General features: G+C 42.7%; 1 protein-coding gene and 2 non-coding genes across 3 annotated transcripts; all 3 read right to left on the bottom strand.

The window, feature by feature from the left end:
• Window positions 1-24,366: 24,366 nt before the first annotated feature.
• Window positions 24,367-101,584, bottom strand: LAPTM4B (lysosomal protein transmembrane 4 beta). Its single transcript, XM_066379196.1, has 7 exons — window positions 101,268-101,584; window positions 71,655-71,766; window positions 59,593-59,666; window positions 58,796-58,918; window positions 53,390-53,488; window positions 46,155-46,250; window positions 24,367-25,604 (listed from the first exon to the last, which is right to left on the bottom strand). The coding sequence occupies exons 1-7, from the start codon at window positions 101,364-101,366 to the stop codon at window positions 25,527-25,529; spliced, it is 681 nt and encodes a 226-aa protein (XP_066235293.1). The 5' UTR covers window positions 101,367-101,584; the 3' UTR covers window positions 24,367-25,526.
• Window positions 47,621-47,717, bottom strand: LOC136401539 (Z30 small nucleolar RNA). Its single transcript, XR_010750569.1, has one exon. It is a non-coding gene; the product is annotated as a Z30 small nucleolar RNA (small nucleolar RNA).
• Window positions 47,720-47,826, bottom strand: LOC136401879 (U6 spliceosomal RNA). Its single transcript, XR_010750804.1, has one exon. It is a non-coding gene; the product is annotated as a U6 spliceosomal RNA (small nuclear RNA).
• Window positions 101,585-123,475: the final 21,891 nt, after the last annotated feature.

The raw sequence follows: 123,475 nt of genomic DNA, 5'->3' as shown, positions 1-123,475 counted from the left end.
GAGGTGCCCCTTCCGGAAGTGCAGCGGGGGCTGGATAAATGGCCTCAGGGGGCCACATGCAGCCCACGGGCAATAGTTTGGGGACCCCTGATCTAGAACATAGTGTTGTTTATGGCTCAGGATAGACTGCCGTAAAATATGCCACAGTGTTATATTGATTACTTTGAATTAAAGTTACTTAATTCAAAGTAATCAATACAAAATACACTCTAGGCCCTGGCCGGTTGGCTCAGCGGTAGAATGTCGGCCTGGTGTGTGGGGGACCCGGGTTCGATTCCCGGCCAGGGCACATAGGAGAAGTGCCCATTTGTTTCTCCACCCCCCCCTCCTTCCTCTCTGTCTCTCTCTTCCCCTCCCGCAGCCAAGGCTCCATTGGAGCAAAGATGGCCCGGGCGCTGGGGATGGCTCCTTGGCCTCTGCCCCAGGCGCTAGAGTGGCTCTGGTCGCGGCAGAGCAACGCCCCGGAGGGGCAGAGCATCGCCCCCTGGTGGTGGGCAGAGCTTCGCCCCTGGTGGGCGTGCTGGGTGGATCCCTGTGGGGCGCATGCGGGAGTCTTCCTGACTGTCTCTCCCCGTTTCCAGCTTCAGAAAAATACAAAAAAAAAAAACAAGAAAAAAAAAACACAAAACCCACATTCTAACCCTCACTCTTACTCCTAAAAGCAGGAAATAAGTCTCCCATGTAAAGTATCCTCCCTATGCCAGGAGAATAGAGGTCATTTTTATCACCAGAGTTAGAGAATTCAAGGCTAGGAAAGCTGTGTATACAAATTATATTAGTTATTCATTAGTTTGTTACTCCAAACACAAACCCTTGTTCTGTTCAATCTTCACAAATCACCGTTTCTTTGTCTAAAAATGTTATATAAACAGCCTCCTTTGGTCATTCCATATGTATGAATTAATTTTTTTCTCTCCTGTCAATCTGTCTTGTGTCAATTTTATTGTTAGATGCACCAATAAAGACTAAGAAGGATAGGGGAAATTTTGCCCCCTTCTCAACAATAGAAATCCTAAGCAATCAGCTAAAAGAAACTATTAGAACTAATAAATTAGCTTAGCAAGATTGCAGAATAGTAGATCAATAGATAAAAATCAATTGTATTTCTATGCAATCTGAAAATGAAACTAAAAAGAACAATTCCATTGACGATAGCATCAAAAAGAATAAATTACAGAAATAAATTTAACAAAGGAAGTACCAATCTTTTGTTGAAATAAATTAAAGGAGGTTAAATAAATGGAAAGACATTCCACATTTATACATTGGAAGACTTAATCTTGTTAAGATGGCAACACTCCTTTACTTGATCTACAGCATGAACACATCCTTACCAGAATTACAGCTGGCTTCTTTGCAGAAATTAATAAGCTGATGCTAAAGTTCATATGGAAATTCAAGGAACCCAGATTAGTCAAAAACAATTTTTAAAAAAAGAAGCAGCCTGGCCTGTGGTGGCGCAGTGGATAAAGCGTCGACCTGTAAATGCTGAGGTCGCTGGTTCGAAACCCTGGGCTTGCCTGGTCAGGGCACATATGGGAGTTGATGCTTCCAGCTCCTCCCCCTGTCTCTCTCTCCTCTCTCTCTCTCTCTCTCTCTCTCTCTCTCTCTCTCCTCTCTAAAATGAATAAATAAAATAAAAATTAAAAAAAAGAAGCAAAGTTAGAAGACTTACAGTTTCTAATTTCAAATCTTACTACAAATCTACAGTTAACCAAGACACTGTGATACCTGCATAAAGATAGATAATTCAGTGGAGTAGAATTGACAGTCAAAGATAAACCCTCATATTTATAGTTAATTGATTTTCAACAAAGGTGCCAAGACCATTCAATGGGGGAAGTAATTTCAACAGGTCGTTTTGGGACAACTAGATAGCCACATGGAGGAGTTAGGTTGGATCCTTACCTAATACCACATACAAATATTAACTCAAAATAGATAAAAGATCTAAATGTAAGAGCTAAAGCTATTAAACGTTAAGAAGATAACCCTGGATTAGGCAGTAGTTTCTTGGATATGACTTCAAAAGGACAAATGACAAATGAGAAAATTAATGAGAGTACAGCAAAATCAAAACGTTTTTTGTTTTTTTTTTGTATTTTTCTGAAGCTAGAAACGGGGAGAGACAGACAGACTCCGGCATGTGCGGGACCGGGATCCACCCAGCACGCCCACCAGGGGGCGACGCTCTGCCCACCAGGGGGCGATGCTCTGCCCCTCCAGGGCGTCGCTCTGTTGCGACCAGAGCCACTCTAGCGCCTGGGGCAGTGGCCAAGGAGCATCCCCAGCGCCCGGGCCATCTTTGCTCCAACGGAGCCTCGGCTGCGGGAGGGGAAGAGAGAGACAGAGAGGAAGGAGAGGGGGAGGGGTGGAGAAGCAGATGGGCGCTTCTCCTGTGTGCCCTGGCCGAGAATCGAACCCGGGACCTCTGCAAGCCAGGCCGACGCTCTACCACTGAGCCAACCGGCCAGGGCCTCAAAACTTTTGTTTTAATGGACTCCATCAAGAAAAGTAAACTCAAAGAATAGGGGGAAATGTTTACATATCATAGAATGAAATCTTATTTTGGAAAATAAGAGACTTATATCTAGAATATATAAAGAACTCATAATTCAATAATAAAAAGACAACTCACTTAATAAATAGGCAAGATTCTGAATAGACATTTCTTCAAAGAACATATACAAATGTTCAACATCATTCACCATCAGAAAAATGCAAATCAAAACCACATCACTTCACACCCAATAGGATGGCTATAATATACTGCTCACAAAAATTAGGGGATATTTCAAATATGAAGCGATAAAATACCCCATAAATTATAATAAAAATTGGCAATAGCAAGTGTTGGAAAAGACGTGAAGAAATTGGAACTCTCATACATTGCTGATGAAATTGTAAAATGGTGTAACCACTATGGAAAAATAGTTTAGCAGATTCTCAAAAAGTTAAATGTATACCTATCAATAATTACTTTAAATGTAAGTGTATTAAATGCTCCAATCAAAAGACATAGGGTAGATGAATAGATAAAACTATAAGACCACTACTTATGCTGCCTACAAGAGACCCTCTTCAGATTGAAAGACATATATAGACTGAGAGTAAAAAGATGAAAAAAGATATTTCATGCAAATGGAAACAACAACAAAAAACTAGGGTAGCAATACTTATATCAAACAAAATACACTTTAAAACAAGGCTATAACAAGAGACAAAAATAGACATTTTATAATGATAAAGAGACCAAGTCAACAAGAAGATATAACCCTTGTAAACACTTATGCACCCAATTTAGGAGCACCTAAATATATAAAGCAAATACTGGCAAACATAAAAGGAAAGATTAACAATAATAACAGCCATAGTAGGAGACTTTAACATCCATTGACATCAATAAATGAATCTTTTTTAAAAATTAATTTTAGGAAGAGAGAAAGACAGATAGAAACATCAGTCTATTCCTGCATGTGCCCTGACAGGGGATCGAACTGGCAACCTCTGCATATTGGGACGATGCTCTAACCCACCAAGCCATCCAGACAAGGCAATAAATGGATCTTTAAGACAGAAAATCAATAAAGAATCAGTGGCCTTAAATGACACATTAGACCTGATGAATTTAACTGATATTTTAAGAACATTTAAATTTAAATTTGATATTTAAAGCATCAGATTATATGTTCTTTTCAAGCACACAGGAAACATTTTCCAGGGTGGACCATATATTAGGTCACAAAACAAATCTCAACAAATTTAAGAAAATAGAAATCATATCAAGTACTTTCACTAATCACAATGGTATGAAACTAGAAAACTACAAGAAGAAAACTAAAAAAACATACAAACACATGGAGGCTAAATAACATTGCTAATAAACAATGAATAGGTTAACAATGAGATCAAAGAAGAAATCAGAAGTTATCTGGCAACAAATGAAAATAAAAACACAATGACTCAAAATCTATAGGATGCAGCCAAAATAGTTCTAAAAGAGAAATTCATAGCACTACAGGCCTACCTCAAGAAATAAGAAACATCTCAAATAAAAAACCTATCCTTAAACCTAAAGGAACTAGAAAAAAACAACAAACAAAGCCCAAACTGAGTAGAAAAAAAGAAATAATAAAGATCAGAGAAGAAATCAGTAAAATAGTCTAAAAGAAAATATAAAAGATCGATGAAACCAAAATTAATAAGCTTTTAATCAGACTCAACAAGAAAAAGAGAGGCCTGACTAGGTGGTGGCACAGTGGATAGAGCATCAATCTGGGATGCTAAGGACCCAGGTTCAAAATCCCAAGGTAGCAGGCTTGAGCATGGGATCATAGACATAACCCCATAATCGCTGGCTTGAGCCCAAAGGTCGCTGGCTTGAAGCCCAAGGTCTCTGGCTTATGCCCAAGGTCACTGGCTTGAGCAAAGGGTCACTGAAGCCCCCCAGTCAAAGCACATATGAGAAAACAATCAATGAACAACTAAAAGTGCCATAACTACAAGTTGATGCTTTTCATCTCTCTCCCTTCCTGTCTGTCCCTGTCTGTCTCTCTCTCGCAAAAAAAGAAAAATAAATAAAAAAGAGGACCCAAATAAATAAAATCAGAAATTAAAAAAAAAAAAGATATGACAACTGACACCACAGAAATACAAAAAATTATTAGAAAATAGTATAATTATATGCCAAAAAAATGGATAAATTCCTAGAAACATACAAACCTCCAAGACTAAATCAAGAAGAAACAGAAAATCTGAACAGACTCACAACTATTAACAAAATCAAATCAGTAACTTTAAAAAAAATCCAATAGTCTGATCTGTGGTGGTGCAGTGGAAAAAGCATTGACCTGGAATGTTGAGGTCACTGGTTTAAAACCCCTAGTCTTACCCAATCAAGGCACATATGAGAAGCAACTACTATGAGTTGATGTGTTCCACTCCTAACCCTCTTCTTTCTCTCTCTCTCTTTCTAAGAAAACAAAGAAAAAAAAGAAGAAAAAACCCCAACAAATGAAAATTTAGAACCAGATGGTTTCACAGATGAATTTTACCAAATATTCAAAGAAGAAGTAACACCTATTCTTCTCAAACTATTTCAAACATTTGAAGAGGAGGGAGGGCTCCCAAGCTCAATTTACTAGGTTAGCATTATCTTCATTCCAAAACCAGATAAAGAGATGAAGAAAAAGAAGAAGAAGAAGAAAAGAAGAAGAAGAAAAGAGGAAGAAGAAGAAGAAGAAGAAGGAGGAGGAAGAAAAGAGGAAGGGGAGAAAAAAGAGGAGAGGAGGAGGAAGAGGGGAGGAGAAGAAGGAAGGAAAGAGAAAGAAAGAAAGAAAAAGAAAGAAAGAAAGAGAGAAAGATTATAGGGCATTATCTCTGATGAACATAGATGCAAAAATCTTTAATATTAGCAGATTGGATTAAGCAATATATTAAAAAGATCATATACCACGATCAAGTAGGATTTATTTGAGGGATGCAAGGTTGGTTCAATATCCACAACTCAATTAATGTAATACACCACATAAATCAAATGAAGGATATACATCATATGATTATATCAATAGATGCAGAAAAAGCATTTGGCAATATCCAGCATCCATTTATGATAAAAACTCTCTGTAAAGTGGAAACAGAGGGTATATACCTCAACATAATAAAGGTCATATATAACAAACGCACAGTGAATACCATACTAAATGATGAAAAGCTAAAAGCATTTTCCTTAAGATCAGGAATAAGACAAGAATGTTCACTTTCACCAATTTTATTCAACATAGTATTGGAAGTCCTAGCCACAGCAATCAGACAAGAAAAGGAAATAAAAAGCTTCCAAATTGGCAAGAAGTAAAACTGTCATTCCTTGCAGATGATGTGTAACTGTATAAAGAAAACCCTAAAGATTCCACCAAAAATTACTAGAACAATAAATGAATTCAGTAAAGTAGCAGGATATAAAATTAATATTCAGAAATCAGTTCCCTGACCTGTGGTGGCACAGTGGATTAAGTGTCGACCTGAAATTTTGAGGTCACCAATTCAAAACCCAGGGCTTTCCCAGTCAAAGCACATATGAGAAGCAATTACTACACCCTGGCCAGTTGGCTTGGAAGTAGAGCATCAACCCAGCATGTGGAAGTCCCAGGTTTGATTCCTGGTCAGGGCACACAGGAGAGGTGACCATTTGCTTATCCCCCCTGATACTCCCTCTTCTCTCTCTCTCTCTCTCTCTTCCCCTCCCACAGCCATGTCTCTAATTCAAGCACACTGATCTGACTCCTGGGCACTGAGGACGGCTCCGTGGAGCCTTCACCTCAGGTGCTAAAAATAGTTTGGTTGTGAGCAGCCCCAGATGGGCAGAGCATTGGCCCCAGACAGGGGTTGCCAAGTGGATTTCAACCAGGACACATGTGGGAGCTTGTCTCTGTATCTCTCCTACTCTCACTTAAAAAAAAGAAAAAAGAGAGAGAGAGAAAAGAGAAGCAATTACTACGAGTTGATACTTCTCATTCCTTCCCCCACTCTCTCTCTCAAAAAAATCAATAAATTCTTAAATAAAATATTAAAAAAAAACAATTATTTTAAAAAGTAAAAAGAAATCAGTTGGATTTTTATACACCAATGGTGAACTATCAAATAGAGAAACTAAGAAAATAATGTCATTTATAATTGCATCAGTAAAACAAACAAAAACCTAGGAATAAATTTAACCAAGGAGGTAAAAGAACTGTGGTTGGAAAATTAAAAGACATTGAAGAAATAAATCAAAGATACTAATTAATGAAATGATATATTGTGCTCATGGATAGGAAGAATTAACATCATTACAATGTTCATACTACCCAATGCAACCTATAGATTCAATACAATTTTTATGAAAATACTAATGGCATTTTCCAGAGAACTAGAATAAATAATCCTAAAATTTATATGGAACCACAAAAGACCCCACATAGCCAAAGTAATCTTGAGAAAGAAGAACAAGGTTGTAAGCATCACACTACCTGATATCAAACTATACTACAAGGCCATAGTAATCAAAATAGCAATGGTACTGGCAAAAAAAGAGACACATAGATCAACAGAACAGAATAGAGTACCCAAAAATAAATCCACACCTTTATGGTCAATTAATTTATGACAAAAGAGACAAGAATGCACAATGAGATAAAGACAGTCTCTTCAATGAATGGTGTTGGGAAAACTGGACAGACACATGCAAGAAAATATATAATAATCTCAAAATGGATTTAATACTTTAATTTAAGACCAAAACCATAAAACTCCTAGAAGAAAACATAGGCAGAACACTCTTTGACATCATTCTTAGTAATACTTTTGTGTCTCCTCAAGCAAAGGAAACAAACAAAAAAGTAAACAGGTCCTGGTCGGTTGGCTCAGTGGTAGAGCGTCGGCCTGGCGTGCAGGAGTCCCGGGTTCGATTCCTGGCCAGGGCACACAGGAAAAGCGCCCATCTGCTTCTCCACCCCTCCCCCTCTCCTTCCTCTCTGTCTCTCTCTTCCCCTCCTGCAGCCAAGGCTCCGTTGGAGCAAAGATGGCCTGGGCGCTGAGGATGGCTCTGTGGCCTCTGCCTCAGGCGCTAGAATGGCTCTGGATGCAACAGAGCGATGCCCCAGAGGGGCAGAGCATCGCCCCCTGGTGGGGATGATGGGTAGATCCCAGTCGGGCACATGCGGGAGTCTGTCTGACTGCCTCCCCGTTTCCAGCTTCAGAAAAATGAAAAAAAAAAATTAAAAAAGTAAACAAATGGAACTATTGATACATCAAGATAGTTTTTGCACAGTGAAGGAAACCATCAACAAAATGAAAATATAACCTACTGAATGAGAGAAGATATTTGCCAATGATACATCTTATAAATGATTATTAGCCAAAATAAATAAGGAATTCATACAATTTAACACCAAATAAAGGAATCCAATTTAAAAAATGGGCAGAGGATGTGAACAGACATTTCTCCAAAGAAAACATACAAATGGCCAATAGACATTATGAAAAGATGCTCAACATCACTAATTATCATGGAAGTGCAAAGTAAAACCACAGGGAGACATCATGTCACACCTGTCAAAATAGCTATCATCAATAAATGAACAAATAAGAAGTGTTGGCAGGATGTGGAAAAAAGGAACCCTTGTACACTGTTGGTGGCATTGTAAATTGGCGAAGCTACTATGGAAAGCAGTATGGCAGTTCTTCAAAAAATTAAAAATAAAACTCCCATATGACCCAGCAATTCCACTTCTGGGCATTTATCTGAAGAAATCCAAATCACTAATTTGAAAAGACATATGTATCCCTTTGTTCATCACAGCATTATTTAAAATAACCAAGATATGAGTGCAACCTAAGTTTCCATCAACAGGTGAATAAAGAAGAGGTAGTACATATATAATATAAATGAGATATGCATACATTAAAAAAATGAAATCTTGACATTTGCAACATGGATTGACCTAGAAGGAATTATGTTAAGTGAAATAGAGAAAGACAAATACCATGTGATATCACTTATATGTGGAATCTAAAAAACATAATAAATGAGCAAATAAAATAGAAACAAACTCATAGATACAGAGAACATTTTGATGGTTGCCAGAAGGGAGGGGTTGGGCAGAAAAGCAGAAGGGATTAAGAAGAACAAATTGCCAGTTTTAAAAACAACCTCAAGGATGTAAAGTACAACATAGGAAATATAGTCAATAATCTTGTAATAACTGATGTATGATGTCAGATGGCTACTAGACTTACCCGGATGATCACTTTGTAAGTTATATTAATATCTAATAGATATGTTGTACACCTGAAACTAAAATAACATTGCATGTTAGCTGTAATTGGAAATTTTAAAAATATTTTTTAAAGTTAAATATATATTTATCATATGATTCAGCAATTCTATTCCTTGGCATATACCCAAGAGAAATAAAAACATATGTCTACACAAAAGCTGTACACAAATGTTCCTAACAACACTATTTATAATAGTCAAAATGTGGAAACAAACCATATGTCCACCGACTGATGAATGAATAATTAAAATTGAATAGTATTTGGTCATAAAAAGGAATGAAATACTGATACATGCTGCAAAATGGATAATCCTTGAAAACATGCTAAGTGAAAGGGCCAATCACCAAAGACCATACATTGTTTTTTTGTGTTTTTTTTTTTTTTTATTTAGAAAATTAAATTTAACAATAAATTGATCAATAAGAGTACATAGGTTTCAGGTAAACATTTCTATAGCATTTGAACTGGATTATGTTGTATACCCATCACCCAAAGTCAAAACAGTTTCTGTCACCTTGTATTTGTCCCTCTTTACACACGTCCCCCACTCCCCCCACATCACCCTCCCCCTGGTAATCACTTCACTTTTATCTACGTCCATGAGTCTCAGTTTCATATCCCACTTATGTGTGAAATCATACAGTTCTTAACTTTTTCTGATTTACTTATTTCACTCAGTAGAATGTTCTTAAGGTCCATCTATGTTGTCATAAATGTTACTACGTCATCATTTCTTATGGCTGAGTAGTATTCCATTGTATATATGTACCACATCTTCTTTATCCAACCCTCTATTGAAGAGCACTTTGGTTGTTTTCATGTCTTGGCCACTGTGAATAAAGCTATGATGAACATGGGGTGCATGTGTCTTTACATTCTAATGTTTGTTGTTAATGTTCAGGGTTTCATGAAGAGGAGCCACATAGGAATGAGGCAGCAACAATACTGCAAGTGGAGGACCCCAATCTCTCCAGGACTGAGGTGCCTTGGAGAGATCAGCTATCCAATTTATTAAGCAGAAGTATGTCATCTTGCATAAGAAACTAACAAGCAGAATACAGTGTACAATTTTATGTAGTTTTGCAAAACTGATTAGATTTCTCTTGTCCTCCATGAGACATAACACCACACCATCTGCTGTCTGATTCTTGACCTGCAGAAAGCTCCAGTTGGGTAAGCACCCACATCCTTGGGCCTTCCCCGGACGTGACTGCTTTCAGTCACATATGCTTGGTCTCGACCTTCACTTCCTCAGAATGGGAACAGAAAGTCACTCAGTGTTTTGGCTTTCCTCCAACAGGCCACTGTGAATAAAGCTGTGATGAACATGGAGGTGCATGTGTCTTTATGTACCAGTGTTTTTGAGCTTTTAGGATAGATAGATACCCAGGAGAGGGATTGCTGGGTCATATGGTAGTTCTATCCTTAATTTTTTGAGGAACCACCATACTTTTTCCATAATGGTTGTACTAATTTGCATTTCCACCAACAGTGAATGAGGGTTCCTTTTTCTCCACAGCCTCTCAAACACTTATTACCTGTCTTGTTGATAATAGCTAATCTAACAGGTGTGAGGTGGTATCTCAGTATAGTTTTAATCTGCATTTCTCAAATAGCTAGTGAAGATGAGCATCTTTTCATATGTCTGTTGGCCATTTATTTGTATGTCCTCTTGGGAGAAGTGTCTGTTCAGGTCCTCTCCCATTTTTTAATTGGCTTGTTTGCTTGTTTGTTGTTGAGCTTTGTGAGTTCTTTGCATATTTTGGGTATTAACCCCATATTGAAGCTGTTGTTTGCAAATATCATCTCCCATTTAGTTGGCTGCCTATTTGTTTTGTTGTCAGTCTCATTTGCTGTGCAGACCTTTTTAGTTTGATATAGTCTCATTCATTTATTTTTGCCTTTACTTCTCTCGCCTTTGGGATCAAAATCATAAATTGGCCCTGGCCGGTTGGCTCAGCGGTAGAGCATCGGCCTGGCGTGCGGGGGACCCGGGTTCGATTCCCGGCCAGGGCAGATAGGAGAAGCGCCCATCTGCTTCTCCACTCCCTCCCCTCCTTCCTCTCTGTCTCTCTCTTCCCTTCCCGCAGCCAAGGCTCCATTGGAGCAAAGATGGCCCAGGCGCTGGGGATGGCTCCTTGGCCTCTGCCCCAGGTGCTAGAGTGGCTCTGGTCTCAGCAGAGCGATGCCCCGGAGGGGCAGAGCATCGCCCCCTGGTGGGCAGAGCGTGGCCCCTGGTGGGCGTGCCGGGTGGATCCCGGTCGGGCGCATGAGGGAGTCTGTCTGTCTCTCCCCGTTTCCAGCTTCAGAAAAATACAAAAAAAAAAAAAAATCATAAATTGTTCTCCATAGCCAAGGTCCATGTGTTTAGTACCTATGTTTTCTTGTATGTAATATATTGTTTCTGATCTTCTATTTAGGTCTTTGATCCATTTTGAATTAATTTTTGTGCAGGGGGACAAACTGTAGTCAAGTTTCATTCTTTTGCATGTGGCTTTCCAGTTTTCCCAGCACCATGTATTAAAGAAGCTCTTTTCTCCATGGTGTATTTTTGGCTCCTTTGAAAGACTATACATTGTATGGTTCTAGGTCCAGAATCCACAAATCCACCGAGACAAAAAGTCAGTGGTTACTTCAAGCTGGGAAGCTTGGGGGTAAATGGGGAGTGACTATTGATGGGTGTGGAGTTTCTTTTGGAAGCAATGAAAATGTCATAAAATTAATTATGGTGATAATTGCACAAATCTCTGAATAATACTAAGAACCATTCAATTGTATAGTTTGCACAGTATGTGAATTATATCTTAATAAATTTTTAGTTTATGGGAAGAAGGCAGGTTTTGAGTCTTCATGCAAACATTTCAGTCTCCTTTTGAATCAGACTGTTTGCGCACCCTCCTTTGCTGTCTTTCTTGGCACCAGGTCTGTCACAGGTAGGCAGGAATGGCTTCTTGCCCCCCTCCCCAGAGTCTATTCCTGTGCTCTCACATACCTTTGCTGGAGTTTGCACCCATCCTGTGATTACTTCTTCCCACTGCAACACTGGCCTGTTGGTGAGGACTGTTGTACTAGTGTTCATGGTTCCTGCAGCAGGGAAATTCACATGACTCTGTACTATTAGGATCTTGTAATATTCTCATAAATGAGGAAAGACAAACATGCTTTATCACAGTTTTTCAGGGACTTATTTCCATCTGCAGTGCCCAGGAAGTGGTGGACACATCACTGTACTTCAGTGCATGTTAGCTGTTCAGCATTTTCCCTCATGTACTCAAGGCCTCAGGATTCCACTGGAACCCAGGTCTGGTCACTGATTGCTCTAACGATGCAATGATCTACTAGGAGAGGGAAAGCAGAAAGTTCAGAGGGAGAGGCACATTTGTGATTTAATTCTTCATGCAAAGCCCTACTGAATTAAACTTACATTAAAAGAACTTGATCACGGCCCTGGCCGGTTGGCTCAGTGGTAGAGCGTTGACCTGGTGTGCAGAAGTCCCGGGTTCGATTCCCGACCAGGGCACACAGGAGAAGCGCCCATCTGCTTCTCCACCCTTCCCCCTCTTTCCTGTCTCTCTCTTCCCCTCCCGCAGCAAGGCTCCATTGGAGCAAAGATGGCCCGGGCACTGGGGATGGCTCCTTGGCCTCTGCCCCAGGCGCTCGAGTGGCTCTGGTTGTGACAGAGCGAAACCCCGGAGGGGCAGAGCATCGCCCCCTGGTCGGAGGGGCAGAGCATCGCCCCCTGGTGGGCAGAGCGTCGCCCCCTGGTGGGCGTGCCGGGTGGATCCCGGTTGGGCGCATGCGGGAGTCTGTCTGACTGTCTATCCCATTTCCAGCTTCGGAAAAATACAAAAAAAAAAAAAAAAAAAAAAAAAAGGAACTTGATCACAAGAATCATAAGAGCTTAGAATGCAAATTCCTTTTGATTTCAAAGTGAAGCAGAGCATTAGCAAGCCTCTCATCTGCTCTGTCCTTTATCTTTCTTCAGAGATCAATCCTTTTATTACCAAGTGGCTAGGTGTCTGCAGCCATGCCACCCTGAATACGCCCGATCTGGTCTGATCTCGGGAGCTAAGCAGGGTCGAGCCTGGTTAGTGCCTGGATGGGAGATCGTGTTGCCAAGCGGCTCTTTTTTGCCTGTCACTTTACAATTTTCTTCTAGAAGTCCAGATGGCCTCCTCCTGCCGCCACATAATGAACAGTACTTCTGTTGTGGCGTTCATAGGGTTTGCTGGAGGAGCAACCCTCCCTTTGTTTCCTTGCAGGGTTTATTTTTCTTTGAGAAGTGGTTTCTGTAGAGCAGCGGTTCTCAACCTGTGGGTCGCGACCCCTGCGAGGTCGCCTAAAGCCATCGAAAAATACATAACGCATATCAGGTATTTACATTCCGAATCATAACTGTAGCAAAATTACAGTTATGAAGTAGCCACCAAAATTATTTTTTGGTTTGGGGTCACCGCAACATGAGGAACTGTATTGCGGGGTCACAGCATTAGAAAGGTTGAGAACCACTGCTGTAGAGCTTGAGCCCCACTAAGTTTTCACAGTCGCCACGGGTGGCACTCTAGGGCGTTTCCTTTCTCTCACAGGCTTATTCTTATTCTAGTAACCATCTGAGTTTGTTCTATTTGCCAGGTAAGAACACGGAGGAACACAGACACAGACTATGAGTTTCTAATCTGAGGTAATACGAACGAGAAAAGCGACAAGGAACCGTGAGTGTAAGATGTGCCTTGATTGGGACCCTGGCTATGCTGTGGTAGAACACAAAACAAATACCTCCCAGAAGGAAGTCACTTTCAAGTTGAGAATCAAAGGATGAGTTTATTGGCTTTAGTTTTTCTTTTGTTTGTAACACATTACTTATATAATTTTTCAAAAGCCCACAAGTTTACGTTTCCTGATGTCCAAATTATACCCAATTCTTTTTTTTTTTTTTAAGATTTTATTTATTCATTTAAAGAGAGAGAAGGGGGGATGAGCAGGAAGCATCAACTCTCATATGTGCCTTGACCAGGCAAGCCCAGGGTTTTGAACCGGTGTGGGTGGAGCGCAGAGCGCATTCCTAGCAGCTGTGGCTGATGCAATGCTGTGAGAATACCCCAGCTCCCAGGAGCCTCCTGGGCATACCCAGGAAGGAAGCTCGCCCGCTATAAGGAAGTGACTTAGCACCAACCACGCAGCTCCCTGATCTTTTCAGCCATTGGCTTTGAGGAACACGCTGTAACACCCTCTAGGCTGAACCTGTGTATGTAAGCTAGCCTACTTCCTGAATAAAGTGGGTCTGCGTCACTGAACCTGGTTTCTGGAGTTCGGTCTTTGCATCTCTGTCGTCCTCACCCCCGGCAGGACTTGTTCATAAACCTGCAACCTCAGTGTTCTAGGTTGATGCTTTATCCACTGTGCCAGCACAGATCAGGCTAGATTCTTTATTAAGATGTTTAAGTTAGTTATCAGGGTCACAGATGACATGGCACATTAATGTCACAGGACAGAAGCCTATAGCCTTAAGGGAAAAGACCACTCCATTCAGTCTCTTTGGTAGGTGCAGAAATAGACACCGTGATACAGGCTTTCCCAGGCAGGAGCAACAGCAGAGAAGGAAGCCAAGTCTCCAGGCCTCCCAAGGCTCTAAGACAGTGCAAACAAATTATGTCACTGTTCTACTTTTGTACTAGCCTGAGTTATGATGTTTGAAAATTTAACATGTATAACCTTCTCCAAAAAGAAGTATCAGTGCAACTTAAAATAGCATCTTTCCCTGGCCGGTTGGCTCAGCGGTAGAGCGTCGACCTGGCGTGCGGGGGACCCGGGTTCGATTTCCGGCCAAGGCACACAGGAGAAGCGCCCATTTGCTTCTCCACCCCCCCCCCCTCCTTCTTCTCTGTCTCTCTCTTCCCCTCCCGCAGCCAAGGCTCCATTGGAGCAAAGATGGCCCGGGCGCTGGGGATGGCTCCTTGACCTCTGCCCCAGGCGCTAGTGTGGTTCTGGTCGTGGCAGAGCGACACCCCGGAGGGGCAGAGCATCGCCCCCTGGTGGGCAGAGCGTGGCCCCTGGTGGGCGTGCCGGGTGGATCCCGGTCGGGCGCATGCGGGACTCTGTCTGTCTCTCCCCGTTTCCAGCTTCAGAAAAATACACACACACACACACACACACACACACACACACACACACACACACACAAAAGGCATCTTATTTCCTCAGAAGGAAATTGTTCACATAAAACAATTAACTAACTACTCTACAAGGCCCACCTCAGTTGATCATGCTTCCTGTCCCAGTAAACACTTTATTAGAATTAAAAGCTGATATTTGCAGCCATTTTCTAGTCTAATTAAATAGAAAATTGATAGCTTTGCTCATGTAATGCAAAACCCAAGTTTACAAAGTTCACATGGCTTAGCATGAATTTCTTTCCTTCTTGGGATATATTAATTTCAATTAGTAGAAATCAATGGTTAGTAAGAAGTGAGAGGTTATGTACAGAATTCTGAAATGCTAGATATCTCAAAGATTTGCAACACCTACTAAGATGGACTCAATTAGCATTTCAATGTGTATGACTGGGGACCAACCAGTTATTTTCCTTTAAAGTCTCAGTCTCCTCATCTGTAAGAGACAGTATGTGTAAAATGCTTAGCAGCATGGCTGGCATATAGAAAGGGCTCAGGAAATGGTAAATGTCATTCTATCAGATAAAGAGGTAGAAGTCCCAGGGCTGGGGACTGATTAGATATGGGGAGAGACAGAAGGGAGAGACAAAGAGGGATTATGGTCTCCAGCTCTGGATGACTGGAATGATGGGGAGACCAACAGCTACAAGAATCAACAGAAGCAGACGCAGGGGAAATTGAGGCCAATTTTCCATTCTGGGCACAATGAACATGAAATGCCAATAGATAATCAAGATAGGGAAGACTGGGATCATTGACAAAAGCAGTGTTCGAGCTGTCATCACTGCTTAGTGAAAGGGAACAATATGTAGAACAGATAAATGCAATAAAAAGGCCTAAAGTTAAAAGAAAAATCTTGTAAAAGCCAAATAGTGACAAAGGATAATTAAAACTACATTCCTTTAGGGAAAATAAACATCGGGTGAAAAGTGACATCACACAAATGCCACTGGGTCAGAGGGGCATCCCCACCCACAGGACACAGGGTCCTTTGTATAGCTGCGGGCTGCACAGAGTAGATCCTTCGTTCCTTTGTCTTCCCAGAGCCCAGACGGGTTTCCTCGGACAGAGAGCCCACATGTGGAAGCCCTACTGGCTCTTCTTTAGATCGGATGCACTGAATCTAGGATCCCAGGAATACGGGACTGTCATTTTTCAAGTTGGAAGCAGAGCTGTCACAGCGCTTGACTGCCAAGTAGCAGACAAGATGATGACACATTCAATCCTAGCCTTTCCTGAGAAAAATCTGGTTCAAACCCTCAATGTTGGCTGGTTACGCCTAATCTTCTTAGGGTCACACAGTTCCCTTCCAAACCCTGCTCTAGTATAACATTACACCCTGGGTATCTTGACATACACCAAGGACTATATATATGTTATAATTTTATTTGGTGACTTAAAGAGGTTCCCAACTTAGTAAGTTTAGTTAAGTAAAAACTGTCTGGTACTATAAATGACTTAAAAAACAAACCAGTTTCACCTTATGACCCAGCAATCCCTCTACTGGGTATATACCCCAAAAACTCAGAAACATTGATACGTAAAGACACATGCAGCCCCATGTTTATTGCAGCATTGTTCACAGTGGCCAGGACATGGAAACAACCAAAAAGCCCGTCAATAGATGACTAGATAAAGAAGATGTGGCACATATACACTATGGAATACTACTCAGCCATAAGAAATGATGACATCGGATCATTTACAGCAAAATGGTGGGATCTTGGTAACATGATACGAAGCGAAATAAGTAAATCAGAAAAAACCAGGAACTGCATTATTCCATACATAGGTGGGACATAAAAGTGAAACTAAGAGCCCTGGCCGGTTGGCTCAGCGGTAGAGCGTCGGCCTGGCGTGTGGGGGACCCGGGTTCGATTCCCGGCCAGGGCACATAGGAGAAGCGCCCATTTGCTTCTCCACCCCCACCCCCCCTCCTTCCTCTCTGTCTCTCTCTTCCCCTCCCGCAGCCAAGGCTCCATTGGAGCAAAGATGGCCCGGGCCGCTGGGGATGGCTCCTTGGCCTCTGCCCCAGGCGCTAGAGTGGCTCTGGTCGCGGCAGAGCGACGCCCGGGAGGGGCAGAGCATCGCCCCTGGTGGGCAGAGCGTCGCCCCTGGTGGGCGTGCCGGGTGGATCCCGGTCGGGCGCATGCGGGAGTCTGTCTGACTGTCTCTCCCCGTTTCCAGCTTCAGAAATTAAAAAAAAAAAAAAAAAATCCTAAAAGAAAAAAGTGAAACTAAGAGACATTGATAAGAGTGTGGTGGTTACAGGGGGGAGGGGGGAAAGGGAGAGGGAAAGGGGGAGGGGGAGGGGCACAAAGAAAACTAGATAGAAGGTGACAGAGGACAATCTGACTTTGGGTGATGGGTATGCAACATAATTGAACGACAAGATAACCTGGACTTGTTATCTTTGAATATATGTATCCTGATTTATTGATGTCACCCCATTAAAAGAATAAAATTATTTAAAAAAAAAAACAAACCAGTTTCAGATGGGACTTGAGTCCATCAGGCTTTTTTTTTTTTTTTTTTTTTTTTTTACAGAGACAGAGAGTCAGAGAGAGGGTTAGACAGGGACAGAGAGATGAGAAGCATCAATCATTAGTTTTTCATTGCGACATCTTAGTTGTTGTTCATTGATTGCTTTCTCATATGTGCCTTGACCGCGGGCCTTCAGCAGACCGAGTAACCCCTTGCTCGAGCCAGCAACCTTGGGTCCAAGCTGGTGAGCTTTTGCTCAAACCAGATGAGCCCGTGCTCAAGCTCGCGACCTCAGGGTCTCGAACCTGGGTCGTCGGCATCCCAGTCCAACACTCTATCCACTGAGCCACCGCCTGCTCAGGCCCTCCATCAGGCTATTTTAAACCACACTCTTCATTCTGAAGTGGTAGCTGTTCTTGCTAATTAGGATCACATCGATGAGTGTACAGCACTAAGACTTTTGCTTTGATGTAACTTCTTCTGGGTTGGCCAACAAGCTACTCTCCTCTGTTGTCTTCATCCTCTCGTCAGAAGTCACGCATGGGCTTCTGGACAGAAGGTCACAGATCTGGCTGGCTTCCATACACCAGTCATTTGGCTAAAAACTTGGCCAGTGTGCAGAAACCCTTTAAGTGAATTCTATGGGTGTGGAGACATCCTTGCAATGCCTTTTTCTTTCCCTTTTAGAATGTGTATGAGCTGCCAAAACCCATTTTACACAGCCACAGGCACTACTGTTGGCACTTGTTAGGTTTGAAGGTAGGGAGCTCTGAAATGGCTGAGCCTGCAATTTATGCTGACAGTCCTTTGGCATGAGTTATTCTCTCAATACCTCGGCAAAGGCACCTGCCCTCCCAATCCTCCAGAACATCAGAGACTCCCTCCATGACCTGAAGCAACATTATTTAATAATGTTTAAGTCAGGTTCCAGACCAGCTGCCAAACCTAACACATCTTTTCTAAAAAGTGGAAATAATGTTTTAGTTTCCTTAGCTTTCCTCTATTACAAAAGCTCAGTTTGCACAGCAGGATTTTCTTCTCTAAGGATGAGTATTTCAAATACAGTACATACCTCTAGGGAGAAAACAGCTTTTTAATGGTTACAAGTCTATACAGATGGTCTATTGAGATCATTACTACAAAGGATTAGTGGTTATTAAATTGAAGGTGAAAAGGTAAGACACAGGAACTGAAGTGTGGCTTGGTTAAGCAGTCAACACTAATGCTCAGGGCCAGAACAAAGTGAAAAAATGGGAGGGCAGAAAGGAGCGAGAAAGTGCCTTAGATTCTCATGGACAATAGGATAGGGTAGGGACAGGGACAGGACAGCAGAGTTGGGGGACACTGCATATAATGTTTATGAAGGAAGACGGTGCAGAAAGGGGAGGCCAACTAGTCTATTGGCCTTCAAACTCCTCCATGTGACTCAGCACTCTGGAAGTCTGACTAGGTTGTTCAAAGGAGGCTTGGTTTCTAGGGTAGAGACTACCATCCAAGCCAAAAGGTGTACTTTCTTCTTCCTGCTGCCCCAGCAAACAGATTATTATTTTTTTTTTCCAAGTGAGAGGAGGGAAGATAGTGAGGCAGACTCCCACATGCACCTGAGCAGGATCCATGTGCAAACCCTGTCAGGGACAACACTCGAATACTGAGCTGTTTTTAGTGCCTGAAGCTGACATGCTTGGGCCAACCAAGCTATCCTCCAGCACCCAGGGCCACACTTGAACCAACTGAGCCACTGGCTACGGGAGGGAAAGAGGGAGAGAGGGGAAGAAAGCAGATGGTTGCTTCTCCTGTGTGCCCTCACCAGGAACTGAACCTGGGACATCCATATGCCAGGCAGATGCTCTATCCACTGAACCACCAGCCAGGGTCCCAGCAAACAGATTTAAAACTTTTCTCTCTGACACGAGCTGATTATTGGTGGGTCATTTGTACACCTCATGATGCTGAGCTGAATGTTCATGACCTTAAAATAAGGGCTTGTGGATAAAAAAAAAAAAACTGATAAAAAATACAAGATAAAAAAAAAAAAAAACTGCCTGATCAGGCAGTGGTGCAGTGGATAGAGCATCTACCTGGGATGCTGAGGACCCAGGTTCGAAACCTCGAGGTTGCCAGCTTGAGCATGGGATCATAGACGTGACTCAACGGTTGCTGGCTTGAGCCCAAAGGTCGCTGGCTTAAAGCCAAGGTTGCTGGCTTGAGCCCAATGTCACTGGCTTCATTGAGGGATTATTGGATCAGCTGGAGCACCCTGATCAAGTCACATATGAGAAAGCAATCAATGAACAATTAAAAGTGCTGCAACTATAATCTGATGTTTCTCATCTCTCTCCCATTTTGTCCCTGTCTGTCCTTCTCTCTCACAAAAAAAATAACAACAAAAAAAAAGGAAAAAGATTAAGGAGCTCTGATTAGTAAAGCAACCAAGAGGTATAGAAGCACGAGAACAAATGTGGTAATAACTCTTCTTGTTTCTTTGTGACAACAAAATAGGAGAAAGAAACTAGATATTAAAGTAAAATTTAAAATACATTTACAGAAGGGATATTAGAACCACTCTCTCCCCTGAAGAACAGAGTTGCTCCACATCTAGTCCACAGGTCTTTGAAGAAGTGGGGCAGAGCACCTGGAAGCCTGAGATCACCACTGCTAGAACAGAAAAATGAGAAAGCCCTCATTACATGCCCCACCTACCAATGCAACCGAGGCCCCATCTACACCATTGCAACAACATCTCAACAGAAGACGGGCCAGGAACTTCACAGAGTTAAAACTTGTAATACAGCAACACTTACTGGAAGAAACCTCTCAAAACCAAAATTTATTTTTCCATTTTGTTCTCATTTGTTCATTTTTACCTTTCCCCCTACTATTCTTTTTCTCTCTCTTTTAAATTTTATTTTCTTTAATTTTTATCTATTTTATCCTTATTTATGTCTGGGTGTTTTTTTATTTTCAATCTCTTTTTCTGTGGTTTTTCTTAGCATAATATTTTAAACTTTATATTTTTTATTGTATTTCTTTAGTTGTTATTTTGTTAGGGTTCTTAACACCACCATTCTCAAATGACATCAAGAAAGAAATCAAATACCATTGCTACACAAGACAGAGCTATAGTTCAGAAGAAAATGAAAAATCTCCAGAAAAAAATCCCAATCACATGGAAACCTTGGAGTTAAATAATAGAGAATTCAAAATTGAAGTTCTGAAAATACTCAACAAAGTAGCCAAAAATACACAATGGAGAAAAGAAAGCCTCTTCAGTACATGGTGCTGGGAAAATTAGAAAGCCACATGCAAAAGAATGAAACTTGACTACAGTTTGTTCACCTGAACAAAAATTAATTCAAAATGGATCAAAGACCTAAATAGAAGATCAGAAACAATAAATGACATACAAGAAAACATAGGTACTAAGCTCATGGATCTTAGCCTTAGAGAACATTTTATGAATTTGACTCCAAAGGCAAGGGAAGTAAAGGCAACAATAAATGAATGGGACTCTATCAAACTAAAAAGCTTCTGCACAGCAAAAGAAACTGACAACAAAATAGGCAGTCAACTAAATGGGAGATATTTGCAAACAGCTTCAATAAGGGGTTAATATCCAAAATATATAAAGAACTCAAAGCTCAGCAACAAACAAGCAAACAATCCAATTAGAAAATGGGGAGAGGCCCTGAACAGTCTCCCAAGAGGACATACAAATGGCCAACAGACATATGAAAAGATGCTCATCTTCACTAGCTATTTGAGAAATGCAAATCAAAACTACACTGAGATACCACCTCACACCTGTTAAGATTGGCTATTATCAATAAGACAGGTAATAACATATGTTGAAGAGGCTGTGGAGAAAAAGGAACCCTCATTCATTGCTGATGGGACTGCAAATTAGTACAATTATGAAAGAAAGTATGGTGGTTCCTTAAAAAATAAAGAATTAGCCTGACTGGGCGGTGGTGCAGTGGATGGAGCGTTGGACTGGGATCCGGAGGACCCAGGTTCGAGACCCCAAGGTCGCCAGCTTGAGCGCAGGCTCAGCTGATTTGGGCAAAGCTCACCGGCTTGGACCCAAGGTCAGTGGCTCAAGCAAGAGGTTGCTGGGTCTGCTGAAGGTCCACGGTCAGGGCACATGTGGGGGAGCAATCAATGAACAACTAAGGTGTCGCTACGAAAAAACTGATGATTGATGCTTCTCATCTCTCTCCATTCCTGTCTGTCCCTCTCTCTGACTCTCTGTCTCTGTAAAAAAAAAAAATTAAAAAATTAAAAAAAATAAAGAATTAGAACACCATATGACCCAGCAATCCCTTTACTGGGTATCTACCCTAAAAGCTCAAAAACACTGGTACATAAAGACACATGCACCCCCATGTTCATCACAGTGGCCAAGACATAGAAACAACCAAAGTGTCCTTAAATAGAGGGTTGGATAAAAACGATGTGATACATATATACAATGGAATACTACTCAGCTATATGAAATGATGACATAGTGACATTTACAATAATGTGGATGGACCATGAGAACATTCTACAGTGAAGTAAGTAAATCAGAAAAAGCTAAGAACTGTATGATTTCACACATAGGTGGGATATAAAACTGAGACTCATGGACATAGATAAAAGTGAAGTGGCGTAGGGAGACGTAGCAGGGTGGGTGGGTGGGAAGCGTGTAGAGATGGACAAATTCAAAGTGACAGAAAATGATTTGACTTTGGGTGATGGGTATACAACATAATCAACAGTTCAAATGCTATAGAAATGTTCATCTGAAACCTATGTACTCTTATTTATAAATGTCACCCTGTTAATTTTCTTTTTTTTTCTTTTTCATTTTTTTTTTCATTTTTCTGAAGCTGGAAACAGGGAGAGACAGTCAGACAGACTCCCGCATGCGCCCGACCGAGATCCACCCGGCACACCCACCAGGGGCGACGCTCTGCCCACCAGGGGGCGATGCTCTGCCCATCCTGGGCGTCGCCATGTTGCGACCAGAGCCACTCTAGCGCCTGAGGCAGAGGCCACAGAGCCATCCCCAGCGCCCGGGCCATCTTTGCTCCAATGGAGCCTTGGCTGCGGGAGGGGAAGAGAGAGACAGAGAGGAAAGCGGCGGAGGGGTGGAGAAGCAAATGGGCGCTTCTCCTGTGTGCCCTGGCCGGGAATCAAACCCGGGTCCTCCGCACGCTAGGCCGACGCTCTACCGCTGAGCCAACCGGCCAGGGCTCACCCTGTTAATTTTCTAAAGAAAATTAAAAAATAAAATAAAAGGGATGTTTATATGGATTGCAATGAAACAAAGATCCAATAAACTGCTGAGGCACGAAATGTGTTCTGCAGGGTCCTTTCAATCCAAACATCACAACCTCCCCGTAGTGGAGACAATTCCCTACTTTGTAGAGAGAGGTACGGAAGCACCTCTGGAGCTTAGCCTGGGTTACGCTGCTACGTCAAACCAGCAGCACCATCACCACATGGCATTTCTCAGCAGGCATTCTGAGTAGATAGCCCAATGTCTATGGTGCTATTTGAGTGTCACATGAACACGACCCTCTCAGACAACCCTACACAGATTCTCAAAATCAGCAGTTCTCTTCCTTTGACCATGTGCCATTTTTCATACTGCAAAAATTATGCGAAGATGTAGAAAATTATGAATAGTAACACATAAGACACAGTGATGTCGGCCCTGGCCGGTTGGCTCAGCGGTAGAGCGTCGGCCTGGCGTGCGGGGGACCGGGGTTCAATTCCTGGCCAGGGCACACAGGAGAAGCGCCCATTTGCTTCTCCATTTCTCCATCCCCCCCCTCCTTCCTCTCTGTCTCTCTCTTCCCCTCCCGCAGCCAAGGTTCCATTGGAGCAAAGATGGTCTGGGCGCTGGGGATGGCTCCTTGGCCTCTGCCCCAGGCGCTAGAGTGGCTCTGGTCGCGACAGAGCGAAGCCCCGGAGGGGCAGAGCATCGCCCCCTGCTGGGCAGAGCGTCGCCCCTGGTGGGCGTGCCGGGTGGATCCCGGTCGGGCGCATGCGGGAGTCTGTCTGACTGTCTCTCCCCGTTTCCAGCTTCAGAAAAATACAAGGAAGAAAAAAAAAAAAAAAGAAAAAAAAAGACACAGTGATGTCCTATGTGCCTTACACAAGGATCAATGAAACTATCTGACAGGTCTTCTCCATCCTGAATCTTATGGGTATAAGTCTCCAAGGAAGAGACTTTCTTAGGTTGAGTTTATAAAGAACACTAATGAGATATGCCGTAAGAAATAACTGGATAAAGGTAAAAGTGAAGTGGTTACCAGGGGGAAGGGAATGTAGGGGAGGGCGAAGGGGACTTGAGTGAATGAGGTGGTGGGAAGGCTGTAAAGAGGGACAAGTATAAGGTGATGGAAAGTGATTTGACTTTGAGTGATGGGTATAAACATAATCAACAGTTCAAATGCTATAGAAATGTTCACCTGAAACCCATGTCACTGTGCTCAAGTTAATTTTCCAAATAAAATTTTAAAAAGAAATAAAATAAAAAAAGAAATAACCGAGGCTGAATCACAGGTATACAGATCTCCCCTCCCCTTTCTTCATTTTTAATCTTCCTTCAAATGTAAACTCTGAACTGCTTATTAAAAGTGCACTAGGGACACAAAACAATCATATGCAACACAGCTGAGCACACACAGAGCTTGGTAGAGGCCGGGGTTAGGATTGCTGGAAGCTCAGTTCTGTTCATCTTCAGTTCTCTTGGCCTAAGATATTTTGATTTCATCAGCACTGAAATATTAAAAAACATATGTGTCAAACCAGCCATAAGACCTCCTCCTTAGGCCAAATGTGTCTCTGCACAGCCACATGTGGGTGGGAAGGTTCCCGAGGCACAATAACCACAGAGTCAAGAGAATTTTCCTGGGTGTGGGCAAATCTCACTTTAATTGTAAAAGCCTTCATTTACAGCGCATTCAATTATGAACAACAGGAGAGCTGTGACTCTTGAATATACGAATATATATATAAAAGTCCCTTGAAATTCAGGTAGTCAAGATAATGGGATTCCACAAGGATAGAAACCCTCCTCATTTTTCTGAAGACTGTTTTACACTCATTTTAAAAGATGACTAGGTATACTTGGAAGTTCAAAGTAGTAGGATGTAACTTTCAGGTTGAGAAGAAAACCTTTCATTTATTTTTTTATTACTGAGTAAATATGTATCAGCAACACCAGTTTCTAAAAGTGAGTTGGAGGTCCTTCCTGAATCAGCCTCGGACAGAACACTTAGTGAAAGGGGGCCTGGGTGGGGACAGGAAGCCAGGGGGCAGGGAGCACCAGGCACCACACGGTGCCAAACAATCAGCCCACTCCTGCAACTCAGATGACACACGTCACTCCATGACCTCAGACATGGGGCGTACAAGAACAGCCATGGCTAGTGACGGCTCTTCACTGTTGGGGATTGTCGAAGGGTCTCAATTTAGCTCATGGACAAAATCTCTTAACCAGAAAATTCAAAATATCACTGAATTTAAGCTGTAAAGGATCTGAAGGAAATTCCTGTTTTATTTATATACATATATGGACTCCTATTTACCTAAATGGAGCAAAAATTATGAGAACACATATCTGTTCTCATAAGGGCTTCTTCTACACACTAGAGTGGCTTAAAAACAGTATTGTCTTATACTGATTTAATTTTATACTTTTGAAAGAGACAGGGAGAACAGAGAGGGGGAAAATTTGACTGCTTCCCCAGCTTTGGGGCCTAGCATGTACAAAACCGGACTTCTCTGACTCAAGGTTCCTCCAGGTTGCTGGGAAATATCAGCACCCAGGGAAGTCCAGGGAAGACGAGGGAAGGCCGCTGCTCTCCACCCTACAGAAAGAACTCTGGTTGAACTATCACAGTGCTCTAGCTGAAGCATATGTTTCAAACTACAAAGAGGGTTTCAACTTAACATTAAGTTTAAACTAGCATTTCAGCAACTCGTCTCAGAAGTGAAATTAAAGAACTACTGCTCTGATGTCTGAAAAGTCAAGCTCATGCTCAGCTCCGCCCACTTTCAGGCTCAGGCAGACACGTAAGGTGGTGGCGGCTCCTTGGCAACGCCAGTCACAGTGGTGTCATCATACGGTGGTAACAGCACCTAAGGAGAAAAAGAGAAGACAAGGGTTAGTATTGAAAAGTGCACGTATGTTCCCCTGAGCTTTAACTGTCACTGAACTTTTATGTAGTGAAATGTTTTCCGTAACCTATAGCAAGTTCAGTTTTCTGGCAAGTGGCTAGACCAGTGGTTCTCAAACTTTCTGAAGTAGGGGCACATTCAAAATCCTACAAATAATTGGAGGCGCACTATATACAAATTTCTGAGAAATATGTTATAATAATTAAGTCACATATCAAAGAAAAAAATATAAAGTCCAAGCATGCTTTTATGGTAATTAAACAAAATAAATATGACAAAATTAAATTTATTGACATTATAAAACATTTTTATGTTACATTTTTTGAGTTACGCATTTTAGGATTCCTAAAAAAGGGGTTAAAATATAAAAAAAGACAAAAAAGTTATACACACACACACACACATTCTTAGTAAGAGTTAGTAAATTCGGCAGGTCCTGGCACAAATGTGTTAAGTTTTTTCATTCTTGTGTTTATGAAAAACATGAGCCTGATGTGTCCCAGTGATTTCTTCAATGTTTGGGCATATATTTGAAAAGCAAACTCTCATTTCCTTGTCAATACATTGAAGAATTCCTCTCTTTTTACTCTTGTGTTGAGGGTAGAAAATCCTAATTCACATAAATAGGATGTTGAAAATTGTAGTAAAATGTTCAAAGCTTTTTTAGATATTACCACATATTCTTCTTTTATAGAAATCCAAAAGGCTTCAGGAGACAATTCCTTATGTTTAATCATCAATCCAAAACCCCCACCATATATATCATCTTAACTGTACACCAAACAAAGGATAGAAGAAACTTGCCTCCAGTCTTTCCCGGGAACATGGGGGGTAGTGTAAACAATCTAGCACCACAGCTTAACAGCCTTTTGCAACCTAATCAGGCAAGTGAGGTGGGGGTTTGGGCAGACTGTCAGCTTACAGCCAATTCCCCACACCTCTGTCCCCCAAATATCTAAACTCCAAAAATCCTGTTTGTTTTTTGGTCCCCAACAGGGCACATATTTCTCTGGAATACCATAAAGCGCACCTGGAAATCTTCTAGGGTGCACCAGTGTGCGCTGGCGCACACTTTGAGAACCACTGAGTTCGACTTTGATGACAGACTTGGAATCTTTAAAGAAGCAAATAAGAAGAGGCCTGACCCATGGTGGCGCAGTAGATAAAGCGTCAACCTGGAAACACTGAGGTCGTCAATTCGAAACCCTGGGCTTGCCTGGTCAAGGCACATATGAGAGTTGATGCTTCCTGCTCTTCCCCTTCTCCCCCACTCCTCTCTAAAATGAATAAATAAAAAAATTAAAAATAAAAGAAGCAAATGAGAAGAGATTTGTGGCCCTTCCTGAGTTTCCCAAACCCTGTTCACATGTGCCTGGATGGCTGTGTGTAGGGTCTAGGACAAGGCTCCTGGGGGTCCTGTCTGTAGGCACATAGCAGGGCAGGCACCTGAGAGACTACAGAAACCACTTATATGAGACCCGGACAGTAGACCGGGACACGCAAGGGCCTGGCTGTCAATCTGGACTCAAAGCCTGGCTCAGCCACACTTTCTCAGCATGGTCTTGGGTACACTACTTAATCTCAATTCTGTGTCTGTAAAATAGGGATTCTTGAGAATGAGAAGTCTAGAAAACACCTAACACACTGCTTAATGTACAGCTGAAATGACAGACATTTGTAAATGGCTGGAGAAAAACAAATGAGAACAAGCACTAAATTAATTGATAATCTTTCTGTTCACATTTTAAGTACAAAACAGTTACATGCAATTGATTATGAACCGTCAACCTAAGAAAACATTGGCTAATTTTGGCTTTCTTGGAGTAGAAAACAAAACACAAGAGAGTATCAACTCAATATAATTAGCCTTCTAATCAGTCAGCTAACATTTACTTTGTGTCTACTATGTGACAGGTACTGTGGGTACAAGATAATTAAAATAAACAGAGTTCCTGCCCTTGGAAATGAGATGAAATAAAATGTCACCCACTTCCTTGAGTCCTCGGTCAAGGCACATATGAGAAGCCATCAATGAACAACTAAAGTGCAGCAACTGTGAGCTGATGCTTCTCATCTCTCTCCCCTTCTGTCTGCCCTGTCTGCTCCGCCCCCCACTTGAAGGTAAAAAAGATACCTACCTTCAAGTACTTTGTGGAAACAGCAAGAATATTCACAAATGAAACAAAACAAAACCATATTCTATTATAGACATCACTTAGAGTGGTAAATGTTTATTAACTTCATATTTCATTTATCTGTCCTTTGACTCCTAGAGGGAGAACACTAAAATATTAAGTTTCTGTTTTAAGTTTTTGTCATACCCTACCTCCCCAACCACACACACACACACACACACACACACACACACACACACACACACCCTTTCTCTCTATCTCAACACACCTTACTCCTTAACTTCTTTTCTTCTAGTCCTGGACCTCTTCTTGGACTGAAGCCCTCTATTGGTCTGGGCCCAATACCTTTCCAACAGCAGGAATTCAGAAGGTGCTGGTGCAATAAATGACTGAAGCATCATTTAGGCTGGCCCTTAGAGACTCTTCATGGTTCATTTTCTGGGAAATGGAGCCTGGCATTCTAGGCATATATACTGGTTAGGGTCCCATTCAGGGACAGACACCACCCACTAATTTGAATAGAGAAAGTTTAAAAAACATTAGCCTGACCAGGCAGTGGTACAGTGGATAGAGCATTGGACTGGAATACAGAGGACTCAGGTTCAAAACCCGAGGTTGCCAGCTTGAGCGTGGGATCAGAGACATGACTCCATGGTCACTGGTTGAGGCCAAAGGTCATTGCCTTGAGGCCAAAGGTCATTGCCTTGAACAAGTGGGCACTCGCTCAGCTGGAGTCCCCTGGTCAAGGCACAATAAGAAAGCAATCAATGAACTAAAGTGCTACAATGAATAACTGATGCTTCTCATCTCTCTCCCTGTCTGTCCCTCTGTCTCTCTCTCTCTGTAACACACACACACACACACACACACACACAATTATTAATAAAGTATTGGGTAGGGCAGGGGTCGGGAACCTATGGCTCGCGAGCCAGATGTGGCTCTTTTGATGGCTGCATCTGGCTCACAGACAAATCTTTAATAAAAAAAAATACTAATGTTAAAAATATAAAACAAACAAACAAAAAATATATAAAACATTCTCATGTATTACAATCCATTCATTTCCTACCGCCCACATTCATGGTTGCGGGTGGCTGGAGCCAATCACAGCTGTCCTCCAGGACAACACCAACTTTTTATTGAATAATGCATAACATACACAGGTCATTGTATGGCTCTCACGGAATTACATTTTAAAATATGTGGCGTTCATGGCTCTCTCAGCCAAAAAGGTTCCCGTCCCCTGGGGTAGGGTATTGGGGGGGAAATAGCTAAGAGGGGTAAAAAAATAGAACTCTAGTGAGTGTTAGTGCTAAGTGAGGATACTCATGGAAATAACTAACACAGAAAAGGGTCCCCTCCCCCAAGCTGGCAATCAAGTATCATGAGAGGGGTTGTGGTTGCCAGAGAAGTTTTCTGGGCTGGGCCACGCCAGAGCTGGTCCACCAGTCAGCAGGTTGAGACTAATATGCAAAGAATCACCTCAGGACGCTGGGAGCTGCAGCTGGGTACTGTGGACCTGCTGCTGTTGGAAGCTGTTCACAAGGAGATGCCACTTGCCCTGGAGACTGCCTGAGAGGGGTGTTTGCTGGGGGGCTGTCAAAAGGAGGTGGCACTGATGCTACTCCCCACCCCCTCAGAGGGCACTGCCAACAGGATACAAACACTCAGCAGGTACACACAGGAGCCAGGAGAAGAGAACTCGGTCCTCCGGCGCCCTCCACTGACAGGGCTGAGCAGTGGTCAGCTGGGGAAGAAGAACTATTTCTATACAACACCTAGCTCCAGTCAGGCTAAACTGGGCAGCTGCAAAGTGGTAAACGGGTAACTGTCACAGCATCACACAAGCAAGGTCAACAGGCCTGAGAATCATTCCTGTCTGCTTCACGACCTCTGTCCCCCAAATGGTGGTGACACTGTGCCTGTGGCCTAAGTCCTTAATACTTCAGGTATTACCCAAAGTAGAGCTGAGGCAAATGTTCAATTGTTGCCCTGCAGAAAGGGGAAGAAGTACCCACAATACTCTCAGTACGGACCTCTGTCCGAGGCCAGGAAGCATCGCCAGTGTTGTCCCCACAAGAGGAAATCATCCACAGCTGTACACAGAGCCCTGGGCCATGGTACACAAACCTGAACACACCTCACCGTCTGTGAAGGGGCTGGCAGCGAGAGGAGCCAAGTGGAACAGGTATCTGAGCATGCCCAACGCGTGGGCGTGGACAAGATGTTCAAGAACAGACAGGGACAACTAGCTTAGGAGGGTCGGGTGGAGTCCCCGCAGGAGGATAAGTAGGATCAGGCACAGAGCAAGATGATAAACGCTGCAGGTTAGAGGGAAGTGCACAGATCAGGGAGACGAACACTTAGGGGACATGCGGAGATGGGGGAGAGAGGGTCACAGCCTGGAGAGCCTGTGATCCACTGTGAGGAGTTTTAGCCAGTATTTAGCAACAGCGTCTCCACTAGAAATCCCAAAAGTCTCAGCTTGAGCTGAGGAAAATAATATTCCCTGCAACAAAGCCACAGCTCTGCTCTCCGCTGTGGCACGTTGGCTTTAAAACTGAGCCTGCGCCACATGCGCATGCGCACGCGTGTAAGGTATGGTAACTTATAGCCACGGGAAACAGATGTCATCAGCACTAGAACATTACATTCTGCAGGAATTTCAGCATTATGTTCCACAACCTTGTTAAACAATCAACTGACTCAAATCCATCGTTACTGTGGGAGAAATTAACAAAGTGGAGCTACTGAAATGGGAGTAAAACCAGCCATCATACACAATTCTCTTTTTTTTCTGCGCAAAATGCAACACAAACTCTCCAACACATTCACAGATGGAACATAAAATTTTCTTGAAAAAGGAAAAAAAGTACTAGAAATTTGCCTTTTGTGTGTCACTATATCTTATTTATTTTCAGACTTCTTTTACAATTTCATCTCACATCCGTATTTTAACATCCTAATAGCTTTTCCACTCAGATATTCTGCTGCCTTGGACCCTAATCCAAGAGCGAACAGCCCGGTGAGGAGCTCCCTCTCCCTGAGGTTCCAGACACCCTCCGCCACACCCTCCGCCGTCCTCACTGCCCGCAGTACCTCACTGCCGCAGTACCGCCTGAGAGTGCCGAGGCCCGCGGTTCACTCCGCAGCTTCTGGACTCCTTCCAGGAGAAAGCTCTCCAAATGGAACTGGTTTTAATTTTGAAGGGACAGCATCACCTTTTATTAATCTAAATGATGGTAATATTATTGATGATTTCAAGGAAGGGTTGGTGACACACTGTTTTTGTTACAGCCTGACTAAACAATCCTGACTAAAAACATTTGCTATTGTCCTTTTCTACTAAAATCAGTGAAGTACGTAGAAATCTGAGAAAACAATGGTATGGTCAATTAAGCTAAAAGATGTCATTTAAGGTAACATACAACAAAACTAGTGAAAACAAAATTATTTTGACATTTTTTAGAAGTTGGCATTTAGTTAAGCCCAGTCTTTTATTTTAAAAAATTTAATCATTTGCAATGAATAACCAAAAAATAATCTCAGAGGACTGAGAACATAGGCCATGTCCTACTTTAATCTAAAGTCACTGCTTGGTAAAAACAGCAGCTACTCACTGAGTCGATATACACAGACACATTCAATCACAGATCATACTTGAACAACATTCAATACAACCAAATTCTAATCTAAGTACAGTCCCGGGAAGTTTGTCTTCATAGCATCTCAACTACAGAGTGCCTGGATGACGCTGTAATTCTCTTCCACACAGATGGAAAAATTCCTCTGGCCAATGACCCCAGAAGGCCTCTATCTGGCTGTACTGTCTCTTTTGCTGGGAGTTGTCACGTAGGTGACAGCACGCTGGTGGGAATGCAGCTCATCATTCATTCCAGTTCAACTCAACCAGTTATCCCAGGGTTACCAGGGCAAACTTCATTCCTCTCAGCTCCATCAACATACAGAACAGTTGGAGAGAGAAAAATTAACATCAACGGAGCAAAATGTAACATATCCCAGAATAAAGGGATTCCAACTGGCTATATTATCTACAAGTAACTAAAATTTAGGAAAGAATTCATTCTATCAAATATTAAGAAGTGATACAAAGCTTAAAGGGAAAGAAATATTTATTGGTAAAAAGAGGAAGGGTTTGAGTACTATGGTTAGAGTTAAACTTTTTTAAAAAATTTATTCATTTGAGAGAGAGAGAAAGAGAGAGAGAGAGAGAGAGAAGAGGGGAGGAGCAGGAAGCATCAACTCCCATATGTACCTTGATCAGACAAGTGCAGAGTTTTGAACCGGTGACCTCAGCGTTCTAGGTTGACACTTTATCCACTGCGCCAGCACAGGTCAGACCTAGAGTTGGACTTTTAACTAATACTAGAGTTTAGCCATTAAAGGCTTATTCAGAATTCCATAGCTGCTAGAATTACACTTCCAAAAGTATTCTATAAAAGTTACACAAATGTCTTCAGACGTTCACAAAATCACATTCCAAGTCTTATGTTAGAACAGTTATTTTCCTGAGGAGAGTGTCCGGAGTTTTCATCAGGTTCTCAAAGAACCATGCTGGACACTCGGGGTCCAGATGGGGTGGGTGGGAGGGAGCACAAAGCACACGGTAAACTGTGCCAGAGTCTGTTTGCTGTCAAAACAATTCAGTTTTCACCAGTTTTGTTGTATGGTATCTTAACTGAGGTAAGGTAAATGACATTGAGGCCCAGGATGACAGCTGTGTGGCCCCTCATCTGTCCTGGAGCAGGAAGAAAAGTCCCAAGAAGGGAAGGAAACAGGTTATTTTAGAATCAAACATTTGGAAAACAATGTTAACAGGTGACTGATCTGATAGCCGTATCAGACCAGGTAAAACTTAAAACACTTGGCAGCTGAAAAAACAAGGCAAATTTTGCTGGGGGAGAAACAAAAACTGTACAAGAAAGAGAATGCGTACCACAGAGCTCTGCACTGAACATTCGCTTTGTCAGAGTAGATACTAATTGATGATAGAGCCAAAAAACTTGGTATGACTATATTAGGAGGATGAAGGCAGCAGAGAACATACGGAGGATATTGAGCGAAATCCTACCATAGACGTGACCCCATGCTCGCTAGCTTGAGCCCAAAGGTCGCTGGCTTGAAGCCCAAGGTTGCTGGCTTGAGCAAGGGGTCACTTGCTCTGCTGTAGCCCCTGGTCAAGGTACATATGAAAAAGGAATCAGTGAACAACTAAGGTACCACAATGAAGAATCGATGCTTCTCATTTCTCTCCCTTCCTATCTGTCTCTATCTGTCCCTCTCTCTCTGACTTTCTTTGTCAAAAAAAAAAAAAAAAAGTGAAATCCTATTCAACAATAAGTCAAGAATTGTCTCAAATTAATACTTTAAAAATTAGTAATGTAGAGCCTGACCAGACGGTGGTGCAGTGGATAGTGTCGGACTGGGATGCGGAGGACCCAGGTTCGAGACCTCGAGGTTGCCAGCTTGAGCGTGGGCTCATCTGGTTTGAGCAAAGCTCAGCATTTGGACCCAAGGTCGCTGGCTCGGGCAAGGGGTTACTCAGTCTGCTGTAGCCCCATGGTCAAGGCATATATGAGAAAGCAATCAATGAACAACTAAGGTGTAGCAATGAAAAACTAATGATTGATGCTTCTCATCTCTCTCCATTCCTGTCTGTCTATCCCTATCTATCCCTCTCTCTGACTCTGTCTCTGAAAAAAAAAAAAAGTAATGTAGACATATTGTTTTATAATGGGGATAAATACTAGAGAAGACAAGTAAGTGTTGACCGTTGTAAATATCAAGTGAAGAGTTACTGGGTGGGGGTGAAATCTGGAGGATGGGCAAGAAAATGGTTGAGGACAATTAAGAAATCAATCTTTCGTCTGACCAGGCAATGGCTCAGTGGATAGAGCATCGAACAGGGATGCGGAGGGCCCAGGTTTGAAACCCCAAGGTTGCCGGCTTGAGCCCAAGGTCGCTGGCTTGAGCAAGGAGTCCCTTGCTCTGCTGTAGTCCCCTGGTCAAGGCACACATGAGAACGCAATCAATGAAACAACTAAGGTGCCACAAAGAAGAAATGATGTTTCTCTCTCCCTTTCTGTCTGTCTGTGCCTATCTGTTTCTCTCTCTGACTCTGTCAAAAAAAAAAAAAAAGAAATCTTTCAATAGCATGATTTTTAGCTATATACATGTAATACTGTGTTAAAAATAAAAGTAACATTTTAAAAATAAAATAATCATGGCTGTCCTGAAGCAAAGAGGAAGTCCATCAGAAACACAAACTCCTTTGGAAACAGCCAGCTCATAACTCCTTTCACCTCAAATGCCGGGAGGGGAGTAACACATTCATCTCCCCCCACAACAGATTTTCCATCCCTGCCCCTCCCTCTTCCTTTACAAATTTCTAAAGAAAAATAACTGAATAATAAGAAAGGAGACAAAACAGACACCACCTTTAGTACAGGCTGCATATCTGCAAGAAGTGTGGGCATGTACAGTAGTTATAATTCTCAAGTCCAAAGTAAGGTTTGGTTGAAACACTATCTCCTGTCATTCACTCCTTTCCCGAGTACACCTGAGCACCAATCAGAGGCCAGCTCTGGTAGCAGGTGCTGGAGAGCCAAAGATGCAGGTAATGGACTGAAACGAGCAGGATGCCCTATGTTAAAAGCACAGTCCTCAGCACAGGGGTGGAAGGGCACACAGAAATCATGTGCAAGACCAAGGCACTCATGTAAAGACGTGGGCAGTTTGCTGGGTGAGTGAGGTGGGATCACAAGAAACGATCCTAGAACAACAGGCAAGTTCCCAACTGGCACTGCAAGCAATGATAGGAAAGTGGAACCTTCTTCCACAGTAACCATTTTAGGGATGATGTGTTTTGGCAATGTTTACATATGAGACTCCTGTGGGCATACACAGATATGTTTTACAAAATTCAGTTCCCTTCTCTCCCCTCAAAATGTGAAAAAATAAACACCACTATAAGTGAAGACTTCTTTTTCTTTTGGGGGCGAGGGTTAGCGAGTAGGAAACAGGAGGCATGGAGGTGTTCATGAAAGCACAGCAGCTCCTAAGAGCAGCAACTGTTGACAACACAGCTGTAACAGTCCCCAAAGCTGCTTCACAAAAAGGACTTGGCAGGATGAAGTCAGAACCCCACCCCTCTGCTCACTTCAAGGAAGTATCAGAATGCAAGCAGCTGAGACAGATGTTATTGTAGGGATAATCCTGAATCTGGTTCCTACTGATTAAAAGAAAAAAAAACAACATTGGCAAACATTTTAAATATTGCCCCACAAATCACAAATGGCCATCACATAGCAAAGTGGAGTGACATCACAGTTGAGAAATGCTGCAGCCATTAATAAACAGCAGAATCCCTGAAGACTTTTAAATACAGAAATGACAAAATCAGATTCATCTTTTAGATAACCTGGCAGCAACACAAAGGAAAAATGGAAGAGAGAGAGTTTAAGACCAGAGGCTAAAAGATGAATTATAACAAGTTTAAAGATGACCCCTAAGTTACCGGCTGAGGTGACAAAGTGGACCTTGCTACCATTTACCAGAATCTGAGAAAAGAAGCAGATATGGAAGACATAAAGTGAGCTCTGCAGCATGACCTCTTTCTGGCGACCAGTGGATGGTAGGGGATGTAGTCATTGAGTCGATATGGTTCACATACATTAAGCTACTTCTTCAACTGAGATTAAAGAGAGAAAAAGACTTATTAAATATCATTCACTCTTTTCATCAACAAATGTTAGTGATACTGTGTGCCAGGCACTGAGGCTACCACACTAGCTGAAATGTGAAAGTTCTGAGCAGCACACAGCTATGTGCTAATGCAGGAGTCTGATACAGTTACCTTCTGACAGAAAGTGTAGAGCTTCCCAACCAGAGTCCACATGGAATAGTGTGCCAAACAAATATTACCATTTTCTATGTTTGGCACCACGTTGAGAAGACTGGCAGGCTGAGCTAGCAGCTGAGGGCACGGGCTGTGGAGTCAACCACCTGGGCCTACCTCTTCCACTGTTACACCGCTCACAATTTTTATAGCAACAAAGACATATTATATCAAGTAGATATACCTTTATTTAACCAAACCAGTTCCTAATTATTAGACGATGAGATCAGATACTTTTTGCTATTAAAAACAATGCTGCATAAATATCTTATTATATATATATTTTTACTACTTTCTTAAGATACAGTCCCAGATATCATTCTTACAATAATAAAAAATAAAATTCAATGTCTCACTTGTCTCTAAAGTAAAAAATCAATATAAACTCTATTTGGGACACCTATGATAAATAAGAAGTCAAGTTCTGTGTTTTAAAGTAAAAATGACAACAGAGGGCAATTTTATCCTCAATTCACTACAAAACTACTATAAATTGTTCTGACTTGCTATTATAAGATGATTCCAAATAAGCCAATGATTAATATACTTTTACCCGGGTTCACAATGAAAACTGGGTTTATTTGAAATGTTCTTCCAGAACTTTTAGGTTTCAAATTTCTCTGTGTTGATCTGACTGCTCCAGATGCTCTCTGGGTAAAATAACTGGTAGGTCACATGGGTGAGGGATAATTTCTAGCAGATTAGAATATATTTTTTATTTTATTTTATTTTATTTTATTTTTTTACAGGGACAGAGAGAGAGTCAGAGAGAGGGATAGAGAGGGACAGACAGACAGGAATAAAGAGAGAGATGAGAAGCATCAATCATCAGTTTTTCGTTGTGACACCGTAGTTGTTCATTGTAAGTATCTCTCCTGAACTGAATCGTCAATTTAATTCATTCCCTTTCCCGCCTTCTGGTCTCTCTACAGTGGGGGGAAAATATTGAACACATGTTACCTAGTCAAAAACTTGTTTCTAAGACTATTCAACCAATACCTGAGAAGTAATGAATAACCTGATTTTTTAAAGCAACAGAAGAAAAAGAACAGTGGAATTTTTTATGCACAATTTTTTTGAAAGTTACTGATCACCCCTCCCCCAAAGTCCTTTACTCAGCTGATAATTTGTTTGTGGTTTTTTGACAGCCCAGAGTCAGCCTTAATTAATCTCAGGTCCCTTCGAGAGAAGTCTATTGGAAAATGGCTGCTGAGAAGATAATCTGGCCTTGACATGGTCACTGACTTTCTCTTAACTGTGTTTTTCAAGCAGTCAGACTCAAAAGAAGATCCCACATAGGAAAATACTTTCTGGAATTAAAACAATAAGCCTGTATAAATGTTCATCAGGATTAGCACCTATGATATGACTTGGCTTAAGACTCCATGAAGTTAAAAATTTTCCTATTATCCCTGGACAATTAAAAATTCTCCAACATTACAAAGACTATGATTCTTTTACCTGAAATCATATATTTTCACTAAATATTAATTGCACTTTTAAAGTGCCCCCTCCCAAAGGAATAGGGTTCCCTGCTGTTAGATTTAATAAATGCTGCATACTACCAGAAAAACAAGGTTGCACAGATTTAAAACATATTTTAAATCTCAATTTGTATAAATTGAAAGAAGTCCGTTTCTATAATGTACATCAGGGGTAGTCAACCTTTTTATACCTACCGCCCACTTTTGTATCTCTGTTAGTAGTAAAATTTTCTAACCGCCCACCGGTTCCACAGTAATGATGATTTATAAAGTAGGGAAGTAACTTTACTTTATAAAATTTATAAAGCAGAGTTACAGCAAGTTAAAACATATAATAATAATTACTTACCAAGTACTTTATGTCAGATTTTCGCTCAGTTTGGCAGAATAAATCTTTATAAAACAACTTACTATAGTTAAATCCATCTTTTTATTTATACTTTGGTTGCTCCACTACTGCCCACCATGAAAGCTGGAACGCCCACTAGTGGGCGGTAGGGACCAGGTTGACTAGCACTGATGTACATGTTTAGTATTTTAATATGTTTTTCCTCTAGAAGCCAAATTTTGATGGAGGTAGAGGAGAGAATGTGATATTACTAACATGTATCCAGAACGTAAATTCTACAGCAATGTTCTGAAAGGAAGGTTGCAGCTCCCTAGAACCTCCGACTGTGTGCTTCAGTCACTCAAAGAAGCACCTTAGATATTTTAAATTTTCAAGGAAAACACAGGTAACACCTGTTAGACACTATGCTAGCTACTACTCTTTCTGAGATTACTTAACAAAATGAACAGTTAGGTCTTTCTTTTGGCATAAAGGTGCCATGAACGAAATACCAAGACCCTAAAGCATTAAGAGCAGAGTTTGTGACCTTTTCATCGTAGTTATTTCTTTCAAAGGTTTTTTTTTTGCTTTGATTTGGTTGGGAAATTGGAAGAAAGATTAACCCAAATAAATGATCTCCAGTATCTAATATTAAACTCTTATCTATTTTCCATGAGTATTTAGGAAAGTACACGTCTGACTAACAATATGTATAATGTTTAAGAGAGAAATAAAAAGCACCCATTTTCTACCAACAAGAGCCCCACTATCTTCCCACAAAGGTCACCCTGAGACTATTCAGCCTGGGAGAAAAGCCATCTGGCCTACTATCTGATAGGAAGTGAAAGACCAACATGTTATTATGTCTGTGCTGTGTAGATTCCAAAAAAAGACACGGACGGAGATAAGCATACATTACCACATACCATGAGGATCCTAATATAGCTGCGGAGAACAGGGCAATGACAGAACTAGATCACTTCAACCCCCATTTAGAATCTCAGAGTGAGGCTCCAGTATATTTATATTGATTCCTTTAGTTCTAGTCACAACAGTGTTTAAACATGAACAGCCTTGCTTCAAAAAAAAAAAAAAAATCTATTCTCCAACCCTATAACTCAAGAGTACGGTTTCCACAAAATGAAGCTCTGCTTGCTCCTTTGATAAATGGCTAGCTCCAAGTCTGGGACAGGCAACAAACAAGATGAACAGAGCATCTAGTCATACCAGACAGCAAGGTAGCCATCAAAGACTGTCAAAGGAGCCAGGCACCAACTTGAAGAGGCTCCACTGGCCAAAGATGGTACAACACTTAACAATTTAAGTGTTACTAAGGGTATTAACTATATTGTACCAGCCTTTTAGAAAAAAGTTTTATTTCTCCCCCTTTCAAAGTTTCAAAATAGGTATCAATAATAGGTAAGTTTTATTTAAGCTTACCGATAAAATTTATCAAGATGGTTGTACTTTTCAGCCGGACCTCTCTACTCTTCTAATAATAGGCCTCTTTTCATGAGCTCATTTATTTATTTATTCTTAATTTATTGTGTTTATATAGATACTAATGTCACCCATATTCCCCAGTACATCCCCCGTCTCCCTCCCCGTCACGCCCTCCCCCCTTCCCTTCAGGATTTGCTTTTCTGCTCTCGTCCCATCCTATCACCCTATCATCCCCTTTCCCTCTGTCTGCTTTCCTTCTGGATCCTTTGATCCTGCCTCTGTCTCTATTCTGCTCCTCAGTTCATATTGTTCGTCAGATTTCTCAAATGAGTGAGGTCACATGATATTTTTCTTTCTCTGCCTGGCTTATTTCACTTAACATAATTGTTTCCAGTTCCATCCAGGTTGTTGCAAAAAATATTTCCTTCTTTTTCATGGCCCCGTAGTACTCCACTGTGTATATGTACTAGCTTTTTAATCCACTCGTCCATGGACGGACACCTGGGCTGTTTCCAGATCTTCGCTATTGTAAACCATGCTGCCATAAACATGGGGGTGCATTTCTCCTTTTCAAACTGTGCTATGGTATTCTTGGGGTATATCCCTAAAAATGGGATGGCTGGGTCAAAAGGCAGTTCGATTTTTAATTTTTTGAGGAATCTCCATACTGTTTTCCACAGAGGCTGCCCCAGTCTGCATTCACACCAGCAGTGCAGGAGGGTTCCCTTTTCTCCACATCCTCTCCAGCACTTCTCTGTGTTGTTTTGTTGAGCACCATTCTGACTGGTGTGAGGTGGTATCTCATTGTGGTTTTAATTCGCATTTCTCTAATGATTAGTGATGTTGAGCATATTTTCATATGCCTATTGGCCATCTGTATGTCCTCTTTGGAGAAGTGTCTATTCATCTCTTTTGCCCATTTTTTGATTGGACTATTTATCTTCCTGGTGTTGAGTTTTACAAGTTCTTTAAAAATTTTGGTTATTAAACCCTTATCAGACATATTGTCAAATATGTTCTCCCATTGTGTGGTCTGCCTTTCATGAGTTCATTTATTACTTAAAAAATACACCTCACAAAAAGTGAAAACAAAAAACAAACAAAAAAAGCCCACTCATCACTGGTCAGCACTGGAGAATGATGGAAAAACTTATCATTTTGAAAACTGACAAACGAAGAGAACAAGACCAAGTCTATTTAGCCATGCTACTACAATAATATTACTGGGGAACCAAATAGTACAGAGAGAAAGTCCTTCCTTAACAGAAATATTCCAGCTATAAATGAAAAACGAATGACAGGATGTCATAATAATGTAACCCCTAAAGAATCGATGCATCTAGGCATTAGGTAGCAATGGTTGCTGACATCACAGAAAGACAGAATCAACTGGATATTATGTGCCTCCTGATGGGAGAACAAATGATGAACTCTGAAGTAATCTTGGGGGAAAAAATGAGAATGTGGGAATATGAATAAGCCCCTAGATCTGATTTATTAGGAATACAAAAGACTACAATCAGAAAAATATAGTATGTGGGACTAGTTTTTTTGTTTGTTTGTTTTTTAGCACGTGTACACACGCATGCAAAAGAAAGAGAGAAAGAGGGAGAGCCACACACATAGACAGACAGGGACAGACAGAAAGGGACAGAGATGAGAAGCATAAACTCATAGTTGCGCCACCTTAGTTGTTCATTGATTGTTTTCTCATACGTGCCTTGACTGGGGGGGCTCCAGCCAAGCCAGTGACCTTTGCGCTTAAGCCAGCAACCAGGGGGTCATGTCTATGGTCCCATGCTCAAGCTGAGGACCCCATGCCCAAACTGGTGAGCCCGTGCTCAAGCCGGATGAGCCTATGCTCAAGCCAGCCACCTTGGGGTTTTGAACCTGGGTCTTCAGCTTCCAGGCTGACACTCTATCCACTGCACCACCACCTGGTCAGGCCAAACTAGTTCCTTTAACAAAAAGTTATAGAGATTTAAAATAATACAGAAGTGGGCAAAAGTAGGTTTGCAGTTGCTCTTGTAGAAAATAATACAATACTCAGTAAATAATAAAACAAGAATAAACTGTTTCGCATGCTCACAACTAGTAACCCCTGTACTGACTGACACATATAGATCCTGTTTCAAATAACCTGCTAGAAAAATTATGACATGAAAAATTGGAAATCAGAGCACTTACTCAATATTTTATAATATTAACAAAATATCTTACATAAAGTTATTTTATATATAAGTATGCTTTAGAAATAATCACAATGCCATTATATATATATATATATATATTTTTTTTTTTTTTAATTTAAATACTGTCAGAGCCTAGCCAGTGGTGGCGTAGTGGACAGAGTATCAACCTGGAGCACTGAGGTCACTGGCTCGACACTGGGTCAAGGCATGTATGAGAAGCAAGCAAAGGATGCGCAACGAAAGTGGTGCAATGAGTTGATGCTTCTCTTTCTCCCCTACCCTCCTTCTCTCCCTCTCTCCCTTCCTCTCTCAATAAACAAACAAACAGGTAAATGTCAGAAAGCTGAGACTTCAGGTGGTGATCTATTCCTACATTTTGTCATGAAATATCAATGCAACTGAGTTATGAGAAATAATACATCTCCTTTTCCCAGGAATGCCATTCTTCAAAAAAAAGAAAAAGAAAAGCTCACTGGGAACTTTGACAAAGTAGTAACATTATCAGCAGCAACTCAGTGTCCTTATCTAAAAAACAGCAAGTTGATATGGAATGACTGAGGAGATAAGGGAACAACCATGGAGCGATGGAGCAATCCCCAGGCATCTTATGTCAACACACCAGGAAACAGCCACAGTTGGCACTAGTCCATGGCCCCAAATCCTAGTTACTACACACTACTGCCAAGCTGGAAGCCTTTGGGAAGAAAAGCAGTCCTATTATTAGAAGAGTTAGAAATGTCTCGTTATTAAAGGCTTTAATCACTGTAAAAAAAAAAAAAATAGAAGACTGGATAAAGAAGATGTAGCACATATACACTATGGAATACTACTCAGCCCTAAGAAATGATGACATCGGATCATTTACAACAAAATGGTGGGATCGTGATAACATTATAGGGAGTGAAATATGTAAATCAGAAAAAACCAAGAACTGCATGATTCCATACACTGGTGGGACATAAAAACGTGACTAAGAGACATGGACAAGAGTGTGGTGGTTGGGGGGGGGGGGGAGAGGGGGAGGGGCACAAAGAAAACTAGATAGAAGGTAATGGAGGACAATCTGACTTTGGGTGATGGGTATGCAAAATAATTGAATGACAAGATAACCTGGACATGTTTTCTTTGAATATATGTACCCTGATTTATTGATGTCACCCCATTAAAATTAATAAAAATTTATTTATTAAAAAAAAAGAAATGACTCGTTAAAATGTACAACTATTTTGTGTTCGTGTTAGCCTAAATAAAACTTAACTGTTACTCCATATCTAAGTTTGAATCCTTCTAAGGGAGAAAAATAAGTTTCCTTTAAAAAGTTAGTTAGAGGCCCTGGCTGGTGGCTCAGTGGAGAGAGCGTCAGCCCGGCATATGGACATCCTGGGTTCAATCCCTGGTCAGGGCACACAAGAGAAGTGACCATTAGCTTCTCTCCTCCAACTTCTCCCCCTTCTCTCCCTCTTTCCTTCTCTCAGTCAATTGGTTCAAGTGTGGCCCCAGGCTCTGAGGATAGCTCTGTAGGTCTGAGTGCCTCAGCCTCAGGAGCTAAAAAAAATAGCTCAGATAATTCGAGCCCCAGGCAGGGTTGCTGGGTGGATCCAGGCAGGGCTCATGTGGGAGTCTTTCTATCTCCCCTCCTTTCACTTAAAAAAAAATAAAAGAAAGAAAAAGTTAGATGTATTCTCTAAACACCTCAATTTCTACAAATTTCAGACTATCCTTTGATTTGAAGTATATTCATACAATGAATATCTGTTTAGCCATTCCATTTTGCTTCTATTAAAAATACACACAAGACAACCCTCGCCCTGGCTGGATAGCTCTGCTGGTTACAGCACCGTCTCAAAGTGCAGGGGTTGCCAGTTCGGTCCCTGGTCAAGGCACAGCAGGAACAGATTGATGTTCCAGTCTCTCTCTCTCTCGTCAATAAATTGACTACATACACATACACACACACACAACCCTTAAGAAAGCACTGAAAAAAAAACCAGCACCAAAGGTATATCAAAAAAATATACATAATTGACATTGTCTTTTCTGAGAAACTTCTAAAAGATTGTATGTAGCTTTATAAGTCCTACACATCATATTATTTAGGATCAAGTTCTGACACATCTTGCTTGTTTAGTAACTTTATAGGTTTCTCATACTCAAAAATCTCAAACAGCCTGACCAGGTGGTGGCGCAGTGGATAGAGCATCGAACTGGGATGCGGAAGACCCGGGTTCGAGACCCTGAGGTCGCCAGCTTGAATGTGGGCTCATGTGGTATGAGCAAAAATTCACCAGCTTGGACCCAAGGTAGCTGGCTCAAGCAAGGGGTTACTCGGTCTGCTGAAGGCCCGCGGTCAAGGCACATATGAGAAAGCAATCAATAAACAACTAAGGTGTCGCAATGCGCAACAAAAAACTAATGATTGATGCTTCTCATCTCTCCGTTCCTGTCTGTCTGTCCCTGTCTATCCCTCACTCTGACTCTCTCTCTGTCTCTATAAAAAAAATAAAATTTAAATTAAAAAAAAGAAAAAAAAAAATCTCAAACATTGTTTAGCCTTTTTATTAGTTAAGCAGGAAAATAAAAGTACTTAGATCTTTTATAAAAAAAAAAGTGAGAGAGAAACTAAATACTGAGACACTCAGAAGAAAAAAATTCTTTAAGCCAGTCATTTTATCAAAATTATAATTTTGAAGTTATTTCTTTCAAGAAACTTATTGATGCAAGCAAGATTTACATGGTTGAGTGCATGCGTTTACTGTAATCAGTGCATAGGATTCTGCAGACCTCCTAGACGGGTCTCCTGAGCAGCTGGGCATGCTGGGTTTTGTGCCTCTGATCAGGGCAAAGCCTCTTCTTCAACCACTGCCCATGCATATTTGATTCAACTCAACAAATGTTTAGTGAATACCCAGGAAAACTATTCAATAATAATATGCTTTCTCTTGCCTGATCAGGCGGTGGCGCAGTGGATAGAGCCTCAGAATGGGATGCTGAGAACCCAGGTTCGAAACCCCAAGGTCACAGGCTTGAGCGTGGGCTCATTAGGCTTGAGCATAGGATCACCAGCTTGAGCTAGGGGTCTCTCGCTCTGCTGTAGCCCTCCCACCACCCAGCAAGGCACATATGAGAATGTAATCACTGAACAACTAAGGAACTGCAATGAAGAACTGATGCTTCTTATGTCTCTCCGTTCCTGTCTGTCTGTCCCTATCTCTGACTCTTCGTCAAAAAAATAACAATAGTAATACGCTTTTTCTCAGAAATCCCGTAAGGTCTCGGCCCTGGCCGGTTGGCTCAGCGGTAGAGCGTCGGCCTAGCGTGTGGAGGACCCGGGTTTGATTCCCGGCCAGGGCACACAGGAGAAGCGCCCATTTGCTTCTCCACCCCTCCGCCACGCCTTCCTCTCTCTCTCTTCCCCTCCCACAGCCAAGGCTCCTTTGGAGCAAAGATGGCCCGGGTGCTGGGGATGGCTCTGTGGCCTCTGCCTCAGGAGCTAGAGTGGCTCTGGTAGCAACAGAGCGACGCCTGGGAGGGGCAGAGCATCGCCCCCTGGTGGGCGTGCCGGGTGGATCCCGGTCGGGCGCATGCGGGAGTCTGTCTGACTGTCTCTCCCTGTTTTCAGCTTCAGAAAAATGCAAAAAAAAAAAAGAGAAATCCCATAAGGTCTCAGTGATACCAGCCTGCATTTATATATTTAATATAAAGTTGGAAATTGTTTTATTTCCATTTTATACACAGGGAAGTAAAGGCAGGGCAGGTTAAATTACCAGAACTTAAAAAACAAAGCCAACATAAAACTCCATTGTAGTGTAGAATCAACATATCATTTTTATTTACCCTTCATCTGTCCTACCCATTCTACTGCCTGCAATAGTATCCATTTCAACTCATCCCACACACTCACTGCCATCCTTTTCCTTAGCCACTCCTTGAACACGTCCCTGTATAGAGCACTGTGTCAGGCACTGTGCTAATGCAAAGGTGATGGACACACAGGGACACTAATACCTAAAGAACTTATACTTTTATTTTACCATGAGCCAGGCAGTTTAAAATAATTTACATAAGCCATGGCCGGCTGGCACAGTGGTAGAGCGTCGGCCTGACGTGCAGGAGTCCCAGGTTTGATTCCTGGCCAGGGCACACAGGAGAGGCGCCCATCGGCTTCTCTACCCCTCCCCCTCTCCTTCCTCTCTGTCTCTCTCTTCCCCTCCCACAGCCAAGGCTCTATTAGAGCAAAGTTGGCCCGGGCACTGAGGATGGCTCTGTGGCCTCTGCCTCAGGCGCTAGAATGGCTCTGGTTGCAACTGGCGACGCCCCAGATGGGCAGAGCATCGCCCCCTGGTGGGCATGCCAGGTGGATCCTGGTCGAGTGCATGCAGGAGTCTGTCTGACTGCCTTCCCATTTCCAACTTCAGAAAAATACAAAAAAAAAACAAAAAAAAAGAAAAGAAAAAAAAATCATTTACATAAAGTGCAGATGACTTCCAGGGCTCTACTAGTGAAGACATGTTTTCCAATCATATTTGAGAGGCTTAAAAATTTTAAATATGAACACCTAGTAACAGAGCAGAGATCATCTAAATTCTTTTATTAAGATTCTAATATGCAGGGCAAGTTTTAAAGACATAGTAACCTCTGTCATTCTTATTTCTCTACCTATCATACCACATTTCTAGGTTTAACTTCACATGTCAACTGATAAAGTGTAGTCATACTATGCAGAATTATATATAATGGTTTAACAGTTCAGGTTTAAGCACATAAATACAGAAAAGGTATATATTTTCTATCTGTAATATTGTAGTTTACAAAATAAACCAAAAGTTGAGCCATCTGGATTTCAATATACTTTAAGGAAAATGAAACATTTCATCCAACTATAAATCCTTTGATGACTAAGTAGCTCCTGAGTATGTTTTAACAACAGTAAAAATGTAGCCAACATTAAAACATTTAGAACCCATCACATAGTTGACGTGGGAAGATGTCCATAAGTTGACATGGCACCTACCGTAGTGTCATTGCTGGTAACATACACCAGCACATCAGAGGAGTTCCTGCCATTGATGTATCGGTAGCAGTTCCAAACGCAGCTAATCAAGAAACCCTGAAAGTGAGAAGTGATTATTATTAGATCTTTAATTTTCAAACTTCAGAGAATTTTAAATATCACCAAAGATAAAGCTGTATTATAAAACTTTCATTTACATAAATTATAAATGCACATATTGACTCTAGTAAACCAAAAAGACTTTAAAATTACAACTATTGGGAACAGACTCTAGGTAAGGAAATGGTGCCATGAGGAGGGCTCCCGATACCTCTCCCTGAAACCTCAACAAATTCAACAGCTAGAAACAGAAAAACAATCTCAGGAGCATCTGAAATACACATACATCAAAACAAAGGTACAACTGGGCGAAAAGGTGGCTGAATATATAATCCACTCTGAAGGAAATAAGATGGAGAACGAAGTATTCAGCTTTCCTCACTAACCTGAGCAAGGGCTGCTTTCACTTGGAACTGAAAGAAAGCGAGGGCTAGGGGCACAGAAAAAGCCAGGCTTGGGCAGAGACGTTCAAGCCAAGGAGAGAGTGTGCCTGCGGCTCAGCCCACGTGGAGCTAACACCAGCGGCAGACCCCAGCAGAGGTGGGCGAGCAGTTGCCTTGTTTACTCCCGGTATCCCACTTGGCAAGCGCGGGCAGTATGAGAGTGGATCCACCTGGCGCTTCGGGCATGGATGCCCGCGTTCCCGGACAGAGGGGCTGGGTCAGAGACTGTCAGTAGTGGCCCTCTGTATGGGCTGTGACCAGAGTTTCTGAATAATCCCAGCTTCCCAAACAACAGCACGTGGGAGGTGCACAAAAGCCAGCTTCCCTACACCCAGACCTGTCTGGGCGCGGCACTTCCACCAGCCATACAGGCAAACAAAGCACACTCCTGGGGAAGAGAACTGCGGAAGTGGTGGGGGGAAGGGCGTGCAGGCAGCTTGCAGACAGCCTCTGGAGAGCAGACCTGCGGAGTGCTGAGGCATACTAGACATGCCCGGAGGCTCATAGAAAGACACCTGAAAGGCATTTGGCTCCCAGCCCTGCCTGATTACGCTGGTGGCTCTGGCTGGCAAAGCCTTACCCAGAACCCTGCGTTGAATGGGGATAGAGGGAGGATTTGGCAGCTCTTAGAGCCTCTCCCTCTCCAGGCTGTGGCTGGGGCAACTTCACAGCTGGGTCCCCAGGTTGCTGGTTCAGGAAGGAGAGATTTGGGGAGAGGCTCCGGGAAAATGCACTCTCCTATTGTCGGAGCCTGCAAACGCTAAGCCCCGCCTACCAATGGGACTGAGAGAGTGCCACAGGGGCAGAACCTGGGGTACAGTGCCACTGGCCAAAAAGAGAAGAAAAAGGAAGATAACTTCTCAAAATCAAGAAAAATCCAGTCATTATAACTTTTTCCATTTTTTTTCTTGTATTTTTTTTTTTCAGCTCAGAGAGAAGATTAAGTGATCATACCCTGGTCAAAGCCAACACTGAAGCAATGGCAGTACCAGGTCAGACTAGACTTCACTCATCATTGCAATTAAAAATATGGAACACTTCATGAATTTGCGTGTCATCCTTGTGCAGGGGCCATGCTAATCTTCTCTGTATCGTTCCAATTTTAGTATATGTACTGCCGAAGCGAGCAATTTTCTTGTATTTTTTATCCTGAATTTTTTTTTCCGTCCACCTTGGTCATTTTATCCTTTTTCCGTTTTATTCTTTTCCTTTCATTTTGAACGTTATTACCCATAGGTGTTACATTTTCCATTCTTTTTTTTTTCTATGAGTGTTATATTCCAAAAAACTTAACTAAATTTTTTTTCTCTCTCTCTTTTTGTTTCTTCTTTTCTCTTTCACTTTTTCTCTCATTCGAATATCACCCACAACTATTAGGTACAGTAACTTTTTGGCAAAAGCTTTATTCTACCACACCACTACAGAAGGTAGTGAAGGTGGGGAGAGGAGAGGATGAGAGTGAAACAAGAAATTCTAAGAAAAGATAGTAGCAATTGCCAAACACATTTATTGCTCCAAAATTCACAGAGCAATTAACCCATTTCTCACATTCAAACTGTCTTTGAGATTTTTTTTTATTCTACATGATTATTTATGATTTTATTAAATCAATTTTTAAAAGGATATAGAGAATATAAATTTGCCAAACAATAAATAAAATTCATTAAAACATCTTAATGATGGCCTGACCAGGCGGTGGCACAGTGGATAGAGCGTTGGACTGGGATGCAGAGGACCCAGGTTTGAGACCCCGAGGTCGCCAGCCTGAGTGTGGGCTCATCTGGCTTCAGCAAAAAGCTCACCAGCTTGGACCCAAGGTCGCTGGCTTAAGCAAGGGGTTACTCGGTCTGCTGAAGGCCCGCAGTCAAGGCACATATGAGAAAGCAGTCAATGAACAACTAAGATTTTGCAATGAAAAACTGATGATTGACGCTTCTCATTTCTCTCCATTCCTATCTATCCCTCTCTCTGACTCTCTCTCTGTCCCTGTAAAAAAAAAAAAAAAAAACACAAAAAAACCCCCATCTAAATGATGAATATCTAAAAATGACACTTAAAATTAATGTACAGAATAAACATGCTAGAAATAAAGCCTGAGTTCATGGGAGATGTTTGAAGTATAAATTCTTTGCATTTTTACTTCAATCATCTGCAGTTGCATTAGACCTCAATAATTTAAAAATTCCTTTCCAGCTTTAAAATTCTTGAATTAAAAAAAGATTAAAGATGTAGAGAATTGGAACCCTCATACATTGCTGGTGGGAATGCAAAATGGTGCAGCTACTTTGGAAAACAGTTCCTCAAAAGGTTAAACAGTTACTACATGATCCAGCAATTCCATTCTAAGGTGTGTGTCCAAGAGAAATAAAAACATATGTCCACACAAAAACTTGAACACAACTGTTCACAGCAGCATTATTTACAATAGCCAAAAGAGTAAAAGCAATCAAACGTTGATCAACAAAAATTATTCATACAATAAAATATCATTCAGAAATAATAAAGAAATTCTCATGTGTGCTACATATAACATGGATGAACCTTGAAAACATAATTCTAAATTACTATAATTTTGAGAAATTACTGGCTTAAAGAATTTTTTTCTTCTGAGTTTCTGGGTATTTAGTTATCTATAAGATTTTTTCTTTTTTCCTAAAAAAAAAATCTGTATGCAGCCTGACCTGTGGTGGTGCAGTGGATAAAGCGTCGACCTGGAAATGCTGAGGTCGCCGGTTCGAAACCCTGGGCTTGCCTGGTCAAGGCACATATGGGAGTTGATGCTTCTAGCTCCTCCCCCCTTCTCTCTCTCTCTCTCTCTCCTCTCTCTCCCTCTCTCTCTCCTCTCTAAAAATGAATAAAAAAAAATCTGTTTGCATTTACTGTTCTGCTTAATTAATGAAAAGTCTAATCAAAGCCTGAGATATTTTTGTATGAAACCACTCACAAATGACCACATAATTATATAATTCTATTTATATGAAATATTCAGAATAGGAAAAAGATTTGTGGTGACCAGAGAGAGGTAGGGGGTGAGGTAAGGATGAATGGCACATGACAAAAATGTCCTAAATTACATTGTATAACCACAAAGCTGTGATTACACAACTCTGAATATACCACTGAATTGTATATATACTTTAAATGGGGCAATTTTATGATATTGAATTATATCTCAAAAAAGTTGTTTCAAAACTCAACAACAAACAAACAAACAATCCAATAAAAAAATGGGAAGAGGATATGAACAGACACTTCTCCCAGGAAGAAATACAAATGGCCAACAGATATATGAAAAGATGCTCATCTTCTTTAGCTATTAGAGAAATGCAAATCAAAACGGCAATGAGATACCACCTCACACCTGTTCGATTAGCTATTATTAGCAAGACAGGTAATAGCAAATGTTGGAGAGGTTGTGGAGAAAAAGGAACCCTCATTCACTGTTGGTGGGAATGTAAAGTAGTACAACCATTATGGAAGAAAGTATGGTGGTTCCTCAAAAAACTGAAAATAGAACTACCTTATGACCCAGCAATCCCTCTACTGGGTATATACCCTAAAAACTCAGAAACATTGATACGTAAAGACACATGCAGCCCCATGTTTATTGCAGCATTGTTCACAGTGGCCAGGACATAAAACAACCAAAAAGCCCATCAATAGATGACTGGATAAAGAAGATGTGGCACATATACACTATGGAATACTACTCAGCCATAAGAAATGATGACATCGGAACATTTATAGCAAAATGGTGGGATCTTGATAACATGATACGAAGCGAAATAAGTAAATCAGAAAAAACCAGGAACTGCATTATTCCATACGTAGGTGGGACATAAAAGTGAAACTAAGAGACATTGATAAGAGTGTGGTGGTTAGGGGGGGGGCGGGGAATGGGAGAGGGAAAGGGGGAGGGGGAGGGGCACAAAGAAAACAAGATAGAAGGTGACAGAGGACAATCTGACTTTGGGTGATGGGTATGCAACATAATTGAACGACAAGATAACCTGGACTTGTTATCTTTGAATATATGTATCCTGATTTATTGATGTCACCCCATTAAAAAAATAAAATTATTAAAAAAAAAAAAAAAGTTGTTTCATAAAAAAGGAGACTTTTTTTTTAAAGACAGAATTGGCTTGAGGTTTTCCAAACAGTACACTGCCAAGTCCTTGATTTTTTTTTTCTTTACAGAGACAGAGAGAGAGTCAGAAAGAGGAATAGACAAGGACAGACAGACAGGAACGGAGAGATGAGAAGCATCAATCATTAGTTTTTCGTTGCGCATTGCAACACCTTAGTTGTTCATTGATTGCTTTCTCATAGGTGTCTTGACCTTCAGCAGACCAAGTAACCCCTTGCTCGAGCCAGCGACTTTGGGTCCAAGCTGGTGAGCTTTGGCTCAAACCAGATGAGCCCGCGCTCAAGTTGGCGACCTTGAGGTCTCGAACCTGGGTCCTCTGAATCCCAGTCCGATGCTCTATCCACTGCGCCACTGCCTGGTCAGGCAAAAAAAGGAGACATTTAGGACAAAAAGAGTGCTTGTCAACCTTTGACAGGAGAGTGAGATAAAATATTCTGTCATATCCTACTCAGAATGCTGTCTCTTAAGTTGCATTCATAGTTGGTGGTGATTCCTTTCTTTTTTAAAATTTTATTTATAAAATTAAGTTCAACAGGGAGATATTGATTGATAAGAATACAAAAGTTTTAGATAAATGTTTCCATAGCATTTGAACTGTTGATTATGATGTATACCCATCACCCAAAGTCAAATCATTTTCCATCACTGTATATTTACTTCTTATATTTAAATTTTCTGTGATAATGTTAAGATGAAAATATGTTATGCCGCACTGGCCGGTTGGCTCAGCGGTAGAGCGTCGGCCTAGCGTGCGGAGGACCCGGGTTCGATTCCCGGCCAGGGCACACAGGAGAAGCGCCCATTTGCTTCTCCACCCCTCCGCCGCGCTTTCCTCTCTGTCTCTCTCTTCCCCTCCCGCAGCCAAGGCTCCATTGGAGCAAAGATGGCCCGGGTGCTGGGGATGGCTCTGTGGCCTCTGCCCCAGGCGCTAGAGTGGCTCTGGTCGCAATATGGCGACGCCCAGGATGGGCAGAGCATCGCCCCCTGGTGGGCAGAGCGTCGCCCCCTGGTGGGCGTGCCGGGTGGATCCCGGTCGGGCGCATGCGGGAGTCTGTCTGACTGTCTCTCCCTGTTTCCAGCTTCAGAAAAATGAAAAAAAAAAAAAAAAAAAAATGTTATGCCATTTTATAAAATGTTTCCTGAACAGCAATAATCTCAAACATTAATAATGGGAAAGAGAAAGATGGAAAGGGCATATTTCTTTTTTTCTTTTTTTACAGAGAAGGAGTCAGAGAGAGGAATAGATAGGGACAGACAGACAGGAACGGAGAGAAAATGGCATCAATCATCAGTTTTTTCTTGCGACACCTTAGTTGTTCATTGATTGCTGTCTCATATGTGCTTTAACCGTGGGCCTTCAACAGATCGAGTAACCCCTTGCTCAAGCTGGCGACCTCAGGGTCTCGAACCTGGATCCTCCACATCCCAGTCCGATGCTCTATTCACTGTGCCACCGACTGGTAAGGCAAAAGGGCATATTTCTTGAACAATGTACACAATATAATTTACTGAAATCTTCAGTTTACTCAACAATGCTATTGATTCTTTGTATAAAAAAGAAAAGCCCCAGACTTTTCAAGAATTTCAATACAAATGAGCCTGACCAGGCGGTGGCACAGTGGATAGTTTAGATTATTTAAAATAGGAACTCTTTCTGAAGGGAGGTGGGGTCTATAACAACATGTCTATAACTAACTGAAAAGTTAAATAGCAGAAAGGAAGTGCTGGTGTCTGGGACTTCACACGCCCTCAGTCACTCACTGAACAGTCCAACAAGAAGAAAACCTCTTGCCTGGTATCTCTAAAAACCCAATAATGTATTTCAGTGACTTTATTTCATATGTGACATTTCTCTAATCTGAAATAGAGAATTTCCCAAATACACTTGCATTGATGAATTACTTCCATCGTCTACGTATTTGCAGAACATCACCTATGTGAGAGAGTAAAGAGGTGCCAGGCCTTCACCGTGGGCAGCCAGATCTCTTTCAGGGACTACAACCTGCTGGATTTGCTGCTGACTAACCAGGCCCTGGCTGCCAGCCGCCTGGACCCGCTCTCCCTGCTCTCGGCCTATGTGGCTTGCCTCAGGGCCCAGACCTGGCTTCCTGGCCTCCCCCAAGTATGTGAACCTCCCCATCAATGGCAACGGGCAGCAGTGAGGGCTTGTGGCACCCTCAGCTGAAGGCAGGGGCTGCCTGAATCCCCTTCCCCAGGACCAATAAAATTTCCAAGAGAAAAACAAACAAATTACAAACATCATAATAAATGTTACAGCATATAATATATACTACACATAATGCATAACATTGCATTAATTTATTCTCGTCCTAACAGATTTTGGAATAACCCTTGACTAGCCTGTGGAAAGATGGTTAGTGTTTCTTTCTCACATAGCTAAGAGAAAGAACGGACCTGTCGGTAAATCAAAAAGCAGTTCAGATATCTAAAGCAAGAGAATGAGCTAACTGAAGTTTGTTTACTTCTTTGGCATTCGTGAATATATTTAATAATATTTAGAGAATTAGTAAAATCTTCATTCTTACCTTGAAAGTCAAGATAATGCCGATAAAGAGAAGAATAATAAGAACCAAACAGGTAGAATTCAGTGACATGATATCATCTTTGTAGGGAAAATCAAGAGGCTGCAAAAGAAAAGTGTTTCATTAGCACATCTCAATAATCATTAAGGATTAAAGTCCCTAGATATTAATGATGTGGACTTTTCAGAAAATAATTAAAGTAGATAGCTTTTAAAGACCCTACAGAGCCTAACCAGGTGGTGGCACAGTGGATAGAGCATTGGACTGGGATGCCGAGGACCCAGGTTCGAGACCCCGAGGTCGCCAGCGTGAGCGCGGGCTCATCTGGTTTGAGCAAAGCTCACCAGCTTGGACTCAAGGTCGCTGGCTCGCGCAAGGGGTTACTCAGTCTGCTGGGGGCCCGCGGTCAGGGCACATGTGAGAGAGCAATCAATGAACAACTAAGGTGTTGCAATGAGCAACGAAAAACTAATGATTGATGCTTCTCATCTCTCCGTTCCTGTCTGTCTGTCCCTCTCTCTGACTCTGTAAAAGAAAATAAAAGTGTCTGTTTAAAAAAAAAAAAAAAAAAGACCTTACAGAATTTTTAGCCTAACTCTACTAGTGAAAAAGCTACAAACAGTGTAATAAAGAGAGGCTAGTCTGTTCATAATTCAGACAATAACTCTCAAAAAGAAAAATCAGAGGAAGATTCATGAGTGAGACCTGAAAACATATCTTTGCCCTTCTGTTACACACAAAGCTAAAAGGCCTGACCTGCGGCAGCACAGTGGAGAAGGTGTAGATCTGGAATGCTCAAGTCCCCCGTGGGAGACCCCTGGCTTACCAGGTCACACGGCACATATGAGAAGCTAAGCATCAACTTGCTTCCTGCTCCCCCCACCCCGACTTTCTCCCTCTTCTCTCTAAAATTAACAATAAAATCTTTATAAAAAAGGGGGGGGGGCAAAAAATGCTAGAAGGCAGCAATCTTTGTACACCTCTGCCATTTGGATTTCCTACAAACTATGGATCATTCTAAAGAGCTTCTGCAGGACAAGGGGGAGAAACCTATTAAAATAGTGTCTTCCTTATACAAAGCATTTCTGTTGAGCTACTTCTCAAAGAGCAGAATCTTTTGTAAGAGTAGGTATTTACAGCATTGAAAAAATTATCAAGTTCTACCGTATGATCATATTGATTAACTACCCAGGTCAAAGGAAACCTTTGTACAAACATCAAAATCTGCTACTATGCTTAGTGGGAGAGACAGAGCTTCACCATTAACACCTGCATGGCCCCAAGTGAAGCCCTCCATTGAACAGGCCTAGGTAAGGGTGCAGGTAGGAAGCCCTTTTTTCTCTTGTTCATCAGCCAATACTACGTGTTTGGATTCCACATTAGCAGTATTCTGAGATACAACACAGAAGTTCCGAATGTTAAGGGAGAACATAGAGAAAACTCGTGACTTGTGCTTGGCTCCTCCTCCCCAGGGTGAGCTTCTCTCAGTGATTTTTAGTCTCCGTTCACTTTGGGCAAAATATCTAAGAAATAAAATCTAGGTTATTCTTTGTGATTAGCTCATGGAAACTGGTCCCTTTTCCTTGGAGCCTGGAGGGTTTTTGAGTACTAATCTTAAAAAGTAAGAATAAAACCAGCTGCTTTTCACAAGGCCAACACAAAATCTTATTATTTCTGTGTCTAATAAAAAGACAGGGCGATTAAAGAGGAAGTATGTGACTCTTTCCATAAAGATCTTTATACTCATTCCCCTAGGAAAACGAAGCTGGCGTCTATGTCCAGCTGAGCCCCATAAAAAACACAGGCACAGCTTATTTTAACTGCATTTTACAAGCCTCCACATAAGCAGAAAAGGCATTAGTGGGTGCTTTCTTAGGTAAGTTTCTCCCGACTCATTCTATCTCAAGTTGTCCACAAGGGTCTCAACATCAATGTCAGTGGCTCCTTTTTTTTTTGGTGACTGAGACAGAGAAAGAAGACAGAGAAAGGGACAGATAGGGACAGACAGGCAGGAAGGGAGAGAGATGAGAAGCATAAACTTTTCGTTGCAGCTCCTAAGTTGTTGAGTGATTGTTTTCTCATATGTGCCTTGACCAGGGGGGCTTACAGCAGAGCAAGTGACCCCTTGCTCAAGCCAGCGACCCTGGGGTCATGTTTATGATCCCATGCTCAAGCCAGCAATACTGCAGTCAAGCTGGTGAGCCCACACTCAAGCCAGAGACCTTGGTTCCAAACTTGGGTCCTGCATGTCGCAGTATGAACTCTATCCATTGCGCCACTGCCTGGTCAGGCAACATTGGTGGCTCTTTAACAATGCTTTCATTATTGTCTCTTAGGCACTGTGACATCTGTAGGCCTCACTCTTTAAGTAGAGTGGTCTTTAAATAGAACATATTCACTTGTTTTATTTGATAATTACAAATAAAAGTAGGTGATGACTTTTTTTTAAACTGATATTGGAATTATTGTCAGCATTACCAATATTACCTTACTAACAGTGGTTCTAAAGCAGCAGTGACTGAACAGTGTGGGGCACAACAAAGAGTCTAGATAGTATTCACAGTGCTCTAAACACCTGCCTACATGTTGGGCTCTCCGCTCCTATTGATAAATTTCTGCAACATACTCAACACCACCCCTTTCCAGTCCCTTCTCATGACAAGCTCTGTGGAGATTTCAGAACTCCAGCATCAAATCATCATTACAGAGTGAAAACACATCTTTAAAGACAGAATTCTGGGTCCCTGCACGTGTAGGTCATGGAGCGGCCTTCCCGGAGGTCTGTCTCCTCAGCAAATAGGCTCCATGACCTGGGGCCGGGTTCCCACCCCCATGAGGGTGCTCAGGCTCATGAGGGGTCCACGTGGAGGTTTCCCTGAGCCCACAAACAAGCCCGAGCACCGCAGCCCTCCGCTGCAGCGGCTCCCTGACACCACTTCCAGTACCAGCTCCCGCATAAGTGCAGAGCCCCCGCCACCCTGGTCTCCCCAGGTCTGCCGGGTCACTGGTGAGAGAGCTGCTTCTTGGGGGAAGTCCACTCTCCTGTTCACGGCCACAATGTTGGAGTCCCCGGCACACCCGGAATCTCCCCAGGCCTCCAGCAGCACTATCCCTGGGACCTGGCTCGGGAGCCATCAGGAGGCAGCCAGGCCCCGTCCTGAGTGGCCACCACTAGCCACCCGACTTCCAGAGGCAAGAGGCTCTTTAGAGTCCCACCCCCCACTCCTCCCTTCCCTTCCCCCTCCTCACCCCACCGCACCGACTAGACAGGCAAAAGAAGTCTGGTTCTTTTACAACAAAACTACAAAATACCACAAAGGCAGGTGAGAGAGCCCTGCTCTTCCCTACCCAAGCCACACGCGAGCCTTCCTGATACCCCATAACCATGTGCCTTGCACCAAGTGGAAAATAAACAAGCAGCCCACATACAGACATACATACAGATAGAGGATTCTGTACAACCTGATGGTCATATATATAAACCTCATGTACCTCCTTGTGGGATACAAGGGATAACATAAATTTAGCACATGGGAAATACATAAAAATTTTCTTTTTTTTTTTAACAGAGACAGAGAGATAGAGAGAGAGAGATAGACAGGGACGGACAGACAGGAACGGAGAGATGAGAAGCATCAATCATTAGTTTTTCGTTGCGCATTGTGACACCTTAGTTGTTCATTGATTGCTTTCTCATATGTGCCTTGACCGCAGGCCTTCAGCAGACCGAGTAACCCCTTGCTTGAGCCAGCAACCTTGGGTCCAAGCTGGTGAGCTTTTGCTCAAACCAGATGAGCCCACGCTCAAGCTGGCGACCTTGGAGTCTCGAACCTGGGTCCTTCCGCATCCCAGTCCGACGCTCTATCCATTGCACCACCGCCTGGTCAGGCCAAAAATTTTCTTGACACAACCTTCTACCAAAACATGGACCAGTTTTCAAAAACAAAGAGAAGCTATTACTAACAATAATGGCATCCACAACAACTCAGAAACTTTTAAGGAGCTAAACACTGGAGGTTTTTCCTTCTAGGCCTGCTGAGTCCCAGTTACTGATCTGGGATGAGTCCGTAGGATCACAAACTGCTGCTGCCACATTTCCTTCTCTCCCTCCAGCCCCTCCTTGCCTCCTGAACTTTTAAAACTTCACTGTTACATCCAATTCCAGTCTCGTCTCTTCGTCTCAGAACCCTGATCTTTTCCCCCTGCTCTGAAATTATCAAAATCTCCGAAGAGTGGCCCTGGCCGGTTTGCTCAGTGGTAGAGCGTCAGCCTGGCGTGCAGGAGTCCTGGGTTCGATTCCTGGCCAGGGCACACAGGAGAAGCGCCCATCTGCTTCTCCACCCCTCCCCCTCTCCTTCCTCTCTGTCTCTCTCTTCTCCTCCCACAGCCAAGACTCCACTGGAACAAAGTTTGCCTGGGCGCTGAGGATGGCTCTGTGGCCTCTGCCTCAGGCACTAGAATGGCTCTGATTGCGGCAGACCAACGCCCCAAGATGGGCAGAGCATCTCCCCCTGGTGGGCATGCCGGTGGATACCGGTCGGACGCATACGTTGCCAGTCTGACTGCCTCCCCGTTTCCAACTTCAGAAAAATACAAAAAAAAAAAAAAAAAAAAAAAAAATCTCCAGAGTTAGCATTCTCTCCATTTAAAACATTCTAACATTTTGAAGAAAATTTTAAGACACAGTCACAGTTTAAACACAAACATTAAAAATGTAAAGGATTCTAATCTCATACCTTCCACAAACAACTTAATACCAACATTCACACATGTGGTTACCAAGGACATTCAGAAAACCAGTTCCAAAAAAAAAAAAAAAATGCCTGGGAAAGAAAGCATTCTGTGGCCAAATAAGTTTGTGATGTAGCATGCAGCAGAGTTCCACCTTCCCCATAGAAGAGCAAAGGCACAGCTATCTCTTGCTGATAACAGGACAAATTGCGTTTTACAAGAATTAGACAATTAGTAACTGGGTTATATGTTAGGTAAGTGCATCTATAACATCATCACAGCCACCAACTTATCTCAAGAGGTTATGCTGTTTCAAAAAGCACTCTATGGCTCTGGTCGCAACATGGTGATGCCCCGGAGGGGCAGAGCATCGCCCCCTGGTGGGCAGAGCATCGCCCCTGGTAGGCGTGTCGGGTGGATCCCGGTCGGGCGCATGCGGGAGTCTGTCTGACTGTCTCTCCCTGTTTCCAGCTTCAGAAAAATGGAAGAAAAAAAAAAAAAAGCACTCTAACAAACCAAAAATCTTCAAGATAACATTCAAAAATCTACTCACCAACTCAGCTGCAAGTTTAGAGTCTACAAATTAATATGTGCGCATGTCTATCTGAATACCTCCATATCCCTTACTTAAGCAGGGTTCCCTCAGGAAGAGAAGCAGTAACTGGGGCGGCCACATACCAGCTGTCGTATGTATTCCTGCACGGAGTTTGGATAAACAAGCACAGTGACTGCAACCAAGGTGTTCAGGGCAAAATCAAAGATCTGGTAACAGAAGAATGGGATGATCCAGGCAGCATGTTGCTAAATATAAGAGAAAATATGATAGTAATGTTAATGTGTTCAATATTACAAAACATTATTTCTTTTAAGTCAGAGAGATCTTTTCTTAATCTGAAGGGAAATTCATTAAACTGGGCTGCGATGGCAACTGGTACATATTTATAGCCAAAGACTATATTGGTTTTCCTAGTACTACATAATAATAATATCTTTAAATTTCCAAACATTCTTACAGAACACTGAGAATAGTTACATATTACTCCTCACAGCGAGCTGTACATATTGCACATAGAAGTGATAAAGACCACGCTTCTTTCATTTCTTTTCTTAAACAAAGAAAAAAATCAAAATTTTAATACATGCTCATGAGGAATTGAGGCAACATTGGGCATACGATGACATTTGGGACAACATAGAAAAGGGGGGAATGAGGTATTAAATTTCAGAAGTGAGAATGAGTTATTTACAGTTTGTTGAGAAAGAACTGAACCACATGGTAGGCAAATTCTTGTCAGGCAACTCAGAAACAATGAGGCATAGGGGATGTCTAGCTAACAGGCCCCTGGCCTGAAGCCCTTTTACTTACTATACTTAAACTCAAATTAGGCTAAGGCAACACTGTAAGATTCTCTTTCTAGAGTAGGTTTTTCTGTCTGAATCTCTTGAAGGCCCAGCATACTTTCAAAGCTGCTTACCTTGTATGCTCCGTAAGTAGCCATCGCACAGATCAGGATCATGAGAAGAGAAATGGCGATAGCGATGCACATGTCTGCCAAAGGTGAAAAAACAAATTAGTAGATCTGTTGTTTAAACATTTTTATAGTCTCTCCTCAAAGGCATTTTGTTTATAAACCACTTATAAGTGAGAACTTCATGCTAAGTAAAGCCCAGAGTTCTTTTGGAATGTGACAAGATGATAGGTAAGGAAAGTCAGTGCTCAAAAGATGTTCTCCCTAAATCATATAAATACCTACAGAAAAAAGACGGATTTACTCTACATTTATTTCATAAATGGGAAAGTGATATTGGTTACAGATAAAAGCTGGCCCTCTGGTCCACTGCATTATATATATAATAAAATAGGGTTGTTTTTTTTAACATAGAGGTGTCTAATTTGTATTTTATAAACTCATATGTATCTCAGGCCCCTACTGAAACCCTCCACTGACTTCCCATCTCATTTAATATAAAATCTCAGTTTCTTATCATGGCCTCATGTCTCCGCTTATTCTAAAGCAGGTATACTTCTCCCATCTCGTCTGACCTCATCCCACACTCTCTTGCTCACTATAATCCAGTCATGCCATTTGGATCATTAAACACAGCAAGATCACCCTACCTTATGGCAGTTCCCACCGACTAGAAACATCACTCGTATTTTCACATGACTAGCTCTGCCTTTTTAAATTTTCCTTTTTTATTAATTTTTAGAGAGGAGAGAGAATGAGAGAGAGAGAGAGAGAGAGAGAGAGAGAAGGGGGAGGGAGGAGCAGGAAGCATCAACTCCCATATGTGCCTTGACCAGGCAAGCCCAGGGTTTTGAATCAAGGACCTCAGTGTTCCAGGTCGATGCTTTATCCACTGTGCCACCACAGGTCAAGCTAGCTCTGCCTTTTTAACCATGCAAGTTTCAGCTAATGTCGACACTTCAAGATAGCATCCCTCCCAGTCACTCCCACATTACTATTGTATTTTTTTAATGGCACAAGCCACTATTATCTTATTCGTGCTTGTACTGTCTCTCTCTCTCTGCCAGAGGAACCCTCCTGAGGGAAAGGACTTTCACAACTACAACCCCAACACTGAGAAGGGGACAGATACAGGAGCTACTAGCCACATGTGGACACTGAGCATTTAAAACGAGGTCAATCTGAATTGAGATGTGCTGTAGGATTAAATAAACTCCATATTTCAAGGACATAGTACAAAACAAGAATGTAAAATATCCCACTAATAATTTTTATGCTGATTACATGCTGAAATATTTTAGATATACTGAGTTAAATAAGATATAGTATTAAAGTTAATCTCACTTGTTTCTCTTTACCATGTTTAATGTGGCTACTAGAAAATTTAAAATTACATCTGGGCTTACATTATTTTTCTTATTGAACATGCTGATATAGAACAATATTTATATCACGGTAGGTTTTATTCAAGAGGTCATATTACCATATCTTTAGAAAATTCTGATTAGAAGTATGGCATGACTGGGTTTAAGACGCAGTTTCTACAGGTAATGTGTGGGGTTATCACCAACTAGGAGAGCACAAAACCCATGCAATAAAATTTCTGTGTAGTGCCGACAATTTCCAAAGCATTTCACAGATACCTCACTTAGTCTTTCTAACTCTGAGGTAGATGTTATTGGTCCCATGGAACAGATTATGAAACTAGGGTTCAGAGGTTATGTAACTTGTTGAGAGCATTTGCACAAAAGGCTGAACTATGACTAATCCTGCTCTTATGATTTCAATCTCTGCTTCTTTTTACTATACTTGCTGCTTCTACTTAAGCTTTGAATAGTGATCATGAACCAACCTGAGCTGCCACTTTTTACAGGTTATTTCTCCAAAGGAAAGTATTCTAGTTATAGAACCATCCTCTGTATCCTCAGTTTCAGAGATAAGAGAACCTTTTGAGCAGGAGGTTTACAAACAGAAGCACAGGGTGGAAGCACATTTCTAGGACAGAAATGCAGACATGTCAACAAAGACCATCTGCCGTCTTAAAAAGATGAAGGTATATCCAATTGGTCTATCGACTTAATGTAGTAAATTTATAATGATGCTAATGATTTTTATTAGAGTGAAAATATGATCCCCTCAGTACCTAAAAGATTAAGATTTCTTTCAGGATACATACATATTTTATAATTTATATTTTCACTCTAATAAAAATCATTAGCATCATTATAAATTTACTACATTAAATCGATAGACCAATTTGATTTACCTTTTCCCCCTTGTGAGGAAAGAAGTACCTACAAAGGAATTTCATGAATGCCTTGTAGCATTCTTGTAGGGCCAATGGAAGGAATAAACTTGAATGCATTTTAAAGGCCTTAAATACAGTGGGAAAGTCTCCACACACATATAAGTACCCTCCTCACACCCACTCTAGTGCTGCCATTGCCCATGAAGCTATTAGGGCGTTAAGCTCCTTGTTTTGTTTTCTATCCCCTGCATAATAAAGCTATGAGCATAGTGGAATGTAGGACCTCCTTTTCCTCAGTGAACTAGCCATTGTTATTTCATTTTATCCTTACAGAACCCTTAAGAGGTAAGTACTATTGTATCTTCATTTTAGAGAAGGAAAAAATGATGAGTAAGATAAGGCAAGTAACTTGCCCATGGCTGACCAGCTACTAAGTGGTAGATATAGTCTAAAAAGAGTTGGACATCAATAAGTAATTATTATGTACAAAGCCTATTAGAATTTTTTTATTAGCATTTATAGCAATCTCTGAAACTTAAACTCAGGCAGAAGTTTATTATTTTCTTCTTTGCCTACTTTTATGGTTTCCAAATTCTATACAGGTATAGTTTATAACAAAAATAATAATAATTTTATGGAAGCCAGCCTATCATAGAATTTTTTATTTTTTTATTTTTTGGTATTTTTCCAAAGTGAGAAGCAGGGGGAAGCAGACAGACTCCAGCATACGCCCGACCGGGATTCACCCTGGCATGCCCACCATGGGGCAATGCTCTGCCCATTTGGGGCATTGCTTCATTGCAACCGGAGCCATTCTAGCGCCTGAGGCAGAGGTCATGGAGCCATCCTCAGTGCCCAGGCCAACTCTGCTCCAATGGAGACTTGGATGAGGAAGGGGAAGAGAGAGACAGAGAGCAAGAAGAGGGAGGAGGGTGGAGAAGCAAATGGGTGCTTCTCCTGAGTGCCCTGGCTAGGAATCGAACTTGGGACTTCCACACGTTGGGCCAACACTCTACCACTAAGCCAACCAGCCAGGGCCCATAGGATATTTTTTGATCACCTCATAAATCTTAAAAGCATTATTCCAAAAACAAAATATTAACCTTTATTAATATAAATATTAATATGGCAAACAATAATTTTAGTAAGAATTTAATATCCTATTCAGAAATTAATATTCCAGAACTAAATCTCACATAATCATGAAAAAATTTTAAATTCCTACTTTTTTTTTTTTTTTTCATTTTTCTGAAGCTGGAAACAGGGAGAGACAGTCAGACAGACTCCCGCATGCGCCTGACCGGGATCCACCCAGCACGCCCACCAGGGGGCGATGCTCTGCCCATCCTGGGCGTCGCCATGTTGCGACCAGAGCCACTCTAGTGCCTGAGGCAGAGGCCACAGAGCCATCCCCAGCGCCCGGGCCATCTTTGCTCCAATGGAGCCTTGGCTGCGGGAGGGGAAGAGAGAGACAGAGAGGAAAGCGCGGCGGAGGGGTGGAGAAGCAAATGGGCGCTTCTCCTGTGTGCCCTGGCCGGGAATCGAACCCGGGTCCTCCGCACGCTAGGCCGACGCTATACCGCTGAGCCAACAAATTCCCACTTTTTTCAAAGAATACAAAATTGTAAATTTTAAAAGTACAAATAAAATGAAAGTCATAAAATAAAGAACCTATCACCACTCATGGAATACTATTTACCATAAAAAATATTAATTTGAGTTGAGGAAAATTTCAAAATTCTATTCTTATAAATGATTATGCCAACCACACTGAAAAACTGAATATATCGCAAGCATGTGAAATAGCTTAGGTCCAACCAAAGTGTAAGTCAAAAACACAAAGTAAAAGCCCTGGCCAGGTAGCTCAGTTGATTAGAGCACTGTCCCCATATGCCAAGGCTGTAGGTTCTATCCCCGTCCCTGGTCAGGGCATGTACAGGAATCAACCAATGAATACATAAGCAAGTAGAACAATAAATAGATGTTTCTCTCTCTGTTCCTCTCTAAAATTAATAAATAAAAAAAACTTTAGTTAAATAATAAAAGATTAGATAAAGGTAAAACAGGCTATAGTACCTTCTACCTCCTAGTATGTCAATTCTTCTGAAATAATGTGTAACATGCCATGGTAAATCAGACTCTCAAAATTAAAATTCATTCTTTTAATTATGTCACAGGCAATTGAGGAAACGGTTCTAATAAAAATAATCATTTTGGCAGAGGGAAATGGTGACGGAGTAGGCGACGTTACAACTCCCACCTCCCAGAACCAAAGTGGATTATAACTTAACTTAGGAACAGTCATCTTGAAAAAATAATCATTTTTATAATCAGTAATAGTACTGGTCAATGACAGGAATATCTTTTTCTTATTGTTTGCACATAAGCTCCATGAACCCATAGTCAGCGCACAGACATCACATTGTTTCTTCAATTAAATTCCTGCCTTAATAATGCAGTGCAAGTCTGAAAAGGATCCTAAGAAAAGCTATCCCACAGGCCACAAAAGGCATAATTAGAAAATGTTTCCTGATACTCAATTAATCATGGAAGTAGAAAAGGCATGTAAAGTTCTCTGAAATGCCTTCATTTAAGTAATAGATTTCTAATTCTACTTTCTTTTTTTTCTGTATTTTTCCGAAGCTGGAAACGGGGAGGCAGTCAGACTCCAGCATGCACCCGACCGGGATCCACCCGGCACACCCACCAGGGGGCAATGCTCTGCCCATCTGGGGCGTAGCTCTGTTGCATCCAGAGCCATTCTAACACCTGAGGCAGAGGCCACAGAGCCATCCTCAGCACCTGGGCCAATTTTGCTCCAATGGAGCCCTGCCTGCGGGAGGTGAAGAGAGAGACAGAGAGGAAGGAGAGGGGGAGGGGTGGAGAAGCAGATGGGCGCCCCTCCTGTGTGCCCTGGCTGGGAATCGAACCCGGGACTCCTGCACGCCAGGCCAATGCTCTACCATTGAGCCAACCGGCCAGGGCCTCTAATTCTACTTTCATTTTTATTTCTTGGATTTGTTTCCTTCCCAGAAAACCTGTAGCTAGCTGGATCACTTCCTGTTTTATGTTCCCACATCCTACTTGCCTGGTCATAAGTCAATTTTCTGTAGTTTTTGCGCTGCGTTTCATGAAAACAAACTGTATTTGGGGTATATTCTCACCTTTAGGTCAAGAGGAGTGTGACTTTCAGCTGATTTTACAGCAACAGTACAAACTACAGTACTTAGAAAAAAAATACAGAGCTCCAAATCCCACAGAGACAAACAGAAAACCCAGGATCAAGACTCTGCTCCAGGGTCTCACATTCTGAGGTTGCAAGCTTCAGGAAGAACAAGACATAAGGCATAACTTTATTCCCTTAAAACAGAAGGAACGTTCTAAAATTCCTTCCCTCTGTGTGGTGATTGTTTATAACTTTTTACTTAAGTATATTAATACAAAAGTTTTTTTGTAACTTGCTAATTTATAACTTTTTTATTTATTTGTTTTTGAGAGGAAGGGAGGGAGAGAAACATCGATTTGTTGTTCCACTTATCCATACATTCACTGGTTGTTTCCTGTATGTGCCTTCATCAGGGATCGAACCTGCAACCTTAGCACATTGAAACGATGCTCTAACCAACTGAGCTACCTGGCTACAACTTTATTCTTACACCCGAAATTTATTTCATGAATAAATACTTAATAGAGTCACGCAACATGAGATAAGCATTGTGGCACTACAAAGATTAACGCGACATTATCTTTGTTCACAGATGCTTAGCATCTACTCACCCTACTTTGAAGAGAGAAAAGAAAATGCCAATAGGACATAACAGACGAAGAGCTAGGGGACTTCAGCGGGGGCAATATTATTTTTAGCCAAGAAGAACAATAAAGATTTTATGAGAGGAAATGATTATTTTTGCTGGGTCTTATTTTCCCTGATAAAATGACTTTTCATTGAGATAGAATTCACATGCCATAAAATTCACCCTTTTAAAAAGTGTACAATTCACTGGATTCTTTTTAGTATATTTATAAAGTTGCACAGCCATCACCACTAATCCAGAATATTTTCATCCTCCCAAAATAAATAAATCAATAAACTCCCCCTGGACCCTCAGCAGGGCTCCCCGCTGCCCCTCCCTCGTCACTGGCAAAACCTCTAATCTACTTTTGGTCTCCACGGATTTGCCCCTGTATGTTTCATATCAACAGAATCATACAGTATGTGTCCTTTCGTGCTGGGTTTCTTTTACTCAGCATAGTATTTTCCAGGTTTATCCATGTTGTAGGGCCTACAGTTTTAAAATAAGCTATAAAAAGTTAAGAAGGATTAGTGAACTAAGTAATATATTTAAATGTCAATCTCAGAGAATCTCTCTTAACTTCCCACTTTCTAAATAAGGAAATTAGTTCCTGCCAGCCACACTTTTGTATTGAGAGATTTGTAAGTGACAACTGTAATAAAGTCGCATAAAGGTTACTTATATAACAATAGAAAAACCAATAAGCAGCATTTACAGTTTTGTGATTATTTTCACTGGAGAACCAAGATGTGTGACTAGATCTGAAAAGGAAATAAAATGTAATTTAAAAATATGCATAGCCTGACCTGTGGTGGTGCAGTGGATAAAGTGTCAACCTGGAAACGCTGAGGTTGCTGGTACAAAACCCTGGGCTTGCCTGGTCAAGGCACATATGGGAGTTGATGCTTTCTGCTCCTCTCCCCTTCTCTCTCTCTCTTTCTCTCTAATGAATAAATAAAATCTTAAAAAAAAATATGCATGATCTAAATGGAAAATTTTGGAAACACCACTGTGGAGCACTAAAGAAGATCTGAATAAGTAGAAAGGCGTAAGTTATAATTAGATACTTTGTAAGAGTTACATAGCTCTATAAATTTATGAAAAATCATTTAATTGTATATTTTATTTATTTTTAAATTTTTATTTATTGCTTTTAGCAAGAGAGGAAGGGAGGGAGAAAGAGAGAGACAAGGACATCAATCTGTTCCTATATGTGCCCTGACCAGGGATCAAACTGGCAACCTCTGTGCTACAGGACTATGCTCTAACCAACCGAGCTATCTGGCCAGGACCAATTGTACATTTTAAATGGGCAACATTTATGGTATATAAACTATATCTCAATAAAGCCATTTTTAAAAAAAGATGTAACCAGACAAAATATAACATGTAAAGATATTATTTCTTCCTAAGCTAATCAATAAATTAAACACAGTCACAAATATACAATGGGATTTCCTGAGACCTGGTCAAATTGATGTTAAAGTATAGATTTCTGAAAAAGAAGAACAGGGTTAGCCTTAGTGTATACTAAAACATATTTTCTGGGAAACGGTGAACTGGCACTGGGCAGGCATTCATTCCACCTTCTAACGTGCCTTGCAATTCTACACAGGCTAGAAAGCTAACATCTAAACTTTCCAGATTCCCTTGCAGCTGAAGCAGATTTGGTTTTCTCAGTGAGATGTAGATATAACGAAGACTCCCTCCTCTGACCAAACACCTTGGTTCCTGCCCTTGGCAAATTGAGTCCTGTTTTAGAAAGAATCCCGCTGTCAGTTTATTAAAAACTCCTCAGCCTTGGTATCTGATCACCCTGATACACTGATCAAAGTTCTTACCCCCCGCCCCCTGTAGAACTTATCACCCTGGCCTGACTTCAGCAAGAATTCCCCTGGCCTTGATGTTTCCTCTTAACAATTTTCCATCCACAGACCGTCCCCCGCCCCTGGGCCCCGTCTCCTTGGTTATAAACCTCCACTTGTGCTTGTTGGCATGAGAGCTGAGCCCAACTCTCTTCCTACTAGAAAAGCCCCCTGTAGTGGATTCTCTTCAATAGTCTTCTTTCCCATATTTAACAAGTATCTGAATACTTTTTTCATCAACACAGTAAAACTGAAAAAGCAAGTCTCAGAAAAAGAGACTGGCTTACTGTGTGTCCACATGAAAATTAAAGATCAGTTAGTGATGCAAATGTGTGTGAGAAGTATATAAAGAAAAGCAGTGCAAACGAGTGCTATCCCTGAGGTCAGAAGGAAGGACATGCAATCAGGAAGGGACATGCAGGGCTCTTTGGAAACTAAGGTAAAAATCAATTTCTTAAATCAAATGGACACACAAGTTCTTATAGCACCACTATTTGATATATTTTATAAATATTGTTTTATCCCTAGTCAATATTTAATGAGATAATTCTATAAAGAACAAGAAACTCCAAATGACTATTACTGAAAAAAGGCATGGTTGGTATATATTGTACATGAAACTTTTCTGAAAGGTTTCCTTTTCCCAAAATAAAAACTGGAGGAAAAATGACCCTCATGGTAAATCTATGCTACATTATAAGTCATATTCTGATTTCCAAAACATAGAAATGCAAACGAGAACAAAATGCACCACCTGGGAGGCGGCAGGTGAGGAAAGCCGCAGGAGGCAGAGCCCTGGAGGCCTGAGCTAATTCAGTTTCTACTCAACCCCTGGCACACTGAGGACCTCACGCATATCAAGGGATTGCATAATGTACCTAATTTTAAAAGGACAGTAAGCAAACTTTTTTATGGTATTCTTATAAACAAAGTAGGGAAATGTACACCTAGCAAAACAGTCTGGTTAAGTAGAACATTCAGATAAGTAGGTGAACAGTTCCACCAAATGTCTTCATTTGCCTTCACTATTCACTTCTCTACCCCAGGAGGCTGACCAATACGCTGTACGCTGTGCGGTCTATCAGCAGGGCTTCCTTACCCTCTGGCATTAGTTCCGTTCATCCAGTGATCAGCTCAGACAGACAGGGACGAGACAGGGAAGGGAGCAGAGAGCTAGGCTACCTAGATTGCCTGTATTGCTTTATCTCTGATCACTCCCTTTCTGTCCACTTAACTGCTGATGGAAATCTGGATTGTTTCCAATTTCTGGCTACTGTAAATAAAGCTGCTCTGAACATTTTTATACATGAGGGACACAGCATTCATTTCTGCAGGATACACATGGCTTGGTCACAGGGTAGCTTGAGTTTTCCCAAAGTGCTTGTACAATTTACACTCCCAGCAGCAGTCTGAGAATTCCATTTCCTCCATATCCACCCACATCAGCAGGTGAGACTGTCAGTTGTTAATGTCGGCCATTTAGGAGGGCGGCAGTGATTCACTACTGTGCTTTTAACAGGCATTTCCCTTATAAAGAATGATGTAGAGAATAATTTCATATTCTTATTGGTCATATGGATATCTTCTTTGAAGTATCTGTTTTTTCTCTTATTGATTTCACTCAGAACCATTTATTGAAAAGACCATCCTTTCTCCAATAAACAGTGGTGTCTTTTCCTAAATCAGGTGACCATCTATGGATAACCATCAATTCTTAATGGTTTTTATGCACATTTTCTTCCTCAGGCCAGGTGTTCTATCCAGTGAAAATAAGAATAAGTTTGACTACAAAGACAAATTTGCAAAATTAGGAAAAACCTGCAAATTAAGAGGGAAAAAAAAGGTATAATCAGCTGGGACTGTCCATATGACTACTGGCACCAGAGGAAGGTTCTCCTGCTCTGTCGTTCAGAAAGGGTCCCAAGCTGCCGGTCTGCTCTCTGTTCACACCCCCCACACAAGCCTGGCGGTCTGCAGAGCTTGTCCACTTGTCTATAAATGGAAGGGGGCCCGGTAAAGGGAAAACCAGGTGACACTTGGTATCCATCATCTTCCTCCACCATTGCTTCCTAATACATTCTAAGAAGTCAGGGTATTATATTACCCTGCTGTTGAGGACCTTGTCAGACTGAGGCATGACTTCTGCTGTTACATTGCTCATTCTCTCTATTCTCAGTACCCCTGTTACTCTAATGAATTCTTCCAGAAGGGATAATGAGTTACATTAATATTAAATTAATGTCTCTCTGCCTTCTTCCCCTGAGTTCAAAGACTACCTAAATATAATGTTTGACATTTAAAAATAAATTATTTTTCACTGTTTCCATAGTGGGATTCCTTGTCTTAAGGTAACTGAGGTTAGAAAAGAAGTGTTGAATGATGCAGCTACAGTTCTATCTGAATCAAATAGTAACACCACCTGCCTTGTTCTAACTGCAGAGATTAGACTGGGTAATGACCACCTGACACTATAGGCTTAAGTGACTTCAAAGGCTTACTGATATTTAAGGATTTTAAAACACTAAATGTTTTACATTGGATATTAATTCCAGTGTGTTTGAAGTTTCTTTCATATTTCATATATTTTAAAGGAGTGAATGAACAGTTTGTAATTACTTTTAGGACTATCATTCAAATCACATGGTTAAAAAGGTAAAGAAGAGCCCTGGCTAGGTGACTCACTGGACAAGTGTCGTCCAGGTCCACTGAGGTCACGGGTTGGATCCCTAGTAAGGGCATGTACAAGAAGCAATCAATGCGTACACAACTAAATGGAACAACTAAGTGGAACAGGGCGTTGATGTTTTCTTTTCCCTCTCTCTCTCTCTCTCTCTCTCTCTCCTCTCTCTCCTCTCTCCATTCCTCTCTCTCAAATCAATTGGGAAAAAAAGGAATAGAGGAGTGGATATTCAGTTGAGTAAATCTCTTTTTTTAAACATTCTCTGTCTTACGTTCCCTTTTCACAGCTTTTGATCTCCTTTCTCTAGATTTGCAGGTCGTTCACCATTAGACCCCTGTCCTGAACGGCAATTCTTTTGCTGGTCCCTACCGTCCACTAGTGAGCATTCCAGCTTTCATGGTGGGCAGTAGCAGAGCAACCAAAGTATAAATAAAAAGATAGATTTAACTATAGTAAGTTGTTTTATAAAGATTTATTCTGCCAAACTTAGCGAAAATCCGACATAAAGTAATTGGTAAGTAATTATTATTATATGCTTTAACTTGCTGTAACTCTGCTTTATAAATTGTATAAAGTAAAGTTACTCCCTACTTTATAAATCACCATTACTGTGGAACCAGTGGGCGGTTAGAAAATTTTACTACTAACAGAGATACAAAAGTGGGCGGTAGGTATAAAATGGTTGACTACCCCTGTTCTAGAATAAACCTATTTTTCTGGAGAAATATCTGACTGTCTATTTGTTTAAGATCAACAAATATTCCCACAGTCTATCTCTAAAACTGCGTTTCGAGCCATTCTCCCTTACTTATTTTGCCTAAGCAACATTTTTTTCCAAATGTATTTGAAGTTCTCTGAGGCCAATGAGTAATAAATTTGCATGACCTTTTCTTTGGGACTATGAACAGCACGGCCCCTTTCAGTTGGTATGGACACAGCATGACTATCATTATAAAATATTCAGATTTCTGTGACCCTGGCTTTCTCCGTTTACCCCACATTCACATCCCTATGTATGTTTCTCCTGAACAAAAAAAGGCCCCAAATCCATCAAATAAACACCAACAGTTTCTAAAACGGAAAATGATCAACTGCCTCCTGGAAGAAAATGCAAAGACTACAACAGAAGACACAATAAGACGTGTAATCCTTTCAACATTCCTTCCTACCATTTAAGTCCCCTCCTCCCCAAAAAACCCAAAAGGCCAGGGTAAAAAGACTATCACAAAGCAGTAATTTTTAAATGGGCAGGTTAACCCAAGATAACAGAAGGAAAAATGTCTTATTTAGGCTCTTGCACTTAGAACACAGAGGGCAACACATAAATACTTGTTGATCTGATCTGCAATAAATGGAAAGTTAAATATTAGCTCAAATGGGCCCATGAATCAGTATTTGTAATTTAGTAGGAAGAAGTGGAAGCAGGATTCCTTGCCCTTGAAAATACCAAAATATCTGCAATTGCTATCGGATGTACTTACTAGCATCATCCATGAACTCAAAGTCAGCTCCCAGTTCAGAACTTGGAAAGTGATACCGATCTGGATCAGCCAGGGAGCTCAGCAGAATCAACAGCACCACGGCATTGAAGATCTTCATACCATAAGAAAGAAAAAAATGTAAGTAACATAACCAGCATATAGTCCCTATAAAAGAAAATTATACTGACCACATGGAATTTAACTTCAACAGAGACTTAACTTTCAACATTAAGCCCCACCCATTGGGGGGCAGGCGAATATTCCCAAGGCAGAAACACTGCCAGCCCATTCATATACACCCAGGGGTTTCAAACTCACGGCCCGCGGGCCGTATGCGGCCCGCCAAACAATTTTGTGCGGCACGCAGACTAATCCACAAAGTTCAAAATATTTTGGATAAAATTAAGTAAGCCTAGGGGCCTACTTGTATTTTTCATTTCTCTAGCATCCTAGCTAGATATTAGCTTAGTTAACAGCAGTTGTGATGCGAACTACAGTTTCTGGTCGTTTTGTGACACTGAGTAAACTGCATGTACGATTGTGCTTGTTGTACTGATTTTTTTTGTTTTCAACTGCAGTGAGAAAAGTGTTGCGTAACAGTTGCCTTTTGTAGACCTAGTGCGGCCTGCCAAACGGCTGTGATCTTGCTCTGCGGCCCACATGCTGAGTTGAGTTTGAGACCCCTGATATACACCCAGGGCCCACAGCTGGGTGCCCAGATGATAGCTGGATTTCCCCTCACTGCCCACTCCACTGGCATCCTAGAGCAGAGAACCAGCACAAACAATATGCAGCAGCCAGCTGCTGGAAAAGCACAAAAGCTCTTCAGCATTAGCCACATACACTCTAATGAGCAACTGCAAGTTTCTGCAGGTGATAAAACATTTTTTTTACAAGTGCAGACAATCAGAGCTTAGACACCTTCTAGGAAACTATGCCAGAAAATGAATGCCAAATTTAGTGGCAGAGCCAGGGTCCCTAACCCTGCAGCAGCAGCACATGCGGGCCCCTTTCCGGCCCAGACTCACATTTCTGTATGCCTTTCCCTGTGTACTTCAAACACCGCTCTCCTCAGCAGAAATCCTCTTCCTTAATATTTCCCACCTCTGTGTCTCTTTTCCTGATCACCACTTTAAAAAACAGCATCACCATTAATAATTAAACATGGAAAACACTCAGGCACTATGCTAAGTGCTTTATGTGGATCTTCTCAAGCTCTGCGATAGCCTCATGACGTAGGTGTTACATTATCCCCATTTTATAGATGAGAAAACTGAGGCGCAGGGGTTAAAAGCATTGCCCAAGATCAGGCAGCAAATGAACTGCAGACAAGCAATTTGAACCCAGGAATTTCAATTCCAAAACCTAATCTCTTCAAGTTTACTGTCATATTTGAAACCTGATTATCTCTGGGTTTATCATCATCTTTGTCCCCTCCATCCAACCAACTGCAAAATTCTGACCATTTTATTAATATTTTTCTGCATTTCTATTTCCTTCATTCTTCCTAACGGTTTTTTTGGCATCCTACACACATGTAACTAACTCAGGAGCAGTCATTCCAGAGTTTAGCTGAGGCTTAGGCTGAGAGTGGGTTCTTACTTCTCCTCATTTCTGGGTTTAAAAACTTATGATAGAGCTTTATGTTTCACTTGTCAAAATGAAGAGAAAAGATTAATCATCTTTATACCAAAAAAAATTTATTTTAAGGACTAAAGAATTGCTTACTATAAAAATCATATTTGGAAAAAAAATCATATTTGGGCCTGACCAGGTGGTGGCACAGTGGATAGAGCGTCAGACTGGGACGCAGAGGACCCAGGTTTGAAACCCAAGGTCACTGGCTTGAGCGCAGGGCCATAAACATGATCCCGTGGCCCCTGGCTGAAGCCCAAGGTCACTGGCTTAAGCAAGGGGTCAGTTGCCCTACTGCTCCCCCCACCCCAGTCAAGGCACATTTGAGAAAGCAATCAATGAATTAAGGAACTGCAACGAAGAATTGATGCTTCTCATCTGCCTCCCTTTCTGCCTGTCTGTCCCTATCTATCCTTCTGTCTGTCTCTGTCTCTGTCACACACACACACACACACACACACACACACACACACACACAGTCATATTTGGGCCCTAGCCAGTTGGCTCTGGATAGAACGTTGTTTCAGCATGCAGACGTCCTGGGTTCAATCCCTGGTCAGGGTACATATGAGAAGCTACCATCTGCTTCTCTTTCCCTCCCTCTCCCCCTTCTCTCTCTTTTGCTCTCTTGAAGCCAGTGCCTTGATTGGTTCTAGCATTGCCCCTGGGCGCTGAGGTTAGCTGGTTGATTAGAGCACAGCCCCAGGGTTTGTCGGTGGATCCCAGTTGGAAAGCATGCAGGAATATATCTCCCCTCCTCTCACTTAAAATAAATAAATAGGCCCTGGCCGGTTGGCTCAGTGGTAGAGCCTCAGCCTGGCGTGCAGAAGTCCCGGGTTAAATTCCCGGCCAGGGCACACAGGAGAAGCGCCCATCTGCTTCTCTATCCCTCCCCCTCTCCTTCCTCTCTGTCTCTCTCTTCCCCTCCCGCAGCAGCCGAGGCTCCACTGGAGCAAAGATGGCCCGGGCGCTGGGGATGGCTCCTTGGCCTCTGCCCCAGGCGCTAGAGTGGCTCTGGTAGCAACAGAGCGACGCCTGGGAGGGGCAGAGCATCGCCCCCTGGTGGGCGTGCCGGGTGGATCCTGGTCGGGCGCATGCGGGAGTCTGTCTGACTGTCTCTCCCCGTTTCCGGCTTCAGAAAAAAAATACAGGGGAAAAAAAAATTAAAATAAATAAATAAATAAATAATTTAAATAAATCATATTTGGAAATACTTATTTACAAAAGAAGTTCAAATAGGTTATTCGTTTTACAAAATGCCCACTCCAGAATCCATTTTTAAATAGCAATCCCAAATGGTCAGCATTATTGCAGGATTTAGAATAATTGTTTTTTTCTTCCTCTACCTTCCAAATTGCCTAATATGGTCTAACTGTTTTGGGAGGGAAAAAAAAGAATAGCAATTTCCCAGAGTATATACACATAACTAATTTAAATAGATACTACAAGCATATGGTTAAGAAAATTTTTTGAGGCACAAAAGGGTATAAAGTGCAAACGCCCTCCTACTCCTAATCCACCAATCACCTTTCCCACAGTGTTTATCAGAACTACACTTCTTCTTTCTCTCCAAAGATGCAAAGACCTTCATAGCACATTTTAAAGACAGTGTGGTTAGCAAAACTCTAGTTTAAGAAAACTTTTCAGAACGTCCCTACGGCTCAATGGGTGTCTGAGCTAGTACCACAGCTGGCACAGGACATTAGATTCAACTGTCAAGTGTTCTTGGCATTCCGTTCCCTCTATTGTCTTATCTTTGAGAAAGGTAATCCAAAGATTATGGACCGAAATAAAATCAGAGGAAATAACCTTAATATGTGCTTTGAAAAAGTAAAGCACCATACGAAGGAAATACACTTGTTCTTGTTATCATAATGGGGTCAGTTTTAAGGTTGAAAAGGAAAGACACAAATCTGGGATCCACGGGCTGTCCTCTCACGAAGGGTGGAGTAGGGCGGATGAGAGAAGCCGGAAAGGTGAGGAGGCGGAGTGGTACATCTGGTTTCGGAAATAAGACCCAGATTTGGGGATCCTGCAGGGCTGGGTGTGGAGTCTGGATTGTATAGGAAGTATAACAACACCAGTGGAGTATTAAAAAAGAATGTGATCTGATTGCCATTCAAATGAGTGAATTATGTAAAATGCCTAGCAGGGTGACTGGCATACAACAGCCACTCAAATTAGTTCCCTTATCTCTTCACATCTTAACAAGAACCACATAAAAGCTCTTGGTTGGCATCAGAAAACTGCCAGGTTCCCAGACAGCAGATCTCAGAAGGAGCCAGGGTTAGGCAGCTGCTTTCCTGCCCTTGCAGCCGTTTGTTTTTATCCCCTTGCTGGGCTTACCTATCATAATATACTTACTAATTGCCTATAATAGATCAGGTATTTGCTAAGTGCTTAGGAAGAAATCTCCAGGACTCAGAACATGAAGTTAAACAAGTCATGGATCCAAATAACACAAAGCGCCTGACCAGTCGGTGGCACAGTGGATAGAACGTCGGTCTGGGATGTGGAGGACCCAGGTTAGAGACCCCGAGGTCGTCAGCTTGTGCATGGGCTCATCTGGTTTGAGCAAGGCTCATCATCATGGACCCAAGGTCGCTGGCTTGAACAAGGGATCACTTGGTCTGCTGTAGCTCCCCGGTCAAAGCACATATGAGAAAGCAATCAATGAACAACTAAGGAGCTGCAATGAAGAATTGATGTTTCTCATCTCTCTCCGATCCTGTCTGTCTGTACCTCTCTGTCCCTCTCTCTGACTCTGTCTCTGCCACAAAAACAAAACAAACAAACAAACAAAAAATAACACAAAGCATAAACCAATAAAGCAGGACAAAAATTCAGAGAAAGAATGGAGGTTCAGTCCTGGCAGGGTGACTAGGTTTGTTAGAGCATCGTCCTAATACACCAAGGTTGAGGATTCAATCCCTGGTCAGGGCACATACAAGAAGGCCCTGGCCGGTTGGCTCAGTGAAGAGAGCATTGGCGCAGCATGCAGACATCCAAGGTTCAATCCCCGGTCAGGGCACACATGAGAAGTAACCATCCGCTTCTCTTCTCCTCTCTTTCCCCCTTCTTTCCCTCTTCCCCTCCTGCAGCCAGTGGCTCAATTGGTTTTGAGCACTGGCCCCAGACAGGGGTTGCCAGGTAGATCCCAGCTGGGGTGCATGCAGTCTATCTTTTTTAAAAAAGAGAAAAAGAAAGAACAACCAATGAACGCATCAATAAGCGGAACAACAAATCAAAGTTTCTCTCTCACTCTCTTGAAAATAGATAAATAAAAATTTTTAATTAAAAAAAAAAATACAAGTCCAGAGAAAGGCCACGACGGGGTCCGGGGTGGCGGGAGGTGCAACCGTGGTGGCATGTGGACAGGGACTGGGAAGATGAGAAGGGTTTGAAACCTCAGAGGTGTGGAAAAGAACAAGTTCAAATATGAGGAAGGCCCCTGGGACAGGGGTCTGTACTGAAAATGGGGAACAGTTCACTTTGGTTGGAACACAGTATACAGAGGGAAGTGTTTGAGGACAAAACTAGAAATATAGGCTGTGGCCAGATAGTAGAGGGTCCTCAAAACCAGTACATGAATTTGGGGCTTTATTCCAATAGTTAAAGATGCCTAAAAGGATTTTGAGGTGGGATATGACAAGATCAGAGCTATGCCATTAGGAAGTTTAAGCTGGAAGAGGCCAGGGGGCTAAAGTGCATACAGGAAACCAATCTGGAGACGCCTCCAGTAGACTGGCTGAGAGCTACTAAGATTTTACCCACTCACCTCTCATTCTCATGCCAAGCCTGGAAGACTGTCATGTTACCAGTTACTTTGAGAGGTTAAGTGACTTTATGTTAGGTCCTATGTGTGGAAGAGCCATGGTTTGAAGCTTAAGGCTTTCCACATGGAGGTAGAACTATTAGGGACTTAGAAAGTGACCAGATGCAAAGATAAAGGAAAGCAAACAAGACTCTCAGATTTCAAGCCTGGGTGACAAGATATATCCTGTCATTATCAGAAATAAGGAAGATCGACTGAAGGACTTGGACAAGGTTTACTTTAGGTACGACGTGCTGAAACGTACTTGCAGGTGTCCAAATAATCATGCTTGTAGCTTGTCCATCTGCCCTCAAATCCCCTTTGTATTGAACCTTTGGTACCCTGCCCTGTTTTCCCCTTTGCCTACTCAAGTTCGGACAGCTGATGGATAACCTAGTCCTGTGTGCCTCCCTGCCCAGTCTCTGAACGTGTCGCATCATTCCTGACAACATTGTTCTGGCTGCCGGTTCGGTGTGTTCTTCTCACTGCAGAGTGGGTGTTCACACACTTAGCTGAGCCCCAGCTGCTCCAGGGACTACCATCCACTCCCGTACGTCTAGCCCTGTGGCCCCTCGCTCTGTGCTCAAAAGCCTCAGATTATAATCCTGGCACCCAGTCCCCTTCCATGTGCCCTTGTTCTCCGTGAGACAGTCCAGAGAAAGGAGACACATAAAATGAAGATACGATAAGGCACAAATGACTCACCATCGTGCTCTTTTAATCACAGAGTATTTCATAATACACTGCAGAAGGTATGTGTTGACACACAATTACTGTATAATTATCTAAAACCCCAATTGCTGGATGCGAATTTGGTACCATGGATGATGTGAACGCGGACAGGGTGATTCATGAGGACCTAGGTCTGTACAAAGAAGTGGTAAAAAGTAAACACACACACAAAAAAGTAAACACAGCCAGATGGGAAAGGTCAGGTACAAGTCAAAGCCCCACAAACACTGGGTAAGAAGTACTTCCCAAAAGAAAATGAAAATCATCCAATCATCCATTCTGACTAAGAATGAAATATGACCACAAATGAGAACCGAGATGATGGTGAGATTTGCCAGGAGTGGGTTATGTAATACCCACAGCTCATCTAAATGTAAAAGCAACAGACGGCATGTTCATTTTCTCGTTCAGTTAATGCTCACTTACGGAGTTTCGTCTGTTTTGGTAGGCTGTGTACAAACTGTTCCTATTCTATTTACAAAGTGTTCCTGGGGTGTCACACATTTTTTTCCTTGTTCTTGATTACTTCCATATGTAAATAAATTCAACTTCTGTCCAATTACTTACGCGGTATTTAGGCCCTTGCATATTTTCTAGGAATCCAAAGGGCTCTTCACCCTTGTTCAGGGGTCCCCAAACTACGGCCCACGGGCTGCATGCGGCCCCCTGAGGCCATTTTTCCGGCCCCCACTGCACTTCCAGGAGGGGCACCTCTTTCATTGGTGGCCAGTGAGAGGAGCATAGTTCCCCTTGAAATACTGGTCGGTTTGTTGATTTAAATTTACTTGTTTTTTATTTTAAATATTGTATTTGTTCACGTTTTTTTTTTTTTTTTACTTTAAAATAAGATATGTGCAGTGTGCATAGGGATTTGTTCATGGGTTTTTTTTTATAGTCTGGCCCTCCAACGGTCTGAGGGACAGTGAACTGGCCCCCTGTGTAAAAAGTTTGGGGACCCCTGCCCTTGTTGTTTCAGATTCCAAATGAACAGTGAGACCTGCAGCTTCGATCTAAACAACTGGAAGTGTAAAATGTAATTATCACTTTTTAAAAGTCAATAAAAGAAACTTAAGAACACTGAAACTCATTGAGGTGGCAATGACACAATAGTCAGAAACTGGCACAGAACATTGCATCCAAAAATAACAGCTGAGGACTTGTCTATTATGAAAACTTGAAACAAAAGGAGAATGGCTACATAATATTTCAACCAAATAACAGAACCTTAAGTAAGTATTAAAAAATCATATTCAGCCTGACCAGATGGTGGTGCAGTAGATAGAGCATCGGACTGGGATGTGGAGGACCCAAGTTCAAGACCCCGAGGTCACCAGCTTGAGTGCAGGCTCATCTGGTTTGAGCAAAAGCTCATCAGCTTGGACCCAAGGTCGCTGGCTCAAGCAAGGGGTTACTCGGTCTGCTGAAGGCCCGCGGTCAAAGCACATATGAGAAAGCAATCAATGCACAACTAAGGTGCCACAATAAAAAACTGATGATTGATGCTCTTCATGTCTCTCCGTTCCTGTCTATCTGTCCCTATCTATCCCTCTCTCTGACTCTCTCTGTCTCTGGAAAAAAAAAAATCTTATCACCCTGACCTGTAGAGACACAGTGGATAAAGCATTGAACCTGGAAGGATGAGGTCGCCAGCTCAAAGCCCCGGGCTTGTCCAGTCAGGGTACATACGTGAAGCAAGTACTTACTATAAGTCGATGCTTCCCGCTCCCCCCAACACTTTCTCTCTCTCTCTAAAAATATCACATTCAAAAAATATTAAGGCCCTGGCCGGTTGGCTCAGCGGTAGAGCGTCGGCCTGGCGTGCAGGGGACCCAGGTTCGATTCCCGGCCAGGGCACATAGGAGAAGCACCCATCTGCTTCTCCACCCCCCCCTCCTTCCTCTCTGTCTCTCTCTTCCCCTCCCGCAGCCAAGGCTCCATTGGAGCAAAGATGGCCCGGGCGCTGGGGATGGCTCCTTGGCCTCTGCCCGAGGTGCTAGAGTGGCTCTGGTAGCAACAGAGTGACGCCTGGGAGGGGCAGAGCATCGCCCCCTGGTGGGCAGAGCGTCGCCCCCTGGTGGGCATGCCGGGTGGATCCCGGTCCAGGCGCATGCGGGAGTCTGTCTGACTGTCTCTCCCCGTTTCTAGCTTCAGAAAAATACAAAAAAAAAAATAAGAAGAAGAAAATATTCACAGTATAATGCAAGCTAAAACTGTGGTCTAAAATGTTATGATTCTAATTTTATTACTTATATTTATACTAGGCTCACATATATAAATAACAGACTAAAAACACTGAAACACACAATGCTTTAAACCAAGTAGTAGGTTTACAGATAACTTGTACCTTAATTATCATTATACCTTTTTGTATTTCCCAGGTTGTCTAACCACTCTTAGAATCAGGAAAAAGTATTTAAAGCTTCAAGAATATTTTAATATAAAATATATTACAGAATATTATTATTTAACCTGATTCTTTAAAGAGAAACACTGAGTAATAAGATGACAAATAAACAAATATGGCTTGGGCATTCAAGTCAAAACTTGGAAATAGATACACACACACACACACACACACACACACATAACGGGAGAAATGTCAAAGTAAATTAGAATAATAATAATTAAGGGATCTGCCACTTCAGTAATGGTGAATTAGGTAATACAAACCAATCTTGCTGAGGGCATCTAGAAAATCGGGACAAAATATAAACAAATGTCTGTGGGAAGGCACTGGAGAGGGAACTAGGAAGTGAAGAATTACTGGGCTGTCATCCAGAAGGCAGAAATACCCCTGGGGTGTTTGTATGTTCCAGAAAAGACTGATGCGAGCTAAGAGCTTGAGCAGCACCCCTGACAGTCTGTTGGGCAAGGGTGTCAAAAGTTAGTGTATGCCCTGGCTGGAGAACTTGGTTAGGGCATTATCCTGAAGCACAGAGGTTGCTGGTTCAATCCCAGGTCAAGACACATACTAGAGCAGTTCAAAGTTTCTGTCTTCCCCTCTCTCTCCCTCTCTCCCTAAAATCAATAAATAAAAAAATTTAATAATTAAAACAAAAGCTGGTGTATAAAGCCTGCTGAGTGGGGCGGAGGGCAGAATTTCCCAGGAATCTGCCATTAAGTCCTGAAGGGACCTAACCAAGGAAGTAAGGTGAACCAGAAGTCCACAAGCCTTAATAGAGACACAGACCACCTTTGCATCCTCTGAATCCTGAGCTTGAATTAAAGAGATCTCCGGATGCTAGACCTTTATTTATAAGCTAGCAAAATCCTTAGTGGAGAAAGAGATTGTCCTACGCCTCAAATATTTCTTCAATTTTCAAATACAATGTGCAGAACATAGGAAACAGAATACGAGGTGCTAAGGACAAGAACCAATAGAAACACGAGACAACAGAAACAGAGCATATGTGCTCTAGATATTAAAGTGAATGGGCAAGCTCTTTAAAGTGACTATGTTAACAGAATTCCAGAAGAAAAAAAAAAATGAAAATTTTGGCAAGGAATTAGAATCACAAAAAATGGACATCATAGTCGAGCCTGCCCAGGCGGTGGCGCAGTGGATAGAGCGTCGGACTGGGATGCAGAAGACCCAGGTTCGAGACCCCGAGGTCGCCAGCTTGAGCGCAGGCTTATCTGGTTTGAGCAAAAGCTCACCAGCTTGGACCCAAGGTCGCTGGCTCGAGCATGGGGTTACTCGGTCTGCTGAAGGCCCGCAGTCAAGGCACATATGAGAAAGCAATCAATGAACAATGAAGGTGTCGCAACGAAAAACTAATGATTGATGCTTCTCATCTCTCCGTTCCTGTCTGTCTGACCCCGTCTATCCCTCTCTCTATGTCTCTGTAAAAAAAATAAAATAAAATAAAATTACATAGTCAATAAATCAAGAATTCAGTGAATGGCCTGACCGGGTGGTGGCGCAGTGGATAGAGCGCTGGACTGGGATGCAGAGGACTCAGGTTCAAGACCCCGAGACGCCAGCTTGAGTGCGGGCTCATCTGGTTTGATCAAGGCTCACCAGCTTGAGCCCAAGGTCGCTGGCTCGAGCAAGGGGTTACTTGGTCTGCTGTAGCCTCACAGTCAAGGCACATATGAGAAAGCAATCAGTGAGCAACTAAGGTGTCACAACAAAAAACTAATGACTGATGCTTCTCATCTCTCTCCGTTCCTGTCTGTCTGTCCCTATCTATCCCTCTCTCTGACTCTCTCTCTGTCACTGTAAAAAAAAAAAAAAAACTCAGCCCTGGCCGGTTGGCTCAGTAGTAGAGCGTCGGCCTGGTGTGCAGAAGTCCCAGGTTCGATTCCCGGCCAGGGCACACAGGAGAAGCGCCCGTCTGCCTCTTCACCCCTCTCCCTCTCCTTCCTCTCTGTCCCTCTCTTCCCCTCCCACAGCCAAGGCTCCATTGGAGCAAAGATGGCCCGGGCGCTGGGGATGGCTCTGTGGCCTCTGCCTCAGGCGCTAAAGTGGCTCTGGTTGCAACAGAGCGACGCCCCAGAGGGGCAGAGCATCGCCCCCTGGTGGATCCGGGTCGGGCGCATGCAGGAGTCTGACTGCCTCCCCCTTTCCAGCTTCAGAAAAATACAAAAAAATAAAAAAATTCAGTGAATGGATTTAACCCATTAGACATAGATGTAAGAAAATTAATAAGCTGGGTAAGACAGAAGAAAATATTCAGACAGCTGGCTTTAATAAAAACAAAATAAGCAAGAAGATGATGGAGTTATAGCTTTAAAATGTTAGGGAGGAAATGCCTACTTGCAATTTTATATCAAATAAAAACATCCATCAAGAATGAAAATGGCCTGACCGGGTGGTGGCACAGTGGATAGAGCGTCGGACTGGGATGTGAAAGACCTAGGTTCAAGACCCCAAGGTCGCTCATCTACTTTGAGCAAAAAGCTCACCAAGCTCACCAGCTTGAGCCCAAGGTCGCTGGCTCCAGCAAGAGGTCACTCAGTCTGCTGAAGGCCCACAGTCAAGGCACACATGAGAAAGCAATCAATGAACAATTAAGGTGTTGCAACATGCAAAGAAAAACTAATAATTGATGCTTCTCATCTCTCCGTTCCTGTCTTGTCTGTCCCTGTCTATTCCTCTCTCTAACTCTCTGTCTCTTAAAAAAATAAATAAATAAAATAAAATGGCCTGACTAGGTGGTGGCACAGTGGATAGAGCGTCAGACTGGGATGCGGAGGACTCATAGTTGCACCACTTTAGTTGTGTATTGACTGCTTTTCATACGTGCCTTGACCAGGGGGCTCTAGCCAAGCCAGTGACCCCTTGCTCAAGCCAATGACTTGGGCTCAACCCAGCGACATCTGGGCTCAAGCCAGCGACCATGGGATCATGTTTATGACCCCATGACTCAAGCTGGCAACCCCACACTCAAGCTGGTGAACCTGCACTCAGGCCGATGAGCCCACGGCCAAGTTGGTGACCTTAAGGTTTAAAACCTGGGTCCTAAGCTTCCCAGACCAACACTCTATCCACTGTGCCATTGCCTGGTCAGGTAGGAGATGACTTTTTATTTTTTCTTTTCCAAGTGGGAGGAGGGAAGATAGAGAGATAGGCTCCTGCATGTGTCCCGACTGGGATCCACCCAGCAACCTGGTCTGGGGATGATGCTTTGCCCATCTGGGGCCATGCTCGCAACCAAGCTATTTTTAGTGCCTGCGGCAGAGGCTCCAAGGAGCCATGCACCTGGGCCAACGCACTGGAACCAACTGAGCCATAACTACAGGAGTGGGAGAGAGAGAGATGTGGGAGAGGGGGATAGAAAAGTAGATGGTCGCTTCTCCTATGTGCCCTGACCAGGAATCGAACCTGGAGCATCCACACCTTGGCCGACACCCTACCACTGAGCCAACTGGCCAGGGCTGAGATGACATTTTTTAACATCAGAAAGTAACAGACTTTTGGAAATCTCGAGAGACAAAGATTACAGTGCTAATCATTTTAGGTTATCAGTCAAAGTGACTAAGAATTAAGTGTTAAGAGAAAGTCCAAGGAAACAAAAGGATAAAAATGAGCCACTCTTGCTAGTCCTTTGGGTTGGATTATAATTACAACCAACATTTTAAGTTGCAGAAGCTATAAATCAAAGGGCAGTCTCGAGGTTACAAACTGTGAGAGAAAAAGATAAAGCAGTAAAATGGAAGTTGTACCTTTATTATTAGAGCCCCATTTCAACAGGCAAAGTTTAAAAATGTACTGTAGAGATTTTTTTACTTCAGATTCAATGAGGTTCTTTAATCAACCCTGTAGCCCACAATGCCATCCTTCTAGCACGTCTTCCTCATGGGTGATTAAATAAATCAAGAAACCCTATACAGGCCCTGGCCGGTTGGCTCAGTGGTAAAGCGTCGGCCTGGTGTGCAGGAGTCCCGGGTTCGATTCCCGGCCAGGGCACACAGGAAAAGCGCCCATCTGCTTCTCCACCCCCCCCCTCCTTCCTCTCTGTCTCTCTCTTCCCCTCCCGCAGCCAAGGCTCCACTGGAGCAAAGTTTGCCCGGGCGCTGAGGATGGCTCTGTGGCCTCTGCCTCAGGCGCTAGAATGGCTCTGATTGCGGCAGAGCGAGGCCCCAAGATGGGCAGAGCATCGCCCCCTGGTGGGCATGCCGGGTGGATCCCGGTCGGGCGCATGCGGGAGTCTGACTGACTGCCTCCCCGTTTCCAGCTTCGGAAAAATAAATAAATAAATAAATAAATAAATAAATAAATAAAATAAATAAAAAGAAACCCTATACATACCACTTTATATTAATGGGACAGTATTTCCTCCTCTATTATAGCATTCGATGGACGAGGACTATCAGACTTCAGAGAAAACCTGATCAAATGCATATTGTTTTCAGCTGAGACCCAATCACTGCTCTTTTGATTACAAATATCACACGTGGTCTTCCAGGAACCCTGGCTTCTCCCAAGAAGTCACCACACGTCACTGCATTCACAAGCCTGGCTGACTGCCAACCAGCCACCTGGCAGCAGGCTCAGAATTCTTTCCAGGGGAGTCTTCTGGACAGCCCCTCTCAATGCGACAGGAGGTTGGCAAGCAAAATGAAACCGGGGGAGGGAGTGGTGAATGGGAAGAACAAGTGTATCTTAAAGAACATTCTGGATTTGTGAATGTGAAAAGATAACCCTAGCCCAGAGCTCAGTTTAGGATGAGCTATCGAGACCTAAACTCTGCATTAAAAAAGTACCTAGCTCTAAACAGATAGAAGCCTGTCATCTTGAAACGAGAATAGAAAATATCAAGCTCAAAATGGCTATAGTAATTTTTTAGTGCAGCAAAAATGGTGCAGAAATATACTCTATTTATTAAGCCTGTTAGTCCCTATTCATGGCCATCCTATTCCAACAACTTGGATTATTGTAAAATATGCTTTGAAAGACTGTAGTGATTGTATTACTTAACTCAGTTTCACTGTAATACATAAAATACTTCTGAAGCTGTTCACCAAAGACAGAAGTGACATTCATAAAACAGAATGTCTTTAATGAAACCGAAGAGCTAATACAGACATAACCATTAGAATATAAATTTTCCATTCAAAAACAGTGTTGTTATATAAATATTTATTGTACTTTAGCTAAAATTCTCTAACAAAATAGCAAAACATTTGTCTGACCTGTGGTAGCACAGTGGATAAAGTGTCAACCTAGAACACTGAGGTAGCTGGTCAAAACCCTGGACTTGCCTGGTCAAGGCACATACAGGAAGCAACTACTACAAATTGATGCTTCCTTCTCCCTTCCCCATAAAAATCAATAAATAAAATAAAGTAAATAGCAATACATTTAATATAGCCAAAAACAAAAACAATTCTGAAATTAAAGATAATATCTTACAGAAATGCTTTGTAATCATAATGCTGAATGGTTAAATAATGCTTTTTCTTTTCCATAGATAAAATGTATGCTATAAGTTAGTCATTACTATGAATCTAGGTAATGGACCGTTGTTGAAAGTGATATTGGCCTTGGCTGGTTGGCTCATCAGTAGAGTGTCGGCCCACAGTGTGGAAGTCCCGGGTTCAATTCCCAGTCAGGGCACACAGGAGAAGCGACCATCTGCTTCTCCATCCCCCCCACCTCTCTCTCTCTTCCCCTCTCGCAGCCAAGGCTCAAATGGTTCAAGAGTTGGCCCCAGGAGCAGAGGATGGCTCCATGGCCTTGACCTCAGGCCCTAAAATAGCTTGGTTGCCAAGAAACAGAGCTGCAGCCCAGCTGGGCAGAGCATCACCTGGTAGGGGCTTGCCAGGTAAATGCCGGTCAGGGAGCATGCAGGAGTCTGTCTCTGCCTCCCTGCCTCTCAACTAAAAAAAAAAAGTGATATCAATACCTAAATATTGTTATTTATTTAAAAGAAAAGAGTACCAGATCACTTCAAAAGTAGATGGCCTCGGTCCTGGCCGGTTGGCTCAGTGGTAGAGCGTCGCCCTGGCGTGCAGAAGCCCCGGGTTCGATTCCCGGCCAGGGCACACAGGAGAAGTACCCATCTGCTTCTCCACCCCTCCCCCTCTCCTTCCTCTCTGTCTCTCTCTTCCCCTCCTGCAACGAGGCTCCATTGGAGCAAAGATGGCCCGGGCGCTGGGGATGGCTCCTTGGCCTCTGCCCCAGGCGCTAGAGTGGCTCTGGTCACAACAGAGCGACGCCCCGGAGGGGCAGAGCGTCGCCCCCTGGTGGGCGTGCCGGGTGGATCCCGGTCGGGCGCATGCGGGAGTCTGTCTGACTGTCTCTCCCCGTTTCCAGCTTCAGAAAAAAACAAAAAAAAAAAAAGTAGATGGCCTCTGCAGATCATTGTGATTACCTAATGTTTAGGTAAACTAATGAAAAAATCATCTAGTAAATCATTAATTATCTGTTACTAATATAAATATATATCTTTAACAGTCTACTCTTGTTTACATACTTTAGAATAAATATCAAGAAGATTAATATTTGAGAAACTCCCATTTAATTTTTAAACTACTGTTGGGGGAAAAACAGGAAAAGAAATATTCTCAAGTAAAAATAAAAGAATCAAAGAAGGCACCTCTTGTCATTTACTAACTTACTTTTTAAAATATTTCACAAAAGCCCTATGGAATTTGTTATTAATTTTTTTCATGTATTTTTTTTAGATTTTATGTAATAATTTTGAAGAGGAGAGACGGGGGTTGGGGAGCAGGGAGCATCAACTCCTATTTGTGCCTGACCAGGCAAGGCCAGGGTTTTGAACTGACGACTGGCGACCTCAGCATTCCAGGTCGATGCTTGTCTGTTATTAATATAAAGTTTATTCCTTGCAATTATATTTTGGCTTGTACCACCAAACTTGAGTTACTTGTTCTATTCAGCACCAAAGTTTAATGACATAGGCAAGATTCTAAAAAAAGGAGTTCGGCAGGCCCTGGCCAGTTGGCTCAGCGGTAGAGCGTCAGCCTAGCGTGCGGAGGACCCAGGTTCGATTCCTGGCCAGGGCACACAGGAGAAGCGCCCATTTGCTTTTCCACCCCTCCACCACGCCTTCCTCTCTGTCTCTCTCTTCCCCTCCCGCAGCCAAGGCTCCATTGGAGCAGAGATGGCCCGGGCGCTGGGGATGGCTCTGTGGCCTCTGCCTCAGGCACTAGAGTGGCTCTGGTCGCAACATGGCGTCGCCCAGGATGGGCAGAGCATTGCCCCCTGGTGGGCAGAGCGTCGCCCCCTGGTGGGCGTGCCAGGTGGATCCCGGTCGGGCGCATGCAGGAGTCTGTCTGACTGTCTCTCCCTGTTTCCAGCTTCAGAAAAATGCAAAAAAAAAAAAAAAGGAGTTTGGCATCAGCAATGTATAAAAGTCCACTAAAACCATTGTACCGAAAGTGTGGCTCGCAGACCAGCAGCTTCAGACATCAACCAGACCTTATTACTGATGCAGAACCCAAGATCCACCCCAGATCTAAGGAAACAGAAATAAATGTCTATAAGAATGACAACTGACCTCTTAGCAGCAAAAAAGTTAAAAGACCGTGGGAGGAGAGCTTCAGTGTGTTAAGACACAATAACTGTCAACTTAGGATTGTATATCCAGCAAAAACATCTTTCAAGAATGAGGGCTGCCCCAGCCAGGTAGCACAGTTGGTTAGAACATCACCCTGACACACTAAGGTTGTAGGTTTGATCCCTGGTCACAGCACATACAAGACTCAACCAATGGCCTGACCAGGCGGTGGTGCAGTGGATAGAGCGTTGGACTGGGATGCAGAAGACCCAGGTTCGAGATCCTGAGGTCGCCAGCTTGAGCACAGGCTCATCTGGTTTGAGCAAGGTTCATCAGCTTGAGCCCAAGGTCGCTGGCTCGAGCAATGAGTCCCTCGGTCTGCTATAGCCCCCCCAGTCAAGGCACATATAAGAAAACAATCAATGAACAACTAAGATGCCGCAATGAAGAATTGATGCTTCTCATCTCTCTCCCTTCCTATCTATCTGTCCCTATCTGTCCCTCTGTCTGACTCTCTCACACACACACAAAAAAATCAACCAACAAATGCATAAATAAGTATAACAACAAATTGATGTTTCTCTCCCCACCCCCTCTCTTTCCAAAGTCAATAAATAATTATTTTTTAAAAAAAGAATAAGGGGTTACCTGATCAGGTGGTGGCACTGTGAATAGAGCATCGAACTGAGACGCTGAGGACCCATGTACAAAATCCCAAGGTCACTGGCTTGAGCGTGGGCTCACCAGCTTGAGTGCAGGGTCACCAAATGAAGAATTGATGCTTCTCATCTCTCTCCCTTCCTGTCTGTCTGACTCTCTCTCTCTTTCTCTCTCTCACTAAAATAAAATAAAATAAAATAAAATATAAAAAATAAGGGCCAAATAAAGATATTTGCAAAGAACAGTTCAGAGAGTGCTACCAATACATGCACTAAAGGAGATTTTAAAATATGTACTTCAAATAGAAGGATAGTGATCCTAATCAGCAGGTCTGTGGCACAGAAGAAAATGGTGGACCATGCACTTTCTACATTTCCAGTATCAAACTATCCATTTTAAAAATAAAAATTATAGTTGCTGCAAGAAAAGAACAAGGGACAAAGAGATATAAATATGTGGATAATTCCAGATCAATGTCTTAGGAAGCTTTTTTTGTGTGTGTGACATTGACAGAGAGAGAGAGAGAGATAGGGACAGACAGACAGGAGCAGAGAGAGATGAGAAGCATCAATTCTTCATTGCAGCTCTTTAGTCTCCTTAGTTGTTCATCAATGTGCCTTGACTGAGGGGCTACTGCAGTGTGAGTGACCTGTTGCTCAAGCCAGCAACTTTGGGCTCAAGCCAGTAACCTGGGACTTCAAGCCAGCGACCATGGGGTTATGTCTATGAACCCACGCTCAAGCCAATGACCTCGCACTTAAGACAACAACCTTGGGGTTTCAAACCTAGGCCCTCTGCATCCCAGTCCCGCGCTCTATCCACTGTGCTACCACCTAGTCAGGCGTTAAGGGAGCTTTTCAAAAATTCAGTAAAATACAAGAAATGACTGGAGTTAAAGGACTTGTATTATTCAAAAGAAAGGCAAAGATGTTCTTAACCCTAGACTTTGATAAGTTACGTATGCATGTCAAAGTTTCTTGAGTGAACCACTAAAATAATAAAGATATATAGAGTAAAACTTCCAATATAGCCGATATGAAAAAATGGTTAAAAAAATTCAGTCAATATGAAAGATGGCAACAAAGGAGAGAAAAACAGAAATAACGACTGGAATAAGTCACAGAGTATTAGTAATCACTGTTAACGTTAAGTGGACTACTACTCTCTCCAATTAAAGATAACGGTTGTCAGGCTCTCCGACTGCGCCCTCCGTCCCCGAACTCTCCTAGATGCCTTGTCAAGCGCCATATTCTCCTTTGTAGCATTTATCATAATCACGTTCCAAAATTTAATTGCATAGCTACTAATTAATATATATTAATTACTAATTAATACTTACTTCCTCTACTATAGATTCCCTGTTGAAAAAGACTGGGTCTATTCTGAGTCACCATTATATTGTCACTACCTAGCACAGTTGTTAACTCACAGGCGGTTCTCAATAAAATTTTGCTAGAGGAGGAATGAAGTAAGGGGACAGGGAAATGAAAAGAAGAAACTGGATAAGCATCCACACACCTTCTAGGCTTAAATTGTCCACAATTATTTTCTTTTGAGATGGAAAACCCTTATCCACAAGCAATTCTAACTTTCTCATCCATAAGCTTGCTGCATTTTATGTCTTATATAGGTAAACTATATGTTTTCATACTGAAATTGCTATTTGTGAGACCTTCGTTTTATCATATCTTTCAAAAATTCTTAAACAGTCAATTAAAAACCCCATGAAAACGGAGCATAACTAGGGAAAAATGCCAGACTAGTAACTGTCCCCCACAATCTCTTCCCCCTCTCTTTCACAGTAATAACCTTATCTGGATACAGAAATGCCAGCTAGAGATAACATCCTCTAGCCTCCCTTGCAGCTAGGTCAAATGTCTTACTTCTGGTTACTGGGGTATAAGTAAAAGCTATGCATACAAATTCCATTTTACATCCTTAAAAAAATAATAAAGTTGCTTGTCCTCCCTCCCAGCAGGCCAGAAGACAAACATGGGGCAGGTGAGCTATCTCCAACCATGCAAACAAGAATAAAGGAAACCAGGCCCTGGACGGTTGGCTCAGCGGTAGAACGTCGGCCTGGCGTGCGGGGGACCCGGGTTTGATTCCCGGCCAGGGCACATAGGAGAAGCGCCCATTTGCTTCTCCACCCCCCCCCCCTCTTTCCTCTCTGTCTCTTTCTTCCCCTTCCGCAGCCAAGGCTCCATTGGAGCAAAGATGGCCCGGGCGCTGGGGATGGCTCCTTGGCATCTGACCCAGGCGCTAGAGTGGCTCTGGTCGCGGCAGAGCATCGCCCCCTGGTGGGCAGAGCGTCGCCCCTGGTGGGCGTGCCGGGTGGATCCCGGTCGGGCGCATGCGGGAGTCTGTCTGACTGTCTTTCCCCGTTTCCAGCTTTTAAAATTAAAAAAAAAAAAAAAAAGAATAAAGGAAACCAGCTCCCTGAGAATCATCAAAGGGATCTGAACGTTTAGGATGGCAGAGTTGCCCCACCCGCCTGAGTCCCTGGATGGCCTCATGCAACAAAGGCTGCCAACCCTCCCTGGACTGTTAACGAGAAAATAACTTTTATGCATGTTTGCATTTCTCTGTTACAGCAGCTTTACCTATACCTCAACAAACACAGTTTAAGTCAGTATTAACACAAAATTCCACCTAATCAGGCGGTGGCGCAGTGGATAGAGCATCAGACTGGGATGTGGAGGACCCAGGTTCGAGACCCCAAGGATGCCAGCTTGAGTGCAGGCTCATCTGGTTTGAGCAAGGCTCACCAGCTTGGACCCAAAGTCACTGGCTCCAGCAAGGGGTTACTTGGTCTACTGTAGCCCCATGGTCAAGGCACATATGAGAAAGCAATCAATGAACAACTAAGGTGTGGCAATGAACAACTGATGATTGATGCTTCTCATCTCTCTCCGTCCCTATCTGTCTGTCCCTGTCTATTCCTCTCTCTGACTCTCTCTATGTCTCTGGAAAAAAAAAAGCCCACAAAATTCCACCTTTCAAAGGAAGAAAAAAAAAGACTCCTAGACCAGCAGCTGATGAAGAGTGGGATAATCAAAACTGAGACCTGAACAAGACTATCCAAGAACTAAAACCCTCTCTTTAAGCACAGTTGGAAGAATACACACTGTTCTAGCCCAGAAACTGTTTCACAGTCCTGAACATTATCTTTTTTTTTTTTTTTTACAGAGACAGAGAGTCAGAGAGAGGGATAGATAGGGACAGACAGACAGGAATGGAGAGAGATGAGAAGCATCAATAATCAGTTTTTCATTGCCACACCTTAGTTGTTCATTGATTGCTTTCTCATATGTGCTTTGACCGTGGGCCTTCAGCAGACTGAGTAACCCCTTGCTCGAGCCAGTGACTTTGGGTCCAAGTTGGTGAGCTTTGCTCAAACCAGATGAGTCCGCGCTCAAGCTGGTGACCTCGGGGTCTCGAACCTGGGTCCTCGGCATCCCAGTCCGACGCCCTATCCACTGCGCCACCACCTGGTCAGGCAACATTATCTCTTTTGAGATAGTTGCCTGGTTCTCTTTTGAGAAGTTGGATTTACCAGGCTCTCTTTATGAAAAGGTATTAAGTATTCAAATCATTCTACAATCATAATTTAGTGTCCTCTGAAGGAAGGAAATTCATCTCAATGATTATATTTCCCCACTGAATATTAATAAATTGGTATATTCTGGTTTTACGTGTCCATCTACTGAGTTGAGTTGGTGTCAATCAGCTATTCAACTCTGGGACCTGACAAGATCCAATCTCTGGTCCAGGAAGGTTAAGGGCCCACTAAGAAAGGGCCTAATTCTGATGCATCCCATCTGCACTTCCCTACGTGACCTTGTAAGTGCTTCTTTTTTTCCCAACTGGTAATGTCTCCATTTTTGCAACCCTTGAGCCTTCTATTGTCAGTCAACACAAAAGTTATTACTGTGCTTCACCATTTCTGCACCCAGGAACGAACAAGCCATGTAATTTTAGCAGCTCAAGGTTAATGAAAGAAATAAACTCAAGCTTACTTTTACGAATAATTTGAAATTGTATTCCTCAAAAATTTTTTCACCCCCCCATATTTCCCTGAGAAATAATTTCCCTTGGAAGCTACAAGTGCAAACAGATAACTCGAAATCTTTTAGTCTCTTAAGAACAATCCAAGAAATATGATCTTTGCTTAATTTTCACTTTGCTTCATGTAAAATGAGTTAACCTGTTTATAGTTCTTCAAGAACTCTTATCAAGGCTCCAGAAGTTCTGCTAAGAGCCAGTGGAGCTGGGAGGAAGACGAGAAAGCAGTGGATTATGCTGCTACGGCTCACATATTATTGCCACCATTCTTTAAGAACAATAATATATCTGACCCAAGGGGGTGGAGTAAGAAGGGATAACTGTGGTTTCTTCCTGGCAAAGATTCAAAGTAAGCTGACAAAAGAAATATATTACACATTTAGTTAAACATAACACACATCGCAGTGCAAAACACATTAACCACTTTAATACTTAATGCTTTGTTAAGATAGATATATTTAAAGTGGGTACCGGAGAGACTGATATTAATAAAACAGCTTTGATGACAATCTTCAAGTTATTTCTTGGCCAACCCATTGTTAAAATGTTCTGATGAAAATCTATTAGCATGTGCAACAAAAGCTAAAAAGATACTAGATACCACTGAAATCTTCACCACCCAATATTTAATAGAACTGCCCTTGATCCTTTAAATTCGAAACGGCCTGGACATTTGAATCTTCCTTAAAAACTGCTTTCATCCTATCACCCTGTTTGTAATTCTTCAATGCCTCCCTATTACGTACAGAATAATATTCAAACTCTTTAGCCTAATATTTCAGTCTTTTGCAATCTAATGTAGTAGGGAAAACACTAGGCAATAAGGATTACATAAGCACTATAAATTAGTCCATGTTTTGCCATGGACTTACAGACCTAGTTATAGAATCTGACAGCTGGAAAGAGACTATTAATCTTTAATAAGCATATCATCACCCACTGTGCCTGACCCTAGGGTTGCTTTGAGGTCTAAACAAGAACAAATGCGACAGCCCACTGAAAACTATCAATCACTCTACAAATACAAGATGTCAGTTTTACTATCCAGCATTACTACCCAGGCAAAAATCAATAGTTATTGCACAAGAACTCCCTGGGATACAGAGACCCTATCAGGCTTAGGTATACAAGCAAGCTGTGACCTTCAAAGTGAACTACAGTAGATTATCTGAAAGGCCAGGTCATAAAGCCAAAGAGACCAGCTACTCTGAGCCCTTTCATCCTTTATAATCTGATATATGGCCCTATTAATAGTATCTGGCACAAAGAGAAATTCAATATATATTTGCTGAATGACTAAGTTCCTAAAATACACTTGGATGATGATAAAAAAATATATGCACAAGGCATGACCCATCCCTGGTGCCACTGACAGATGCTTTCAACTCTCAGTACCATTTTTCAAAACACACTAAGAAAATCCCCTGGTGAAATAATGAAAGAAATTACAAGGGAAAAGTATGCTGAGCATGTCAGGAAAGTGTCAGGACTTGATAGTAAAACATTCCAAAAGAAATGAGATCTTGAGCCTAACTAAGCATTTTTTATTGTCCTTCATTCTTTCCTCCTCCTCCCAATAGGATTCTCTGGGGAAATTATCCAACCCTTTGCTCTCAATCTGGTGTTTTGAGTAAAATTAATCCCACCCTCAGTTTACATCCCTCCTGATCTATATAATTCAAGGTCAAGAGACTATCCCAGACCTAAATTCGTGAATATATTTTAGTCACATAACCCCAGGGGTGCACAGACAACTTAAGTTTGTCAAATCAGAGTGAATCTCCAGACTTAGGGCTTAAGTATCATCCAGCAAAGGTGGCAGCCATCTGTATCCAAAAGAGGACAACCTGAAAGGGAAAGGGATGGGAGAGGGAGAGTGTCTCAGTGTTCACTGTTTAAACCAATTTAAATTGGTTTGAAACACACAGGTCATTGTTGCTCAAATAAGTTTGTAAATATATATATAATATATATGTTTGCTCGATTACAGTTTGCATTGGGTGTGGGAAACAGGCTGTAAACAGGCAGGGTCATTATAGCCTCAGGCTTAGTTTTATTTTATTTTTTTAAATTACTTATTCATTTTAGAGGAGACAGAGAGAGAGAGAGAGAAGGGGGGAAGGAGCAGGAATCAACTCCCATATGTGCCTTGACCAGGCAAGCCCAGGGTTTTGAACCTGCGACCTCAGCATTCCGGGTCAATGCTTGATCCACTGCACCACCACAGGTCAGGCCCTAAGGCAGGGGTCCCCAAACTTTTACACAGGGGGCCAGTTCACTGTCCCTCAGACTGTTGGAGGGCCAGACTATAAAAAAAAACTATGAACAAATCCCTATGCACACTGCACATAACTTATTTTAAAGTAAAAGAACAAAACGGGAACAAATACAATATTTAAAATAAAGAACAAGTAAATTTAAATCAATAGACTGACCAGTATTTCAATGGGAACTATGCTCCTCTCACTGACCACCAATGAAAGAGGTGCCCCTTCCGGAAGTGTGGCGGGGGCCGGATAAATGGCCTCAGGGGGCCACATGCGGCCCGCAGGCCGTAGTTTGGGGACCCCTGCCCTAAGGCTTAGTTTTAAGACTAAGCTTTTTCCCATACTCTTGACCAGGGGTCCCCAAACTGCGGCCCCCTGAGGGACAGTGAACTGGCCCCCTGTGTAAAAAGTTTGGGGACCCCTGGCCTAGGGGGTGGGAGGGAGGAGGAATGGATTCTTTATAGCAATGTTAGAAGGAGAAAAACCAGTTATAATACTATAATAGTAGCCAAAAGAGTGCTAATGAGAACCTAAACAAGAGAAATGGCAGCAAGAGTAAGAACAGGACAGAAAAGGAGGTAATCCAGCCACAGACCAAAAATCACCAGGAAGTGAAGATGGAATGAAGGAAGGGATTAAGATAGCAAGAGGAAGAGAGGCAGAACCTAGCTGGGGAATCTAGATAGATGGTGTGAGACTCGAGTTTGGGCAAATTTGAGAAATTAATGAATTCAGGTTAGAATACTAAGTGTTGAGGTAGAAAGAGAAGGAACCCCAGAAAACTGTACAGCTTCATATCATGATCCCACTGAAAACCAGGATACGTCAGTCTTCATTCTCTGCAAAGATGGATAAGCATCCTACCTGTCTTTCTAAAAATGTTTATAGTTATTATAGATTACATAATAATATAACTTAAAAATTAAGTGATTAAACTACCTTTTAAATAAATAAATATAAACCTCTACCTCACATTATAACACAAATATTAATTTGAGATAAATCACAGATATCAATAAGAAGGCTAAAGCCATAAAGCTTTCTGAAGAAAATGTTGAGAATATTTTCACAACTTTGGGATATGAGAGATGCTTTAGAACACAGAAAAAAGCCTGACTAGGCGGTGGCGCAGTGGACAGAGTGTCGGACTGGGATGCAGAAGACTGAGGTTCGAGACCCCGAGGTCACCAGCTTGAGCGAGGGCTCATCTGGTTTGAGCAAAAAGTTCACCAGCTTTAGCCCAACGTTGCTGGCTCAAGCAAGGGGTTACTTGGTCTGCTGAAGGCCCACGGTCAAGGCACATAAAAAAATAATAAATAAGTAAATAAATAAAAAGAACACAGAAAGTAAAAATCAAAAAAAATAAATTGACATAATTCAAATGAAGATATACACCCCCATGTTTATTGCTGCATTTCTTTACTATAGCCAAGATCTGGAAACCGCCCAAGTGTCCGGCAATGGACGAGTGGATAAAAAAGCTGTGGTACATATACACAATGGAATACTACAATGCCACGAAAAAGAAGGAAATCTTACCGTTTGCCATGGAACAGATGGACCTGGAGACTATTATGTTAAGTGAAGTAAGTCAGGCAGAGAAAAGCAAATATCATATGATCTAACTTATATGTGAATCTAATGAACAAGGTGAATTGAGAAATGGAATAGAGGCAGAGGCGGGGTCACAGGGAGCAGAGGGACAGCTGTCAGAGGGAAGGGGGATGAGGCGACGGGATCAGCCAAATTATATCCACATAACAGAGATAACAGGACAGCAAGTCCCAAAGGGAAAGGGGGAGGAGGGGTAAAGGGGTGTAATAGGGGACACACTGTGGGGGATTGAGGTTGTTATATTGAGTGGCACACTTGAATTCATGTTAACACAATCAATTTAAATTTTTAGTTTAAGAAATCAATTTTAAAAGATTCAAAATAAATGTTAAGTGCTAAAAGTGAAAATTAAAAAAATAAAAGTGAAAATAAACAAATAAATAAATTGACAAATTGAACTTAAATCAAAATTAAAAATTCCTGTTCATGAATACATCTGTGGAGAACCTGTTCCATGAGGAACCCTCCAGTTAGGTCCTGCCAGATCTGGGCCAAATAAGGCCGCTTCCTGGGAATCCCAGGGAATGTCTGACAGACCTACTCCCCTGCGCCCAGGCACACTGGTTCCTAGAATAGGCTCTTGCTCTGCCCTGGGACAAGTATGTAACACATTTTGCATTTTCCCCTTATCTGGGGCAGATAACACCTATTTTTTTTTTTTTTTTTTTATTTATTCATTTTTAGAGAGGAGAGAGAGACAGAGAGAGAGAAAGGGGGAGGAGCTGGAAGCATCAACTCCCATATGTGCCTTGACCAGGCAAGCCCAGGGCTTTGAACCGGCAACCTCAGCATTTCCAGGTTGACGCTTTACCCACTGCGCCACCACAGGTCAGGCAGCAGATGACACCTCTTATCCTCTATCTAACCTGCTTTGTTCTGTATAATTCTTGAGTGACTACCATGCAGCACAGAGGATATCCACGTTGTCTTGCTGCTGCCCAAGACGCCTGGTATGTAAGTTTCCTTACACTAACTCCTGATGTTGTCTGAAGATGGAAAGCCTCTTTTTTTAGACTCTCAGGCTCAGGAAGTTATATGAAAAATATCATTAACAAAATGAGCAGGCAAACTACACACTGAAAGAAAATGTTCATAAGTATACATTTTACAAAGGACTGGTATCCAAAATATATAAAGAGTTCTTAAAAATCAGGAAGAAAAAAAGACAAACTAGACAATAAATAGCACTTCACAAAGGAAGATATATAATTGGCCAACAAGCAAAGATAAACTTACAACATCATTAGTCATAAGAAAATGCAAACTAGTCACCATGACTTATCACTACACACCTACCAAAATGGCTAAAATTAAAAAGACTGACAACACCAAATGTTGTCAAGGACATGGAGCACCTGGAACTTCATACACTGCTGGTTGGAGAGTAAAATGGCAGAACTGCTTTGGAAAACTGGTTGGTAGTTTCTCATAAAGTTGAACATTCATGTACCCAATAACCAGCAATTCCACTCCTAGGTACTTACTCAAGAGAAGTAAAACATATGCTCACAAAAAGTCTCGTGCAAGAATATTCAGAGCAGCTTTATCCATAATAGCCCCAAAGTGGAAACAACCCAAATGTCCATCGTCTGGCGAATGGAAAAACAAACTGTGGTATATTCACACAATAAAACAATACTCAGCAATAAAAAGGAACAAGCTACTAACATACTCCACCAACATGAATTATGCTAAGTGAAGAAAAACTAGGTACAGAAGAATATGTACAGTATAATTCCACTTACATAAATAGGTAAAACTTGCCTGTGGAACAGGGATGTGTGTGGCAAGGATTAATTGGGAAGGGACACAAGGGATCTTTCTGGAGTTTTGGAAATGTTCTCTAGAAGTATGGTTTACACAGGCATACGTATCTATCAACTCAATGAACTGTACACTTAATATCTGTGAACTTCACTATACATAAATTATGCCTCAATGAAAGAAAAAAAATGATAAACAAAAAGAATCTTTAATATAAATACCTGAAATCAAATATGCTTTGTTACTGAACTAAGAAAACTGTTATTATTCCAAGGCAAAAATAAGACACACATACAAATTTTAAAAAGTAAAACAGTGGAAACAGGATAGACTAAAACATCAGACTACAAACCAACCATGGGATCTTATGTAAATAACCTAAGGTCTCTTTAGCCTCATTTTTCTAATCTATAAAATGGGAATCCTCCCCAGGATTATGTAAAAATTAAGTTTATGCAAAGCATCTAGTTTGGTAGCTAGCACACTGAACCCTAATAAATGGTGGTGGTAGGAATCAACAATTAGAAAATGCATTAAAAAGATCCACTTTAGCCCTGGCAGGTTGGCTCAGTGGTAGAGCGTCGACCCAGAGCGTGGAACTCCTGGGTTCAATTCCTGGCCAGGGCACACAAGAGAAGCACTCATCTGCTTCTCCACCCTTTCCCCTCTCCTTTCTGTCTCTGTCTCCGTCTCTGTCTCTGTCTCTCTCTCTCCCCCCCTCCCACAGCCAAGGCTGCACTGGAGCAAAGTTGGCCCAGGGCTGAGGACGGCTCCATGGCTTCCACCTCAGGCACTAGAATGGCTCAGATTACAATGTAGCAATGCCCCAGATGGACAGAGCATCGCCCCCTAGTGGGCATGCAGGAGTCTGTCTCTCTGCCTCCCCTCTTCTCACTTCAGAAAAATACCCCCCCAAAAAAGAAAAACAAGATCCACTTTATACATCTGGCAATTACCTATTAGTTTAAGGGAGACCCCTTCTATTAGACTTTTATTTGAACATCTACCCATAACCCTACCTCTTTTTCCAGAAAACTCTGCCCCTTTCAAATAACTGACCGCACTGCATCCAGACAGATGGCAAGGTAAGAGGGGTTGGGGAGGAGGGTGAGGTGCTTTGTTCTTAAGTGACCCTGCTTAAAACTGTATGTAAACCAGAGTTTTGGATAACCAAATTATATTTAAAAGTATGAGGAAAACTCACTATTTAAAAAAAAGTCCGAATTTTTTTTTTTTATGAAATGAAAAAGTTTTAATAAAAATGACCAGTACTTAAGCCATGTTTCCCGTTAATTAGGTTTACCTAAAGTGGCATTCTTATATCTGCTGGCAAGTTTTCTGATTCTATTTCAAAAAGCCATATACTTCCAAATGCTAAAACATGCCCCCCATTAACTACTTTCCACAAAGAGCATGCACCAAGGGTAGAGAAAGCATGCAGAATATTCTTTTTATCACATGATATTGTCAGGCTGGCTTACAGCCAACAGTGGGGCTCAAGTAGATTTATCTTGCCTATAGATCACACAGTACATTTGCCTAATGCAGTGCCCTAGATTTTACAAATTACATTCACTGATGTACTTGCAAGTCTGCAGATTTGAATGTTTTCAAGGAGGACACAAGTTATTTATATAAAACTGTCTTGATCATCAATAAAAGCACAAACTATTTGGAAGTCATCCACTATACTTTGGCTAAACAGTAATTTTAATTTCTGTTAAGGATTCCCCGGTTATTAGCAATGTTATGTATGGTTGAGTCTAGACGCCGAGGCTCTTTCTGCATTAACACTTAACAATAACAACCCACACATACGGAAGATCTGTTTGAAACCTTTCAAGGCCAAAAATTTCTATTGTGTGTCCTGTGATAGGCACTGACTAAAGGAAAGTTGAAATTATAAATAGCACAGAGTACACCATATGCCTGGGGAGAAATGTTTTATTTGAAATGGCACAATTACACAACAATTCGACATAATATCTATATTGTATCAAAAAACTGAAGAAACAAAAAAAACCCACCTCTGATAATTAAGAAAATTGGATTATCACTAAAAAAAGTTCTATGTGCTATCTTACTACTACTTTTAAGGTATTTCCTCATGATACAGTGGTATTCACTAAAAAGTGGCTCAGGTGTAACCCTTCATCATGATGTTACAAAATCTTAAATGCAAGGAAACCCAACTCAATGTTGGCAGTCTAGGGGTTCCCACAATCAGCCTGGAGCAGGTCCAGGACAGCCATCAGGTTTCTTCACTGCCCCTACAAATATCTTTAAAGGTTCCAACCTTAATAAAAATCAGATTTGCCTGAGGTTTGCTAAGAAAGATACAAGGATCACCTGTTAATAAGCAGGAAAGGGGGTGTAAAATGGCTACCCAGGCTGATTGGAAGGCAGTAAATCACAAGTAAATCCCTTCCTGGAAAAACGGCTTTACAATAACAAAAGTGTGGGGGGAACCACTCAGAGTGTGACAAGAACCTTCAGCCATCTCAACTCGGGATCCGAACGTGCGCAGAAGATGGGACAGCAAACCCAAGGCCAGATGCGAGCAGAGGTCGAGTGCGCCGCGTCTGCAACCCTGACCGCAGGGATAACAAAACGTGCCGGGTCACCCACGACGCTGTCGGGACCGTCGAAACACAAAGCCCACCGGGTATGAGGCAGAAAGAAAGGAAAGGAAAACACATGCCCCTCAGATAACATCCGAGTTCTCCGGCCACCAAGTGCACTTTCACCAGAAACCGCGGCCGCAGCGGGCTCTGTGCCCAGGGCTTTAGGGCGCGCCCTGGCCCACCCGGGAGCCCCGAAATACCCCCCAACTCCCGGCCCTGACCCGACCCCCGCCACAGGTTGGCCGAGGCGGAGCGACCGCGGACAAACTCGCCCAGAGAATTAAGTTTCTAATAATATAACTTTAGGCGGATTAGCGCCGATGTCACCCAACCCAAGGCCGAACCATAAAGCCAACTTGCGGCCCCGAAAAGCGAAGGCGGTGCGGGTTGGGGTCCCGGGGCTCCGGGCGCTGGCGCCTCCTCCCCCCGCAGGTGCGCCCCCGCGCGTCACCACGGCCCGCAGCGCTCACCAGGTACCAGACGCCGAGCAGGATGGTGCCAGTGCGGACATGGCAGCACAAGCAGCAGCTGTTGGAGTAAAAGCGCGTCCAGGGCGCGACCATCTTCATCGTTAGGACTGCGGGCGCAGTGGCACGAGCGCGCGCCCAAGTTTTGCAGGATCCTCGGCCGCGTCACTCCCGGCCACCGCGCGGCTGCCGCTGCTCCTCTCCCGCTTCCGCTCCCGCCCGCTCGCCTGCTAGCCCTCCGGCCCTCGCTCCGCGCCTTCCCCAAGCTCAGAGCAGCTGCGGCGGCCGGACCCTGCGCTCGAAAGGCAGCGGGAGGAGGAGGAGCAGGAGGAGGCGGGACGGCTCGGGGGACCACGTGACCCGCGACCCGGCCCGTGATGTCACCGCGGGCTCCAACCTGCTGCGGGATGCGGCCGGCCCAGTGTAAATAAATAAATAAATCATCCTGCACCACCCGCAAGTCCCTGACTCGGCCCGCAGTGGAATCCCGGGCCTTCTCTCTCTCTTTCGGTCGTCCGTGTAACTCTACCGCTGGGTTAACAGATTCTTTTACATCCCATTTGGGCGGTGGTTTTCTCCCCTTCCACACCTATCTTGCAGATAATTTGTTGGTGCAGTGCTATCTCTGTTGGCATCTTACTCGCTGGAGGAGGGAGAACTGCAGGATGTGATTCCAGTCAACTGCAGTACTTTGAACCACTATTGAAGCCGCCAAGAGCTATTTGTCTCTGCTTCCCAGCTCAATTACCGTGGTAGTAATTTCTTCCCAGAAAATAGGATGCGTGTCAAGGACATCTTTTCTCACTGTGCTTTGGGTAGCCTTTTTAATCAGCAGCTGTAAAGAAGAAATCTTCAAGCCAATTATTGCCACAAGGTCTCTGCAAGACACAACAGAGAGCTTTAATAGATACAGAAAGATAGGACAATTTGGGGTTATTTCCTCCCATCTGGTGCTTTGTCTGGAAGCATGTTTGTCCTAGGTTAGGTTAGCCTTTGAGGAATAGGATGAAGAAATAAAAATGAAGTCACTATAGTAAATCAAGTAGGTTGAGATAGGAAGAAGTTATTCTATTCTTGTTTTAACTATCCAAGGAACTTTAACTTTTAACTTTCCAGTCCTACCTCAATCCCAGATATACATCAAATCTCCAGACAGCCCTCTGATTACCCCCTGAAGTGAGGGAGGAAGGGCTGGAAAAGCTGACCAAGTCGGTTCAAAAAGTAACAAACCACAGCAATGCAGCTCTTTTACCAGCTCCCTGAACTAACCTGTAACACAAGGACAGATGGTCTGAACCTCCTCTCACACTCCTTCCCTCCTGGAGACAGAAGTACAGGGAGGTCTGCAGACAAAGAGATCAGACGCCCTTCACATGAGAGCTATAAAAGGTATATAAGACGGCCCTGGCCAGTTGGCTCAGCGGTAGAGCGTCGGCCTGGTGTGCGGGGGACCCGGGTTCGATTCCCGGCCAGGGCACAGAGGAGAAGCACCCATTTGCTTCTCCACCCCCCCCCCTCCTTCCTCTCTGTCTCTCTCTTCCCCTCCCACAGCCAAGGCTCCATTGGCGCAAAGATGGCCCCGGGCGCTTGGGATGGCTCCTTGGCCTCTTCCCCAGGCGCTAGAGTGGCTCTGGTCTCAGCAGAGCGACGCCCCGGAGGGGCAGAGCATCGCCCCCTGGTGGGCAGAGCGTCGCCCCTGGTGGGCCCAACTGGCTGGATCCCAGTTGGGCGCATGCAGGAGTCTGTCTGACTGTCTCTCCCCGTTTCCAGCTTCAGAAAAATACAAAAAAAAAAAAAAAGGTATATAAGACTTAAGAGTCTGACCAGGCCGTGGCACAGTGGATAGAGCATCAGACTGGGATGCAGAGGACACAGGTTCGAAACCCCGAGCTCACCAGCTTGAGTGCAGGCTCATCTGGCTTGAGCATGGTCTCACCAGCTTGAGCATGAGATCATGGACATGACCCCCATGGTTGCTGGCTTGAAGCCCAAGATCGCTGGCTTGAGCAAGGGGTCCCTTAATCTGCTGACCACCCCCCCCCCCAGTCAAGGCACATATGAAGAGCAATCAGTGAACAACTAAGGAGCTGCAACAAAGAATTGATGCTTCTCATCTCTCTCCCTTCCTGTCTGTCTGACTCTTTCCAACTCTATCAAAAAAAGAAAAAGACTCAAGAAAGCCAATGTGCCTGACCTGTGGTGGTGCAGTAGATAAAGGATCAACCTAGAACACTGAAGTCACTGGTTCAAATCCCTGGGCTTACCTGGTCAAGGCATATATGGGAATTGATGTTTCCTGATCCCCGCCCCCTAAAATGAATAAATAAAATCTTAAAAAAAAAAAAAAAAAAAAAAGCCAATGTAATGCCAGTAGGCACGGCCACCATCACAGCTGCCTGGCCTGTGCAGGTTCGCATTTGATTTGGACAGATGGTAATGAAACAACAGAGCCAAGAACTAGTGGGCCATTACCTTTAATCCTAGTTTACACCCGGCAGGCGAGAAATACAAACAAGGAAAACACTTCCCTTTCCATTCAGGACTCCCAAAGCCACTGACTTATCTGTGGTTTCTACCTCACAGCCTTATTCACCTCTGTTCCCCATCTCCTTCTCTCTGCACAAATTGGCTTATCCTTCAGTACTCTGCCATCTTGGCTGCTTCTCCTCTGCCATGTTAATTTCAGGAACTGAGAGAGAGCAAGCCCTATTTTATAGGTAGAAATCAAAACCTTTAAGCCAATATACAAATAAGGAAGTCTCTGATACAAAGCACTTATCTGAGACATAAATGGGATTCCTCATAAGAGTGCATCACCCCACATCATGCAACAGTCAAGGGTGTAGGGAAAAGCTTAGTTTTGAAAAGATCTTAGTATTAAAAGGGCGGGAAAGGCTTAGCCTTAAAAGTAAGCCTTAGGCTATAACAGGGGTTCGGAACCTTTTTGGCTGAGAGAGCCATAAACGCCACATATTTTAAAATGTAAATATGAGAACCATACAACGACCCATGTACATTACGCATTATCCAATAAAAATTTGGTGTTGTCCGGAGGACAGCTGTGAGTGATTGGCTCCAGCCACCCGCAACCATGAACATGAGTGGTAGGAAATGAATGGATTGTGATACATGTGAATGTTTTATATTATTAACGTTATTTTTTTTTTATTAAAGATTTGTCTGTGAGCCAGATGCAGCCATCAAAAGAGCCACATCTGGCTCGCAAGCCACAGGTTCCTGACCCCTGGGCTATAATGACTTTGCCGGCTTACAGCTTGTCTCCCGCACCCAGTGCAAACTACAAGTAAGCAAACATATATATTTACAAACTTATTTGACTAACAGTGTTCAAGTATCCAGGCCACTTGCCATTCATTGTCCAGACCACCAGGTCATCTACTGAGCTACCCAGACAGGGGTGACCTTGTTTTTCTTCTTTGGAACACTTGCTATTGCCTAGTTGGTTTCCAGGGTGCCAATCCTAAGACCCTTTAATAGATCTTTTTCATTCCTTTTTCTTTTTCTTTTTTTTAATTCAGTGACAGGAGGAGAGTCAGAGAGACAGACTCCCACATGCAACCCCACCAGATCCACCCAGCAAGCCCACTAGGGGGCGATGCTCTGCCTATCTGGGGTGTTGCTCTATTGCTCATCAACCTAGTTCTTCTTAGTGCCTCAGGCAGGCCATGGAGCTATCCTCAGCCCTCAGGGCCAACTTTCTCCAACAGAGCCATGGCTGCCAGAAGGAAAAAGAGAGAGAGAAAAAAAGGTGAGAGGTGGAAAAGTGGTGAATCAGGGGCGGGACATCCACATACCAGCTGATGCTCTACCACTGGGCCAACCAACCAGGGCCTATGATTTATTTCTAGTAAGGCCTCCAGACTCTTGAGGTCATTCAGCACCATTAATCACTATTTAAGCCAAGCATCTCAGACATACTAGATTACTAGCAGGTATCAAAGTTTCATTTCAGACTTCAACTGTTTGTCAGATAACTTTGTAAATAATGATATATATGTTTGCTCGCTTATAGTTTGCATTGGATATAGGGGGACAGGCTGTAAGCAGGCAGGATTCTTATAGCCTAAGCCATCCCCAGCGCCCGGGGCCATTTTTTGCTCCAATGGAGCCTCGGTTGCGGGAGGGGAAGAGAGAGACAGGGAGGAAGGAGAGGGGGAGGGGTGGAGAAGCAGATGGGTGCCTCTCCTGTGTGCCCTGGCCGGGAATCGAACCCGGGACTTCCGCACGCCAGGCTGATGCTCTACCACTGAGCCAAACGGCCAGGGCCCCCACCCTTTTTGATGTAGAGTGGTACACTCTCATGAGGAATCCCATTATGCCTCAGATAAGTGACTTTGTATCAGAGACTTCCTTGTTTGTATATTGGATTAAGGTTTTGATTTCTATACAACAAAGTGGGGCAGATCAGGAGCTAGCTCTCTCTCAGTTCCTGAGATTAGCATTAGAGGAGAGCAGAGAAAGGAGAGCAGAGAAGGGCCACGTGGAGGAGAGGAGAGGCAGCCAAGATGGCAGAGTGCTGCAGGAGAAGCCAGTTTGTACAGAGTTTGTATAGAGAGAAGGAGATGGGAAACAGAGGTGAATAAGGCTAGTGAGCTAGAAACTTTTGATTCTAGGAAACTCGGATAAGTCAGTGGCTTTGGGAGCCCTGAATGAGTGGGTTTTAGAGCCCAGTGTGTGTGTTTTGTGTGTGGTTTTTTTTACAGAGACAGAGAGAGAGGAATAGATAGGGACAGACAGACAGGAACGGAGAGAGATGAGAAGCATCATTCATCAGTTTTTCATTGCGACACCTTAGTTCATTAATTGCTTTCTCATATGTGCCTTCACCGTGGGGCTACAGCAGACCAAGTACCCCGTTGCTCGAGCCAGCAACCTTGGGTCCAAGCTGGTGAGCTTTGCTCAAACCAGATGAGCCTGCACTCAAGCTGGCAACCTCAGGGTCTCGAACCTGGGTCCTTGGCATCCCAGTCCAATGCTCTATCCACTGTGCCACCGCCTGGTCAGGCCCAGTGTGTGTTTTTACTTACCCGCCAGGTGCAAGCTAGGATTAAAGGTAATGGCCCTCCAGTTCCTGGCTCCGTTGTTTCATTACGGTCTGTTTGAATCCAATGGGAACCTGCATGTGAATGGCCACGATGGCAGCTTCTGGCCATACATGGACCAAGAGAAAAACTGGTTGGATTTAAATTTCTTAAGGACAAGCTATATAGGAAGGAACAGGAATGTTTAAATGCAGGACTGTTTAGTTTTGCAGGGCTATAAAGCTGTGATATTCTTACTGGGTAGCTTAAATCTAGATCCACAGTGACCCAAGAATCATTCTCAGAGATAACACATATTGTGGGAGTTAGTCAGAAAGACAGAACAAGAAAGTCTGTTTTTCTTTTGTTTTCTCACTACAAAGTTGTTTTCCTTACATTAGAGATTATTTTCTCTCTAGAATCTTCCATTTAATATTTAATTATGCCCATACCACTTTTAACCAGACAGAGAACAAGTGTTAGTGCTCTAAGAAGAAATAAAAATTGAGAATCAGGATGGGGAGCACTACTTCCCAATTCAAACTTCCAGCAAGTTACCACATTATCCTCCCCACAGAATTTCAGATTCATTTAGGCAGATGACTCACTGATTCAGGAAATTTTATATTACAGAGAGCTTACTATTCAAGATCCAAATTTGCAGAAAGATGCCAAATTGCTCTAGATTGTAGCAGGAAGAGACCCCATGGAGGATAAGACATTCAGATAACTTAATCAGAGGAAAAGAGAATTAATTTATTAAAAGCCGGCGGAGCATGCAAAGTTAGTAGCTCCAAAGACACGTGCTCTCCGAGATTGATTTTCTTACAGGTTATATACCTTTTATAGAATACATGCGTCCATGCAAGGGGCTTGTGATTTCTTTGTCCAGAGGTATATGTCATTCTCCTGACTCCAGGAGGGGAAAGTGAGTTAGGGTTGGGAAGCAAGAGGAAAGCGGCTTCTGGACCACTGGTCTCAGCTATTTTCAAGTCCTGTCTTTCTTGCTTTGTGTCACAACGGGCTCCAGACCATCTTTCAGAGAACTCCAGGAAGTAGTTAATCTATAATTGGCTGCCTCAGTTGCCCCTGCAGGCTCCTCCCCTTTGCATTCTTTTCATTTCTTTCTTTTAAGCCAAGAGGGAGCCTGCCCCTCCTTCCTCAAGATAAGAAGAGAAACAAAGAGTAGAGGAAACCTGGCTTGAGAAAAGGAGATAGGGAGAGAGAAACAACAAACACATCTGCAAGCGAAGTTTATTATAAATAAAAGTCAATGTCAGTGTCTTTGGAGTTGCATTTATTTGGATGCAAGAGAATATGGGGATTGGCCTCAAAACAAGAACAAAGGATTCCCAAGGAACTGAGTGACAGCTGAGACACTCATTTTCAAACAGTGGCATATTTAACTGCAGTACTGACTGCAGTAGTACAGTTGTTTAGACAAGTCACCTTTTCTTCAACCCCAGGAGCCTCAGCTTCTAGGACCCCAGTGCCTCCTTTTCTGGCCTGGTTTCTCTTCAGTTCTCCCATGCCAGTTAGCGTTAGATTAGCCCCTGTAAAACTCATATTCTCCTCACCCAAACATTTTGTAAAGATAGAGTTAATTTGCTTGCTATTCTTTCTCCTAACAGCTGCCTGGCCTTCACTTTGCAATGTAACAAAGTTTGCATTGGGGAAGAACCTGGCCATTAGGGGAGCTTTAAACCACAATAGCTGTCTGTGAAAGCAGGCTCACAGTCTCAAACTGCCAGCTATTACTGGGAGACTGACCTCTTGGCTGTCTTCAGGATTTACCAAGGACACCAAGTCTGTGCTACATCAAAGAACTTGTGTCTCTGCAGCAGAGTTCCCTTCATTAAATCAGTAACTAAGCCCACAAAAACCCCGGTATGCTAATCTAAGCTTGCCCAGCTGCATGAACCCCTATGCCAGCAAATCCCCTATATCTAAGGCACCCTCCGGCAGTTTGAGGCTGACACTTGTTGGTCTCAGCATGCTTGTACGCTTGCGTTGGACAGATAAAATATATTATGCTCACTTTGTTAAAGATGGCGCTGCCCACATGGAAGCCCATCGCCCAGGTGATAATATTAGTTGCCCTTCTTGCTTGGGATGGGCGTGATTATGTTAATATGTGTCGAGGGAGGGCTTTCATGCCAAAAAGTTTTAAAAGAAGGAGAGATCACGTTGTTCCGAGGAAGAGTGATTATGTTCTAGGAGGAGACCATGCTGGAAGAGAGCAGAGAAAGGCCACGTGGAGGAGAGGAGAAGCAGCCAAGATGGCAGAGTGCTGAAGGAGAAACCAGTTTGTGCAGAGAGAAGGAGATGGGGAACAGAGGTGAATAAGGCTGGTGATTCTAGGAAACTTTGATTCTAGGAAACTCGGATAAGTCAGTGGCTTTGGGAGCCCTGAATGGAAAGGGAAGTGTTTTCCCACTGTGTGTATTTCTTGCCTGCCGGGTGCAAGCTAAGATTAAAGATAATGGCCCACCAGTTCTTGGCTCCATTGTTTCATTACTGTCTGTTTGAATCAAATGCAAACCTGCATGGGCCAGGCGGCTGTGATGGTGGCCATGGCTACTGGCTTTACAGCTTGCATCCAGGCATTTATAAAATATATTTTCCTTTTGGAATATACCAGCCTGTTTTCAGTTCGGCTCTCCCCAGTGTCCACTCATAGACCCGGGAAGGGCTTAGCCCATCAGCTATGTCATAGAGATAAGGCAGTCCAGACCTGGAGTTCTCTCCAGGTCAGACTTAGTCAAGGGTTTATACTGACCTGCCAGTTGCCAAGAGAAGCTGAAAGGAGGCTTTTCTTTTCCCCAGTGAACCAACCACCTGCAGCTTTAACCTAAGAATCTTTCCTTTCCCATTTGTCACGCTCATAGTAATGGTTTCATTACAAAACTTGAAACCTTCCTTACCGTTAGGACTTTAGGACTTGCAACCTCTTTGTTCATCCAGGTCCTTCTCCTTGTTTTTTATTTTTTGAAGATTTTACTTACTGACTTTAGAGAGAGGAGGGAGAGTGGGAAGCATCTTATAGTAGTTGTTTCTTGTATGGGTCTTTACTGGGAAAGCCCAAGGTTTCAAACAGGCGACCTCAGCATTCTAGCTCAACACTCTATCCACTGTGCCACCACAGGTCAGACTCTGTTGTCTTCCTGTACTCTAATTTTCTCTTCATATATCCTCCCTCCTGTGCCCCCTCTTCTTTCAAGTTCAGATATTTTCTAATGAGTTGGAGAAGATTTTTCTTCCCTTTTTCAAATTTTTTATTTCCTAGCACTCACTATGTTTCAATTTATCTGTTAGAAATCTAAATTACTTGCCTGACTAGGCAGTGGCACAGTGGATAAAGCGTCGGACTGGGATGCCGAGGACCCAGGTTCGAGACCCCGAGGTTGCCAGCTTGAGCGCGGGCTCATCTGGTTTGAGCAAAAGCTCACCAGCTTGGACTCAAGGTCGCTGGCTTGAGCAAGGAATTACTCAGTCTGCTGAAGGCCCACGGTCAAGGCACATATGAGAAAGCAATCAATGAACAACTAAGGTGTTGCAATGAGCAACGAAAAACTAATGATTGATGCTTCTCATCTCTCCGTTCCTGTCTGTCCTATTCCTCTCTCTGATTCTCTCTCTGTTTCTGTAAAAAAAAAGAAAAGAAATCTAAATTACTCAATGTTCACTTGAGTGGAAATTGTGTGTAAGACATAAAGACATAAATACAAATATTAGAATATTCTGTTCCTGTTCTCAAACTTTATCATCTACGCTAGTGCCCAAGTCAGAATGTGTGCCCAATATCCTTACAAGCAAAAACAAAATGCCACGGCAAAGCAGAGAGGGGTTAATTACATTAAAACTGTAGGGAGTTGGCATCAGTTGGATCCTGTAAAGTGTGAGTAGGATAATAGACTAGGAAAGGTGAAGGCAGACACTTGCTCCAGGAATTGTAAAGAAGTGCCCTGGTGAAGATCCTGGGGTAAGGAAGGTCTCACTTAGCCTTTTGGGCAAGGCTCTGTCCCAGGAAAGACCTCCGACTCCTCCCAAAGCCTGACAGATTCCAAAAGTTACCGTGTAGCTGTGTAGCTCTCCTGGAAAGGAAAAAGGCGTTGGAAAGAAAACCATGCTCCTATGCCAGAGTGTGCTATAATAATGAAGGCACTACTCTCCTAGGTAATATTATAAAGTATCGTACCTTAATTCCATGGGTTATGGAGAGACACCAAGGCAGGATACAGAAGACTTTTTAGGAGGAGATTTATTAATAAGCCGGCTGAGGAGCCACCTCACCCGCAGGTGTTGTAAAGTACCAAAAGCTACAGAATTAATGTTAATATTTTGGGAGGCTTGAAGAACATTTTATTAATTTGGGTTAAGGTGTGTGGAGAAATTGTGAGAATAGTCCCTGTACTGTGTGATGACCAGAATGGCCCTTGGCATTGTATTGTAAATGCAAAGGGAAGGAAAACATGGATTCCCAGACATTCCACCACACCTGTGGGGAAAGGGGTGAATGGCTAGCCAGGTACAGGGAGAGAAAAGCCAAAATAAACCTTTTCTGATAGCAATGAGCCATTTGTGGGCATTTGTCCCCTCAGAAACTACCTCTCCTATGTAAATGTGTGTGATTAACACGTGTGACTCTGGACAGAGAGATGGCAGATAAACACTAGATAATATAGGAATGCCTTTTAATATGTAAAGAGACATCTTTCTATCATTGTGTTGACTTGTAAATTTTGTTTTCTCCAAAATAATGTATGGCTTGCAAATTGTACATGGTCCTATCATGTTAAAGGATATATGACTATAACCAATAGTGGTAAAGGGCTCCTAATTACAATTTTTGCTTCTGTACTTCCCACTTGCAAAACTATAAAAACTAAGTAGAACAAAGGCCCAGCGTGCTTTCCCTCAGACCTCTGTTGGAGTTACTGCTGCTTGGCCAAGCTAGACTATAAAGCTTTGATGTGTAATCCACGAACTTTGTTTGTGTCTTCAATGTTTCGGGTCCCTCCAGATTAGGCTTAACACTGGCTACATATGACTTACATGGGGTACAGCTAACCTAAATCATGTAGCCTCAAATATAGCTCTGAGGCTAGTTATATAGACATGATCACATACAGGTTGGGGGAGCATGACACAATAGTCAATAACTAACAAGTTTGCAACATTCATTTACAGGATCTATTGATAGGAAAAAACATTCCTACATATTAAAACTTACAAGGTAACACAATAGTGAAAAATGTCATTTTACATATTATTTAAAAAAAAAAACAAAAACAGCCTGATCAGGTGGTGGTACAGTGGACAGAGCATCGAACTGGGATGCAGAGGATCCAGGTTCGAAACCCTGAGGTCGCCAGCTTGAGCGCGGGCTCATCTGGTTTGAGCAAGGCTCACCAGCTTGAACTCAAGTTTGCTGGCTTGAGCTGGGAGTCACTTGGTCTGCTGTAGCCACCCCCTCCCAGTCAAGGCACATATGAGAAAGCCATCACTGAACAACTAAGGTGCCACAACAAAGAGTTGGTGCTTCTCACCTCTCTCCCTTCCTGTCTGTCTCTATCTGTCCTTCTCTCTCTCTCTCTCTATCATAAAATATATATATATATATATATTTTAAATGTCATTTTACATATCAATACTGTAGCAATAAATGTCATTTTACATATTGTTGGTCAAATAAGTTTGTAAATATGATATGTATGTTTGTTCCCTTATAGTTTGTATTGGGTGTGGGGGGACAGGCTGTAAGCAGGCAGGGTTGTTATAGCCTAAGGCTTAGTTTTAAGACTAAGCCTTTCCCACCCTTTTGAGGAATTCCATTATGCCTCAGATAACTGACTTTGTATTAGAGACTTCTTTGTTTGTATATTGGATTAAAGGTTTTGATTTCTACACTATAAAATGGGGTAGAGGAGCCCATGCTGAAGAAGAGCAGAGAAAGGCCACGTGGAGGAGAGGAGAAGCAGCCAAGATGGCAGAGTACTGAAGGAGAAGTCACTTTGTGCAGAGAAAAGGAAATGGGGAACAGAGGTGAATAAGGCTGGTGAAGTTAGAAACCTTTGATTCTAGGAAACTCAGATAAGTCAGTGGCTTTGGGAGCCCTGAATGGAAAGGGAAGTGTTTTCATTACTGTGTGTATTTCTTGCCCAGTGGGTACAAGCTAGGATTAAAGCTAATGGTCCACCAGTTCTTGGCTCCGTTGTTTCATTACCGTCTGTCGGAATCAAATTCGAACCTACATGGGCCAGGCAGCTGTGATGGTGGCCGTGGCTACTGGCCTTACACATATTAAAAAACATTCTCAAATCTTCTAGTGTCTACCCCCTATCCCTTTGTCTAGAGGTACATACATCAATCACATGATTTCAGGGTGGAAGGGGGCTTACATGATGTTAGAGGATAAGTGTTTGTAAATCGCCCATTAAGGAGAAAGAAAGGAGAGAGGAAAGGGCTACTCAAATCTCTCTTCCCTCTCCTGCACCTGGCTAGCTGTTTACCTTCTTCCTCACAGGTGTGGGGAAGAGAGGGGGTCCAAGTTCCTTCCTTCTTCTATTCAAAACCTCTGTATTTACAATATAATAGCCCTTCCTAAGCATGAAGGTGATCGGCCATCTGAGCTGGTGTAAATCACATACAAGTATAAAAATTATATTTACAAAATCTCTCTGAACGCTTGGCCTAAATCATAAAATGCCTTTTAAGCCTCTTAGTAAAAGGGGTTCCTTTTTTAAAAAAAGATTTTTTATTTATTCATTTTAGAGAGGAGAGAGAGAGAGAGAGAAAGAGAGAGACGAAGGGGTGGGGGAAGCATCAATTCCCATATGTGCCTTGACCAGGCAAGCCCAGGGTTTTGAACCAGTGACTTTAGCGTTCCAGGTCGATGCTTTAGCCACTGTGCCACCACAGGTCAGGCAATTATCTCAATACATAGTATGTCCTTGTAAGCTAGAAAGCTCCCACATTCTACTCCCTCCATTCTCCACAGTAAGGGGGGGGGGCAAGAAACCTGACTCTTTCTTCTAAAATAATATTAATTTTTGTAATTCTTCGGCACCTTATCACAGTAAGACAGACAAAAATATGTCTCCTCATGCATTCTCCAAATAAACCAGGGACTTGCACATTTATCCATTAATATACTTGGCTGATTTGAATTTATTGGATCTGAGCATGGATGCCACCTCAGAGAACATGAGGACGTCTACCTATAAGGAGTTCACAACCTAATGAGGGAGACTGAGGAGCCACTGAGCCATTTCACCCCCAGGTGTTTGTTGTAAAGTACCAAAGGCTACAGAATTAATATTAATATTTTAGGAGGCTTGAAGAACATTTTATTAATTTGGGTTAAGGTGTGCAGAGAAATTGTGAGAATAGTCTCTGTACTGTATGATTGGCATAACCAGGATGGCTCTTGCCATTGTATTGTAAATGAAAAGGGAAGGAAAGCATGGATTCCCTGACATTCCACCACACCTGTGGGGAAAGGAGTGAATGGCTAGCCAAGTGCAGGAAGGGAGAAGCCAAAATAAACCTTTTCTTATAACTATAAGCCATTTGCAGGCATTTGTCCCCACAGAAACTACCTCTCTTATGTAAATGCATGTGGTTAATACGTCTGACTCTGGACAGAGAGATGGCAGATGAACACTAGAAAATATAGGAAGGCCTTTTAATATGTAAAGAGATATCTTTCTACCATTGTGTTGATTTGTAAATTTTGTTTTTTCCAAAATGATGTATGGTTTGCAAATTGAACGTGGTCCTATCATGTTAAAGGACATATGACTATAACCAATAGCGGTAAGGGGCTCCCAATTGCAATTTTGCTTCTGTACTTCCCACTTACAAAACTATAAAAACTAAGTAGAACAAAGGGTTGGCGCGCTCTCCGTCAGATTTCTGTCGGAGTTCCCGCCGCTTGGCCAAGCTAGACAATAAAGCTTTAATGTGTAAACGATGGACCTTGTTCCTGTCTTCCATATTTCGGGTCCCTCCGAATTTGGATTAACAAGACATAGAAGGGTGTCAATGTAGGTGTAAGAGCTAAAAGACGATAAAAAGCTTTTCATGCCATGCTGGAATATATTCCCTGAGGAAAATGAGAAACTTCTTAACTACCAAGAGGTTTTATAAATATTTAACCCACATGACTCAATGATACATTAATACCACAAGCTTAAGGTACATACAAGTGAGATAGGCAGGACTTGCTACATAATTTGCGAAGTCTAGTGAAAAATTGAAATGTGTGGCCCTCTTGCTGTATACCCTGAGAAAAAGATACCTGCTGAGAAGGGCTCCCATTGGCTACTGGGGCTCAGGTTTAGAAAACAGAGCCTAGCAGCCATTTCTACAAAGGGGCCTCTCACACAAACTGTACTTCAGGGAAAAGCCTGCCTTGAACTACTTCCCTCTGCACTGAACTGCTTGCTTGCACTTTCTGTCATTGGAACCAGACAGCCTTTATAAAGGAGTTCCTGGAATCTTATTTCAATCAATAGGACTGAGGCTTTCCCATTCAATTGGAGTTACGCAGCTAAATCTCTATCTGCTTCTCCACTGCCGGGTCAGAGTAGAGTAGCTTTATTCTGACCGAGCAGGAAAGTGCCTTTCGGACCAATCAAATGTCAAGAATTTGGAGTCCTCATTTGCATGAGGATGAACCAATCAGAAACCTGGGGTGGGGACTTTTTTGTAAGTCAGCATCCTTCTGGCTCTAAGAAAGCACTTTTTCACCCATAATTGAGTTTTCCCAGTTGCAGCTGAAACACTGAAGCTGTCTCACAAGAGCAGGGTGAAACAGATCAGCGCAGGGCACAGCAGACCAGAGCAGAGCAGAGGGGAGCAGACCACCACAAAGCAGAGTCTCCTAACAGTCATGCTGTTTTCACAGTGCTGCTGCTGTGTCACCACTGTTTGCACTGAATAAAATTTCCTTCTTTACCACATCTCAAACCGGGAATCTTGTTGGTGTTGATGTCAGGACCTTCAGTAGACACTGTTTAAAAAGCATTAAGAATTTCAAGATGGCAACAGTGGAACATAAAACCAAGCATGGGCCCATCTGAGTGAGGGACCCTGTGCTACTTAACTGCCCATGAGGCTGGCCTTCAGATCTCTCTTAGAAATTAAAAACAGAACTAAAGAAGAAACAAACAAATGAGAGCTGATTCTTGTTTTTGTCAGATAACAAAGTACTGCTTCATGGAGGCTGTGATAAATGCCATTTTTATAGGAGAGTGTGGAAGAAAATAAGGTAGTATGCCAGACTATTCATTAAAGAATCTGGATCTTGTCCCGGGCGGGGAGGTCAGGACTCTGAAGGTCAGAACCTGACTCCAACCCTGAATTGCAGCCAAGGTGGAAGTGAAAAATTATGATTGATATGCTCTCAGAGACCCATATAATTAATCATAGATTTATTAAAGCATACATTTGGGATTTGGTCAGGTCTCAACTGGGGATTGTGAGAAAGACTGCATAAAGCACAATCCCTGCCTCTGAGCAACCCATAAAATAAAGAAAGAGACAAAGATTGGCAGAGGCGGTGGTAGCTGGTGGCTAATAATAAAGCAACAGCACTCTGATTAATAGTGAGAGACATCTGACACTCCATATAGTTTATCAATGTTTAAAGATTTGGGATGCAATCAAATCCAGTCAGGAAAATAGAAACCATTCTAGATATTTCACACAAAGGGAATGTAATTCAGGGAATCTGTTGCTGTAATAAAATATTTTACAAGTGCCATCTTGATCGAGTTTTGAAGTCATAGCTAGATACTCAATTCCCCTTCTTGGACATTTGCTAAGCCCCCACTGCAAGTATTTCCCTTATCAAGTGTTGTGGGCCGTAAATGGCAAAAAGCCATTCGAGGCTTAGCAAAAGGCTAAGTTCTCCCCGCTTCACCACCATATTGGCTTTGATGCTGAGTATTTGCACCCACTTCACTTGCTTCCTTAAGTTGCTGGAAGCAATTCACATGCCCTTCCTCTTCCTCTTTGTTTGTTCAGATGTTGGTTGATTTTGCTTATGCATGGTGGGAGGATTCCTGTTTATGCCTTGGGAGAGTTCCTGTGTTAGCCTCTGATGTGTAACTTTGTATCAAGGACTTTCTTGATTTGCATATGGCTATATAATAAAGCAAACTGGGGCTAGGGGGCACTTGGATATTGCCATCAGCATTTGAAGAGTCCTCCCGGTCCCATCTTTTTTCTTTTTTTTTTAAATTTTATTTATTTATTTATTTTTTACAGAGACAGAGAGTGAGTCAGAGAGAGGGATATACAGGGACAGACAGACAGGAACGGAGAGAGAGCAGAAGCATCAATCATCAGTTTTTTGTTGCAACACCTTAGTTGTTCATTTATTGCTTTCTCATATGTGCCTTGACCGCGGGCCTTCAGCAGACCGAGTGACCCCTTGCTGGAGCCAGCAACCTTGGGTTCAAGCTGGTGGGCTTTTGCTCAAACCAGATGAGCCCGCGCTCAAGCTGGCAAGCTCAGGGTCTTGAACCTGGGTCCTCTGCATCCCAGTCCTACGCTCTATCCACTGCGCCACCGCCTGGTCAGGCCCATCTTTTTTCTTAATGAATCTGTTTCCTTAATTCCGTACCTTTATTAGGAGCCGTGCTGGTCTGCGGCAATCAGACTCTATATGCATAGGTTACAATACATACTTATTGAAGGCCAGACGCCTCAGATACCTAGGGCTTTTTCTTCCTTGGTTCTCTAGAAATATTCAAAATACCAATCCCCAGGAAGCCTTCTAAACCTAGCTAACCTCACCCCACTTGTCATACATAAGCCATCTCCTACAGTTCCAACTGGCTGTTACCTTGTCCCCAGGTGCAACCAGCTTTCTCTTGTTTGGAGCTATGAGTAACAAAGAGTTCTACCTTTCATCTACCTGAGTGTCATTGTGTTGTGTCCTACTGTTACGGGACAGGGACCAGCCTGGAGTGGGTTGGCCTCGAACCAGCCTGCAGTGTGTGGGCTCTTGATGTCAGGAAAAATTTCATAACACAAGTCCAGGTGATTTTGAAAGTATGTTTATGGCCCTGGCCGGTTGGCTCAGTGGTAGAGCGTTGGCCTGGCGTGCAGGAGTCCCGGGTTTGATCCCCGACCAGGGCACACAGGAGAAGCACCCATTTGCTTCTCCACCCCTCCCCCTCTCCTTCCTCTCTCTCTCTCTCTCTCCCCCTCCTGCAGCTGAGGCTCCATTGGAGCAAAGTTGGCCCGGGCACTGAGGATGGCTCCATGGCCTCTGCCTCAGGTGCTAGAATGGCTCTGGTTGCAACAGAGCAATGCCCCAGATGGGCAGAGCATCACCCCCTGGTGGGCATGCCGAGTGGATCCCGGTCGGGCACATGCGGGAGTCTGTCTGACTGCTTCCCCGTTTCCAACTTAAAAAAAAAAAAAAAGAAGAAGAAGAGTAGAAACATTATCAGAAAGACATGACTCAAGGCAGGGTTGCTTTTAGCTCACTGGGAAGTCAGAGAAAAGGGGGTCCCTGGAGACAGGTTCAGGGGGTAAGCATGGGACAAACTGCTGCTGCTCATGGCTGCCCTGCTTGCAAATCTCGTGAAGACCCTTAGAGTTTAGGAGAAAGTTACTAGAAAATTAATGCCTGAGAAAGGGCATGGGTGTGCTCTAGAGCAGTGGTCCCCAACCTTTTTTGGGCCACAGACCGGTTTAATGTCAGAAAATATTTTCACGGACTGGCCTTTAGGGTGGGATGGATAAATGTATCACATGACCGAGACAGTGTCAAGAGTGAGTCTTAGATGGATGTAACAGAGGGAATCTGGTCATTTTTTTTAAACTTTTATTTTCTATATGTGTATTTTTCTTTTCTTTTTTTTTTTCTTTTTTTTTTTTGTATTTTTCTGAAGTTGGAAACGGGGAGGCAGTCAGACAGACTACTGCATGTGCTCGACCGGGATCCACCCGGCATGCCCACCAGGGGGTGATGCTCTGCCCATCTGGGGCGTTGCTCTGATGCAACCAGAGCCTGAGGCAGAGGCCATGGAGCCATCCTCAGCACCCGGACCAACTTTGCTCCAATGGAGCTTTGGCTGCAGGAAGGGAAGAGAGAGACAGAGAGGAAGGAGAGGGGGAGGGGTGGAGAAGCAGATGGGCGCTTCTCCTGTGTGCCCTGGCCGGAGATCGAATCTGGGACTCCCGCACACCAGGCCGATGCTCTGCCACTGAGCTAACCGGCCAGGGCCTGAATCTGGTCATTTTTAAAAAATAAAACATCGTTCAGACTTAAATATAAATAAAACAGAAATAATGTAAGTTATTTATTCTTTCTCTGCGGACCAGTACCAAATGGCCCACGGACTGCTACCGGTCCGCGGCCCGGGGGTTGGGGACCACTGCAGAGCAGTGAGTTTCAACCAGCAGTCTGCCAGAAATTTTGGGCCAGTCTCCAAAAGAAGGAACCACCCTGATGTTGTATGAAGATTGCGGACTGGCCCAAAATTTCTGGCAGACCGACACGGGTCCGCAGATTGGCAGGAAAACTACTGCTATAGAGACCCATACTGGGTCTTTGTTTTGAGAGTTGTTTTTTTTTTTTAAATCTCTCTTCTGCAGTTGAGAGTCTGAGGGGAGGGTTTCAGTAGAATATTCATCAGCTTTCCAGGTGTGTCCTTCAACATGCTGATTCATCAAAATGAGCATATAGGAGAGTTTGGGATTATTCTCTGGCCTGCTTTACTGTATTGCTTTTATCTTGTGTCTGCCTGGTTCTAACTGGGTTTTTGTTATTTGTTCCCCTGACTTCATCCATCCTTGGGTTTGGCGGGCACAAATGGCATTAATTGTGTCTCTGTCCTCTATCTCCCTGACCAGGGTGACTTACGCTATTTATTCGCTGGTCCGAGAGAAGAGGTATAAACCACTTGATCTCAAGTGTTCTTGGTTAGGGAAGAGAAGGTCTTGTGATTCACTATGTGGCTGTAAATTGGTCATAACTGTTTGGCCTTGTTTAATTATCTTGTCTCAGTTTCCCCATTCCATTTGTCCAGAAATTTTCCTGGCTTCTTACTATCCTGCTTCCCTACCACTGAAAGAAACTTTAAACCTTACACCGCAGTTGCAGACAGCTGAGAAGACAGACAAGAGAAAGAGAGGCAACCAAGACATTGGCAAAAGTAGGAAGGAAGCTGCCACTAGGATAAAGCGTTGACCTGGAATGCTGAGGTTGCCGGTTCAAAACCCTGGGCTTGCCTGGTCAAGGCACATATGGGAGTTGATGCTTCCTGCTCCTCCCTCCCCCTTCTCTCTCTCTCACTCTCTCTCCTCTCTTAAAAAAAAAGGAGGAAATTTATTAAATATGCCAGCTGCATATATTTTACACGGGGCAGTTCCAAAGTCCTAAATCATGTGTGTTATTAATATTCTAGGGTTGGTTATATACTGTTAATTATACATGGGTGGGGAAATAACCTGATATCACGGTGTAAGCCTACACCTTTGTCCAGAGAGACATACATTAACTACATGCTTTCAGGAGGGGAGAGGTAGTTTCCATGGGAACAAATGCCTGTAAATGGTCCACTAGTATAAGAAAAGTTTTCATTTAATTTTTTTTACCCTACACCTAGCTAGCTACTCACCATTTCCCCATAGGTATGGGGGAAGGTCAGAGACTCCAAGTCTCCTTCCTCTTCAGCATTTACAACACAATGCCATCAGCCATCTTGGTTTTCTGCTAATCACAAGTACAGAGATCATCTACAAAATCCCTCTGTACGCTTAGCCCAAATTAACAAAATGTTCTTTAAGCTTCCTAAAATATTAATATTAATATTAATTCTGTAGCCTTTGGTACCTTACAACAATTGTACCCAAAAGGTGGAAGCAACCCATGTGTATATACATGGATAAATGGATAAACAAAATGTGGTATATGCATGCAACGGAACTCTATTCAGCCCTAAAAGGAAGGAAATCGTGTCACGTGCTACAACATGGATAAATGTAGAAGACATTATGCTAAGTGAAATAAGGCAGTCAAAAAAGACAAGTACTATCTAATTTCATATACACTTCTCACAAAAATTAGGGGACTTTTTTTTTTATTACAGAGACAGAGAGAGAGTCAGAGAGAGGAATAGATAGGGACAGACAGACTGGAACGGAGAGAAATGAGAAGCATCAATCATCAGTTTTTTGTTGCGACACCTTAGTTGTTCATTGACTGCTTTCTCATATGTGCCTTGACCGTGGGGCAATAGCAGACCGAATAACCCCTTGCTCAAGCCAGTGACCTTGGGTCCAAGCTGGTGAGCTTTGCTCAAACCAGATGAGCCCACGCTCAAGCTGGCGACCTCGGGGTCTCGAACCTGGGTCCTCTGCATCCCAGTCCAACACTCTTCCACTGAGCCACCACCTGGTCAGGCAAGTTAGGGGACATTTTATTGCTTCATATTTATTTTAAAATATTCCCTAATTTTTATGAGCAGTATATATATGAAATCACGATGTCCAAAAGTTGATGCAATAGTTTCTGTTTCCAAAGAGTTACAAACATTTCTAATGACACCCCAACTTTTAAACACAAGTTTTGATGATATTGCTTTAACTTTTTACAAGTTTCTGTGATAAGGTGCCAAAGAACTGTAAAACAGTATTGGCAACGCCATTTTAAAGAGGAAAAGTCAGACTTCTTGTCCCTCCTCTCCTTAGAGAATGGAGGGAGAAGGATGTGGGAGCTTCCTGGCTTACAAGGACGACTGGGTCATCAAGTTTAACTATAGTTCTCTGAAAGAATAAAGGTTATCTGAAGAACTTCCTTTCCCTTTCAATAAGAGACAATGTTTGCATATCCTACACTGATTTTAACTCTTTTTCCCCTCCTGGAGTCCTGAGAGTAACATATACCTCTAGACAAAGGGATGGGAGGTAGACACTAAAAGATTTGTGAAAGTCTTTGATATGTAAAACGAAACCACTATTGTGTTCCCTTGTAAGTTTTTTTGTTTGTTTGTTTGTTTGTTTTTGTATTTTTCTGAAGCTGGAAACGGGGAGAGACAGCCAGACAGACTCCCGCATGCGCCCCACCGGGATCCACCCGGCACGCCCACCAGGGGTGACGCTCTGCCCACCAGAGGGCGATGCTCTGCCCCTCCGGGGCGTCGCTCTGCTGCGACCAGAGCCACTCTAGCGCCTGGGGCAGAGGCCAAGGAGCCATCCCCAGCGCCCGGGCCATCTTTGCTCCAATGAAGCCTTGGCTGCGGGAGGGGAAGAGAGAGACAGAGAGGAAGGAGGGGGTGGGGGGTGGAGAAGCAAATGGGCGCTTCTCCTATGTGCCCTGGCCGGGAATCGAACCCGGGTCCCCCGCACGCCAGGCTGACACTCTACCGCTGAGCCAACTGGCCAGGGCCTACCTTGTAAGTTTTAATATGTAAGAATGTTTTTTATAGATCCTATATACGAATGTTGTAAACTTGTTAATGATTATTGTGTCATGCTCCCCCTCCTTTTCCCCAACCTATTGTGATCAAGTCTATATAACTAGCTGCAAAGCTATTTTTGGGACACACAATTTGGGTTAGCTATACCCCGTGTAAGTCATATGCAGCCGGCTTATTAATAAATCTCCTCCTAAAAATTCTTCTGTATCCTGCCTTGGTGTTTCTACGTAACCCACGGAAATAAGGTATGCTACTTTACAACATTTCTTAATTTGTTTCCTTCACAAATGAGTAGTCAATTAATTTAGATGGTCCAGGGAATATCTGTTTAAGACAGTCATGACTTCTGGCATACCCAAGGATTCCTCTCAAGTATTTTAGGTTTATGAGATCTCTGTTTCTTATGACTTATATCAGCACTTTAATTTTACATTTTCCATCCATGGTTAGAAATTAATAAGGGCTAAAATGCCATAAAATATTAAAATTATTGTACAAATAGTTCCTTAAGAGGATAAGCTTGATCAAATTGGCAGCATCAGCAGGTGAGATCTCTGAACGGTTGTTTGTCAGCTGAGCAATGGAAGTTTAAATTCAGCAAAAGAAATGTTTCTGAATAGCTTGTGCCTGATTGCATTACTGGACTGTTCACCAAGTAATCTGGTTCCATCTCTGTGGTGCTATTCCCACTAGGAAGATTAAACATCTCTGCCCTCTTGAACTCAGGAGTCTCCAAGTGACTTGCTTTGGGCAATAAGATACAGTCAGAAGCCACGTGGGTAAAAGTTTTTTTATTTTTTATTTTTCTGAAGCAGTCAGACAGAATCCCGCATGCACCCGACCGGGATCCACCCGGCAAGCCCACCAGGGGGCAATGCTCTGCCCATCCGGGGCGTCGCTCTGTCGCGACCAGAGCCACTCTAGCGCCTGGGGCAGAGGCCAAGGAGCCATCCCCAGTGCCCGGGCCATCTTTTGCTCCAATGGAACCTCGGCTGCGGGAGGGGAAGAGAGAGACAGAGGGGAAGGAGAGGGGGAGGGGTGGAGAAGCAAATGGGTGCCTCTCCTGTGTGCCCTGGCCGGGAATCAAACCCGGGACCTCCACACGCCAGGCCGACGCCCTACCACTGAGCCAACCGGCCAGGGCCGATAAAAGTTTTAAGAGTTAGATGAGGTGATGGTTACCAGGTTTTTTCCTCCTCTGCCTGGAAACAGGCAACGTGACAGGTAAGACTGTTCCATCAGCAATCCCAGAGTAAAGATGATGGGGATGAGAGCCATGGAGTATGCCCAAGAAATGACATGTGGGGTTGTTAGCACGGTGACTTCGCTCATCCAGATGATATGGGGTATCACTGTGCCATGCATGAAAATGTAGTTGTCACACAAGCAGACATTACAAATTAGTGGGTTAAAGTGCCCAACAGTGGCACCTATAGTGAATGCAGCAGAAAAGTTTTCATAGGAGATTTGGACAAACAGAAAGTCTTCATGGAGGAGCTAGAATCTAGTAGGGGCTTCAAAGGGACAAGAGGACTTAGATGAGTGGCTGCTTCACCTCTTCTTAGTCCTATTTTAACTGTCAGACTATGCATTTTTAAATACCAGATAATTCAGAGGTCAGGAAAAGGAAAAAAAAATAAGGACATGAAAAGTTTTTATTCTTAAGAAAATGATTTGAGTAAAGTGAAAATTATTCAGAATAATATAATGCACAATTTTTATATTC

Source organism: Saccopteryx leptura, chromosome 3 (assembly GCF_036850995.1).
Source record: "Saccopteryx leptura isolate mSacLep1 chromosome 3, mSacLep1_pri_phased_curated, whole genome shotgun sequence".
Classification (NCBI taxonomy): domain Eukaryota; kingdom Metazoa; phylum Chordata; class Mammalia; order Chiroptera; family Emballonuridae; genus Saccopteryx; species Saccopteryx leptura.
Note: the sequence above shows the minus strand (reverse complement) of the source record. Positions and strands in the feature narration are given on the sequence as shown.

What these genes read in the sequence shown, in the direction of transcription:
- LAPTM4B (XM_066379196.1), bottom strand. Translation starts at nt 101,366, where the DNA reads ATGAAGATGGTCGCGCCCTGGACGCGCTTTTACTCCAACAGCTGCTGC. An exon ending in TGCTCGGCGTCTGGTACCTG is followed by an intron (nt 71,767 to 101,267) that starts GTGAGCGCTGCG and finishes TATGGTATGAAG; the next exon opens with ATCTTCAATGCCGTGGTGCT. An exon ending in AGGAATACATACGACAGCTG is followed by an intron (nt 53,489 to 58,795) that starts GTATGTGGCCGC and finishes TTTCTTTTGCAG; the next exon opens with CCTCTTGATTTTCCCTACAA.